The sequence below is a fragment of the Rhinolophus hipposideros genome (genome assembly GCF_964194185.1).
Source record: "Rhinolophus hipposideros genome assembly, chromosome: 6".
Taxonomy (NCBI): Eukaryota; Metazoa; Chordata; class Mammalia; order Chiroptera; family Rhinolophidae; genus Rhinolophus; species Rhinolophus hipposideros.
In genome coordinates, this window is record NC_138052.1 from 88,513,567 (window position 1) to 88,657,745 (window position 144,179).

Here is a 144,179-nt window from a genome sequence, read left to right on the forward strand (position 1 = left end):
ATAGCATCCTCCATATGTTTCTATGTTGGATTCAAAATACCAGGAGGCCCATCTCATCACTACTGTTGCCATAGAGCTTTGTTCATTAGACTCCAGAGGCTGTCCTTCCCTTTCCCAGCACCTGACAAATGTGTGTCTGGGGAAAGTCAAGAGGGAGAGTGACAATGACCCAGAGAAAACTTGTCACCACCACTGAAAGCAACTCATAGCACCAGCCTAACTGGCTATGGGTTAATAGTGTAAGTCTATGTATGCACAATAGGCTATTTTGGCCAACAAAGCCAACATAGCTTTTGGTAGATTTTTTTGCTCTAATTTTTAAGTTATGATTACATCAGACAAAATGACCAAGATCCTGTCTGAAACATGACCCAAAAAAGGAAAAGTCTAAAGACCTACTAATCTAGTAGCCTTCAAACTGGGGTCCACAAGACATACAGAAAATCTTCACAAGAATAACCTGAACATGAATAATTTTAAAGGAATTAATTTCCAGGTCCTTAACTTGTATCCTAAAATAGATCTGCCTGAAAACAATCTTGTGGTGGTCAAAACACGTGATGTTTTTTCTTTTTCCCTTTTCCCTTTTCACAGTCTATTTCCAGCCACTCTGCAAAAGAAAGGCATATGTCCCATCCTTCCAACATTTTCTACAATTGCATTGTACTTTTAGATATACAACCTCTGGACCAAAAACAAATGGACATTTTGAAGTATTGATGTCCAGTGTTTTTCCTTGTCTTATGCATGATTCTTTTAACAGCAAAGCATGGAATTTGATACGGAGTCTCTTGATTCATGTTGAGATATCCAGGATTCATATACACTAAGAAGGATAAGGCAGGAGTACTGATTATTTTCTCCTACTAACTTTTCCTCTCTCATCCCGTGGCTAGTGCTACAAAATGTGTCCCTCAGGGGAGATTCTCCCTTGAGAGTGAAGCAAAGATAAAGTTATTGGTGAAAAGTACTGAAAGAGCACTATTTCACCATGGCCTGGTTCCATATTTTATTCATTACTGTTAAAATTATGTTAAGAAATAAGATGGTCATCATGGGAAGGCATCTCAACACAGTTATGTAAATTGAAAAGAGAAGCTTACAGAAAACTAGTCTGATTTTGCTAATAATGAGGACTTGCTTTTCCAGTTAGATTAAATGCTGGATGTTGTCTGTAAGTTGAATGAGCTAAATCAGCAGCTCCAAAATTATGATGAAAATATATTTAAAACTCAGAATAAAACAAAAGTGTTGTATCAAAAATATTATACTGGATAAATGATTTCAGATTTTTTTGGTAGATACCCAGGAGTGGGATTGCTGGGTCATATGGTAATTCTATTCTTAATTTTTGAATAAACTTTAATTTAAAAAATATATTGTACTGGCAAAAGTGAAATGAAGCATTTCAATATTCCCCACTCTTTCTGAGTATATTGTAATAAACAGTTTGTCTCTGAAGGAAAGTATAACAGGAAGTCATTTTTTTTTGTTAAAATATTGACATACTTTTTTACTGGTTGGTAACTATTAATAACTATTTATCTTCCTGAATCCTAGAGTGGATCCATCTCAGTCCAGCCCCTTCCCCAGGACCTGGAACCTGTAGGACTTCTTCACAATCCATCAACTGTAAGTTTAATACCTTGCACAACTGGGGATCTGTAGGACCCTGTTCTAGCATTAAGGCCTGCATTCAAATCCCATTGGGTTGGTCGATTGTCTATTTTACTATAAGTTAATATTTGGGTATTACTCCTAGTCATGTGTATTACTCATAGTCCTTTTACAAATCTGAGTAAAGCTTGTGTGGTAAACTGAAAAATGACTCCAAAGATGGATAACAAATAATTTTGCAGGTCAGATTGTTCCCAATTTTTAAAATGTTTCAATAAACTTGAAGGAGGACCTGTATTGCCAATTAAGTGAATACAAAAGCAATTTTTGATATCACTGTATGCTTTTAGCATGGAACTATGATGGGGTTTAAAGAGTTGTATGAAATTGTTCTAATAAAATTTTCATTCTCAGCTACATATTTTTGAGAACAATGTCTTTCAGGGCTTGTATTACTAAAAATGAAAAGTAGAAATAATATTGATGCTGAACTATCATTTATTTTACAATGAAGTGATTCTCATCCATAAATACATGAGCCAATTAGGAAAAAACAACCTCATTGATATATGATTAACAAATGCATTTAGAGTGAAATTTTGCTTTATATGTTTAAAAATTACCAAGTTTCATAATGTGATTGTGTTGTTTGGTCAATTGTGTATTTCTAATCATTGCAATGACAGTTCAATCCAGAAGGAAAAAAATTAACACATAGAGCCTGTAGCCATTGGAAAAAATATATTTTAATTTATGTACATATTGTTATTGCAGAAGAAATTTATACAATGATTAATAAAAATTTTCTAAACATAATATATATTTTTTAAGCTAAAATTCTTAATGGTCAGTAGAATGGAAATAAGAGTCAAAGATATAAAAGAACCATGCAATATTTCTGCCTTTTAAAAAAAAGCTTCTTCATGTGTTTAAAAATACATGATATGTATATCAAGTTAATATAGAATTTATATTCTATTGGATGCATTAATAAGAATGGTATAATAAATTTGCCCTAACCATGCACCATTGCGTTGGCTTGGTGTATTATCCTAAACAAGCATTGGATTTATTGAAAGTAGTCCCTTGGGTTTCTGAAGGGCTGCTGTGGCTCTCACTCCACACACAGCGACGAATCATGGTCACTCAGCTTCAGGAAATCCTTCGCGTGTAGCCCAGCTCTTCATTTTCATGCACAAGACAAAGGTTTAGAAAATCTAGTTACTTATCCAATGTCACCTGACATGCACATGGCCAACTGGAACCTAGCATCTAGGTCTCTAATTCCTGATCTAATCTGGTACTCCATGTTTTAAACTACAACCCACACATTGAATACTAAATTAAAGTATAATTTTTTTGAGAGAACAAATCATGAGCCAAACCGAATTAAGTGTTTTAAAAGTCTAATATACATTAGAACCAAGCATTTTTATTTTCAGTTAACTATTTAATGATGCAGGTAAGAATAGTCTCTGACATAAAACTAGTGTTTGATTTTTTAGAGTCTCTAAAAGTAATAGCAGTCTTTGGGAAAACCCAGGGTTCCACAGAAAGAACAGAAGCTTTGTGATATAGACCAGGGCTCAATTTCTAGTTGCATTAGTTAACAGCTGTGGGCTTTTGGACTGTTTACCCAACTCCCCTGAGTTTGTTTCCTTTACCTGGAAAATAGAGATAAAAATCCCTCCCTGACGAGGTTGAGGGTAAGATTGTGCATGTCAAGAAAGAAGCATGACACTTGGCATATGTTAGGAAAGTGAAAACACTGGTTTTCTTTTGGATATTTCTCCCTATTTTCTATCTCTAATTCTTAATGCATTTGTCTGTTACACTATAGCCTCATGTCCTTGATAGCTCCTTAGATGGTATGAGAAGCCAACAGTTGAATGCTTAGAGAAGTAATTTTCAAGCTGTGAACTACAGGAGTTCTGTGGAGGTGAGGGGGTGGAGATGGGGGCTTGGAGAAAAAGAAAACCATGGGGCTCCAGATCCTTCATTAAAAATTGAAGCTTTGCTTGTCTCCAACATTTGCTGATGATTTTGTTGGGAAAAAATGTTGCCCTGGGCTTCATGGGGCATTTGAATTGGGACCTGACTCCTGGAGATGCAGTCCTTAGCCCAAGGCATTGATGCTTGAAGGTGGGAATTTCTGGCACTGAGCTCCTTTATTTGGAGATATGTTTTGAGACGGGCTTAGAAGTGAGGATGTTTGGATGAAACCAAGTAAGGAATGACCTCAGAGTCAACCCTTATCAAAGTACAATGCACAATACAGACTATCTATGTAAAGCAAGGCAACTTGGGTTGCATTCAAGTAGGAAAAACTCAAGTACTCAAGATCATGGCTTTTGTTGACTTTAAAATTTTGAGTATGGAAAAGGATGCTTGCTTGCATTCTGAATCATCCTGCCATTTTATATGACGTCTGTTGTTGGGGCTTTTTCCTGTTTCAGTATTTAGAACATCATTACAGTTATTATCCCCATTTATGAGGTAGAAGAAGACAGACTGAAGGTGATCAGGCTTCCATTCTTCTGTTAACTGGAATAATGATGTCCTGGAGTTTGAATCGAACAATTTGAAATTCTTGTTAACTTACATGTATGCTCTCTCTCTATGGTTCTAAAAATATTCCCGTTGTGTCCTTTTCATAATTGTGTTACAGACATTCTGTACACCTTTTGCCTTTTTGAAAAGATAGAATTTTGTACCCTCTGAAAATGTAATGAACACATTAAATAGCAATAGACTCATCATTAAATTAGCCATGACAGCGAGCTGACTGGGGCATCCTAAGATTAAAAGAAATTCATCAGTAAGCTTTGGAGATAACATGTGCTCTTCTTCCGTCCCCATGATGTTCTCTGGGGATGGTCCAGCCCATTCTGTGTCTATCATAGAACAGTTCCCCTCACCTCCTTTCTGAAGGCTCTTTATATCAAGGGGTCATGACTATTCTTCTCTTTAGTTATTATTTTTTTCTCTGCCATTTCAAAGTTTTATAACCTGTGTTTTCCCAGTTCTTTAGAAAGATATTTTTATAGTGTTAACCCTCTTCTACTTTTGCAGACAATGCAGATCCTTAAAAACCAAACCACTCTGTCTAGTTTTTCCTGGGAATTTCTAGAAGGTATTCCATGTATAGCCACAAACAAGTGGAATCCACCGCTTTCTTCCTATCTTGTACCCTCCTCTTTGTACACTTTGGATTATGTATTTGCACAGTAGGTTGGGAGGATTCTTCTCCTTGTTCCCTGAGCATTTGGAAGGATTGGATAGCCAGCAGCCATATCTATTCCTTAAAAATCTATGATCTAACTTGATGAGATCACTGTTATGTACCTGTCACCTACTTTGAATCAGGTGTATGTGTGTGTGTGTGTGTGTTTGTACTAGTTATAGTATGGGGAAACAACAGGAGGGATATGCTATCTGTTTTGGGGGGGCCTACTTTCAATCATTTGCATTTGTGTAATGTTTCATATTTGTGGTACTTTCTTTGTAGATTTTCCCTTGTATATTTCTGTGTAATAAAGAAGAACAGCATAAGCTCCCTCATTACGAAATAAATATAAAAATGTCTTTTTTGGAAATCAAAACCAGAACACTAGCTGAAAAACCATATAATTTCTGGTTGGAGGAGGTAATAATGAAAGATTAAGGGTGCAAAAACAGGTGGAGATGTACATGTGGTGAGGATACCTGTACCACTCAGGAATTGGGAAGAAACCCAGATGGCACATTTACATAAAGTCATTTGAGGAGGTTTAATAAAGGGAGGATTTACAAAGGCATGGACAAGCTTTAAGGGAACAAGATAGAGAGAAGTGCCTCAGGGCTGGGAGGAGTGAGGAGCAGCAAACAGCAATAGGTCTGAAGGGGCTAGTGGAGGAAGCAGTGACTGGAGACTGGAAAGAGTAGCTGTACGCAGAGGGCCTTCTGACAGGACCTGGACTTTGATGAAGAGACACAGCCAGCCCACAGTGACTAGGCCAGAGGAAAACAAGCAGTGCATACTATCACCTCACTCTCCTTCCACCCTCTGGTGTTCTGCCAGTGCCTCCAGAAAAATGAGAGAAATTGAAGAGAAGGCAAGGGAACCCACCGATACAGCCCTGTGTGTCACCCTCCTTGGGCAGGGAGCATGGTGGGAAAGGGTAGAGCATGGAAGCGGGGTACAAACAGAAGATATTTAGCCAAGACACTTCTAGACCAATTCATAAGAGTGGCAGACTTTAAAGGAGATCTTAGTAGTAGACTATCAGAAAAGTAAAGGGATCCTAACTGGGAAATGCTAACAGAAAGACTTCATTATAAGCAATTATAAACATTTACACTTATGAGGCACTCAGTAGTCTACAAAGCAATTTAAAAAATGTTTTCCCATTGAATACTCACAAAACAGGCAGGGTAAAATAAGATTCAAATATTCTTGTCCCCATTTTACAGTTAAGGAATCTGAAGCAAAGAGAGTTTAAGTGATGTGTCCCCCAAAAAAGATACTGAGTGCCTTTCGATTTTTAAACTTCTCGCACAGAAGCTTTTTACTTTTGATTTCTATTTATACTTTACTGCACTGCTCTCAGGGGACAGAATTACAGATTTACTGGCAATTCTCAACCATCCAAATTTCAAAAAGTAGATATAAACGGAGAACACTCGCTCTGCATTAGGGTCAGTTTCAGTACATCTGTGCGGCCGTAAGAAAAACAACTGGAACTCAAAAACTTTGAGAAATAATGTAGTTCTTTACTGAAGATCTGGCTTAGGTGGGAAGGTAAGGGAGAAGAGAATTACAGCACACAATCCAAAGCAAAACCTCACCAAATCCTGTTTTCCAACCATTTCCTCAAACTCTACCCAAATCTCTCATTTATCCTGGTAGCCAAATAAGGCAAGCAAACACGCTCCCCTCCTTTTGTAGCAGGAAGAGCTGCAGGCTATGAAGATGTCTACAGTAAAAGTTTAATAGTTTGTCTTCATTCTTTGAAAGTCTGACTGAGGTAATTCTTGTGTATGCATGGGTGTGCACATGGGTGTGCACATTTCTCTTGATTCTCGAGATCAGAGATTATTTTTCTTTTTTCCTTTTTCTCTTACACAAGCATCCCTAAGTAGCTCAAGCTTGATGTGAAATGGTAGAAATACCCAGCATTTTTAGTCCTAATCAAATCAGTGTATAAAATCCACTTAAAATGTCAGCTTATCATCCAATGGCAGCTGTCTAAAGAAATTACAAGAAATACCCATGTTTTCTTTTTCTTTTCAGTTTTGCTTTTTATATTAAGAGTTGGCCAAACGTCTGGCATACATTCTATCAGCAGAAGAGACATTTAGTCACTAGGCAGACACTGCAAAACTCACCGAGGAATATGGGAAGATTTTAATATGCTGCTTTATTAATTCCAATATGTATTCAGTTCATGTTTTAGGACTAATGCCTGTTTTATCAATTTCACTGCCAAGAAGAGTCTTCCAAAGAAGACTACAGAGGCATTTCTTTGATTAAGGAAGAGAAGACATATGAAAACAATTTGAAAAATAGAAATAATTCCTAGGAAGGAATACCATGCAGCCATTAACACCATAAAGACAATTTTCTATACTATCCAACTTTAAAATACTACACTCACACAACTAGAAGGAGATATTAAATATATTATACATAGTATTTAATACTGGTGATTTTTTCTTTACTGTACTTTCCAAATTTCCTATGAGTATGTGTTTTACAATTACAAAAATCAACATTGTTGTGTATATATACCACAATTTCTTTATCCATTCATCTATCCAAGGACATTTTGGTTGTTTCCATGTCTTGGCCACCGTAAACAAAGCTGCAATGAACATTGGAGCACACGTGTCTTTATGTATAAATGTTTTCAAATTTTTTAGGTAGATACCTACTATTCGGCAGTAAGAAAAGATGATATAGGAACATTTGTGACAACATGGATGGATCTTGAGAGTATAATGCTAAGCGAAATAAGTCAGACAGAAAAAGCAGAGAACCCTATGATTTCACTGATATGTGGTATATAAGCCAAAAACAACAAAAGAACAAGACAAACAAATGAAAAACAAACACTCATAGACACAGACAATAGTTTAGTGGTTACCAGAGGGTAAGGGGAAAGGGAGGTGGTAGATGAGGGTAAGGGGATCAAATATATGGTGATGGAAGGAGAACTGACTCTGGGTGGTGAACACACAATGGGATTTATAGATGATGTAATACAGAATTGTACATCTGAAATCTATGTAATTTCACTAACAATTGTCACCCCAATAAATTTTAAAAATCAACATTGTTTATTCTTCAAACAAAAAGTGTAAAACACTATCCTGAAGATTAATTGGAAACTCAGTAAGTGATCCTTGGGCATACAAGCAGCTAGACAATTTCACACTGAGAGACAGTACCTAAAATAGGCCTGACAGAATTGAAAGCAGGAACAATTCCTGCTTCTGGAGGAACATTATAATTGAGACAATTTGAAGAGGAAAGGCGAGTGAACACAGGATAAGAACATCAAGCTGCTACTTTTTATGGTTGATTGATATAGAACAGATGGTATTATATACCTCAAAAATATTCTGATGTTTTACCACCACATCAAACCTTTACCCTCATGCATCTAAATGCTATTTTCAGCTATCATACACTTAAGGGTGTATGGTCTGTCTAGAGCTGTGTGCTCATAAAAACCATTTGGGTTTAAAGCCTCTGCTTGGAAAAATCACAGCTTCACCTACAGAAACAATCCATTTCTCATTTTATTAGAAAAATATTGTCTAATTTTACAGAGTTTTAACCAGTCGTATAAGTAACAGTGCCTAAAATCTGGGATCAAGACATAAAATGACTTAGAATGTAAAATGTTTACTCTAGACTACTCCATAGTAAGTGAAGTACTTACGATTAAGGCTATGTAGAGTTGTTGTAGAATCTTAGAGGAGTAATGCCTTTTTATCAATCTATAAGGATATTTATACTTTAGTCAAATGCACTGAAATTCTTAAGGGATTTACCTATGATTACACAACTAATTAGTGACAAATAAATCACTATACGTAGTATGTGGTCTTTTTAGTCTTTTCAAGTCTGGATATTTATTTCAATTGCCATTGATGAATGTACCTTCTAAAAATAGATCTTAGATAAATGGGATTTTTTTGGCTTTGATAGAAAAATAAATCAAAGAACATGAGAACTCTCAGAGATCTAAGATTCTTCTAATCCAGACTCCTTGCTTTAGAGGACATGAGTAAACTCAGGCTTAGTATGGTTTTAGAGAGCCCAGTGTCCCCCTTTTGTCCTTCTTTGGTAACCAGAAGATTCAGAAAGATTCCCTATCTATGCAAGCCTAGACCCAAGTGAGGCCGAAGGGAGTCTCCATTCCAGGGTGACAGGAGGATGGAAGCTGGTTGTGACCAAGCCCTTCCATGTTTGAGTTCTGGGGAAACTTCCCTTGGGTTCTTGCTCCTGTGACCCTGACAGCAGCTGCCCCTAAATCCTCTTCCTCCTAAACCCTGATGCCTCAAACTTTCCTTAATTCTGGGAGCGACTCAGTATCCTTCCACTAAATTTCTTTGTTGTCCTTAAAATACTCCTGAGTTGGTTTCTGTACCTCTCAACAGAGACCCTTATTGGTATACCCAGAAAATGTAAATTGAGTTGCCCAGTGTCCCACAGTTAGTCAATGGGTAGCACAAATCTGCCTTCTGATTCTCAAGGACTTGAATTGAATAAACACTCTTCTTTCACTTCTTCTTCGTCTTTTTTTTTTTTTTAAGCCCTCTGTAGACATGCTTTATAATTAATCCTTTATGGTCTTTGCCTTATTCCGATATTTCAAAGTTTCTGATTCATTCCTGGGATAAAAGGTCAGATTGACATTTCAGTATAGAATTTTATTCTTGGCAGAAAATGTAACCCAATTAATTTCCATGGACACTGTGTTCTCATTCATCTCAACAGAATTTTCTCTTCACCTCAGAAATTGTTTATCAGGTTATTTCAATACTTTTTGCCATTTTCTTCAACTACTAGTAATTAACCAATTCTTTTTAATTGTCTGGAGTCAGTGTTTCTGTACAGACCTGACATAGCAAGTGCTTGATAAATAATTGTTCGTTGGTTAATATCTTATTAACAGCTAAATAAATTCTGGGTAACTTAAAACAGATGAATGTTTACAACTACAGCAGTGGGTGATTTAACTGGCATGTCACAAATTCTATTAGATTCTGCCCTGAATCATACCCAATACACTTAATTCTGGAAATAAGGCAGAAATGAATGTAATCCATCTCACTCAGGTCATTGCAGGGAACATCACTTATACATTTTACTCACATAGGAATCTCAATCAAATTAGGCAGTGATTTGGTTGCTTTTATTATCTCTTGTTCAGTATCTAATTCTGTCTTTGCTGCCTAATTATGTACATGGCACCTGAGGTGATAATTATAGTGAGGATTATTAGTTAAATTCTATAGAGTAAAAGAAAGATTTTGACATTGTAGAGTGCCATGAGTTGGCTAGCATGCAAAATATATAATAAATAAACATTTTATATCTAAAACTGTGATACTTCTGCAATTCCTTTGGTTTTATTGATTACATATCACATTTTGTGGAAAAGAGAGAGGCAATGCTTCTTTTACTTTACTGAGATTATGACAAGTTTGCCTGGAAAAATTATGGATAATCCTTCTATTATCTCAAATATATTGGTTTCAATTTTAGAAGCATTCATTGTCTACTATGCATGCATTATTCATATAATGGTCACTGAATCACTGACATGTATATAACTTAGTATGTCTCAAATAATAAGCATTCAACAAAAAGTGATTAAGAGGCAGCCCCTTGACCAATAGGGGTTTATTTCTATGAAGCATTAGATAACTAAAGAAATAACTATCATACAAGGAAAAAGACATCCTAAGAAAATTATAAATGAATTTCTGGTTTAAAGGAAAGAGAAATTATACTTGGAAAAGGAGAATTTAGGAAATTGTGTTAATTAAGGACGAGTTATAAGATGTGATCAAATAATACGGTGAATGTTTAAATAAAAAAATATATTACAGTAAAAGACACATTGCCACTAATCCCCCCCAAAATACCTACTCTCACTTCCAACACACTTCTCCCATCATTCTTGCCACTTTCTGAAGCAGTTCTGGAAGTTCTCTTTTGTGAGCATCTTTAGTTGCACTGTCGTGGCTGCCTCAATGTCCTGAATCATTTTGACTTTTGGGAAGAGCCAGAAGTCACACGGTGCCAGATCCAGTGAATAAGGTAGATGAGGAAACACCGTAATGTTTTCATTAAGGCAGAAATTGCCATATACCAGAAGCGGTGTGTGACACGGAGCGTTTTCATGATGGAGGATGATTTACTGCACACTTTAAGATACACCTTCTCTCAACCGTAGTTTACACCTGACAGACTGTATCGATCAAGTTGAAACTTGTCACACATTATTACAAAGGTTCATGAGCTGCTTCCCGTGTTGAAGATCCCTGCCTTTCTGTTAGATGGCACTCTAAGAGCAGCATTCACCAAAGGTTTTGATCACAACGGAAAGACTTTGTGTCACCCATCACTTCTGGTACAACAATTTCTATCAAATAAAAACATTACGGTGTGTCCTCATCCACCTTTTTCACCGGATCTGGCACCGTGTGACTTCTGGCTCTTCCCCAAAGTCAAAAAGACCATGAAAGGTAAATGTTTGGAATCGATTCAGGATGTGGAGACAGCCATGACAGCACCACTAAAGACACTCCCAATAGAGGACTTCCAGAACTGCTGCGGAACGTGGCAAGAATGATGGGAGAAGTGTGTTTGAAGTGAAGGGGAGCGTTTTGAGGGGGATTAATGGCAGTGTGTCTTTAACTGTAGTAAATTTTTTAAATGTAAACATTCACCGTATTTTTTGATCATACCTCGCAAAGTATGTTACACTAAAAATTAACAAGGCAACAGATAATTTACCAAAACAAAGGGATTTTTTCCTTATTATGTGCCCAGTGTGAGTCAGTGAGAAATTCTGTTTCCCATAGTCACTTGGGGACGCAGGATGATGCAGACAGGACCACCTTACAGCTTTTGCCTTTTAGGGCACAGAACTTCCAGGGTCACTGAGGTAAGGACACGAGAGATAGTACATCTCATTTCAAAAGGAATGTGTGCCACTTCCACTTACATTTCATTGGCTAGGACTAATCATAAGGTTCTAATTAACTGCAAGGGGCTGGAAAGTCTCGTGTTCCTGGGTGTCCAGGAAAGAAAGGAGAAACTGGGTATAGTAATCTCTTTCCGAAAAGTTTTTATGAAGTAGGTTAGCAGGCATTTAATGTGATCCTTGGAGAAAGAATGGATATTTGGGTATTTCAGAGAGAAGAAATAACATGTGCACAAGCAAAGAATGGAGAGGGGTTGAAGGTTATACTTAGAAAATTGTAAATAACCGACTTTCACTGTGACATGAGATAAGTAGGTAGAATACAATGCAAGAGGTAAGAATGGAAAAGCAGGCTCAGAAGTATCTAGAATGGTATCTAGAATGAAGTATGTGTAACAAGTTTAGTTATTATTGGAGCAGTAATTGGACATGTGTCCAATTACATGGACTTGTCTTAGCAAGAGTTCCTTTGCACCAGCATATAGGATGACCTAGTGTTAAGTAGAAATTAAAAACAAACAAACAAACAAACAAACAAACAAACAAACAAACAAAAACCAACAAGATAGCATTTGGAAGATATTAGAGCAGTTGAATAAAGATATCATGGGAATCTGAAAAGGAATTGGAAAAGAGGAAAAATTGAAGAGATATGGTGGAAGTAGCATTTATAAGTCTGAGCATGTGGCTGAATCTGGACAGAGCACGGAGTCAAAAATAACTTTAGAGTTGCAGTTCTAAGAGCCTGGAACTGCTGATCACAGTAACAGAAACAGGCAAAGGAACTGTTTCCAAGTCAATTATGGACATGTGTTAAAATACATGTACCATATGTAGAAGATGGGCAATATCGCCTGGTGGTTAAAAGTTAAGGGAGAGGTGGATGGTGTCAGTCATCCTGAATTTAAAATCCTAACTCTGCTACTTGCTGATTATGTATGTGGCTTAGTCTCCCTAATCTTCAGTACAGTCATCTGAAAAATAGGGATCGTAAGAGCAATTCCCTAATACGGTTGTGGTGAGCATGAAGTTGCTTCTTGTAAAAATTTTTACCGCACAGGAGGTGCACAATACATGATTAAATGTTAGCTTAAAAATGATAATGTAGAACGGATAGAGCTTTTGTCTTCTTTCCAGAAGGGGGCGTGATGATTAAATTAGATGGCATCTGGCCGGAGGAGAAGTCATCAGCAAAAGTACATTATCATTATTTGATCTCTTAATTCATTAGTGCTCCCCCTGCATTTTCCTCACTCCCCTGTTCCAGCAAGCAGACAAATGTTACCATTTCCTTGTCTCAGAAATTTTTTGCCGGGCAGAAATCAAATACTGCTTGAATATTTTTTCTTGTCCTTTATTGTAAAAAGCTCAAGTTAGTTGGAGAGATAATGTTGCTTGTCCAAAAAGAAGGACAAAGAGAGGGATTAGGTGTTTTTTGAGGTCAAGGAAAGAATAAGATGAATGACTTTGTTCCTCATATTTGGAAGAGGTTGAAGGTTTATAGATACTGCAGAGTTGGGGGTCTAGAGCTGCTATCTGTCAGCACTTGGGGTGGTGGGCAGGATTTGCCTGAGGATGAAGGATCCAGATTGCAGGCAGGTATCCAGACTTACTGAATATTACTCTGCCCCAAGAACAGTCTGGAAACAGCCATGCAGCTCAACCTGAGACAGAAGACATTTAAATAACATCTAGCACTGCCTGATGACAGATGACTGGAAAGGCTTCCAGATAGATTCAAAGCTGTGCCATATCTTTATAAAGCAAGAAATGGCAATAGCAACAGATTGATTTCCCACAAGCCTCGGTGCTCAGAGAGAGCTTCAGGTAGCTTCATGAAAAGAAATCTAGAAATGTAATACTTTCTTGCACACATGGATTTTTAATGTAGGGTCTATACCCACAACAGAGCCACATGGGGATTATGAACTTGAAGTGCAAGAAGATTGGAGCTAAATGTAAAAATGAAAATATCTACATAGAGGTAGAGTGGAAGGTGCAGGGATGGATGAGATCTGTTAGGGGAAGTACATAGGGAGAAGAGTTCCAAGGAGGGAAGAGTTTCAGGGGGTGGGGTTCCATGATGTACAGAAAGAAGTTTGGTTAGAAACCATGGATAACACTGTGTTTGTGAAAGCCATGGTTGGGGGTAAGGGTATCCAGGAAAATGATACTTCCATTTACCAAATGCTACAGGAAGTTTGATGTGATTAGAGACAAGCCCAGTGGAGCTGGAATTTAAAAGGCTGTTGGGGTTACTTTTTATGCCAGCACACACACACACTGACTGTATTATCAAGCAAGTTGTGTTCTTTAATTTAAAAAGAACATCCAAATGGAAGGGAGTTTTTCATAAGAAGATAATTGAAAGTATTAACAAGCTTGGTTCCTTAATTAGTTGGAGAAATGTCCAAATAAGCAGGATAGGTGTACCCAGAGGAAAAAGTAAACTGTGTTAATAAAATGTATGTGAATGACGATTGAAATCTCTGAAAGATATCTATGCATTTTAATTTAATTTTATGGTCAGAAAATAATCTCTACGGGATGTCAGCTCTTTTAAATGTATTGAGACTTATTTTACGGCCAAACGTAGTCTACATTGGTGAAAGTATGAAGAATGTGCCTTCTGCTTTTGAGTATAGTGATCTGTAAGTATCAATAAGGTCAAGATAGTAGATAATGTCATTTCAGATCTACAGTTTTACAGACTCTTTTTTTTTTGTCTAGTAATTACATAAATTGCTGAGAAAGGGTGTTAAAATGTCCCAGTGTAGTCACAGAATAGTTTACTTATCTCTTTAATATGTCAGTTTTTGATTTGTATATAGTAAAGCTGTTATTAGGTGCATACACATTTAAGGTTTTTACGTCTTGTGAAGAATTAACTCATTACGAAATAGTCCTTTTCATATTTTGTATATTTGTCTTCAAGACTTTTATCTGACAGTAGTATAGCTCCTTCAGCCTTCCTATGCTTATTGTTTGCATATCATAATAGCATATGTAGTACATACAGACTATATATGATCTTTCCATCCTTTATTCAACCTACCTGTGTCTTTATATTTAAAGAGTATCTCTTGTAGACAGCATATGGTTGAATCTTGCTTTATGATTCATTCTGAGTATCTCTACTTTTTAATTTCAGTGTTTAGTCCATTACAATTTGTGTAATTATTGATATGGTGGCTTATTAATTGTTTTTAGTCATCACTTCTGTTTTTTGTTCCCCTTGTTCCTCTTTCCTGACTTCTTATGTGCTGTTAATTTTATTTTTTTAGAATTCCATTTTATCTATTGGCTTTTATCTATATTTGGTTAATGCATTTAAAATATATTTGAAGCATGTGAAATAATACATAATCAAAGCAATATTTATGGTTATATTTACTATCAGAGACATATAAAAATATGAAACCTCATTTCAATCTGTATAATTTTAGAAATGTGGAACATTTATGGGGTGACAGAAGAGAAAAACAGAAATGATAAAAGGTTTGGAACTAGAAACAAAGAGGAAAAATGAGCAGACAGTTTGGCCTGAAGAAGAGAAAGCTCAGAGATAACATTTGCCTTTAAATAGATGAAGTATTTTCATGCGGTAACCAGCTGTTTTCATCTCTACTCCAAAGAGAAGAAAATAGAATTAATTATAACAAAGTGGAATTTATGGTTACCAAGGGGAAAAAAGTGTATCAATTCTGCAAATGTGCCATGATGGTAAGTTACTGAGAAATGTTCAATAACGTATTTATATCAATGTTTTTAAGAAAGCTCTCTGTATATCCTTGATATCTATCTGCCTGCCCTCATTCCTACAGAAAACCCATAATCAATTTGCCCTTGATTGTTTCTAATTAGATATACATTACCTAGATGCAGAAGAAAGGATTAAATTATATTAGAGATTTAGTAAAACCTAATTTTCAAACCAAGTGCAAAAGTTATTCTCGACTTGATATGCTTGAGTACAAAATTCTGAAATAAAATCACAATATAACTCAGGGGTAGGCCTGAAGATTTAGCAAGTAAAAAGACAGGATGCTCAGTTAAATTAGAATTTCAGATAATCACTGAATTATTTTTACTATAAGCAAATCCCAGGCAATAACTGGAACATACTTACATGAAAATGTTGTTTATATGAAATTCAGATTTAAGTGAACATAGTGTATTTTATCTGGCAATGCTAAGGGATAAATACATAAATAATTATAAGAGCACCTGATGTTTAAGATTTTTTTTTTCTATATGAGGCAAAGGATGAGATGTTTTCGTCATGTATTTGAGTGTTTCTCTGAACTAACCAAATATATTTGTAACTTTGGCCAGTGGGAGGTATGTTCCTGATGTAGTGAGCAGCTTTAGTAATATTTTCCCCTTTGTTTAAATCTCCCTGGAACATCTACAACCATTTACCAAGAGGAACATGGTTTTCAGAATACTTTCTGTTAAGTTGTAGGGCTGTAGATAAACTGCCTGAGCTTTCTCTTTTTTCTGTTTATAAAGTTTCAGAAATTTATGTTGTAGAAGTAAAGGACATTGTACAACGTGAAGCATAGATGTTGTGATAGTCTCCAAAGACAACTGCCATCAACTGTTTCCCTCTGCTCTGCATAGCAAGAAGTGGAGAGGATATTTTCTTCCCCTCAAATCGAATCTGGTCTTAGTGACTCATTGACAAGTAACATGCATTAGAAATGACATTCTAATGCCTCTGAGGCCAGGTCATAAGACTTGCAGCTTCCACCCAAGTCTCTTGGAATGCTTGATCCTGGGACACTCTCTCTCGGAACCCAGAAGTCATGTGAGAAATGCAAGCCACCTGGAGACATCCTATTTGGTGACCTAACTGTTCCCGTTGGTCTCTCAGCCCACAGTCAGCACCAGGTGATATTCATTCAACTGGTTCGTCTTGAATATCGAAAGACTCTCCTGAATATCGAAAAGACTCTCCAAATTTTAGTCAGGTTCTTCTGAGTTCTCTTCTAGACTAGGCCTTGACCTTGGCTTCGTCTTTGCCAGATCCACAGAACCCAGTTTTAACAAGAATTCTGATAAGTCAGTTTAGAGAAAATCCCTCACTCTGGTCTCTCTTGATGTATAATCAAATTCCTCACCCCTCTCACCCTTGACGTCTAGTCACTCTGGCCTGCCTTCAGCAAGAGTCCTTTTTGGTTAGTCTAATAACCCCTGCACTACTCTTGGTGTCTCCTCTTAGTAATTTTCTACTCACCAACCCCCACCCTCAAACTGCTATTGACTAAAAATCTCCATTTGTTCTTGTTGTGTTTGGAATTGGGCCTCATTCTCTACTGAAATCCAATTCCTTTTCTTCTAGTGCAGTAGTTTCTTAATAAAATCTGTTTTTGCCACATTAACTACGATCAAGCTCTGGTAGTGTTTTCACTGTATTACCAAATTTAATTTTCTTAAGAAATATACGATGCTGCTTTTATTATTTCTGTTTTGCTAAAGAGGAAACTAAAGGTCTAAAATGGTTAAGAAATTTATTCAGTATTTCACACAATTGAAATCAATGTCTTCTCATTTTTAATTCCAGGCTTTTTTCCAGGAAACTCAGGCCAGACTCAAATAACAAACTGAAATCCAAATCTGAAAGCCTCATCCCCAGTTTCTGAATTCTGAGGCCATTCCTGTCTTGAGGCATGAATATTGTTTTACTTTTGGGAAATTCACGTTGGGAGAGACTTGGTGTTTTTAGAGGTAATCACACAATGAAAATTCCACTTAGATTGAATTTCACTCTGGAGATGATAGTATTGGATCTTTCAAGTTTCAGTTTTGAGTTTTATTTTAATGAGAACAAAATGTGCCTTTATAGAAGGAATATGAGACCCAGAGAGGAAAGTGCCTTGATTCAGGTCTCAGAATAGATGATGGCAGAGAAAGTGCTAGAACGCTCATGTTTTGACTTCTACTCCAGAAACCGTCCTACTTCTCAGACATTTCAGACCAAGGGCTCTAATTTGGTAATATATGTGTGAGTTCTCAAGGAAAGCTCAGTTCAAGTGCCTCTAATATGTGTTAAATCAATATAGTGATTTGTAACTGCAGGAGATAAAGAAACACCAAAGAAAACGTGCCAGGTACTGTTTGGTGGCAAGGCCTCTTCCCAGGACAGTCTCAGAAACAGACTTCTTGACATGCCATTTGTCACTTCTCTCCTCATAGTTAGATCATAATAAGATAGGTAATCTAGACCAGTGATGTCTAATAGGATATTCCACTTTAATAGAAATGTTTTCTAATTAGCACTATCCAATATGGCAGCCATTACCCACATGTGGCTATTGAACGTTTAAAATGTGGCTAGTGTGACTGAGGAACTGAAATTTTCATTGTGTTGAATTTTAATTAATTTAAATTTAAATCCCCAGATGTGATTAGTCGTTACTATGCTGGCTGGCACAAGCCAGACTACAAAGGGATCTTGCTTATCTTTGAAAAAAAAGGGGAAAAGAAGTAGCATCATTCTCTTCTTTCTAGGCTATGGTGTTTCTGCTGTGTGGGGTTGTGAGGCTGGATGGAAGCATATGCCCTTGGTTTTGAATCTTAAAACCGTATTCAAGTTTTTTGCACGTTCTTTTTACTAAATTTCAATTCAATAGACTGAAAAAACAAACAAACAGATTACAGTGGTGTATGTTTCCTTTAGCAGCTGCTTTATTGTTCCTCCCTCTTTGTTCCACCTCTATTCATCCAAAGAGCAAAGGAAATGGGCCAGGAGTAGGCTTGTCAGGAAAAAAATGCAGGATGCTCAGTTAAGTTGAAGATACACAACAAACACTATTTTCGTATAGGTACGTCCCCCATGCAATATTTGAGACACATCATGCTAAAACATTATTGTTGATCTGAAATTCAAATTTAATTGAGCATCTTATATTTTTAGTTGCTAAGGCTGGCAGCTTTATCTGGGAGAGGAGGGTGAGATCGGTTTTGGGGTTGTGTTTTGTCCTCTCTAAGCAATGAAGAAAAGAGTCGTGTCCTTTGGTGTCAGGGGACATTTGAGAGCTCTAATCTGATGGACAAGGCAGAGAGACTGCTCATCCTCACAGGACATCAAGGTGCAAACTGTCTCAATGCTACTCTGAGAAGGAATGGTTGGCAGGAAGCTTAATCTGCTCAGCTGGATGGAGTCCTGGTGATGTCAGTAAAATCTGAAAGCTCAGAGAATTGTTACAAAATTCTTAGTCTCATGTAACCACCACCCAGGTCGAGAAATAAAACAGAATCAGCTCCCCAGAAGTGCCCCTCATTCGCTCAATCAGTACCCCTTGTTCCTCCTCAAAGATAACTGTTGTGCTTCCTACACCATAGATGAGTGTTGCCTCTTTTGGACTTTATATAAATGGAAGCCTGCACTGTGTCTGCTGTAGTATAAGTTTGTATATGGGATGGAAATCATTCCAAGCTAGTCTTTACTCTTGGTGGACTATGGGTTTCTGTTTACAGTTCTCTCTTACTCCTGGGTGATAGTCCTTTGTGGTCCCAACCCCACAAGCCTCCACTCCTCAGTAGAACCTGAAACTTACTTTTGATCCACCAGCCCTATGATTCTATCTAAAGTTCTTATCATGATCTTCATTTCGCAGAGAATCAGCAGACACCTCTAGGTAACAGCTGACTCTTGCCTGGCTCACCTCTGGGTTTCTTTCTCTTCGCTTTTGGCTCTGTAATTCTTCACTGCTTTGGTAGCTATTTAATACTGTCAAGCAGATTTTTGTTGCTGTTCAACTTTTCTAGTTGTTCTCAGCAGGAGAGATCAGCAGGAGAGATCTGAATCACCCAGTCTGCCACTTGTGTTCCACTAATTATGGATAGGCCCAGAGACCCAATCAGCTTCAAATCCAGGTGTCTTTCTGACAGGAAAGGGCAAAGTTCTGAGCATGAGGCAAGTTCTTTAGGGCACAGAGGTTGAGATACATTCCACTGAATCATATACTAAGGAAGCAAAGCCATGTTTGTGCAGTATTCATGCTGTCTCCTCTGCTCCAACTCGGAGAACGAAAACTCAGTAATATGGTGAAATATGCTACAATGATTTTCCTAAATCTGGTTCATAACTTAAAGTCATGAGCTTTTATCTACTCTCCAAAAAAAGGAGTTGGCTATTATGGTTGAATTACATATTACAATCATCCTGTCAAAAATCCATTTGTTAATTTAACATTCATTTAAGTTGAGTGATTAAATCCTAATAAATCAAGACCCCCCCCCTTAAAATGTATTATTGGCTTTAGCTAACATTGTAATCAACTAGCTAGTGCAAAATGGATTGTTGGTTGAATTTAAAAAGGATATGCTGAAGTCAAAATGACAGTTTTATGAAATGTGTTCTACCCACCCACCTCCCATCACAACAGCAGAAATGAAAAATGTAATATTGAAGCACATATGAGATGAAGCGAAATATTCTTTATTTGTTGCCATATCTTGTGTTACGATCATGGTTTTAATAACTTTCTGGATGAATCACTGAGAAGAGCATTGACATGTTTTCAGTCCAAATTTCCGAAACTGTATTTTATTTTCTTTCCTCTAGACCTTAATTTTCTTCCTGTCCTCTGCCAGGAAGGAAAGATTGTCAATACTTTTATTAGTTCTCATAGGAAAAAGGTAGAAAGAACATCTTTCAGGCTGTACAGTGTGTGGAAGCTATGATACAACCCAGTAAATAATTTGTGAAATTACTTTCAGAATGTATTTCCCTGGCATTTTCAATATCAAATTCTTCTGCTTTGAAGCAGTATCACGAATGTTATAGTAATTTAACTAATGAATTTTACCAATGAAATTCTTACTTCATTGCTTTTTCTTATAATGAAGAGAACTTTATTACTGCTAAAATGACCTCTCCACCAAGGCAAGGAGCTTTGGTGAATTTTCTTCACTCTTGTTTCCTACATGGCTAGAAATGGCTGGCCCAGCAGTTACCTTCAGTAAACACATATTGAATGAACAAATGAATAAAACGACAGAACTATAAAATATTAGAAACTGGATGAATTTCAGAGGACATTGATACAAAACCTCTATTCCAGAGGTAGGAAAATTGTCAAGTGACACATGCAAAGATGACAGAATGATGGAGAAGCATCTAGAACTCATATTTGATCTCATGATCCCAGCTTAGTTAGTGCCCTTGGCCTCCTCGTCTCATAAATTCAAAATCCAATATGGTCTTGAGGTTGAAACTGAGATATATCACCTAGGTCTCACTATAAGGAAGGATTTGCTGCAATCAGGGTCTGCAGAGAGCCACCTCAAAAGAGGTACAGCCTTCCCAGGATGTGTTTATTTGGTGGGATACACAAAGGCCTAGCCACTTCTGCTCAATGTGGGACAATCTGACAAAACATGCTTGTTGGGTTTGCCAACACTTTGAACCCAGTTGAACCTCATTCAATTCCGCCCTCTGCTCTTCTCCCTTCCTTTTACTGGTGTCAGTCACTAATAAAACTTTACTTCAATGCCTACTTCTGGAGTATCCAAACTTTGATAGGTCCCTTACTCTGTTAACTTAGTCCTGTCTAAACAATTACTATAAAGATGGCATTCCTTTACATTGTTTTTGAGGACTACTTCGTCTTCAGGGGCCTAGGTCACCAACGTCTTTATGTTGCCACCAAGTGCCCCGCCACCCTATGAACTTCGTATTGACTGAAGCTCATATCCTGAGTTCAAATCTTGGTGCCCCCACCCAAAAGTTATGATCTTCCAAATATACCACAGTGTCTCAATAAAACTCATTTCTATTGAGTCTTATTCCTTTAGACCTTATTAATATCATAAAGACAGTTATGAAGTCAAATAAAATAACCTCCACTATATTGGTGTTCTTAATAAGTAATTTAGATGTAAGTCATTTAATTAAAAACTGTAAATTTTGTCTCCATCACTTTATGCCTCTTTTCCCCCTGCAGTGACAAGTACATGAGTCAAGCAATATTTATTGAATATCTACTATTTCCAGCATTTACTGTAAGTTATCTTCTTTAATTCTATCAACAACTCTATATGGTAGATACTACTACTGATATTTCTAGGTATTATAATACCCATTATACAGATGAGGAAATTGAGGCTCGGAGAAGTGAAAAGACAAATCCAGGGTCACAAAGCTGGTATGTGGCAATTCAAGTCAAGATTCTCGATTGGAACTTCATTTTCTAAGTCCAGTGCTTCTTTGAGATCCTAAAGGAAAAACAACAAATACTCAGACAATCTGTTGGCTGAAGGGTTTTCACAGAACCTGTGGATAAAACACAGAAGTATCCTGGAGAGACAGGCTATGCTTTGGAGACTCATGTACATAAGTTTGAATACTGGAATTGTGTAAGTTACATGACTTTTTGACCTTAGTTTCCTTAATTGTAAAATGGGGATTATGTTGTGTCTGCTACACATTTTCCATGTACATTAGAGTTGATGGATTAATTTTTCTTGCACAATTCCTGGCAAATCAAAATGAAAGGTAGTTAGAATTATTAGTAACCGTAAGGCATTACTTAATGCATTACTTAAATTAGATATAGATTGTAAGGAGTGCATTTACCTGTGGGAACAAAAGGTTCAGGAACCATGTTTTCATCTCCCTCTTCCTCTACTCTGCTTTTATCCCGACTGAAACATGGCAAGTGTATTTTAATGAGTTCCACATACCAAGTATCCTTTCAGCTTAGACAACTGTACTTATAGACCCCTTAAGTGTTATAATGGCACAAACCCATGGACTGTAGCTTTTAGCTAATCTACTTGGTGCTTTGTAACCAAATAATTACTTAGCTTTCACAGAAAGGTCAGAAAATGTCTGTTTTAGTGACTATATTTGAAGGGAATGGTGCTAACTTAACCTCAAAGAAGTGCTGTGTCAAGAATAGCATTTATGTTTAATGAAATGATAAACATTATTCAAAATAGACTAGTAAAATGCCTTTATTTTCCCTTTAAATATGAAATTTAAAATATTTACATGCCTAATTATAATTTTTATTTAGTGGCTGCTCTTTTCCTTAAAGAATATAATTCTAAATGTAAAAGTAAAATAAATAAGTAATGAAAATAATTCAGTGACTTTAGTTTACAGACTGTAAATATTAAGTGACCACCACCCCATTTCTTGAAACCATTATTCTGGTCATTTATAAATTCATGCAAATTCCATTCGTTTATCTGGAGTTCTTTACAAGTCTTTATGATAGGATTATAATTATAGTAGCAGATTACTAGTATCTCATTGATCTTGTATAACTGGATTTCAATAAGATGTTTGACAAATAGAGATTTCAAGGGGAGGAGCAGACAGTAACTGGGAAGTAGGCAGGGTCACAGTTTTAAGAGAAAGAGTCTGGTGTAGAGAGCTAACTGGCTTCCTCATATCTAATTCCCCCTTCATTCTTAATTATATCATTAATTATTGGGAATGGTGGTGGTGGTGGTGGTGGTGGTAGCAATGCGCTCAGCTAAGAAACTATATCTCCCAGTCCCTTTGCAGATAAAAGTGATTAAACATCTAAATTGTGCTTAATTAGATATTGAACAAATTATTGATTGGGTTGGAACCTGTTGGGTTAGACATTGGGGAAAAAAATTCTTTAAAAGGTGCTAACTTGGCTGGCATGCACCTTTTGTACCCTGCTCTTCTCTTTCTTCCTATTTGGAACAAGAACATGGATCAGCCCATGTATGATCACAAGAAGATAAACACAGGTTACAATGGCCGAGTTGAAAGGGAGAAAGAGCCTGGGTCCCTGATTCCATCATGGAACTTTTATAACAACTCTGATCAGCTTCTTCCAGGTTCTTAGTGATGTGAGACAAAGATAACTCTTCACTATTTTAAAGTTTCTGGTTTTTGTAACCAAGAGCTGAATATAATTCCTAAGCAGTAAGGAAGTATACTTTTAAAACAAAGTATAATCTGGAAGTATTTATTTTTTTCTTAACATAAATTACAGAGAGTAAAACTAAATCAATCCCCTTAGCTATCAGGGAAAAGTAGAACATAAGAGGAAATCTGAAGAAAGTTTGGAAAAAACTAGATTCTAGGTGGTATGATCCTTCACAGCACAGATTGTGCTTTATTTTGAGGTTTTCTTTAGTAGCCCACCATGAAGTGAGGCACACTGAAATTTAGAGTGGCTAATGAACCCCATTTGTCTGGGACTGTCCCAGTTTAGTACTGAAAGTCCCTAATCCCAGAAAACTCCTCCATGCCGGGCAAGCTGGGATGGCTGGTTACCCTACTGCAGCTACTCAATCCATGTTGTCGAATGAATGAATGAAGCCAGAGGGGAGACTGTAGGTTGTGCCATAGAACCCTGCCCTCTGCTTGTCCTCTTCCAGGGCTTCATTAATTACCTGGATGAGGATATTAATGGGACCAAAGTCAAGTTTGTAGAACACAGTCAATTGGAAGAGACAGCAGATATGTTGGAATCCAAATCCCATGATATTTTTACACACTAGATGATAGACAAAATGTCACTAGAGAATTGGGGCAGGTGTTGCTTTACAGTAGCACCTGTGAAAAAGAGTGTGTGTGGGTGAAGGGAGCTGGTTAACTGAGAGCTTTCTTCATTCAATAACGAGCTGTGTCTCCCCTAAAAGCAAAAACATTCCTAGCTTTCATAGATGGAAATGATATAAGGTCCAGGGAAGGGCCTGGTCCCCATGGATGGATATTTTTGTCCCATGACAGGTGACATACTGTAAGTGCCATGTCAGCCAAGCAGACTTTTGTCCAGAGGACACTGACCAGGTTGGTTCGGGAAATGCATTAATGGCATTTGAGCAGTTGTTGGAGAATCTAAGGAGGCTTAAAGTTAGAAGAAAACTCTCTGAGAGACAGAATAATACTGTTCAGTTTCATCAAGGGTTTCCCTCTGGATAAGAGGTTACATTTACTGTGCACCTAGTTTTCTAATGCCGCTCTAACAAGTTACTTACAACTTAGTGGCTTAGAACAATACAAATCTATTAACTCAGAGTGCTGGAGGTCTGACTGACATGAGTTTCACCGAGCTAAAATCAAGGTGTTGGCAAGTTGCGTTCCTTCTGGATGCTCTAAAGGAGAATCCATTTCCTTGCTTTTTCTAGATTCAGAGGTTGCTCACATTTCTTGGCTCATGGGCCCCTTCCTCCATCTTCAAATTCAGCAATGGAGCATTTCTGACCCTGCTTCCATCATCACGTCTCTTTTTCCGACTGTCCTCTTCCTCCTCTTTCCTCTTGCTTTTAACGGTACTTGTGATTATATTGGGACCACTTACATAATCCAGGATAACCTACTGGTTAGCAACCTTAATTCCGTTTGCAATTAAGGTTGCAATTCCGTTTGCAGTTTAGTTTCCCTTTGCCACGTAATATATTGACACATCCCAGGAATTAGGCAGTGGCTTTTTTTTTTTTTTTTTTGATGAGGGTGATTATTCTGCCTACCACCGTGTGCCTCTTCTTTGTATTTACAGATACAGATTTACAACCAATTGGGTTAAAATTACAAATCCTATGAGTGGAGGAAACTGCTTCAGATATACAGTATCCTATCACTGTAGGTGCTGAATCAGACTTGATTAGGAAGCAGGTTCTAGAATCGTGTTGCCAATACAGTAGACACTTGACAAATTTAATTTTTTTAACTAAATTAAAAAATTAATTAATTATTTTCTCAGTTGTACTGGCCACATTTTAAGGGCTTAATAACCATGGGTGGCCAGTGGCTCATGCAGATATAGAATATTTCTATCATTGTAGAAAGTTTGTTGTCCAGCTCTAGTCTAGCCTTCCTACTCAATGTGTGGTGCAGATTCCAACATATCACTTACCACCGGGAATCTATACCCACATTGAGGTTATCAACCTGTGACTGAGGGAACATCCAAACATCAGACAAAAGGCCATGAAATTCTCGGGGCTCTTTCCTGGGTTCTTTCTTTTTAAAATTGGTTTTCCTTTTGATTATAATCTCAAAGTAAATTTGGTTATGTTAGTCTTTTGATGATTGTTCATTTCCTATTTGCTTTATTGTGAATAGAAAGTATGCTATATAGAGAATTCCCTTACTTTTTTAAATTAAAAAAAAACTCACTCCAAGATAGGAGCAGATGAAAACATGTGAGGGAATGTTCCAGATCAGTGATCATTCTCCTTATGTATATGAGGACACAGAGACAGAAATACTAACATACACAAGGAAACATATCTGTTTCCGTTACTATTGTGCAGTAAATTACCCCAAAATGTAGCAGTTTAAGCAACCATTTTATTTTTTGACTTTGTGCATCAGAAATGCAGAAGTGATGCAGCTTAGCAGTTCCCTCTTGGAGTCTTTCATTTTGGTTGGATATCAGCTGGCGTAGCCGTCATCTGAAGGCTCACCTAGTTGGACGTCCACTACAGTGTACTCACGTGGCTGGGAGTGTGGTCTCATCAGTGTTCAGTCTCAGTTCAGAGGCATTTCTTACATGGTGGATGATTCTCCTCAAAGTAGGTGTCTCATGAGAATCAAATGAAGACTGCATGACGTTTTCTGACCTAGCTGCACAAGTCACACACAGTCACTACCACTATAATCTATTTTTTTACAAAGGGGTCACAGAAGGCAATAGAGATGAACAGGGATGGGGCATAAACTTTGCCCTCTTACTGGACGACATATCAAACAATAGCAAACATGTTTAAAGCTACCCCAACATCTAATGAGTGAAATACGAGCCCAGGCATTCTGATTACTATGTCAGCACTCTTAACCAATGTGCATATTATGTTTTACATTGTTTTAGAAAAAGCAAAGATATCATTGTATTTTCTTTAGTCACTGGTTGAGAAAAAGGTAAAATCAGTTAGTCTTTTAAACTACATACAAAAATGTTAGAAAGTCCTTACAAAAATTAATACTAATCAACAGAGTCAACCCTAGGAAACTTGCAAAGAAGATGTGGTGTTTCTGCCTTGGTTGTACCTCTGCCCACATTCCGTCTGTATTTCTCTTCCCTTCTTAGTGTTCTCTCCAGTTTTGCGATTTTCTTTGCCACAGATGGTCTGTCCCTTGTTCCAAAGATTCTATTCCATTTCCCGAAGGTTTCATTGAATATGTACTCTTCAGTTGTGCAAATTACAAAAGTCATATCTCATGGGCATACTTGTATTTTAATGAAGACCAAAGGAAAGATTCTAAAAGTGAATTCTCAGACACTGATAGGGGTAACAGTGGAGATATTTCGGAGTTAATCATGTGACCTTGAGCAACTTTCTTAATTTCTTATTTCTCTCCTCTGTAAAATGAGAAAACTGGACTAAGGTTTCTTTCTTGACTCAAATATTATGACCACAGTTTCTAAGGCCACAAAGGTCTTTAGTCCCTATCACAGGATTGTGCCAACCTTAGCCAGAGACAAAATGACTCAAATGCAGTCAGCCACTTGAACGCTTCTCTAACAACTCATTGTTGATAACCAAGCTCTTAGTGACAGTTCCGCTCAGGGGCCTCTTCTCTGCCCAATGAATAGCTACTTTGTGGCCCTAATAACTATTACTATTTAAAATAAGAAAAGAAAAAAAATACCCCATCAAATTGAATATCCATTGTTATAATGTTCTTTCTGTTTTAGATGAGAGGCACCTTATCTTTCGCTATTTTAATTTGAGAAGGAAAGGAGTGGAGTTCAGATTCAATGTGTTTTTCTTTTTTTTTCATTTAATGGGAAAAAAAAACTCATTAGTACATTTCCTTTCATTCTTATGAAATGAGTTTTGAGTCACAGAAGCATTTCTAAAGGACATCGATGCCACAGAAATCAGCTTCCCCCATGGCATGTGTTGTGTATGCAAGCCACATACATGTGTATGTTAGAATAAGGATGACCACAGTTACCATTTATTGAGCATCTGCAAGGACTGGATACTGAGCTACAGACTTTTCATTCAAACGTCTGAAAGGCAAGTGCTAAGAATTGAGGCCAGGATTTGCTCTCATGTTTGTTTGACTCCATAGTCCAAAGTTGTACAGAGAAATATTCTTTTCAAGTTGCCACTAGAGATAATATAAGGATTGTGTTATGGGTTGCTTTGTGAATTTTATTTCAGAGGCACTGGTGACATATTGCATCAAGAGTCATGAAACTCCTTCTCTTCGGTCTGTCTTTTGATCATTGTTTTTAAATATGTGCCCACGGTATCTCAGTACTGTTGAATTCTAAGGAAAGTATCCACATCTCCTGAAGACAGAAGATATGATGAGAACTGATAACCTGAGCCCAACTTTCAACATTTTTAGTATCAAAAGAGAAAATGTATGAATTAAGCTTTCAATCTAAGATATGATAGGCACCTGCAAATTAACGTGTAACTTCCCAGAGTCTAAACACTAACCAACAGCAAATAGTAAATCAAACATAGGTATAATCCCCTAGGACACTAGATAATCCTAAGCAAGTCTGTTATTCACTACTTTGGTATGATATTAACAAGATATTTAGTCATCCTTTTCCCCTCTTGCCAGGTTTTGGATTATAATATTTCTTTGCAGTAGAAAACAAAACAATCAAAAAGAAAATGGAAATTATGAAGTAATGGTCTTTCACCCCCTTCTTAGGACACAGGGAGGATTTGGCTGTGTCCCTTTACCTTTCTGAGGCTGAGGACACCAGCCTCAGGTTTTTCTGCAGCCCGTGTAGCTCAGGGAATTCCACCCACCAGGGTTGCCATTTGTGAGTTCTAGACTGAGAGCTAGAACTGCTCAATTCTCAGACCCCTAAACTTTTCTGGACACCATTGCGTCCCTCGCTTGAGGCTAACAAGAGGCTATGAGGCAATGGCAGGGGACAGAGCCCCTTCTCCTCAACCTTCACCAACATCTAACACTTCCCTTCCTTCACTGATCTGAAAGAATGTTTTGTTTTCCTTGGGCTGAGAAGGAGGGTTGAGCCTTACAAGTGAAAGTAAAAACTGGCTCAGCAAGTATTCATTCAATATCTTTTTTCCATATATGTTATGTAAGTAGGCTGAGGCTTTTGAACCAAGTTATCTGAAACACAACACTTTTGTTCTCATATCTGGCAAAAGGAAAAGTCAGATTTAAAATGGCATTTTGCCATACTAAATGTCATATAGTAGGTAACTTGGTTGCATGAACTATGTGTGTTTTCTACATAATGCAATAGTATATACCACTAAAATTCAGGTTGGAGGAGAATATTGTATGATATGCAATGTGAATTTTAATTCTGAAAAAAATACATGCAATAAAAACATAGATACACATCAACAAACTCTCTGATTATCTCTAGGTGAGATTATGCATAGTTTTAATTTTTATTTTTAGTATTTCTAAAATGTCCTCATGAATGTGCATTACTTTTATAATAAAAGAAATTCAACAGAAAATAGCGTTAAATGAACTATGGCATTTTCTGACCCCAAAGGACTCATGACTAGGAGACATTATTCTCTCGGTGTCCTGTGGGAGTTGAGTTCCATCCTGAGGCTGATTTAAGAGCCCTTGCACGTCCTCCAGGCTTAAAACTGAGTAAACCTGAGGTGATTTCTGACTAGAGTGTTCTCTGAACAGCAGCTGGGGTGGGGGTAACTCTGAACAGGAAGGAAACCCCAACGCAATGTTGTAAGTGCTAAGTAAATAATGGAACAACTACTGACTGCATTGCATTAGGTTTTATAAGGCCATCTGTCAGGAGTTTCCAAATATAACAAAAATGAAGGCTGTGGAAACAGAGACTGGAAGTTTTCAAAAAAGAAACACCACAGATAAGTGGCACGAGTGGAAATAAGATGATTCCACATTGCATGGCCTCAGGTGGCTCTAGAAGATATAACAGAAATCGTAGCTAAATGTAGAATCTAGAAGCCCAGTATATATATTAAGAAGGGATCCCCCACAAACATGTTGCCTTAAAGACTAAACACAAATGGACATCTAGCAGAGAAGGCCCCACCAGTTATATGTCCTTCCTGCCTATGTCCTTCCCCACTCTGCCACCTTTCTGCCTTTTCTTCTGATAATTAGACTTATGCCTGGAATTTGTCTAAGGTAATATTGGAGTGATTTCTGACTTCATCTAAAAAAAGTTCTATAGGACATTATTCTGATCCTGTCTAGGAACATTAGAAATGTTATCCTGGGATGGGACAATGGTGTCATGTTATCCAGTCTTTCTCAGTAGTACCAAAGCCTGCTTTATGGGAATTTATGGTTCTTTCTGTGACATTGTAAGGATACATATTAATGCTATATTGTGAAATGTCCTTAAAAATACATTGGGATTATCTGTTAGAAAATTATCCAAAACCTCTTTGCACGTAATATTGTTAGGATGAACCATCTTTTGGGATAGTGAGTTTTTGGTACCAGTGAATGTCACAAAACCAATTAGACTTGGGATCACTAAATCAAGGTACAAAATCGTTCTTCTACCAGCTCAGACAATTCTTTTAACCATCCAAAAAATCTATGTTGTCTCATTCCTAAATGTAAAAGAAAATTTTTCCCTCTTAGAACTGCTGTGTAATTAAATGAGAAATTTTATGAAGCATTTTTAACACACATCAAACCCTATTTTCCATTTATTATCCATTCTACAAAATAATATTTCTCTGTATTTTTTCTGAAACCCCATTTTTTCAAACCTACTGGGAGTACATTATCAAGTTCAAGGTCTGGTGAGGAAATTAACCTATGCATTTAACCTTCGTAATTCCATGGATTTTGATAAGATGCTCTATCTGTCTTTATCTTTCTAGGTCATCACTCTATTTTAATAGTTTATGTTCATGTAGGAATTCTTCTATTCCTTATGATAAAGCCATAGACCTTTTGGGAGACTCTGGGGAAGACTTCCCTAGTATGACTAGTCACTATATGTAGGTCATAACATAAACTTTTTAAACATTTCCAACATTTTAACTCTAGTACGCGAAAAACTTAAAATGAGAACCTGCAGATCAGATTAAAAATTTTGTGTTGTTAAAAATCTACCATTCCATCCTTTATCACTGTGGATAAGATCTTATTAAATTAACAGGGATAGTATCCCTGTTCTTAAAGCTAATAATCATGATAAGAAGGTGTATCATACAGAAGAAGCACAATAGGGACATTTATAAAATGCTAAGAAATGCTGTGAATCACAGGACAGCCACTATTCCCAGCTCTACTATCACATAATAGAGGTAATTTTCTAGTTACAGGATTAAGGTAATGAAGAATACAAAATCCCTACAGATTTATAAATCGTAGAATTGTTGTATAGGGTAAGATGTCTTCTTCATTATAACTTTCTTTATATTCCCCTTCCAGTTCAACAGCTCCACCTGCCCATTATGTAATGACCAATATCCCATAACACGCTTGTTATGACCATCGCCAGAAAGGGAGAAGGAAGCACTGGTGTTGGCTTTGTGATATAATCTGGGGACCTCTGAGAGGTGGAGATCTGTTTTTCTGAGCAATCAGATTTGAGAATCTCCCTTCTGAATCAAGGAGCCACTGACAGCTTGGTGCCAGTAATCCTGTTGGGCAGACATATTTCCCACCCATGTCAATACACAAGACAAACACCTTAGATACATAGTCCTGACTGAGCAAAGTACAAGGTCAAAAACTCCATTTCTGGCTCTATGCTTATCATGTGTAAGACTATGACACTTTCTAATTTCAAGCAGGATGCAGAGTTTCACCAAGAGTATGCAGTATTGGAGAGTGTTTTAACCATCCTTAAAGATACTTTTCTCAGAAGCAAAAGGGGAGAGAAATGCAGGCCAAACTGAAAGTGTGGTGTGGAGGTGGGATCAGGGGAGTTTTGAAATATTCTCTGAATTCTTCTCTTCCCAGAAATTGAGGACCTTGATTCCATTTCTTTGCAGGCCTCTCCAACCCAAAGTACAGTGTAATTAATGCTGTCGTGGGTGAAAAGGACTGTATATACTGTGGGTATTAGAGAGAAGAGAACTCAGTGGGTTGGTGACTTGGGGAAGTTTTCATGGATGAGGTAGAATTTTGCCAATAAAATAATAGTAAAAGATTTCAAAAGACATAGGGTAATGAGCAAGACATTCTTCAGCAAAGAAGACATAAAGTTGATGCACATGAAAGTAAGTTAATGTTTATAATTTCTCCTTCATTCTCATCTTTCCATAAGATTTGTTTCCCCATGTCCTCCAATCTGGAAGGACACAGAGATGATGAATTTATTAAACTGTGTTCTTAATTCCTAACTGCAGCCTCTTTATTTAGCTGAGAAAAATTTATCTGAAGTGGCCAATTTACATGTTTTTTCCTTAAGCCACACAGATTGTAAGGTTTCTACTTGGTGAAAAAAAATATCATAGCTAATACCCTCCCTGATTATGCTTTAACTTAATCACTGTATTAAAAAAAAAATCGGCACCAGAATCTCATACTAAGTATGTAACTTAGAATAATGGTTTTAGTCCCTCCATTGTAACCAGCTGCTACTGGTCTATCTATTTTGCAGAATTGATGGCTTGTATGTTATCCCAGCTTCTTCCCTTTGCTTTGTTAACAGCGAATATTTTAGAGATTTTTGTACTTGATACTCTTGCTGATATTTTTTTCTACTTTGTGATATGAAGTTAGAATCAATATCTCTGTCCTTCCACTTACATTATTTATGAGAATATAAACTCAAACTGATTCAAAGTAAAAATTTCAATGGAGATGAAAACAGGACCCTCAGAAATGAGTTCCACTCATGAGATTAGAAGATGTTGATCTTTGGTTTCCCCAATTATCCCTTGATGAAAAGCTGCCTCTTACCTTTCATAAGTGTGACCTTCTCACCCTTCTCTTTTTACATCTGTCTCAGGCCAGGCAGCTGCCACTCTCATTTTCTCCAGGGTCTCACCTTAAATGGAAGAATCAAATGGATAGTGATTCTAAAAAGCTCACACAATAAAAATTCTGACCATGAGGAACTGAAGAGGAGAGAACTGAGCCGATGGGAATGGGTCACACATTATGCATTATCAGGAATTATAGAAGGGTAAGAAGAAAGTACATGAAATCCTTCCTCCTACCTGACTTTCTAAATCACACTGACTTTCTAAATCTAATCCCAGTGAGACAATTACTGTTACAACAATCAGTGTTTAGACGGAAATGGGTGCTGTAAAGAATAAACATTGGAAGCTGGGGTAGATGATACGCATCCAAGTCCCCTGGTGTGACTGCAGTTTCAGTTTGTAAGAACATAGTTCACACAATTCCCTCCTAGGAGCTTTGGTGTCTGCAACATGTGCCACCTTTGCTGTTGGAAAAGAAATTTCTCCCAAGGGCATAGATAACTGATCAATGATGCTACAAATAGAACTACAAATGGAAAGTCTTTCTCCAACTCTTCATTTCCAAATGTACAAACAAGTCTAGGTTTCTAAAGGAAATGAACCATTTTTTTTATGGATGATAATGTGATTTTGAACTTTCTTGAACTAACTTTAGCCTTTCACAAGGACTTTCCACTCTGTGCACTGACTGTCCTTGCTCACCACTGAGCTGAGATTGGTTTGACTGGCGTGTCTTCTTTCACTGCATGTGACTTCACGGGTAGCAGAAGCAGCATCTTATGCTGGGGTCACTAGCACTTAGCTGAGTGCTGGTCAAAGCACAAGTGCTCAATAAATGCTGATTGAATTGAAAACAACCATTGCACCCTCTTGGGTGGCTTGAGAGACAGACATGTAATCTGATCACAGACCCCGAACGCGGTTCCCTTGGTCTGGGTGACGCATTATTGTGAGGCTGTTCTACATTCTAATTCCCAGGACAAGAATTTCCTATCGTTTAATTTATAAATTGAAAGTATTTTTATTTTCTAGTCCATGTTCATGGCTGCTACCGGCTGTTCATTTCTCCTGTCATGGTAACAAGGAAGCATAATACTATATCAGAGCATTTATGTTTATTATTTATAACCTGTCTTGTTCCCAAAAGGACATGAAGTGACTTACATGGAAGCAGGAACGCTTTGCCAAGGAACAAAATGAGCAAAGGCAAGAGGCTCACATGCCCTGGTGTCTATCAGTAGTTATGAGTGGTTCTGTGTAATTAGCAGTGGAGTTCAAGTGGGGTCAAAGCACAAGCAGAAGTGATGGAAGGAAGGGCAGTGCACAGAGTTCTTAGAAATGAGGCCAAAGAGACAGCATGGCTAATGCTGAAGCAACTGGACTCCACTAATAGGTAGAAAACAAGGAGTCATCGATGGACCTTAAGCAAGAGAATGAGAGATAATCAGATTTGTGTTTTTAGAAAGATCATTCCAGCACTGAAAAAAAAGGTGCTTTGGAGAGAGAGAGAGAATTGGCTGCAGAAGGACCCCAAACTGGAAACTTTTACTTCAGTCTATATGGGGAGGAACTAAGGGCGTACCACTAAGGGTGGACAGGAGGGGTGAATATAAATATTTTAAAGGAGGTGAATCAGTTCATCTTGGCCACCAGTGTAGAGTGTGCTGGAGAAGGGAAAGCGTAAATGACCACAGGTTTTCCAGCTTTGGAGGTAGATGGTAGTGTCGTTCACCAACATTGGAAGTATTAGAAGAAAGAGCAAGACCATTTGAACATGTTGAGTTTCCTGAGGTGGGCAGAATGGATGAGAGTGTGGTAATGAAGAATATTTCAAGTCAATAGGAGAGAAGGACTCGAGTTATCACTTAGACTCTATGTTGTTCAATGTTCTGATGAACCTTGGCTCTTGGAGTGGGTTTAAGGAGAATGTTTTATAAAGTATCATAACCTAGTGTCTATAATGAGAAAGTGCAGACTTGATCACTCACCTGCTCTCTGCAGAGCCAAGAAAAGGGCAGTAAATGCTGTAAACACTATTATTTGTACTGAAGAGTCTTGGGATGTCGCATCAAACACAGAGATACTGCAGCATTTTTTACATTTTCAAGGGAAACACAAATACTGTTGAACAGCATTAGCAAGTTGTCTGAACCCAACTACTTTACAAACTAAAGTATTAAGTAGTACTTTTGACTTAGGGACACCATGAAAGAATTACTGAGAAACTAAGGTCATGGTTGACTGAGAAAGTTTGGAAACCTCTACACTATTATAATATTCTGGACAGATTTCTCATTAAGTAACCATAAACTCCACTCTCTAGAGTCCCACATGGGTAACACATTCTGGAATTTATCTCATTACTAGTTCTGATAGTCAAAGACAGGTTCTTCCACCATAATTTCTCTTGAGTTTCAGCATCCAATAGTGACTTTACAATAGGATTTAAATCTGGAAATTTCCAACTTGGACTTCTTTGGAACATTTTTTTCCAAGTCTTTTTCACCTGGCTTAGATTTAAAGTTAGCTGTTCTATGATTCTTAGCAACCAGGTGACCCCTGGTTTGCCCCAAAACAAAATGATTTGCCCAAATCATTGCTCCAAAACAAAATGATTTTGTTTTACAATAATCCATGAATGAGATGTAAGATGGTCAACTTTGTTTCTTACAATACCAAGTTTAAAATTTTCCTCAGATAAGAAAACGATTTTAGTATTTCATTCCTCTTAATTCCTTCTCACTATCAATACTAGCAGTGGCCAAGTATTAAAGCAAGAATTAAGGTCTGAAGCAAATAATCACTTTCTACATAAGCTAAAATACCCCCCTTAACCATGGACTATGGCACTAACCTGAAGCTTAGAGGAATAAGCACAACTCCTTCCAGGTTTTCCTGGACACACTTCCATTCACCACTACATTTTTCTAAGTATAATACATGCAGTGGGGGATTTTGAAACTGCTATCACCCCCCACCCCAAAGATTCCTAAACTTTATTGTGCAGAAGACTCACCTAAAGCACTTGCTAAAAATGTAGGTTCCTAAGATCCCCTCCCAGAGATTCGGATTCATGAGATGCGGGAGATGGTCCAGGAGTCTAAGTTGGAAACAGAAGCCTCTCAGTTGACCCTGAGGTGAGTGGTACTTGGACCACACTTTGAGTAACTTTGCCCTAGAGGAATGTTCCCTGAAAAATCAGATTGCTGTGGTGGTGTAGTTGCTTCAAATTAGTTCTTAAAATATCTGCCAAGATCCTAGGATTCAGGGTTCTAGAGATAGTTGCACTGTGGTATTTTTCCAGGGAAACTTCTATCATCTTTTTAGTCACACACATGAAGCCCACTTGTCACTGCCATATAGTTGATGATTTTCATGGGTTCCCTTGTAAGAAAAAAAAAAAGACAGAAATAAGCTGTTATACTTATGGTTTTTAATTAACACACACAAAGAACTGTGAGTTTTTATTTCAATGAATGGACTAACAGGACTTTGAAGTTTCTGTGAGTAAAATTTATCCGCAAATTATGCCAGCTTGCTTTTGAAATGTTGGCACTAAGTAACCAGAGAGGTATCTACTTAAAGAATCCTTATTGAAAGAGTTAATGGATTTGTGATTAGACCTCATCACTGTCAATCACTTTTGGAGTTGAGGAGGGAGGTTATTAAAGGGGCCAGAATATGTTCCACTTTTGAAGAAAATGCCCAGCTGAGGGCAAAATCTTTGTGTTCATTTTCTGAAAGTTAGGGAGTGAAGTGGTATTCCATCTCTTATTAGTTAAAAACATTTTTTTCAGAAGCAAGCCAAGATGCTAAATTTTGTATCGTAATAACTGAATGTTGTGTAATACTGTTTTTAATAAAGAGACAACAAACCCCTTGGTCTCCAGGTCTCTTGGTGCCCTGAAATGTCTGCTTCATCAATTATCTTAAAAGAACTGAAATTAGGTCCAATCTGGAGAATAAAAGGTCATTGAAATGTTACTGGATACTTGAGAAGACTCTTCCATTGGTTTATATGTCTGTTTTGTTTATCCCCCCAGTACCGTACTTTTTTGATTATTGAATCTTTGCAGTATATTTGAAGAAAGGAAGTTTGATGCCTCCAGCTCTGTTCTTATTTAGTATTGTTTTGGCTATTTGGGATGTCTTGCATTTCCATATAAGTTTTAGTATTATTTTTTCTATTTTTGTAAAATATGCCATTGAAATATTGGTAAAATTGTATTGCATCTGTACATCGCTTCAGGTATTTTCACAATGTTACTTCAATATTATAGCAGTATTAAAATAATATTAATATTTAGCAACATTAATTATTCTATCCATGGGATGTCTTTTCATTTATTTGGGTTTGCTTTAATTTCTCTCATCAGTACTTTATGGTTTCCATATACAAGTCTTTCACCTCCTTGGTTAAGTTTATTCATATTTTATTATTTTTGATGCTATTATAAATGGAATTATTTTCTCAATTTCCATTTTGGATAATTCATTGTTTGTGCTGTTCTAGAATTTGTAATCTGGGTTTCCTTTATCAGATTAAAAAAGTTTCCTTCTCAGTTTGTTTATTTTAAATCACGTGTCAGTGTTGAATTTTCCAGGTGTTTTTTCTCCACTTATTGAGATGATTATATGATTTTCAGTCTTTTATTTTAATGTAGTAAGTTTTATTGATATACTTTAAAAATTAAATCAAATGTAGATTCCTGAAATTAACCCAATTTGCTGATGATTTTTATATATCATTGGATTTTATTTGATAACAATTTGTTTATAAGTTTTGCATCTATATTTACTTAAGATCTTTTTTTTTTCTTTTCTTTTTCTGTTAAAGTCTTTTCCAGTTTTGATCGCGAGGTTATACTGACCTCATAAAATTAGTAGAGAAACATTCCTTATTTTTTTAATTCCCTAGATGTGTTTGAATTATTTTTTCCCTAATGCTTTGTAGTAATTACCAAGGAAACCATCTGGGCCTCGTGCTTCGTTGTGGGAAAATTTAAATTAAGACTCAATTTCTTTAATAGCTATAGAAGAAATCAGATTTTCTCTTTCTTCCTGTTTCAGTTTTGGAAGTTTGTGCTTTTCTAGATATCTGTCTACTTCATATACATTTTTAATATTATTGGCATAAAATTGTACAGAGTAGTCTCTTATTATCTCTCTAATGCCTAGGACTCCTATGATGTTCATCTTTTCATTCCTGATTTTTGTACTTGTTTCTTCTGTCTTTGTTCTTATCAGATTTGTTATGTGTTTATAATTTTTTTAAATTTTTTTAATTACAGTTAACATACAATATTACATTTAAGTTACATAAACATCTAATCACTGGGTTGTATACATGTTTATAAATTTTGTTAGACTTTTTTGAAAACAAACCTTTGGCTTCACTGAGCCTCTAATGTGTGCTAATTTTATATTTCATAAATTCTGCCATTGTTACTTATTATTATTTTCTCAATATTTAGTTTTCTAATAATTAAACTTTTTTTTGATGTATATGTAGATCATGCATTTGTTCTGAGCCTTTCTTGGTCTTTTACTACCACACGCATATTAAAATTTCCTTCAATGCAAAGTTTTATTTACATCCCACAATGTTAGTTATGTTCATTATCAATCAGTTTAAAATATGTTCTAACTTCCATTGTCATTTCTTATTTTTATCCATGAGTTAATTAAGCAGTATGTTGCTTAATTTTTAAAAATTGTTCTCTATTTTATTAGCTCTTTTAAAAATAAACTTCTTATTTTAAAATAGTTTTGGATTTACAGAAAAATTGCAGAGATAGTGCAAAGAGTTCCTACATACCCCAAACACTTTCCACTATTATTGGTGTGGTACATTTGTCACAGTTAATGAAACAATATTGCCACCTTATTATTAGCGAAACTCTACACTTTCTTCAGACGTCCTTAGTTTTTACCTAATGTCCTCCTTCTATTCCAGGGTCCCAGCCAGCATCCCACATTATAATTATTCTTCTAGTCTCCCTGGGCTCCCCTTCTCTGACAGTTTCTCAGATTTTCCTCGGATTTGATGATCTTGACAATTCTGAGGAGTACAGGTCAGGTATTCGGTAGAATGTGCCTCAGTCAGGATTTGTCTGATGTTTGTCTCAGGATTCAACAGGGATTATTTGTTTTTGGAGGGAAGACCACAAATGAAGAAAACTAGATAAGTTTCTCACAAAGAAGAATTAGAAATAGCTTATGTAGATAGGCCACCCTCAAGGAGAAGAAGCATAACTCTCCACTCCTCTATGGGCAGCACAACTGACTTCCTTCTAAAGATGAGAGCATGGGTATGGGGGCAAAGGAAGGTAACTTTACAATGGAGAAACTTAACAAACTCCACCTCAGCCATGGGATCAAGGTCAACACCAACAATAAGTCATACTGATGATATGCACACTTGATATGATGTGATGAGAATGGTTCTTCACCTTTATGAAAAATAGTTTGTATCTGTCAAAGAATTGGCCCATTTCATGTAAGTCCTCAAATTTGTGGGCATAGACTTATTTACATTATTCCTTTATCATACTTTCAATGTTCATAGGGTCAGTTGTAATGAACCTTCTTTTATTTATGATATCGGTAATTTATGTCTTCTCTCTTTTTTTTTCTGGGTTAATTTATCTAGAAGTTTATCTTTTTGTTGATCTTTTTTTGTTTTGTTGATGTTTTTTCAAAGAATCAGGTATTGATTTCATTGATTTTCTCTATTGATTACCTGTTATTAATTTCATTAATTTCTGATCTGCTTTTGTTATGTCTTGTATAAAAGTTATATCTTTACTTGTATAAAAGTTCTTTCTCTACTTTCCTAAAGTAGAAAAATTATTATGGCTCTTAGATATTTCTCCTTTTCTGGTGTATTATTTACATGCTACAAATTTCCCTCTGAGAGGTGTTTTCACTTCACCCCACAAATTTTGATAATTTGTATTTTCATCTTCACATAGTTCAAAATATTTTAAAGCTTTTCCTGAGACTTCTTCTTTTTCTCATGGGTTATTTAGAAGCATTTTTGTTTAATTTTCAAATAGTTGGAGATTTTCCAGATATATTTTTGTTCTTCTAGTTTAATTCCATTTTGGTCAGAGAATATGCTTTATATGATTTGAAATGTTTCAAATTTATTTATGTGTAAACTATGGCCCAGAATTCAGTATTGGTGAGTGTTCCATGAGTTTGAGGAGATTGTGTATTCTCGTGTATTCTGCAAGATGAGGATGGAGTAGTCTATAAATGTATAAATTAGATCAAGTTGATTAATAGTGATGTTCAAGTCATCTATGTCCTTGCTGATTTTCTGCCTATTTGATTGATCAATTACTGAAAAAAGGATATTGAATTCTCCACCATAATAGTGGATTTGTCTATTTCTCCTCTCCATTCAATCAGGTTTGCTTCATACATTTTGATGCATTGTTCTTAGGTGTACACACCTTTACAATTCTTATGTAATCTCAGAGAATTGACTCCTTTTTCATTATTTAATGGTCTCCTTACTCTTCATGATTTTCCTTGTTCTGAAATCTGCTTTGACTAAAGTTAATATTGTTCATCCAAATTTCTTTTGAATAGTGTTACCTTGGCATATCTCTTTCCATTGCTTTACTTTTAAATTACATAAATCTTTATGGTTAAAGTGAACTTCTTGTAGACAACATATAATTGAGTCTTGTTTTGTAATCCATTCTGACCAACTTTTTTTTATTGATGTATTCAGGTCATTACTTTGGATCTTTAAAATCTTAGTAACAGCCTAGTTTACCAAAGTTTTGATCACACAAAATTTGAGAGACAATAAAAAAGTATGCACACGTTTCTCTCTTTCTCTTTATTCAGCTCTCTATATAAATAATTTGCATCATATTTATATAACTATATTAATATTATAAACCACATACAACAAATAAATTTAGTTGAAACTGAATAAAGATTAAATAAACAGTATTTATAATATATTATTTTATATTATAAATGAATTTTTATCTTCACTAAAATAATATTAAGTATATTTAAGTGAAATCAAAAGAATTAAATGTGTGTTTTTTGTAATCTATTAATACTTTGTGATATATCAATTTGAATTTATAGTAGTTTATTTAATAATTATTTTGACAAGTGTTATATTTAACATTTATCTCATGAAGAAATGTTGATTTATAAATAGAAAAAAATCACATTATTGATTCTGCTTGCTGAATAGTGGTGTTCTTTTTAATTCCCATTTTAAATTAGGCAAAGATTTGTTTATTTGTTTTAAATTCTGGAGTTAATTCCCTTTATCCATGATTCAATCAGTTGTTCTTGAGCACTAATCAGAAGGAATTACATTTTTATATTTTAAAAATTGAATTAAGAAGCCACTGAAACTCTTTGGAAAACTGTTAAACAGAAAGTTCTGTTCCAAGTTTGTAAGTATTTGGATGTGAAATTTTTTATAAGTGACACTTTACTTTTAGTATAATGATAAAAGTGTTTCAAATATTCTTCAAAATGATCTTTCTGATACATGAGTTTTTCCTTTCTGTTAAAATGTCATCTTTAGCTTTAAAAGACAGATTAAGTGTGCTTATATTTTTCAGACATATCTACAAGGCACCATATTGCTAGAAGCCATTTGTTATAAGGAAGGTCAGAAAATTTGGAATACTAATCATTTTGAGCAAAAAAAAAAATATGACTCATATTTAAGCTCCATAGCCTTTAAGTACCTTGCCATAAAAGGAGTAGTTAACATTTTGTGAGTGTTAACCATGTGTCATGCAGTGCACTGTGTTCTTTATAAAATTTAGCTCATATTATTCCTCATAATTAATCTATCATCACCCCTGTTTCCCAAGTGAGGAAACTGGATTTAATGTACTGATTCAGTTGCTTGCCCAAGATCACCTAAAGAGTGTTTTATGTCAGATTTTTTCAGAAGAAGACCCCCATGCTGAGGATTTGTTTGTGCAAGTGCCTTATTAAGAAAATGCTGCCAGGATTCATGGGTAAAGGGGTGGGGGAAGCAGAAAAGATAAGGGAAGAAGCCAAGCCAGAGTGCAATTTCAGGAAAGTCTCAGATTTGGCCTGAGTAGGAGGGGATCTCCTGAGTATCAGTGCAGAGTTTGTCTAACTTCAAAGCAATTGATCTAGATTTTTACAATCTGCTCCAGTCAGCAATGGCTGTGTCATTCTGGAAGGATAAACTGTCAGGCAGGCTTTCTACTGGTTTTGGCAAGAACTTTTTGTAGCCCCCCCAACAGCAGTCCTCTGAAGGGAGTCACAGGTACATGTCTTAAAAGAAAAACACATAGAAGCTGGAGAATATGTATAGAGAACCTTTCAGAAGGAACTAAGTCGATCTGAGTGGAACATTGTCAGTGTTTTTTACAGCTAGTAAATGGCAGAACAAGGATTAAACCCAAACGGTGTGGCTCCAGACCCCATGCTCTTAATCAAGATACTAGGCTATCTGAAAAAAACAGCAAATATCTAGGTAGGAAATAGACTCCCATGGTCATTCCCCCAATTATTTGCAAACACTATTAATAGTTTACTCTGTTTCAAAGGTATTATTTTTCTGATAAAATTTACCAAATCAATGACATCTTTTAACATTTTGGCCCTTTGACTCAACTTTTTGCTGTAACGGTTTGCCCATGAATTATACATTAAATGAATTTTACATGTGATGCTATCTATGTAAATTACCACCAGAATTATTTTAAAATTCCAATCAAAGGAGCAGCCAACTTAACTAAGGAAATATCTTTGTTTCCCAGGGTGGATTTAGATATAGATCACTCAGAAATTAACTCTCCATGTGAGATATATATGTATACTAACCTAAACAGTCTCCTACTTTACTTAGAAGATATTCCTACCAGACCAGTAATGTGGATATGGAAAAGAAAAAAAATTAATCCACCTTACCATAGTTGACCTTGAGACCCAAAGTGCTTCTTCCTAATGATTTTTTTTTTGTGAGGTAGTCATCACTGAGTGGACATCTACCTAAATTATTGGGGGAGATGGGTTGCTCCAGATTAAGTATATCAGCTCTGGAACTTTGCAGGGAGATAGAGGGAAGAGAATGGGCTTAGGGGGTAAGTTCTCTCCTGATGAGAGGATGGGTCACCCTAAGGGAGGTGGATGAAGATGGAAGGGCCTGAGTCGTGGGTCTATTCCATTTGAGTCATCAGGGAGCTTTAACTTTCCTCTTCTATACGAGAAATCACCTCTGAAGTGATTCTAACCATTCAGTGTGATAATTAACATATATTGGCAGACCAATTATAGCTTAAGACTGGGAGACTTAAGCTCCCCGGTGGTAAAGGACCAGTGGACTTGTTCTACTCCAACGCCTCACTGGCTATTTGGGAACGGAATTCTTATTAAAAGGGCCAGGTTAGAAACTTTCAGTGGTCCTAATCACTAAAAAAAATGATAACTAACACCTATAGGGTAATTTCTGAGTGCCAGTGTTTTATATATATATAATATATATTCACACACACACACACATACTTATTTAGTAAATGTTATTATCCCCATGTTAAAACTAAAGAAACTGAGGCACAAAGATGTTAAGCAATTTGTCCAAGGCTTTGCAGCTTGGAAGAAATAAATCTGGAATGTAATCATTCTATGGTTTAACTACTAAGATATATAGTACCTAAGGTGGGAGAAGGAAAACAAGAAATTAGATTCAGAAAAGATAGAGGGCAGCTTCATCTATATTTGTATAAATATTTTGCTTCTTAAGATGAGTGGTAGGTAAGCAGTAATATTCCTTATATTTTTGTATATCTAAATAGCTTTACCCTGGACAAGGACAGTCTGTAGAATGAGACAGCAGAGATTTCATTGGCCTAGAAAATTCTGCTGAATGATCATGCGTAGCATTAATAAAATACCAAGATATGGCACATGATTAAAAATAATAATTTGGGGGTATGAAATATTTTTATATGTTTGGTATGATTCAATATTTTCCTGAAGAGCATATCACCTGTTTTCCCTGGTTCAAGATGATAATATCTTACTTGGTAAGATTCCCCTCCCCAACCCCCCATTCTTCACTAATATGGAAATATAACAACCACTAAGCAATGGCTGTAATAAGTCAGGAGACTATCAGATCCGTATCTTTCTCTCCATCTCCATGGCCATCAACCTAAGCTAAACTATGGTCATCTCTTGCCTGCATGACTACGATAGCTTCTTCTTACATATGTTCTTACTCCCTCCAATCTGTTCCCAAGTTCTAGTCGGAGTGAGTTTTTCATTTTGATATGGTTCCAATCACACTCATCTATGACTGCCCGTTGCTGTTAAGATTAGTCCTTACTGTGGTAAGGTCATGCGAGGCCCTGCCTTGTCTGATCCATGCTGGCCTGGCCAGTTTTATCACAGATCACAGTTCTTCTCACTGCTTTGGCTGGAACCACATCTTAGTTCTTAAATGCGCTGTGTTCTTTCCCTTCACAGAAACTCATATCTCAGTTTAGAAATCACTTCCTTAGGGAAAACTGCTGATATCAAGGTAGAGTAAGGTTCTTTCATTTTATGTTGTAGCACTATTCCTTCACAGCATTATTCTCACTTTGAACATCTTAAAAATGCCCAATTATTTTGTTTAGTCTTTAATTAGGTATTACATTCATATGGTTCAAAAATTATTTTAAAAATACAGTGAAATAAATGTATGAAATCAAGAATGAACCCTAACGGAAATTATGGACTTTGGGTGATAATGATGTGTTAATGTACGTTCATCAGTTGTAACAAATATGTCACTCTGGTGCAGGATATCGACAGAAGAGGAGCTATTGCATGTGTGGGGGCAGGGTGTGTATGAGAATCTCTGTACATTCCATTTAATTTTGCTGTGAACCTAAAACTGCTCTACAAAATAGAGTCGATTTTAAAAACACAGTGAAGTATCACCTTCCTAATCCTTTCCCCCATGTCCTTTTTTCTATCCACATACTGAAAACTGAATGGAGAGTTATGACCTTGAGTAGAAAAATAAAATGACACCAAACCACAGCCCAGAAAGGAGAGACCAGCTAGCTGTCTCTCCTTCAACCCTCTGATCTATTGTTTCCTATCAATGGCTTGAACTCAATGAGAAACCAGGAACCAGAGAGCTCAAGTTGTAGTCTGTAGAGGTAGATCTAACTAACAAGGGCAGAAAACAGGGTAGAGAAAGGTGGAGAGTGGATTAAGTAAGAATTGGCAAATATTTTCTCTAAAGGACCAGATAGTAAATATATGATGTTTTGTGGACCATATTATTTTTGTGGTAACCAATCAATTCTGCTAGCACAAATCAGCAATACATGATATGTCAACAAACGTGTTCCCATAAAACTTTGTTTATAAAATGAGTCAGGGGTTGAGATTTGACTTGCAAGTTGTAGTTTGCCAACCATTGGATTAGAGGAAAAAACAAAGGATATCTGGCTCATCATATAAGGATCAATCTTTTAATGGCTGTGTTGTAGCCCATTGTACACTTGGAATGAATAACAAATTATTTACCCAGTTTCTTACTGATGTGTATTGTTTCTAATGTTTACCATCACAAACAGTGTATAGCGAGTAACTATATACATGTATCATACGTGTATTATGTATGTGGAAGTAACATTAATTCCTAGAAGAGAAATTGCTGGGATAAAGTATATATGCATTTATAATTATGACAGAATTCAAACTTGCCCTTCATAGAAGTGATACCAATTAAAATTCTGCACGACAGTGTATGAGAGTGTTTTTTTCTCTAGAGTCTTACAACGTGAAGAATAATAAAACATTTGGGAGTTTTGCCATTCTGAGGAGTGAAGAAATATGTACCAGTGTAATTTTAATTTGCATTGTTGAATAATAAAGTGAGCATCATTTCTTCTTTTTAAGAGACACTTTTATGTTCTTTCCTGTGAACTGTTAACCATATACTTTGTCCATTTTTCTCTTGTTCTTGGTTACTTTCTTCACAATTTCTCAATATGGAAGACATTAGCACTTTGTTATATAAGTAGCAAATATTTTTCCCCCTACATGGTACTGGAATTTGATTTTCTATGGTATTTTCGACATGCAAGAGCTTCCAATTTTTATTTAGTAAGGTTTATTCATCTTTTCTGTTATAACACCTGGAGTTTTTAGTTATGGCAGTATTTTTTTTTCTTTGTAACACTTAAACCTTTGATTCATTTGGAGTTTATTCTGGTGTGCAGTGTCCTCACTGCATTGATTACTGTATTGATCCAGAAAACTGTCCAGTTGCTGCAATACTATTTACTGGCTGGTCTTTTTGCTAGTGATTTAAGGGTCCACTTTTGCCATGCAATGAATTCTGGTATCTATTTGGGTCTATTTCTGAACTTTCTATACTGGTCCATAGGTCATCAATCTATTCATGTATGAGTGTCTTCCTGTTTTAGTTAATAGTATTCTTTTTTCCTATTTGATTTTGCATTACTAGATATTCTTGAGGGTTAATTATTTGATTTGTTAGCTTTAAATGATATTTTTTGTAATAACTATTACAGAAGTGACCTCCATGAACTTATCCTGCCTGCAATATCTTTTTCTCTTTCTCTCCCGTTTTTTTAGTGATCATAATTTCTACATTGTCAGGGCATATAATGCTTATATTGTCTTGTCTGTAATTCTAAATCCCACATTAAAGAAATCTTAGTTCTATCATTAAATAATTTAACCTTTAACACCTCTTGTTTTACTGGTATCCTCGGTCATATTTTATTTGGTTGACGCAGATTAAGAAATAGACAAAAACGGAGAGTAGATGATGAATCTGGAGGTGTAAAATGAATATATCCAACACCATAATTGACACAGAGATCTTGCATTCTAAATCACATAGGGAAGAAAGTGAAACTAGGAAGGGATCAAAGTATATGAAAGAATAACAAATGTCTACGTAGTAGAGGTTCTGATAAGAAGCAAGATCTTTGGAGTAGATGAGTGAGAAAACTGAATGGAGAGGTGACTGTTGTCAGAGAAAGCAGTAACTGATTTTTATTGTTTCTGATTTCAGTGAGGAAATTTCTGAGTGATCACAGTATCCGGGTTACGACCATGAGAGTAAATGACTGAAATGGAAGTGAGGAGGTCATTAGATATGAAAATTGTCAAGAATCTGAGAGGCCAGAGTGTTGGAAGAGTCATTGACAGAGAGTGAAGTGATCAAATCACTCAGGGAAATGACAGAAATTGGAGTTGGGGGGAGACTCTTGGCAAAGTGCCCATGACTCCTATTAAGACATGGCTGGTGGAATGAGCATCAAAGGAATAGGGAGTCACACATGAAGATGGAGGAATAATTGTCTGGAAGCCATCTGGGTGGAGGGGAAAGTGGCCTCCTCCCCTTACCGTGGGCAGTGGTAGCTGCTTTTCAACAGAGACAGCAGCTTGGCGAGAGGAGTCTTCTGGGGCATGCCATGTTTCATTTCAGTGAGACAATGAGCGGAATTCATCAAGAAGAGTTTAAGATTGTTCAGTTTTGTTCATTGTGAAATGGGCATTCCAGAGAGCACAGTAAAAAAAAGAAAATAAAAGAAGAAAGTTGAGTTAAGGGATAGAAAGAAAGAACTTCAATGGGGATGGATGTTTGGGGGCATCTAGATACCTGGAGGGACTTTCACCTCAAATTCCAAGAACAGCTAGCCAAGATGTGTCACTTAGGAGCAATCAATCGTTATTCCTATTCAAATTATATATTGTATACATGTTAAAGGGCATTTCTTTATTTCTATCTCCAGGTACAATCTTGATTTTCCTGAATATTTTTCTGTCTTAAGTCATTTGAAATCTATATGTCTCCAAAATATCTCACCAAATGTAATAAATCTGCAAGGGCATCAAACTTTAACAGATATTTTTCTTTAATACGCATCTACTAAATTATTGATGTATTTCTCTTTAATAATACACCAAATTACAAATCATGGACTTACTAGTTTTGTTACAACATACATCACTCTGGAAAACAATGGCAAAAGCATATGTTTTTGACACCATAGTTTGTTCTTTGCTCAGCCAGTGTTGTGGACAGTTAATAGTTACTACACTAAATGTCAACAGTGTCTGGAAGAATTGTCTCAATAGCATAATAGGGTGACTCTGGGCATAGCATGGAGGAATCTTCCTAATGGAAGTTCCTAGCACAGAAAAGAAATATAAGGTATTGTGTTTTTCTCCAGTGATGGGTTCCTGCCCCTTGTAGGTTTAGCTAAGTGAGGAAACCTAGTGTCTCCTTTAAGTTACAATTCCAGGAAGTAAATGATTAAAACTGCGCCTTCAGTAAGTTGTTGGTCTGTGAAGTTGGTCTGTGAAGTTGGTCTGTGAAGTTGGTCTGTGAAGAATGTGGTGAGAATGTGAAGAAGGTGGTATGATCTAGAAAAACTTATGAGCATGAAGAACACTTTTATCACTTCCTCGTGTAAGTGTTGTGTTGAGGTGATCGAAGAGCTTGATGACTTTTGAGGCCAAAAAGAATCAAATGAGGTAATTTTTGTGAAAAGAAAAATTTGAAAGCTCCCACAAATGTTTACTGTTATTGCTTTGTTATTGTTAATAAGAGCTCATCATAATTACACGAGTTTTTAGGAGTGCCATCAGAGCCAGCACAAAGAATTGCAGAGGTTAAATGATATGGTGATGGAGAAACAAATTCAAAAGCTGAAAAGGTTCTAGCATTCTTAGGTGGCCAAAGCCCATCATCTCAAGAGTCCTTTGCTTTAATGATAGATCCTTTCCCTAATGAAGTGGACCATCCTTGACTTCAAAACCATTTTTTTCCTAGTGAGAAAAACATTTTGTTTTTTTTTTTTTTTTACTGCAGTTACATTCATTGTGATGGGGCTTGGCTTGCATTACCTAATAAAGGGCCAAATTGTTGAGCTTTAACATAATCACTTCTGTATACATTACTGAAAACTGGAAAAGATCCATTAGATTCCTAGTGGAAATAATACGTTGCTCTGGGGTCATATCTGGGAAAAGATCATTACAAAAATATGTGTGCTGTATGGAACCAAAAGACATTTGTGCTTGCCTTTGCAGTTACAGCACTTAAGACATTGGACTGAAATATTATATGTTGATTATGACGGTGATGAATCTGTGCTTCTAATCATCACTAAAAAGATAGAGCCATGATTTGAACATTAGTTTGTTTCACATCGTGCAATTTGCAGATACTGAGTGTCAGTTGTATTATTCCGTATACTTTATCTTTTAAGATTCCTATACTGAAAAATTAGAATTGACTTACTGAAGACACACCATACTACCAAATATGGATAAAATTCCTATATAGCAAATGCTATAGGATTTACAAAACTTCCCCTTTTCTAAATAATGGAATTTCATTAAACTTATCTGTTATTGGAAATTATAGGACAAGCTATTTTGGTTAGGGGGGTAAGAGACTTGAGGTTTGCTGTAGTTAGGTTCAACAGAAACAGACACTGAGGTGGAGTAAGGCATAAAGAAAATGGTCATCAAAACCTGAGAAGGGAAGGGAGAAGAAGAAGAATTGGGCCAAGGATGAAGCTGAACAATGATGCAGGCCTAACAAAGTCTTGGCAAGCAGATGGGAGCTCTTGAGCAAGAGTTGACCATCAGAACATCCTGCACTGGGCCAGATAAAGGTGACTCTGGGAAAAGCATGGCCTTGGGCAAAAAGGTTCCTTGAAATCAAGGAGGGACCCGAAGGAGCTGACAGCCATAGGTGTCTGCTGAGTACTTTCCCCACAGCTGAAGGAGGATCTGAGACTTCATGGCATATCTCCCTGCCAACCACAAGCCAGAAGAGACTAAAGGGGCATTGAAGGATACGTAGATTGCCTCCAACTTCCCCCATCTACCGCTGTGCTATTTGTATATGTCATGGTAATTTGTTCCCAGTGGATAGTAGTACACTGTTGGCAAGTTGATTGGTGGTGAGAACTGGACAGACTTTCTGAGATTTGGAGAACAATGGGATTAAGAATGAATCAGGAATCTGGGCTAAAAGGTGGAAAGACAATTGGAAAAGAGTTCACAAGAAGCATACCTGAAACAGGTAGATATTTTGGGAATTTACCAAAGGACAAATCCAATATGAAACTTGGTGAAATAGAATTGTGTCCTGAAAGCATATCCAAAATAATGTTATATATTTTTTTAATTGAAGTTTATTGGGGTGACAGTTGTTCATAAAGTTACATAGATTTCAGGTGTACAATTCTGTATTACATCATCTATAAATCCCATTGTGTGTTCACCACCCAGAGTCAGTTCTCCTTCCATCACCATATATTTAATCCCCCTTACACTCATCTCCCACCCCCCACCCCCCTTACCCTCTGGTAACCACTAAACTATTGTCTGTGTCTATGAGTTTTTGTTTCTCATTTGTTTGTCTTGTTCTTTTGTTGTTTTTTGTTTATATACCACATATCAGTGAAATCATAGGGTTTTCTGCTTTTTCAGTCTGACTTATTTCGCGACATAATGTTCGATTTTAAGAGTAGATATCCAGCCTGGGGATCAAGATATAATTCTACATGCTTAGGTTTCTTCTTTTTTGTAAACATATTTTAATTTTAATAGCTTTATTGAGGTATCATTGATATGCAAAAAACTGTACATATTTAATGTGTACAATCTGATGAGTTTGGACATGCAGGCACCTCTGAAACTATCACCACAGTCAAGGTGATAGACATACCCATCACCTCCAAATGTTTGCTTATGACCCTTTGTTATTATTTTGTTGTGGAAGAGGTGATGATACATAACATGAGATCTCTACCCTCTTACAACTTTTTCTGTGCAATCCAGGATAGTTCAGTATAGGCCCTATGCTGTACGGCAGATCGCTGAACTTACCCATCTGCGTGACTGAAAGTTTATACCAATTGAATGATTCCCTATTTTCTCCTCCCCTCAGTCCCCTGGTAAACACCATTTTATTCTCTGCTTCTGTGAGGTTGACTATTTTAGGTGACTCATAACTAGAATTCTGTAATATTTGTCCTTTTGTGACTGGCTTACATGAAAAAAATTGCAAAATACTATCAAGAAAAAAGATTAAAAATGTAAAAATAAAGAATGTATCCTTGCTAAGATGACTTATTGGGTAGGTGGTTGGCTGCAGTGCCCCAGCAAAATAAGAATTAGTGGTGAAAGCTTTGCTGTCAAGATCATTTCTACCAGAAGGACATCGTATACTGAAGACGGTGATAACAAAAGCACGGTTTATAGCCTGCTCTGGCTATGATGTCGTAAAGGCTAATCTCTCACCAAGAGTAAAATATGATAATTCCATATCTTTGTTGAAGAAGGAGCTGACGTTTATTGAGTTCTCACTCTATGTCAGATACTGGGGTTAGCATTTGATGCATTGTCACAGTTCAGTGCAGACTTCTGAAGCAAGGCGCTGTCTCCTGCTATGGAGCATGGCCAAAGTGACACCACAGCAACCTTTATGGAAAGAGCTTGCATCTGAGAAGGCTGTTGCTGAGAGCTTGCTGTGAGCTGATTGGTTAGGTTTCATCTGTGTGCCACATGTCACAGGACTTGAACCTTACCTCAAAGGAGCGATTGGGACTTCAGGAAAAATAGGCCACCATGTTGTTCCTCCTCAGTTCAAATCATCCTTCTTCTCCTGGGGCCTAACTTCACTGAAACTGTAGTGTGCTTTTGGGCTCTGGGGATTTCATAGTCAAACCATTTTCAGATATTTATTGACTATGCCACAGGAAAACTTTTAAAAATCCAAGATAGTCAACAGATAACAATTTTCCTTTTTCCTGAAACTAACTCAAATTCCAAACAATCAGAGCTATATAGAGAACCTCTTGAAGTGACCATCAGCTGTTTTTATCTGCCCAGCACCTCTTCCCCTTCATCTGGTCACTGAGTCCCATCTCCTTTCTTCTTTCTTTGTGACTTGAGCAGGGATCAACACTGCCATAAGTAAGCAGATAGAAATATTTTCCCATTCGTGGCAAATGAATGAGCAAATGAGCAAATGAATGACTGTTAACCATCAACCTCTCCAAGGCTTGGCAATACAGAAATGGAAGGGATCCTAATTATAGTCCTGTCCTTTTTTGCTAGAGCAATCAGGAAAGTTTCCTCATGTGGAATGACCCTGTTTGAGAGATGGAGGACACAAGAGCAATGAATCCCAGGAAAAGTATTGGGCTGAGCGATGCCCGAGGAAAAGTATTCTCTCTTGATTTTTCAGTCACGTGAACCAACGAAGTCCTTTGCTTTGCTTAATCTAGTCTGAGCTGTCTTTCTGTTTCTCTATCACTTGCAACCAAATGAAACCTGACTATTGTATAGACTTTTCCCTGAAAAGGACACAGTGGAGGAAGGAGAAAGTAATATTGTTCTCAGTTCCTATTGCAATGTTCTAGGCATAAAACTAGACACTATTGTTTCATTAATTAATATATGTTCTTGTGAGGATAGAAAAGACAAACTTAGCTTATGTGATTTGCCTATTATCTCACTGTAAGTTACAGATTCAGGCCCAAATCTATCCCAGTGTGACTCCATGTCTAAGACACCATGTTGCCTTCCCATTTTGCAATTATATTGGTTATATATGTGCATATATGCAAATAGTCAGAAGAATTTTAGCAATAGTAAGAAATGTTGCTACAAAAGCACAACCAAACAGATTGAAGTGGAAAAATAGTGGAGTTAGACAGGAACTACAAAAGCCGTCCAGAGCTGTCCAAAGGCCTGACGTCTGCCCAGACATCTCTGGCCATCAGGCCTTAGGTAAATTCCCATTCTTACTACATTATAGCCTTGTTTACCATCACTTATCTAACATTTATTTACTTCTGTACTTCCTCCAATGAAAGTTGTGAACTCTGTTAGGCTGGCTCACATAAAAAGGTTTGGAGTCATCTAGACTAACTGAGTTTTCAATACTTTTGCTTAAATTGAGGCCTATGTGACTTTGACCTAGTCACAAAACGTAAGACTCAATTTTCTCATCAGTAAAACTCGGGGGAATAAACTAGGACTTGCGGTAACTGGAGAAAAGAAAGAACTCAAACAAAAGTTAGTTCCCTTCTCACCTTCTTTACTTACGGAATAGAAATTGGAAAAAAAAAAAAAAAGGTTTATTGGCAGAATTCTTTTTTGAAATGATATTTGCTGTGACAAAAATTTACCCATGGTTATTTTCAGCCTCATATTAGAAGTTTCCATTTTCACTTACAAAAGCTTTGTCTTCCTGAAGTAAAGATCTGGGCAGCTTCCTATGTAGACTGAGTGACAGATTTCCATAGATTTATAGAAGGAAATATTCCATCCCAACTGAATCCAACTGATTTGGGATAGCAATTGGCAAACCTCCCTTCATCCTGTCTCCTACTTGGTAATGCTTTCATTTACAAAAATAGAAGCAAAGCAAATTGGATTATTCCTGATCATTTTTTTTTTTTCTTTCAGCAAGGAGGGCAACAGTTGGTAGCTGGGATATGGGCAAAATATTTCCTCTGATTTAAACCACAAATATAATCGGGTAGAATATGTAGGTGATAATTTTAACTTTCAATAATATACATTTAAATCAGACATTAGCTTGACAATGTGTTTTGCACATTTCAGGTTTTACATAAAATAGCTAAATGCAAGTGCCAGTTTCTATATGACAGAAGAAAAGCAGGTTCTGAGAGAGCACAAAATACATGGAATAAAGATCTACTTGCTCCCTCACTTACTAGTTTACTTTTTCTTTTAAATCTTTAGTTTTACCCCACAGTCATTATTTTTCTTTTTTAGCAATTTGTGCTCTTCAAGAAATTGGGCATCAGTTCTAAATACAGCTACATTTTTTTTAGCTCTTCTTATTACACAATTTCTTTTTCCTTAGCAATGTGTCTCTCCCCTAAGGTTTTACCATGAAATAAAAGTGATAAAACAGAAGCCATCAAAGTCACCTTGTTAACCTCATTGAGGGTTTTGCAGGACCATTATGCATTTTGCTTAACATGGGTATGTGCGTACTTAGGCCATAAAAAAAAAAATCACATATTCTTGTGAATACTTTCAAATGGTCTCCGTACATTATGGCATAAAATAATTTGTTTCTATTTTTTTAACTCAATCTAGATTTTTTTTTTTTTAAGGTACAAGAAAATGCAGTGTGAAGTGATTGGATGCGGGTGGGCCTTGGGGTTGAGAAGTGCTGGGTTTGAAACCTGGCTCTGTGATTTATTTTGCTGCTTGACTTCAAGCCACTTATTTGAAATCTCTAAGCCTCAGTTCCCAAATATGTGATAATACTAAAGATCAAGTTAAGTAAATAATGCAAAAGAACTGTGGCAGAATCTGTTGGTTGGTTAATCTAATGCTCTTACGAATCCTCTACCCTGTAACCACCTTTCACCTTTCAGTGGGTTGTTTATGGAATTCTCCTTGGGAAGGGCTTCTCTTTTCAACGAAAGTGATGAAGCTTTTGATCCTACCTCTTTCTTCCTATTTGGGAAGAAGATATGATGCTTGGAGGTGGCCTAGCTATTTTGCAACCATGAGTGTGAAACCAAGGTTGATGCAGAAGGAAATTAGAAGGAGCCTGATTTTTAATATGAGATTCTTGAGTGACTAGAGCTGACCTAGAGTAGTTTTCTCAAGATTTCTTACGATGTGCAATGCATAGCTCCTTATCTCAGGTTTCTGTTACTCAGAGTTGCAGTATTCCTGTGGGATATAAGAGCAAACATGGTACCTAGGACATAGAAAGGAAGTTCAAATAATGCTAATCGCCTTCTCCCCTCCACTAGTAATAGCCATATAATGGATGAGGTGTAGTCTCAGCATACTTTTTTTTAAAATTTATTTATTGGGGTGACAATTGTTAATGAAATTACATAATTTTAGGTGTACAATTCTGTATTACATCATCTATAAATCCCATTGTGTGTTCACCACCCAGAGTCAGTTCTCCTTCCATCACCATATATTTGATCTCCCTTACCCTCATCTCCCTCCCCCCACCCCCCTTACCCTCTGGTAACCACTAAACTATTGTCTGTGTCTATGAGTTTTTGTTTCTCATTTGTTTGTCTTGTTTTTGGTTTATATACCACATATCAGTGAAATCATAGGGTTCTCTGCTTTTTCTGTCTGACTTATTTCGCTTAGCATTATACTCTCAAGATCCATCCATGTTGTCACAAATGTTCCTATATCATCTTTCCTTAACGCCGAATAGTATTCCATTGTGTATATATACCACAACTTCTTTATCCATTCATCTATCGAAGGACATTTTGGTTGTTTCCATGTCTTGGCCACCGTAAACAAAGCTTCAGCATACATTTTTTAAATAAATAAATAAATAATAGATTACAAATCCCAGGCATCATTTCCTTGTGAATGGTGTCACCATTCAACCTGTTTATATTTCAGAATCTTAGAAAGCTTCCTGATACTTCCTTCTCTCTTGTATATCTTTTGCAATCCAAGTCCCAGGGATTTTGTCTCTAACTATCTGTCCCATCACTGACTTCTTTCCATGTCCCATGCCATCATCACCTTAGTCCATTACTGTTCACCTGGGCTGTCATATTCTCACATTCTTATAAGGGAACTTCTGCCCACATTGTTCTCTCTGACTAGAATGTTCTCTCCCCCTAATTCCTACTTATCTTTCAGATCTTAGCTAAATCAGTACAAACTCAGAAGACATCTCCCCAACATCCTTACTCTGACTCTTCCTTTTATATCTTGTGGATGAATAAAAAGGGGGTCTATGCAAAGTAACCCAACAGAGATTTGATCATAAATTTCCAACTGGGCAGGTTATGGTGAGTAGTCACGCCCCAGGCCTGTAACTTCTTAGTAAAGGGCTTATCTTTGCTTTACCGAAGGTTTGTTCATCATTTCTGTACATCTAGATTAACACACCTTTGAAATAAAATGTAACCACCTTCAAGAGAGCACATAATCTTGTTAACTATCCTGTAATCCAATACTCACCTTGCTTTCTCCAGTCTTCCCTTATGTTTCCTCCTTAATTTAAAATGCATAAAAGGAGATACAAAAGAGTTATTCTCAAGAGTTTTTGAGATTTTGCTCCTCAGCATATGTTATCAGTTTGGTTCAGATAAACTCTTATAAAAATTTTCTATAGGTTTGGACAAAATGATAATCACTTTGGTTCTGAAGCTCTGATGGTCGACAAGAAATAAATAGAAGTTGATTTGTACAAGCTATTCTACTGCGACTCAGTGGATAAGATGGACTCTAAAGGCACCCAATCTGTATTTTACAGGCTCTATGTAGCTACATACTAATTTGTGCTTATAAAACAAATTTATCTTATGTATTTATATTTTCCTTGAAAACAAAACACTAATGCGTTATGTAACTAATGGCTTTTCTCTTCAATTTGCTTGACCCACCTATTCATGTGGGAAAACACATATATTTTACTAGATTTCTTCTTTATTGTGCCATATTTGGTAACGCTATATTGTTTGTTTGTTTGCTTTACTCCAAAACCAAAATTATTTTGAAAGAGTGAAGAAAACACCATCTGTAACGAGTGAAATCATAGTAACATATTTTTTTCTGTTCTCAAAGCATATCAATGTTATACAAAGAAGGAAAAAATGAGTAGTCCCAGGATGAGCTTAGCTGTGCCAAATAAGGATGCTGAGTTTCTTGGTTTGGTTGAAAACTACTGAAATCGGAGATTTACACAGGGATTTGCAAATGACAGGTTGTTTATGTACATTCATAACTCTGTAATTCAACCACTATTGCATTTGGTGGGATTGTGTTCTAGGGAAGAAACAAGGATAAAGGAAGAAAATCAATAAAGGGATGGAGAAAGGCTTGGGGGAAAATATGGGATCTACATTTGGCAAAAAATTAGCTGAATTTTTTGATGAGCCTATAATGAGTAATGATGCTATGGTACTAATTCAAATGTGTCTAGCATGTTATAATTTTCAAAGCACTGTCACATTATTAATCTCAGGTAACAGTTTCAACATTCCTGAAAGTTTAGTAATATGTTTATTCCCGTTTTACCAACTAGAATCCTAAAGCTCCGATGAATTAACAGATGGAAGCAACCTGCAATGGGAACTATAGAGACAGGGCTCTGGTGTCCTGTGCAATCTCAACCCAGGGTTTGGAGGTTGGAGGACACAGGTAGTGGTGTCTCCTCTTTGCATGGGAGAAGGTTAGAGACCGGTTGGAGTTGGCAGAGCAGAGAGAGAAGGCTGCATTGGAAGTGAGATGCTACTTCTACTGAATGGGAACCAAAGATGCATGATTTCCTCTTACCAGATCTAGGGGCATCCTAAATTGAACTTCCGCCAAAATGACCTGGAAGAGTGTGATTCCACCAAAAGAGTGGGTTGCTTGGAAGTCCTGGCTGATAAGGGAGAAACTAAAAGTAGACATCTAGAGGAGGTATTGCCTACATTAAGGGAGCGGCAGTTAGAGGTCCCTGAATAAACGTGCCCGTGCTGTTTGTGTGGGAGGGAAGGAGCAGCAAGCAAGGAGAGTAGGAGTCGATGATGTCTCCTCTACTAAAATTTTCTTTGTATCGTCAAACAGTTTTTCTTCAGTTTTATCTTTGACCAATGCAAAGTAATCCAACATATTCCTGGTTGATTTATGCAATAGTAACTATGGCCATTGTTGTCTTCAACCCATTTTGGAACTGTCAATGGAAACATCAAGTTTGCTCACTGTGGGGACAGAGCCCCAGAAAACAGTTTCCAGGCTCTCGGCCTCACGTAGAAAGGTGCTGGCTCAGGTAGTAAATGGCCATCAACTGTGATCAGATAGCCAGCAGCTATGGCTAGTTGGCCGTCAGCTGTAACCTGTAAGCCATTGGCCACTAATATAACTGCTGTGGCTCCGCTAGCAGGAAGAATGGGGGCTAGCAAGAAGATGGTGGCTGGCAAGCGCGGACTGCTGTTAGGATGGCAGGTTGCAGATTATGTAGATCCTGCTTCCTGTGTCTCCAGCCCAGCCACCAGCAAGAATATAGTAGTATGACTTCCCTACCTATGGCTCCATGGGTGTTCCTATTTGGCGTCGCCATGTCCTGCATTCTTATGTGGGGAGCGGGACCAGTGATCCCTGCCTGCTGGCCCGCACAACACTCACTAGCAATAATGAACATCCTTCAGTGAGAAAGGGAGGATAGTCGAATAAAAAGTGGGTTCAGATTCTGACCTTTCCTCTAACTGTTCATATAACTGAAGGCAATTAACTTGGCTTTATGGATTAAAATTCTTCTATTTGTGAAATAGAGATTTGAGGGAAATGTTTTTTAAGATCTCTTTCCATTCTAATTATAGGATTTAGTGAGAAACCTTAGAAATTTGAACTTCACGTTCAAAATTTGTGATAATTTTCCAAAATTACTGCCAATATTCTTCTGCTTTCACTCTGGGAAAACAAACAAAAGGATTTACTGAGTAAAATTATCATGTAAACAGGGATTTAAAGAATATCAACTGAGTTTAAATATTTTACAAGTACCAGTATGTGTACAAAACAGACTATTCTATTAGGCAAATCCTAGTTACAGTGAAATGTAAAAGAAAACAGCCAATTTTCTCTGTCTGAGGTTCTATAAGGTAACCTTTGTATCAGTTCCCATTAGTCTTTCTCTTGAAGACCAAGTAAATTTTCAGGTTTTTTTCTATTTCCTATGCCGTAAGATTTCTCCTTACATTACTGAAATGTATTTGATTTTCTTCAAATTAAATTGGAAATGACATATCAAGGTAAAGCAATTTTTGAGTCTTTGAAAAGTGAAAGTATTTTTTCTTATTTGATGGGGAATATAAGGAAAGAGAGTCATAGATACTAAAGCATATGTATTTCTAAGAAGATGGGTAGAAACTTACAGCATCCTTGAGAAAAGAACGCTGATATATATATATATATATATATATATATATATATATATATATATATATATATATAATCTCTTTGTATGAAAACCAATGCTCAGAAATTTTGACTTTTTTTTTTTTTTTTAAATATTTATTCCCACTACCACAAATTATGCAGTCGAGTTTCCCACATTTGGGGAAATCGCAGGGGTCAGCACATCCGGAGTGCAATGGATAAGCCTCGCCCTGGGAAAACCACCTTCGTGATCATGGTATCTCCCCTGCCAGGTAAGTATAAATTTTGACTTTTTTTAAGATCAAACAATAATGATGTCAAAGCATGGGCTGGACCTCAGATTTTGGCTCCCTCATCATATTTGCCTCTTTGCCACCTGCTCCTTTGGTAGATGCCGGCTTGCCTTGTTTTCAGTTGGATTTCTTGCTCTAGAAAGCACAGCAGGGAGCACTCTGTCAATAGAACCAGGTTTCCTTGAAATTGATTGAGGCTGTGGGCTTCTGGCTAAAATGCTGCTCTTGTGTCAAACTACATGAAAGAAGCACTTTTCTTAAATAAATGTGAACTCTGCCTTTTGTAGCAGTGAGGACTATTCAAGGTACCAAATGAAAACAGCAAGTTCTCTTGGGAAGGAGACTGGAAGTTGGCATTCTCTTCAAAAGCAAAATTGGGGCATTTTGCTCAACAGAACATTAGCTGTGAGAAGACAATTTGGTCTGCACTAAGGAACTACACTTCCTGAGTCACTGTCTTCTAACTATTCTTGTCTTTTGGGATTTTGAGGCATTTGTCCGCTGTAGAGGTAAAAATGAGGATAGGAGAAATTAAATGTCTGCTTTCTTTATTTGGCACCTAGGTACCTGGCCATGTGCCCATCTCTGTCTTCCACTTCTCTCTTCTTTGCCACTTTGGTGTCATATCCAGCGCAACACAGGCAGTGGGAGAACAAGAAGGGGCGACAAAGTGTTAAGAAAGAAACAGAAATCAAGAAAGTTATGAAACAGGGGGCCAAGGGTCTTCCAGCCTCAAAGGACTGAGAGCCCTGAATCGGGCCACCTTCTGGCTTTTATTGATGTACACACAGGAAGTAGCATTGTTTTCTCCACGGTCTGCGAGTCTCGTACATCATACCAGAAAACTGATTCAAACCAATCACCCTGGCCTGCAAATAGCTGGAATCGAAAGTCCCATGATGTCTTAACAATTACGGTATGTGCCTCCCCAAGGACAAATCCTTTATGCTGAAACTTATTGATACGAATGGAAGGAGAACTGATGTGATCACATCATTGACTCACTTCCCAAGCAGGTTGTGGGAAGGAGTGTAGCCACATAGGCAGAAGCTCTCTTTAGCTGGGGGAAGGTGGGGGTCTTTGCCTACCTCTATTGACCCCGTGAATTCTTCTGGTGGTCCCCACGCAGCTGCACCTGGCTTGGGTTGTTCCTTCCGTGAGGACTCTTACCCATCATTGGCTGACCAACCATCTTTTGGGGGCCAAACAAAGAGACATTACGTGTAAGCACAAAGGTGAAGCAAAGTGCCTGAAAGGAACAGTCTCACAGACTCTTCTTTCTTTACGGATAGGCACGAGGGGACAGACGGTTAGGCTGCTGCGTTACAACACTGAGGGATTTTCCTTCCCTCCCTTCCTTCCTTCCTTCCTTCCTTCCTTCCTTCCTTCCTTCCTTCCTTCCTTCCTTCCTTCCTTCCTTCCTTTGCAATGGTTATCCTGTTCCCCTGATCAAGGGCAAATTTTTTTGAGGATTCCTTGACTACTCTTTCCAGTTGTCTCCCTCTTTCCTCTTTTCCTTCTCTTTGCCTAATGCCATTTCTCTTTTCTCCCCAAAGACTTAACATACAGAGGGTGCAAAAAATATGTATGCACATTTTAAGAAAGGAAAGACCTATTAAAATTGTAATACTCAATATATACCAATAACAAAAAATGAATACATGCCACGTTTGACTTCTGCAATTACAAGAGGTGCTCCAAGTGGTTACCATCAGCATCCAGACACTTCTGATTACGGCAAACTACTGCTTGAGCAATTTTGACCAAAGTGTCCACTCGTATGCATTTTTGCTAGAGTCTTTTAACAAGCTAAAAATGCAGTCAGAGAACTGTGATGGTGACATGCTGTGTGCCAAATACTCTGAGCAGATTTGTACAACAAGTGTGGTTCCTTCACAAGAAGCCCTCCTGGCTCCCAGGCCTGGGGCACCCTGTGGGGAGGATGATTATGACATCTTTAAATCTGAGAAACTTAGAATTGGAGGAATCTTGGAGATCAAGTAGTCAAACTCTCACATTTAAGAGATGACAACAGTGAGACCCAAAGGGGTTAAATTCCAGGTGAAGACAGTGCCTTCCTATGAATCAGGGTCTTCTGATCCCTAGACCAGTGCTCTTTGCACATAAAACTGCCATGTTTAGCTGTACTTTCAAGGTACAAGGGAGGGGAGAGTGGAGGCATGGATAGACTATAGGATTTGGGCATTTGCTGTGGACCTGTCATTCCCTGCAATTTGTTGCCAAGAGTAATTTTCAGATATTCTTTTTTATCAAGGTGTCCCAAATGCAAGTCCACCATGGGGCAATTTCACCTCCAAGAAATATTGTGTGCTTTTTGTTTTGTTTTGACTTATACCATTGTCCACTAGGAAACAGTGTTTGTTTCCTTTTCCTAAGAAACTGTGCCTCCTGGAGGCCTTTCTCTGATGATCCCAAGAGCCCGTACCACATTGTGTCTCTATTTCTATATTTTAACACCATTCCCAGTGATTCATGTGCATACAACAGGCCAAGAAGTCCTGTGTGAGGCTCACACAATTCACTGCCTGCCAGTTTGGTTTCCCTTTTGTCTGTAATCTGTATGTACAGTGACTTCTCAAACAAAGTTCTCTGGGGAAATCCTAATTTTAACTACTTCTATCTTTTTGTCAGATAATGAGCATGTCAGACCATGTGTTGTGGTCTTGTGTTTGGAAAAAATGACCTGTATATATGTTCTGTGTCTCAACGTCTTCCAGTTATTCTATGCTACAAAATGCCTTTAATCTTAACTAATAATTTTACCACCTGTTCCATCTGCCTTGGTTCTGCCTGTCACATTCCTGAGGGGTTGTGTTGGGGGGCAGGCTGTGGGACGTGATGCCAGACCTCATAGTGGGGTTACACAATGCAGCATTCTTCTGAGTACTCATCTCTGCCTCCCAATGCCCTTCAAAGGAGCAAGGAAGCCTCAAATCAAATATACATAGAATGTCAAAAGTTAAAAGTTAGCCAAAAGTTGAAATACCTGTTCATATAATTTTTAAGAGAAATTTGTTTTATACGCACAAATTAGTATATAGCTACATAGAGCCTTTAAAATACAGGAAAATTGACTTTAAGCCGCTTATTTGAAATCTCTAAGCCTCAGTTCCCAAATATGTGATAATACTAAAGATCAAGTTAAGTAAATATGCAAAAGAACTGTGGCAGAAACTGTTGGTTGGCTAATCTAATGCTGTTACGAATCCTCTACCCTCTAACCACCTTTTACCTTTCAGTGGGTTGTTTATGGAATTCTCCTTGGGAAGGGCTTCTCTTTTCAACTACAGTGACGAAGCTTTTGATCCTACCTCTTTCTTCCTATTTGGGAAGAAGATATGATGCTTGGAGGTGGCACAGCTATTTTGGAACCATGAGTGTGAAACCAAGGTTGATGCAGAAGGAAATTAGAAGGAGCCTGGTTTTTATATGAGATTCTTGAGTGACTAGAGCTGACCTAGAGTAGTTTTCTCAAGATTTCTTACGATGTGCAATGCATAGCTCCTTATCTCAGGTTTCTGTTACTCAGAGTTGCAGTATTCCTGTGGGATATAAGAGCAAACATGGTACCTAGGACATAGAAAGGAAGTTCAAATAATGCTAATCGCCTTCTCCCCTCCACTAGTAATAGCCATATAATGGATGAGGTGTAGTCTCAGCATACATTTTTTAAAAAAAAATAAATAAATAATAGATTTTGACTTTGTAGGTCTGGGGTAGTGCCTGAGCTTGTGCATTTCTAACAAGACCCTGCGATGCAGGCACTGCTGCTCTGAGAACCACACTTTAGCACCAAGGCCCTCTGGGGCATGTCTTACTCATCTTTGTATCCCTACCATCTAGTAGGGGTACAATGGACAGATTTGGTAAGCTAATTTTCATGTAGTTTGCATGCACACCACACTATTTAATCTTCTCAGTAGTATTATAGCATAGGTGTTCTATCTTGTTTTACTGATGGGTAAATGTGAGTGACAGATTCAGGACTCAAAATTTGTTGATGCAAAGAGCATCTTTCTTTTCAAACTGCTTTCCTAATGTGTCAAGAAGACATTGGGAAGGGATTATACTTAAGCACATGGATTCTAGAGCCAGTTAGGCTAGATTGAATCCCAATTTCAATCCTTCCTAACTATGCAGCTTGGCAAGTTTATTATCAACAAGTGTCACGGTACTCTGTGAAATGGGAATAACTATAGGAATCTTACAGGAATCTCATAGGAATATTACAAAATTTAAATGACTTACTCTTTGTAAAGCAGTTAAAACAGTTCCCGGCATACATCACATGACAAAGCATGGATTACAGAGGGGCCCAATAAAGAGCTAATGACCTATTGCCCAAAAAGTAATATATACAATGCTTTAAAGATGGTACTTTTTCTCAGAAATGTATGTCCTGGAAATTCTTGTGGTTTGCAGTTAATAGGTTAATTTATTCTATAAGAAAATTGTATTGCTCTATCCCAGCGCTCCCAAATCAAAGTGGATATATCTCTGTTTGCAAAATAAACTAGCTTTCTTTCATTGGATATTTAATAATACACTCAGAACATGATTAGAGATGTATTGTCAAGGGTGAGATTAAAATTCTCATAGAAACCCTTTTTGAGAACATAGCACATACTTGCTTAAGGATGTCTCTAATATTTCTTTCTCTTTCTTTTTAGAACAAGTGTGACATACAGAGTTTTCTAAGTCTTTTGTCTCTGGCAGGAGGCACATTGTATATTTCCACCCACTGGCTTTTAATGACAAGCAGAGAACAATGATTCACCCTAGTCAACATTTTAATTTTATAAAATATCTTCCTTAGTCCCAACACAATTTTTAAAACATGTGAGTCAATGAGAACAAAGGGCGTCAAACTGTCTTAGCTTTCCTATGAGGAAAAGTCATTTTCTTTTCATTTTTTTTAAATTACAGTTTATTGGGGTGAAAATTGTTAGCAAATTTACATAGGTTTCAAGTGTACAATTCTGTAATATATCATCTATATATCACATTGCGTGTTCACCATCCAGTCAATTCTCTTTCCATCAACATATATTTGATCCCATTTACCTTCATCTAAAATCCCCCTCCACACTTACCCTCTGGTAACCACTAAACTATTGTCTGTGTCTATGAGTTTTTGTTCATTGCCACTTTATTTATGGTGGCCAAAACATGGAAACATCCAAAGTGCCCTTCAATAGATGATTGGATAAAGAAGATGTGGTATATATACACAGTGGAATACTATTCTGCCATAAGAAAAGATGAAATAGTGCCATTTGCAACAACATGGATAGATCTTGAGAATATTACACTAAGTGAAATAAATCAAGCAGAAAAAGTCGAGAATGACTTTCTGTGATATGTGGGATATATTAATAAAACTGAAAACAACAAAAGAACAAGACAAACAAAGAAGGTAAACCATTTTCTATTTCTCTCCCGCTGTCCAAATTCCCCCGATCCATAGTTTATTAGCCAGCAAGAAGACAAATGCTATTCCTAGTTAATTAAACTCATTGTTTAATCTATTGTCCTTTAATGATATCCACCATTGGTTACGGAGTGGCCACATTTCAGCCTATTTAGTTGATCTTTTCTGGATTCAATTGTACTTTAGCTATGTGCAAAGAGTAGCATTGAATCTATTTCATCCCACAATTTTCACTTAATCTGATGAATCTTTTGGCCTCATTTGAAAATGATCATGTCATTCTCAAAGCACAGTCAGTATGTACCAGTATGGTAAGGAGCTGGACACTCCAAAATGGCTCTGACCAGTGGTCCCTGATTCTTTGATGTCCAGCCTTTGATAATGGAAGCAAGTTAGAAGGAGGGTTTCAAGAGGGGTGCAGCAAACCCAGTTTCCTTAATTTAGCCACTCAGTACCAAGGGAAATAGCCTTTCTGATTCCTGCTGCTGATCAGCTCGTGCCCAGGCTCAAGGGTTTTAAATATTTTAATACTCATCTTTTGGCTTCCAGCCCTGAAGATTGTTAATAGAAAGCTCAAGTTAACAATTAATTAGCACAGTCACGCAGGACTGAAAGGGATTTGGACTAGTCTGAAAGAAAAGCAGCTTGCAGCAAGTACACCGTGTGAATGCTAGACTGTGGTGTGACCATGTCATCCCTGTTCCTGGGCCTTCGATTCTCTTTGTGAAAGGGCCTAAGCATGCCAGTGATAATTGGCTTGCTTGTTTTCTCTTTCCCTTTTCTCCTTCCATCCCTTCTTTTTCTCCCCATCTCTGTCCTCCTCTCTCTCTTTCTAAATAATGGTGAGAGAGTTTTTGTTTTCTCTTAATTGGTGAGTATTTTAGGCCAGTAGAAATACCAAACTAGGAGTTGAATAAAAATGAATTTTTTTTAAATCAACATTCTCTGTAATCCCAAGCACATCACCTTTTGAGGCCAAGAATTTTAATCTGAAGTTGAAGGAGTTGAATTAGTCTCTGAAGTCTGTTCGAACTCTGAAAGGTTATTACTCAGAGCAGGCTGGGCACAAGGACAAATGTGATATATTAATACTCTACGGGGACTCTATTAAATAGGGCATGACAAGCTACCAAAGGAAAAGTAGGTCTTGTTGCCCTTGCTTATATGTTTTCATTGGCAAGAATGGTGAGGAGCACAGCGAAATTAGTTAAAGCCTTGATGCATGCCCCAGCTGGGTTTGGGAATTCAGCGTAACCAATACGACTTTACTAGGTCAGAAGTTAATATTAACTGTATGAATTATCATTCATTCAGGCATTCATTCAGTCACTGAAATTCATCAGCTTTATTGTATGCCAGACTCTCTAACTTGTGCCAGGGGTGAATCAAACATTATCAATGCAGTTGGTAGCATTGTTCTCAGTAAAATATAGATTAGAGTTGTCTGGCAGCCTTCCTGACTCCTCTCTTTCTTTTAGTCTATATATTTCTCTACATTGTGAGAAAAACACAACATACAATGTGTAACAACATTCTGTACCCCAAACTTTTAGAACTGGAAAGACTTGAAAGACTTTTTTGTTCTACAAGGAAGATTGGTTTTTCCTTCCTTTTATCTCCCAAGCCCCTAGCAAAGGCTAAGACACAGTAAAAATCAAATACTTATTAACACTATGTTCCAGCTACTGTGCTATGTATTATTTGATTATTTTTTTTCCATGTGTTAAACTACATTGAGGTATAATTTACATATAAGTCGTTCATATTTTAAATACAAGGTTTGATGACATTTGACATGTGTATATCCAACCCAGTCAATATATAAACCATTTATTTAACTCAGAAAGTCCTCTCATGACCTCTTCATACCCCATCCCCTGCTCCAAGAACCACTAACATAATTTTTATCACCATAGATTACTTCCACCTGCCTTAATACTTCATAACAATGAAATCATACAGTATGTACTATTTAGTGTATGATTTCTTTAGCTCAACATATTGTCTGTAAAATTCACCCATGTTGTTTCATACATGCGCAGTTTGTTCATTTTTATTGCTGAGAGGTATTCTATAATGTGAATATACCATACTTTGTTTATGCATTCATTTGTTGAGGGACATTTGAGGTTTCTTTTAGTTTAAGGTAATAACAAAGTTATAACTAATATACATGCACAAGCCTTGTGAATATACATTTTTCTTGAGTAAATATCTACAAGTGGAAATACTGGGTCTTAGAATAACTTGTGTTTAACATTTTAAGAAATAGATTATAGTTATTCAACAATCGTTTTATCCTCTGTACTCCTGCCAAATATATTAAGATTTGCAGATGTTCCACATCTTCACCAGCATATGATGTTAATCTTTTAAATTTTAACCATTCTAATGTGTGTAATTTGCTTACCGTGGTTATAACATTTTTTTTCTAATGACTAATGATGTTGAACACCTTTTCATGTCCTTAATAACCATTTATATAATTTATTTTGTGAAGAGTCTGCTCAGACTTGAGTTGTAAGAGTTCTTACTAGATTCTGGATAAAAAGTTTTTATGAGATATATGTTTTGCAAATATTTTCTTTCAATTTGTGTCTTGCCTTTCTATTTTCTTAAGGGTTTTTTTGGTAAGCTGGAGATTTCACTTGTGACAAAGTACAATTTACAAATTTTGTTTCTATGTTTACTGCATTTATTGTTTATCTATACCTGTCCTTATCAAGATTACAGATTTTTTGTTGTAGTTGTTTTCTTTTAGAATGTTTATAGTTTAGCTTTTACCTCTAGGTCTGTGACTCACCTTGACTTAATTTTTGTGTATGAGTAGAGGTCGAGGTTGTTGGTTTCCTCGATGAATACACATTGATTGTATCCCAATTTATCAAAGATATTTTTCTTTCCCCATTAAATTGCTTTGACACTTTTGTTAAAATCAATTACTCATATGTATGTGGGTCTATTTCTGGAATGTTGACTGTTTCGTTGATCTAATTACGTAACCTCATGTCAATACCAGACTTCCTCGACTACTGAGGCTTTATAGGTAAGGATTGAAATCATGTAGGATAAGTCCCATAACTTTGATTTTAAAAAAACCTATTTTAGCTATGCTAAGTCCTTTGCATTTCCGTATTTCAATAAAATTCACTGAGCCATTAATTGGGATTGAGCTGCATCTATAGAGCAATTTAGAGTGAAAGGACATCTTAGCAATATTAAGTGGCCAAATATATGAACTTAGGATAGCTCTCTTTTCGTTTCATTTTTCTTTAATTTATCTCAACAGTGTAGAAGAGTGGCATATCTTTTATTAAATTTATTCTCAATATTTCATTTGAATTATTTCATTTGAAATAGAATAGTTTTTTTAAGTTTATTTTCTTTTAAATGGAATGGTTCTTTAATTTTATTTTCCTTTTCCTAAAAAAGCTGACATTTCACATAAATTTTGTATTGTACGAAGAAGTTAAATTGTCACTCTTTGCAGATGACATGATGCTATATATAGAAAACCCTAAAGACTCCACCAAAAAGCTATTAGAAACCATCAACAAATACAGTAAAGTTGATGGCTACAAAATCAACGTACAAAAGTCCGTTGCATTCCTATATACTGACATTGATTTTCCATATGGTATCATTTCTTACCGCTTGAGGAATTTTCTCAACTATTTCTTGCAGTACAAGTGTGGTGGTGACAAATTCTCTCAGATTTTGTTTATGTGAGAACTGAGTATTTCACTCTCATTTTTCCTAGCTATAGAATTCTGGGTTGACTTTCTTCAGTTTTTCAAAGTTGTAATTTTATTATTTTCTATTATATTTATGATGAGAAGTTGGCCTTAATCTTAATTCAATTACTCTTTGTTCTCTAAGTAATGTGTCACATTTTTCCTGAATAATTTCAGGATTGTTTTATTTTAGATAGATAGATAGATAGATAGATAGATAGATAGATAGATAGATAGATAGATAGATAAGAAGAGACAAAAAAAGAATATATATAAAAAATTATAGAAAAAATACATATATTTTTCTTTATAGTCACCCAATTACAGAGAAATGAATGAATGCAGTGTAACTTCGTACGTGTTGACTTTCTGGATTGTTTGAGAAATACTTTCAATAAAAATACGATCTTAAAATTGACATTCAGAGAGTCTCAGATAAATCACTGAAAATGTCTTGTAAGATTTTGGCAGTATTGCTAAACTGGTATCTATTGAAATGCCTAGGTTGTGTGTGTAGAAGCTTTGAGAGCAATATGTGAAAAAATTTTGAAATTTAGAATCATACTATATAGCAGCAAATATATTGGTATTCATTTGAATCACTTACTATATCTAAATAAACCAGACCCAAAAAAATTATAGAATTTTTAACAATTTAGTGAAAATCAGATATTCTAAAGATTATACCATTTGTCTCATTTTCCCAAATCAACTGCCTTCATATATTAAACTATTTAATGATTACAAATAAATGCATTCCTTAAATATGCATGAGACTATATTTCCTCAAGTTTTACAGGACGCATTTAATTTTCCTTATAATAGCATTAAAAATATATTTTGGATGCCCTTCCATTTTTATAGGGAACAATTAGTGACAAGCACAATGTTAGGCTTTTTAAGACCTTCTTCCAAGCACAGTATTGATCGACTATGGAAACTTGATATGAGTGTTGTTTTTAGTAGTTCCCACAGAGTTTTTCTTTAAAATTAAGCTTCAGCACCAGCATGATTTGTATAGCAACTTAGATCAGTGTAAGAACTCACATGATAAATGTCCTTAAATATTTCTTCAATATTTTATCCCCAAGCAAAGTTATGGTTCTAGCTTTCAAATAAATTGATTCATTGTCTAGATCCAGGTGAAATTTTACTTACTTCTGCTAGTTAGATTTAAGATGCTTTGACAGGTTCCTTGGGAAATGAATGGACAGCCTCCTATAATGGTGTGAATATATCTTGAGATAGCAGGATCTTTGACAAAAGCCTTTTTTATTAGCTCTTGGTGTTAACTAGTAGAAACTTTCTGGAAAGAAGACAAACTCAACACTTACAGAAAAGCTTTTTACACCAGTAGCCCTGGGATTAGCATAATCTATAAGGGTGCATGGAGACCTAAACAACTTTGGCAAAAGTTCTCTTCAGAAAATATTATAAAAGATACCTTTATTCATTAGAGTTATATCTTCAATCTTGTGATTGTAGCCATTTCTCAAGGGTTATTGTAAATCAAGAAGAATCATTGACTAAATATATATATACATATACATGTATATACGTATATATGTATATCTATATTTATATATATGTATATTAATTTGGACTTCAGAGCCTCACAAATAACCAAGATCTACTAAAGCTAGGTTATGTGAACAGCTACACTAATTCTTAGTCTTCACTTGAAAGGATTTGAAAAATGTACTTTCTCAAGGCTTACTTGAGTTTTGGAATCCACACACCGCATTACTGAATCTATAACCCATGCAGAGGCTAATAGTCCAAATAGATCTGCAGATATTCTGGAAAGTGCAATTCCAGTATGAAACACTTGCCTGTTGACAAGAGTTTTAAGCTCAGGTGTTGTGGATGAGTTGTTATTAAAAGATAGTCTTTTATTTCTGTGATGTATATTCAGGTGTAATTTGAGCTTTTCTTTTAGAGCAATATAAAAGCCAAATATGTTGCTGCAGCATTAACCACTGGGGGTATCCTTCATAAACGTTTTTTAAATTGTTGATGGAGCTTTATTTTTATCTGTATTTTACTTTTAAAAAAATAGACCTTTTTTTTTTAGAGTAGTTTTAGGTTCGTAGAAAAATTGACTAGAAAGTACAGTGAGTTCTCATATACCCCTGAACTTCATGAGCATTTAAAAAGGTACCTTCTATTTTTAAATATTTTAAGATTCACAAGAAGTTGTGAAAATTATACAGTTCCCATGTACCTTTCATCCAGCTTTCCTTAATGATAATATCTTATATAACCATAACCATAGTATATTATTAAAACTAGGAAATTGATACTGGTACAATATTATGAACTGAGGTACAGCTCTTATTTCACCATCTTTTGCATGCATTCTTTTTTCAAAAAGTTGGTGTATAGTTCTATGAAGTATATTGTATGTATAGATTCAAGTAATCTTCAACGCTATCAGGATATAGAACTATTCCATCACCCCTCCCCCACACACACACAAACACACAACTCCCTTACATTATCCCTTAATAATCCCAGTGTTTTCCCAAACTTAATGTTTGGCAATCACTAATCTCTTTTTCATCACCATAATTTTGTCACTTTGAAAATGCTTTACAAATGGAATAAAAAAATACATAACTCTTTAGGACTGGCTTCTTGCACTTCATATAATATCCTTGAGATACATCCAAGTGTGTATATTAGTAGTTTTTCATTTTCATTGCTGAATAATATTTCATTTCATAGATGTACCATTATTTATTTATTTATTCATCCATTGAAGAACATTTGGCTGATTTCCAGTGTTTGGCTTAATGCTGCTGTGAGCGTTTCTGTACTCGTGTGTGTGTGTGTGTGTGTGTGTGTGTGTGTGTGTGTAAACCTAAGTTTTTTTATTTCTTTAAGATAAACAACCAAGAGTGTGATGGTTGGGTTGTATGGTAAGTGTATGTTTTGTTTCTTAAAAAACTGCCAAACTATTTTCCAGGGTGGCTGTATCATTTCCACTTCCAGCAGCAATGAGTGATTCAATTTCTTGATGGTATTTGATACTTTTTAATTTTACTTTTTATTCAACATTTTTTATTTTAGTCATTCTGGCAGGTGTGTATTGACATCTCATTGGGGTTTTAGTCTGCATTTCTTTAATAGCTAATGATGTTAAATACATTTTCATGAACTTATTTTGCCATCTGTATATCTTCTTTGTGAAGTGTTTGTGTCTTTTGCTCATTATAATTGATTTTTTAAAAATTTTTGTATTTAGAGAAGTTTTTAAATATATTATGGATATAAATACTTTGTCACATACATGATCTGCAAATATTTTCTCCTCTTGTCTGGCTTTTTTTAAATCAACTTAATATGGTTTTTCACAGAGCAAAAGTTTTTAATTTTGATGGAACCTAATTTAACATATTTTCCTTCATGGATTGTGCCTTTGGTGTCATTCTAGGAAGTTTTTGCCTAACTCTTCACAATAAAGGTTTTCCTTATCAGTTTTATAGTTTGTATTTACATTTACATCTATGATCTACTTTGAGTTAATTTTTGTACAAAGTATGAGGTTCAAATCAAGGTTCATTATTTCGCTTTGCAATGCCCCATTGGACCATTTGTTGAAAAGACTGTACTTTCTTCCATTGCATTGCATTTGCATCTTTGTCAAATGCCAGTTAGCTGTACTTGGGTGGATCTATTCTGGATTTTCTGTTCTGTTATACTGATTTACATGTCTATTCCTCTGCCAATATCACACTGTCTTGATTATTATAGCTTTATAAGTTTAAAAATCAGGTAACGTGATGCCTCTAACATTATTCTTTGTCAAATTTGTTTTGTTTATTCTTATTCCTTTTAATTTACATATAAATTTTAGAATAATATTGTCTATATCTACAGAGACTCCTTCTGGAATTTTGATAGAATTGTGTTAAACCTATTTGGGGAGAATCAATATCTTTACTAGGTTGAGTCTCCCAATTCATGAACATGGTATGTCTCTCGATTTATTTAGATGTTCTTTGATTTCTTTGATTAACATTTTTTAGCTAAGCAAACGTAAATTTTAACATACAATCTAACATACATGCTTCTTATAATTAGAATGGTATTGACTCTGCTGCTTCTTTGCCAATTTCCTACTGAAGCATCTTCTTTACCGGTCTTTGTGTTAGCATGCAGGACCCCAGCTCCTCCAGATCATCTTTTGGAGGTCTGGTTACCTCTCTAGGGGTTCTGTAATGACCAGGGGACACAGAGGTCCTCATCCCCAAGCAGAAATTGCAGGAATCCTGCTGTCTTTTCCATCATGGGGAAACTAACCTTTCTTAGATTCTGTCACTCTCCAACGTAGACACTGCTATATTCTCTCTCCCTGTACATGATCCTCTGTAAATCCTTAAGAAACCTTTAATGGTCTCTCTTTCCTAGAAGTTGAGGCGGGGAAAGCCCATTTTGCTGGAAGGAACACTGTCCTTCCAGTTGACTCCCAAAAGTAGTTTTGTTATTCTTACCTCCTTCCATTTCTTCACACCCCACGTACAATCTGCCGAAAATTTCTGTTCACTCCATCCTCACATACAGCCATGAGTGATTCAACACCTCTGTGATCCCAGCCATTGTCATCTCTCAAGTAGATTCCTGCAGGAGCCTTTTAACTCTCCTCCCTGCTTTTACGCTTGGCTTTCCTGAAGTTTATTCTCAACCAGTAGCCTAGAAATGAACTAAAATTGTAAGTCAGATTATGTTCTTTGTCAACCCAAACCCTCCAAAGCTCCCAATTTCACTCAGAGTAAAAGCCAGGGTCCTTATAATGACCTAGAAAGCTTCACCTGACATGGTCTGTTTCTTTTTTACCTCTTTCCTATTATTCCTCTACGTTCCCCACAATCTATTCCAGATAAAGCTTCTTGTTTTCTTAGGCTATTTAAGATACATTCCAGTCTGTGATCTTTGCCATGGCTGATTCCTCAGCCTGCATCTCTCCCTCCGTATCTTCATGTAACCAATTCCTTCATGAATTTCAAGTCTGCCCAAATGTTACTTTTATCCATGAGGCTCACCCTGAATATTCCATTTAAAATCACAGCTCACCTTGACACATGTGACCTTCTCCCTTGTCTTGTTCTATTTTTCCTTTTTCTGTGTGACTTTCTATCTTCTAACGTACCAAATATTTTATTTATTATATTCTTTTTTACCCTCTGTTTTTTTTAAGTTATAAGATCCATGAAGGCAAGGATTTTTGTCTATTTTGTTCATTGAGATAGCCCAGAAGAGTATCTACCATGGAATAGATGCTCAACACATATTTGATTGGATGACCTTGGGCAAGTTGCCAGCTCTCTAAGCTGTTTACTAACTTGGAGCAGTTTACAAAAGGAAAACCATCATCACTGTCATCATCATCATCATCAATTTGGTTGTTATTATTAGCCCCACTCTAAATTATGTGATTACAGTTAACTACTGGACTTCCTATGGTACATAATTTGAAGATTGTTAGAATTTCATTCAAATTGAAAATAAACAATAGTCTCCAAGAGGCTTTCCCAAGAATAAAACAAGTAAGCTTCATTGAGAGGATTTTGCGATTTCTGTTTTATTTTAATTTTTTTGTCCTACGTATTTTTTTTTTAATTTATTGGGGTGACAATTGTTAATGAAATTACATAATTTCAGGTGTACAATTCTGTATTACATCATCTATAAATCCCATTGTGTGTTCACCACCCAGAGTCAGTTCTCCTTCCGTCACCATGTATTTGATCCCCCTGACCCTCATCTCCCTCCCTCCAACCCCCTTACCCTCTGGTAACCACTGAACTATTGTCTGTGTCTATGAGTTTTTCTTTCTCATTTGTTTGTCTTGTTCTTTTGTAGTTTTTGGTTTATATACCACATATCAGTGAAATCATAGGGTTCTCTGCTTTTTCTGTCTGACTTATTTTGCTTAGCATTATACTCTCAAGATCCATCCATGTTGTCACAAATGTTCCTATATCATCTTTTCTTACCACCGAATAGTATTACATTGTGTATATATACCACAACTTCTTTATCCATTCATCTATTGAAGGACATTTTGGTTGTTTCCATGTCTTGGCCACCGTAAACAGAGCTGCAATGAACATTTGTCCTAAGTATTTTTAAGATGCATTTTTTTAGTTCATGTTTATGTCCTATGTGTAGATAATGGACATTATTACTGAAGTAACATATGGGGAGATGCTGCTATATCCACTTTCAGATTCTCTCTGACTATGGCTGAGTCCAGGAGATTAAATACACCTTGACTGATGAAGCCATCCCTGCCTCCTTAATAACATACTCTCAATTCTAATAAAACTTCCATTTATATTTTATACATTATCCTTTTCCTAAAATCTTGCATGAAGAGGGCTAAAAGCTTATTTACTACAGTGCACTGTAGTATTTCAGTATTCTTTAATATTTATTTAACCATAGCTAAAAATGTTTCCAGTTAATAAGTCCTTCTGACAGAAAAAAATAGCTAATATTTCTAATCTTAAAAAAAAGTAACTCTTTTAAAAAAATGATTAGTTAATTGGGCCATCCATACTTCAGCTCTTTAGGGGTGTGTCTCTGTATGTGTATGTGTGTGTGTTTAACTTAGAGATGTACTTTGCCACTGGCTAAAGTCCTATGTGAGTATTTACATACTATCCAAACAATTTATCAGTCCTTGTTCATTCTCATTTCACATTTACATGTAAGTGCTACCATAGGTATAAAAATCAGTTAATAACAAAATGTAAACTGAATAAACATTATTCTTTTAATATCAAAGTTGGTTTCTTTTTGAGAAAATACAGTCAGCTTTTAATTAGTATTTTTGATGACTAAAAAACAAATTTATTTTAGATTTAATCATCATTTTCTACTCTTTTTTGCCATGCCTACCAATGAAACCAATATTTTGCTATTAAGATATAGTAAAACATCAATTAATTAAAACCCAATCAATTAATGAGAGCCTTCAATTTATTAAATTTATTTTTAATTCATCATACTTTTTTGAACAAAGAAGAAAAACAAAGATATTTATTTTAAAAATAAATCCTATTGTTTTTAGGTTATTTTATGACATTAGTGCACATTTATCCCCATCTTTCATATTTCTACCATAAAAGCCTCTGCTATAAAGATAGGAATGATGGCCTATGGTTTAAAAAATCTTCAGTTGTAAAAATTCCATTCCATTTTAAGTTCATTCATGTTACTGTTTTTACTAACATGTTAACATTAACCTTTTAGAAAGAGTTTCATGGGCAAATGTTAATCCTTAGGCAACCAACAAAAATATATATTCAGACATTAAATTCCTTAGCTTTTTTTTCAAATGCAATTCAAAAGTTCTATCCTGAAAAATGTAACCTATAAGTAAGACGATCAAATGGTCTAAGGCAAGGGAATAATATTTGCCAAATGCCTAAGAAGTGATAGTCATTTTCCTAGTTATATTAACTATACCTGGAACTTTATGTACTTACCAATATTTATGTAAGCTTTTTGAAGAAAAGAATATGTATCTAGCTAAAGAAACTTGTATCAGAAGAAAGTAATTATGGTGAAAGGTGATTTCTCTGAAAACCTTATTTCAAACTTCATAATTTCACTCTTTTGGTTCCTCTACTTAAAAAAAAAAAATTCTTCTAGGTAAAGGGAAAAAGATGTACAATCTATTTCATCTTTGCCACAATGTGATGAAAATGTGAAATTTTGAATCATTTTCCACCTCTTCTAAGGAACAATTGGAGGAGATTGTGTTCTTCTGATAGAAATGAGACATCTTTTTTTTTTTTAAGTACTTTTGCTCAAAGGGCCCTCAGATGTCAACTCGATATATTCAAAGTAATGTGTACCATGTCAAAGTGTTTTACGAACATAATTGTGTTTGTGGACGTTGGTACAGATGTGTCATTGGTATTACTATAGCAACACGAAGGCGTATGCTCTTAACTATGCAAGTATGTGATTGTGTTTATATATTTTCATGACTAACCAGAGTGAATGTGCATAATTATCTATAAAGTTCAGCTTTGCAGGGTACAGAAGTTGAAGGTAGGGAATCATGACATTAAAACGCTTCACTTTAAAGATGAATAAAAGTGATTTAAAGATGAATAAAAGAGGAAAAGTGGTTCAACTAAAGTTATTTTTCAGGCCTAGGATATGGCGAGAATCCTAAATCATAGAGAAAAAGTATACATTGTAAAATAATTATGAATGTATACAGTCACATTTCTAAACCATGTATTTTATGGTTTAGAATTATCACGTAAATATATATCATGTGTATGTTGGTAGGTGTTGTAAATATCATTTGTTTTCAAGCAAGGTCAAGAAATGTGATTATTTGGATATTCACAGGGAAGGAAGAATATGGCTGCCAGTTTGCCAGTACACTAAGTGCTGTGGGTGTGATAGTTTATCTGAAATTAAGTAAATACTTCTTTCCGGAATACATCCTATTGACTCGTGAGCCATTCATAGAGTTGATTCTATTTCGGAATGGCTTCCCTATAATATATATCCTACCTGTTTCCCTGGGTGAAACTTGGAAGACAGAAAAAAGTTTAGAAGTGCCAAACCCTAGAGGAAGCATTTTGCAGTCAATAGCTTGTTCCTTGCACAGTCATCCGAAAACTAATTCGTTGGGTATTCTGTTGCCCACAGCAAGACTTAAATTCTTATTACCTGTGTCATTTAATACCTCTGCCTTATTCTCTTACCTTTAGATTCAGAATAATTTGCTTCAAATACATTCCCAAAAGCATTCGATTCATTTCCGGGTCAATCCCTAATATTCCACTACTTTGCCCTGGGAGTCAAGTGTAATAAAAACCCCGGGTCTCCCTGGAGGAAAAAGTTCCTATTAGTTGAAAGTGTCTCATGCTAGTTTTTACTCTCCCTTCTTCAAAACTTGGGTTCTATCCCAGCTTCTCTGACACCTTTCTCCAAGGAACTGGTAAACCAGGGTGGTAGCATGTATTTTATAGCTTACATGTTATGTGTAAGCTATAAGAGATCTTTCTGGTTCTAGTGAGCTGTACCAGATCTTTCAAGTTCTAAAACTACCATTTCCTGGTCAACTACCTATTGCTAGATACTTTCATTGTGTTTTTCTGCTTATTCCTTTTGACAACCCCACAGCGTAGCTATTATTGTTGCTACTCTATACAGCTGAGGAAATTGAGTGAAAGAGGTTAGGTATCTTGCCACAGGCTACATAATTAGTAAGCAACAGAGTCAGGATTTGACTCCGAGCTGTCTGACCCCAAGGGTCATGCTCATCTCTCTTTCACTCTGTATCTTGCTTTTTATTCAACTCAAAGAATACTTTAGATGCATGTAATTTAAGGAATGAGGAGCAGTATGGGGATTCCAGACATAAAAGGAAGTCCAGTAAAGGAGATTTTTTTTAAAGATTTTATTGGGGAAGAGGAACAGGACTTTTTTGGGGAACAGTGTACTTCCAGGACTTTTTTCCAAGTCAAGTTTTTGTCCTTTCAGTCTTAGTTGTGGAGGGTGCTGTTCAGCTTCAAGTTGTTGTCCTTTCAGTCTTAGCTGTGGAGGGCGCAACTCAGCTCCAGGTCCAGTTGCTGTTGCTAGTTGCAGGGGGCGTAGCCCACCATCCCTTGCGGGACTGGAGGAGTTGAACTGGCAGCCTTGTGGTTGAGAGCCCACTGGCCCATGTGGGATTCGAACCGGCAGCCTTCAGAGTTAGGAGCATGGAGCTCCAACCACCTGAGCCACCAGGCCAGCCCCCAGTAAAGGAGATATTTTGATTCAGGGACTCTTTACACACATTTGAACGACCATGTCACTCATGTGTAAATCTAGCCCACTCTTCAATGGGAATCCTGATTTCCAAATTTGTAGCTACTCATCACTTGTAGGTCAACCTTAATTAATCCCGTCTCTCATTAACTATAAAATGACCTCCAAAATGCTCATTGGCAGATGTGCAGTAGGAAAGTGAGATGTGGCCCTAAGTGTCTTTTGTAACCATTGAGGATAAACCTAGTAGTTCTCGCCAGTGTCCCTGTGAAGCACAGAGTTGTGGTCGATGTTCTTTTCAAACATTTATCAGCAGGCACATGCCATTTTGATGCTTCTGTGTTTTTATATGGCTGTTTTAATGTCAAGGACATTGTTATGTTTTGACTCAGCTACAGGAACATTTTGATCTGGCTCTAAAATCACTTTAAAGAAAGAGTACTAATACACATTCAGCCCTAACACATTCTATCCTACTTATTTCTTAAATTCGGTTCTTAAATTAAATAAATGGTGAAATTCCTGACATCAGCTCTCTGTGACAAATTACTTGGATGTGAATCTGTGAACTGTAAGATCTGTATTCCTTTACAGTCCTAGGTGCTAAAACAATGACAGGGTCTCCCAGCTTTAGACGGTGGTATAAAGACATATCTTCTCACCTCTTCTCTTTGAATCTAGCCACAAGTAAACAGTAGAACAGAAGACAAAAAAATTTTCTTCATTAAACATACAAGCACCCATCATTCCAAACGACACAAATGGAGACAGACAGAGTGAGGGAGCATGCAACCTGCACTACAGATTTGGAGCAGAGGCTCTGAATTCATCAGGAGTCATGGACAGGCTGTGAGAATTTCCCTGAACCCTGTTGATATCTTAGAGAGACAGGAGAGGTGAGGCTTCAAGAAGAGAGCTGAAGGCATGGCATCACTTCAAGAAGAAGGCTGATGGTGTGGCAAGACTGTGGAGAAACAGTGGGTCAAGGCTGACCAAGGCTGATCACACATCAGACTTGAATCTAAGCTGTGTAGACTATCTGTCCTGAGTAGAATTAAACTCTCTGGTGAAGAATGTTCATGAGAAAATGTTCAGAGACAACAGATGAATGGAGCAAAGTCCAAGCTAAGATACATATTGGTATTATCTGAAATGATTAAAAAATTTCAGTAAATAGTTCTCCATGAAACCAGTAAATAAATTAGGGCTTCTCCAAAACAAGGTCATAAAAAGCCTCAAAGAAGAAATTATTAGAAAACATTGTATGACCTTTGAAGATCTAAGAAATAATTTGTATAAAATAGGAATTATTATTTCCAATGCGTTTGGTAAAACTTACCTATAATGACCCCTAACTATTTGGTACTTTTCTCTAATGCAGCAGAAGTTTTGTTTTACTTATTACCTGATCCACTCAGATTGTTTAGGGTTTCTTGAGCTAATTATTCATCTTCTACCTTTTGATATATGCTGATTTTTACGTTATTCATTTAGTGCTATATAATTCATAATTTTCATGGTGATTTCTTGTTTGACTCATGAATTATTTAGAAGTGTGGGGAAGTTCTCAGTATAGAAATACATGAATATATTTCCATGTCTTTTAATTTACATTTCTAAATGTATTTTATCATGGCTAAAGAATGGGGTCCATGCAGTATTGTATTGTTTGTGTTAATATTTTAATAGCCTAGAATATGGATAATCTTTTTCATGCTTCCTTTTTAGGAAGAAAGGGTCAGTGGCATGCATCTCTTTTTCATCTTTCTCTATCCCTTTCTCTCTTTCTCTTCCCACCGTTCCCTCTCTCTTTCTCTCCCAAGTTTTCCAGAAGTCTAGGTAAAAGTTACACCTGGTCCTAGATGTGATATGAAGAATAAGAAGGTCCAGCCCTGTGACTTGGCAACAGTGGAAGAATCAGTACAATTACCCTCAGTAATCAGTACACCCCCTCAGAGGGGGTGGTCCCCTCCAGGCAAGACTTGCACAAGGATCATAAGGCAAGGAGTCGCTGTGGTGTGGGTGGCAAGACAGCAGGGAGAAGCAGAGAAAGATAAGACAATGGTCCCTGGTCCCTTTGGCCAACTCCCAAAAGAAGCTGGGAGACATTTCAGAGGGTTTTTTTTTTTCCAGTTAAGTTAGGTCAGGAGGCGCCTAGGTTGTTAACAACTTATGAGTCAAAAGAGAATGTGACCTGATTTGTAATTTGTTACAGGATGGTGCCTTCTCTCTTTAGGCGATAAGCAAGTCCTCTGTGGCCATGCAGGTTGTGAACTGCAGGGCTCACCTGTGCTCTGTGGCCCCAAGTGAGAGCAAGGCGGCACCATTTTCAGCACCAGCAACAATCAAGGTTTCCTTTTTCCCTTCCTTCCTTTTTCCCTTCCTTCCTTTTTTCCTTCCTTCCTTCTTTTCTTCCTTCTTTTCTTCCTTCCTTCCTTCCTTCCTTCCTTCCTTCCTTCCTTCCTTCCTTCCTTCCTTCCTTCCTTCTTTCTTTCCTCTTTTTATAGCTGTTTGTTCACTTTCCAGAAGCAGAAACAAATGCCCTGAGGTGTGTTTCCATTTTTGAAGACATTGTGGATGAACTTTGCCATAAAATCTTCCAGGAATCAATGGATGTTTAAAATAGGCTATTATGTAACATTGGCCTAGGCATTCTTGTCTTAATGTTTTTGAAAATTACCATTTACTTAAACACATACAAAAGAAACCTTGACACATGAAGGGTTACCAGCACCTTAAACTAGAGGCTTGCAGCTTTCCTATATACGTTGCTTCTCAGATTTGCCCATCTCAAACCAATACTAAGAAGAGAGAGTGAACTTGAATGCAGGAGAGAGTCTGCAGACACATTTCAAATGATAAAACCGTTGTGTAAAAATTTTGTGTTAGTACTGCTGAAGTGCACAACTCCAAAAATTCCATCCTATGTGTATATAATTCACATTGTAGACTGTAAAAATGCATAGGAATAATATGATAGCTTTCCTACAGGTCAAGCATTAGATAAGTTCTGTCGGTCAATCTTTTCTCCAATTTCTAATTAGTACCATTTCCTGAAGCTGTGTTTTATTGTATTTTCGTTGGGGACAGAGTAGTGATTCAAGGATTTTGCTAGTGCCAATTTATAACTGAATATTTGCTATGAAAGTTATCAGAGCTGTCTTTGGTTTTGATTTAAAGCTAGATCCAAAATTAATCTTTGGTTCAGAGCTTTGTTGCATTTGAACTGAGCTACAGCTAACCCCACTGCAACTTCTTTGAAATACCTAGTTTTAAAAAGTTTCAAGTAATGAGAGGGGTTACCTATATAGCAATGGTCCCGCTCCAAAATATACTGTGAGAAAACATAGAGAAAATCACGCCAAGAATCTTTAACCATCCTTTTGTTTTCATTACAATTGCAAAAGTACTTATTATCAGATAAATTGGAAAGAATAAAAATACGGACAACATTGAAATGCACACCTGAAGGATTGCCAGGGGACAATACTGCTCATAATTGGAGAGGAGAGCAGATGTTTGCTCTGCAAATTTCATTTGGTAATAAAACAGGGCTTTTACATTTCGAAGCTGCATTCTGAAACAGGGCTTTGTGTGGGCAAGATAGAATGATTACATCAAAATGTCATTGCTGTCAAAATTTCCTGTCAAAGCGACCTAGTCAAAATGTCCTATTGCATGAAACCAGACTGCTCTGGTTTCATGATTTCACTATTTAACCCTCAAAATATCACCATCTTCCTGATAAATGCAAAAACTGTCTTACGTATACCACCTGGATCGTTAGCATCCCTGTTCATTATTTTCCATGTAATTCACTGTTTGAGCTCTAGAAATTTTCCAAGTAGCCAATATAGATTAATTATTCTTAACAACAACAAAAATTAGCAAAGACTTAAAGCTCAGACCATGTGCCAGACACTGTTTTCAGCATTTTACATGGGTGAATTAATTTAATCCTGCACAATCCCTATGAGGGGCACTATTTTTACTCCAAATTTAGACAGGGACACTGAGGCAGAAAGAGTTTTGTTTGGTATTTTGCATAAGAGCACAGTTAATAAATAGTGAAACAGGCTGACACTTATAATTCTGGCTCCAGACCTGGGTTTTCAGCCACTGTTGAAAGTATAGCATACTGCTCTAAAGTATGGTATATAGCTCTATAGTATATACACACTAAACAACAAGTATGAACGATGCCTGTCCTATCCATACACTAGCTTATTCTTGCTCATTGACATTAGTTAAATCTCTGGTGTAGACAAATTCCTTTCCTCAGATTATTGCTGTTATAACACTATAGATTATTTTGAGGTAGATCCGTATTGTGGGCTGAATTGTATACCCCTGGAATTCTCATGTTGAAGCCCTAACCCTCAGGTCCTTAGGATGTGACTATATTTGGAGATAGGGTCTTTAAAGAGGAAATTCAGGTTAAATGAGGTCAGATGGATGAGTTCTAATCCAATCTGGCTGGTGTTCTTATAAGAAGAAGAGATCAGGACATAGAGAGAGAGAGAGAGCAGGGATGTGCTCCCACAGAGAAAAGAAAAAAAAAGGTCATTTGAGGACACAGCAAGGAGAGAGACCTCAAGAGAAACCAAACCTGCCAACACCTTCATTTTGGACTTCCAACCTCCACAACTGTGAGAAAATAAATATCTGTTGTTTAAGCCACCCAGTCTGTAGTGTTTTGTTAGGGAAACCCTAGCAGACTAATACAACTGGTAAACCTCTTTGGGAGTATATAGATCCATGTCGTAGACAATATATTTTTTAATATGTCAGTTTCAGAGGTTCAGCCCATAAAAGTGAGTTTCTCAGGCAACTGGTAAATAAGGTTGGTTCTTTTTTCCTGATGATTTTGATTGACTGGTGTATATGAACATAAAGCATATGTGTATTGCCTGTATAAATTCTAAAATAAGCATTCTGTTTTCTTGGATTTGTTTCTAATATGTATACCATGTTTCTCCGAAAATAAGACCTAGCTGGACAATCAGCTCTAATGTGTCTTTTGGAGCAAAAATTAATATGACTGGTCTTATTTTACTATAAGACCAGATATAATATAATATAATATAATATAATATAATATAATATAATATAATATAATATAAAACATAAGACCAGGTCTTATATTAATTTTTGCTCCAAAAATGCATTAGAGCTAATTGTCTGGCTAGGTCTTATTTTCAGAGAAACAGGGTAGTAGCGAGTAAGTATACTAGTTGGGTAATATTGGCATTTGTGAACAAAAATTATATATGCTGTTTAAAATAGAACTTGGTTTCATTTCACTTGTGAATCTTGATAGTTGATTTGGTTAACATAGTGATTAGGTAGTTTATATCAGTGTTTTATTGTAACAAAAATAAAATACTGGGGGTGGCATAAACATGTATACATGTGGACACTTTGGTCACATTGCTCAAGCAGTAGTTTGCCGTAATCAGAAGTGTCTGGATGCTGATGAGAACCACTTTGAGCACCTCTTGTGATTGCAGGAGTCAAATGTAAGTTGTATTCATATTTTGTTATCGGTATATGTTGAGTATTAAAATTTTAATACAATTTTTCTTTCTTAAAATGTGTATACATTATTTGGCACCGTCTGTATATATACAACAGTAATATATTTTATTTTTTCAGAAAAGCATCAAATGTAAATGCACTTAAATTGGTATGCTATAAAAATTCATTTCATAAAAATTAAGTAAAATTTTTTTCTACTAAAACAAATTTTCCAAAGTAAATATGGCATTATGTAGTTAAAAATCCTGATGAATACATTTTTAGTTTGAATAGGATTATTTTGATATCAAATGTAAAATACAAAGAAGTAAAACATTATATATGGAAATTGTGTGTTTTATCATTTCTTAAACAAGTCTACAGTTAAATCAATATTAAGAATATTGAAAAGTTAAAAATATTCTCTTTTCATATTTAAAACTTTTAACCTTTGAATAATAAAGACAATCATACCTTATTATACTAAGAGACCATTAGCATTGTACACGCTTTAATACCTAAATTTTAAACAAATGCTCTAAAGTTTCCTTATTAAAACTTCTGGTAAAATCTGCTATAAACAAAAAGTTCTGGACTTGTGATTTCAAGTTAACTAGGTATTTCTTTATTTCTCCATTACTATTAGTTTCATTTCTAACATAACAAAATTGGTAATAAAAAGATGATACCTATGAGAATAAATTAGCATAACTACTTTGAGAGAATTTAATAACATTTACTATTAATTCTTAAATTCTTTGACTCAGAAATTTATATTTATCATTGCGTATATCAAAAACACTTTTTAAGAAATATATACATGAAAGAATGTACAATGTGAGAGAGGTCATCAAAATGGTGGCATGAGGTGAGCCTCTGTAAAATTCCCCTGAAATTTACAACAAATCGAACAACTATAACTCTACAAAGGACTCCCTGCAAAGCAAGCAAGATGAAGAGACCCACTACTGAATTCACCTAAAGGTGGGTGAATCACGCGAGCGGGGGAAGAGGGAAGGTTGAAGTGTGGAGACGGAGCCACACAGGCACAGGACACAGACCTAGCTCAGTGCTCCGAGCTCGCTGCATCCTGGAACTACTGTAGCTGCGGGAGAGGAAAGACTCGGACTGCTAGGGCTCGGTTTATGGCCCACAGGGATGAGGGGACAGAATACAACATGGCTGAACCCAATGCTCATGGCAGAGACATCAGAGAAAAGACTGAGGGAAGAAAGCTGAAAATGGTGGTTTAAGCCCTCACTGCCGCAGAGAATGGAAGCCTTAGGCACCAAGACTAGTCGCCCCCTCCCTACCCTCCCAGAGCTTGCCCTGCCACCACCTACCCAGTATAAGAAGTGGAACAGTAGCAGTGTCAGATCAAAAGAACAGAATATTTGCTGTTCTGAGAACTGTGGACCGCAGACACAGATTTGCAGCCCAACTAGCTCCAGCAAAGGGGAGGGAGCTGTGAAAGCAGGACTGCCTGTGGTGGTAGGCCCTGCCATTGCTCTAGGCCACCTCTCACAACTCACCCCGCCCCTGTCTCCACCTATCTGGACAGATCCCTGCAGGAGTAAACAGAACTGCTGAAACACACAGGCTCTAAATCAGGTGCAGAAGAGCTTTGGAATTCAAAACCTCTTTGCATGCCCACAGGGACTCTGCACTCTGTGACCCAGGTAAACTATTAACAGAGGAGAAGCCCATCTCCCAGGGAATCCCCCCATTGGGTGAGAAGCTGGAATAGTGCAGAGAAAACATAGCACTGGATCCTCAAATCCAAGAAGCAAATAGAACACCTAATTACCTCAATCCCAACAGGCCTTCTCTAAGACACATTGTATTGAAGCTGTCTAAAAGCAATGACAAAGAAAGAATCCTCAAGGCAGCCAGGGAAAAGAAGACGGTAACCTACAAAGGAAAGTCCATTAGATTATCATGAGATTTTTCAGCAGAAACTCTGCAAGCCAGGAGGGAGTGGAACCAAATATTCAAACTATTAAAAGAGAGAAATTATGAGCCAAGAATAATATATCCAGCAAAGATATCCTTTAGATATGAAGGAGGGATAAAGACCTTTCTAGACATACAGAAGCTGAGGGAATTTACCAATACACGTCCTGCCCTACAAGAAACACTAAAGGAGGCTATTCCACCACCATCAACAGGGACAATTTGTGGCAACTAAACATAAAAAGAGGGAGAGTAAAGGCCTCAACCAGAATATGGGAATGGAGAAAGTAAGCGTGCTGAAGAAAATGGAATACTCTAAATATCAAACTGTCTTTTACATAAACTTAAGGGTAACCACTCCAAAACAATCCAGAACTGAAATATATACTGTAATAAAAGAAGAAACAGAGGGGAAGCATCACAGAATCCCACCACAAGGAAATAATAGACAGCAACACAAAGGCAAAGAAACAATGGAGACAAAGCTTTACCAGAAAACTAAAGATAGAATGACAGGAAATTCTCACGTAACAATAATCATCCTAAATGTAAATGGACTGAACTCACCGATAAAAAGGCACAGAGTAGCAGATTGGATCAAAGAATTAAACCCAACCATATGCTGTCTCTAAGAGACACATCTCAGCTACAAGGACAAGCATAGACTCAAAGTGAAGGAGGGAAATTGACACTCCAAGCAAATGGTATCCAGAGAAATTCAGGTCTAGCCATACTGATAACAGATGAAACAGACTTCAGGGTGAAAAAGGTAACAAGAGACAAAGATGGACATTTCATAATGGTAAAGGGGACTATACAACAAAAAGACATAACAGTCATCAATATTTATGCCCCCAATCAAGCAGCACCTAAATATACGAAGCAACTACTAACAGAACTAAAGGGAGAAATTGACCAAAACACAATTATACTAGGGGACTTAAATACATCATTGACAGCTATGGATAAATCATCCAAACAGAAAGTAAATAACGAAAGAGGAGCCATGAATGACACATTAGATGAAATGGACATAATTGAAATATATAGAGCACTTCATCCTAAAACATCAGACTATACATTTTTTCTAGTGTACATGGAACATTCTCAAGGATAGACCACATATTGGGACATTAAATCAGCCTCAACAAATTTAAGAAGATTAAAATGATACCAAGCATGTTCTCTCATCACAAGGCTTTGAAATTGGATATCAACTGCAAAAAGAAAGCAGGAAAAAACACAAATACATGGAGATTAAACAACATACTTTTAAAGAACGACTGGGTCAAAGAAGAAATCAGAGGAGAGATCAAAAGATACATAGAAACAAATGACAATGAAAATACATCCTACCAAATTTGGGGGATGCAGCGAAAGCTGTTTTAAGAGGGAAATTTATATCACTACAGGCCTATGTCAAGAAAGAACAAAAAACCCAAATAAATAACCTCATGTTACACCTTACAGAACTGGAAAAAGAAGAACAAATGAAACCCAAGGCCAGCAGAAGAAAGGAAATAACAAAAAACAGAGCAAAACTAAATGAAATAGAGAACAAAAAGACAATAGAAAAAATTAATGTGACAAAGAGCTGGTTCTTTGAAAAGATTAACAAAATCGACAAACCCTTAGCTAGATTCACTAAGATAAAAAGAGAGAAGACACTAATTAACAAAATCAGAAATGAAAAAGGGGAAGTTATCACGGACACCACAGAAATACAAAGGATCATCCAAGAATACTATGAAGGACTATATGCCACCAAATTCAATAACCTAGAAGAAATGGACAAGTTCTTAGAAACATATAGCCTTCCTAGGCTGAACCATGAAGAACTAGAAAACCTAAACAGACTGATCACCAGTAACGAAATTGAATCAGTCATCCAAAACCTTCTCAAAAGCCAAAGTCCTGGACCAGATGGCTTCACTAGTGAATTCTACCAAACCTTCAAACAGGATCTAACACCAATCCTGCTCAAAGTCTTCCAAAAAATTGAAGAAGAGACAGTACTCCCTAACTCTTTTTACCAGGCCAACATTACCCTGATACCAAAACCTGGAAAGGATAACACAAAAAAAGAAAACTACAAACCAATATCTCTGATGAATACAGACGCAAAAACCCTAAACAAAATTCTAGCAAATCGAATACAACAATCCATTGAAAAGATTATTCATCACGACCAAGTGGGGTTCATCCCCGGGGCACAAGGATGGTTCAACATCGGCAAATCCATCAATGTGATACATCACATAAACAAAAGAAAGGACAAAAATCATATGATTATATCAATTGATGCAAAAAAAGCATGACAAGATACAACATCCATTTATGATTACAACACTTAATAAAATAGGTATTAAAGGAAAATACCTTAACATAATAAAGGCCATATATGACAAACCCTCAGCTAATGTCATAATTAATGGTGAAAAACTGAAGTCCTATGCTCTACGTTCAGGAACATGACAGGGCTGTCCCAATCACCTCTGCTTTTCAACATAGTGTTGGAAGTCTTTGCCAGAGCAATCAGGCAAGAGAAAGAAATAAATGGCATCCAAATTGGGAATGAAGAAGTTAAATTGTCACTCTTTGCAGATGACATGATGCTATGTATAGAAAACCCTAAAGACTCCACCAAAAAGCTATTAGAAACAATCAACTATTCGTTGATTGTACAGTAAAGTTGCTGGTTACAAAATCAACGTACAAAACTCTATTGCATTCCTATATACTAACAATAAAATCTCAAAAAGAAATACAAAAAGCAATTCCTTTTGCAATTGCAGCAAAAAGAATAAAATACCTAGGAATAAACTTAACCAAGGATGTGAAAGACCTATATGCTGAAAACTATAAGACATTTTTGAAAGAAATTGAAGAAGACACAAAGAAATGGAAAGACATTCCATGCTCGTTGGAAGAATCAACATAGTTAAAATGGCCATATTACCCAAAGCCATATACAGATTTAATGCAATCCCCATCAAAATCCCAATGGCATTTTTTTAAAGAAATAGAACAAAAAATCATCATATTTGTTTGGAACCACAAAAGACTCCGAATAGCCAAAGCAACCTTAAGAAAAAAGAACAATGCTGGAGGTATCATACTCCCTGATTTTAGCTTGTACTACAGGGCTACAATAATCAAAACAGTATGGTATTGGCAGAAAAACAGACACATAGACCAATGGGATAGAATTGAGAACCCAGAAATAAAACCATGTATATATGGACAGATAATTTTTGACAAAGAAGGAAAAAACATACAATGGAGAAAAGACAGCCTCTCCAATAAATGGTGTTGGGAGAATTGGATAGCTACGTGCAAAAGAATGAGACTGGACTGCTATCTGTCACCATGTACCAAAATTAATTCAAAGTCGATCAAAGACTTAAGCATAAGACCTGACACAATAAACTGCATAGAAGAAAACATAGGTACTAACATTATGGACCTTGGGTTCAAAGAGCATTTTATGAATTTGACTCCAAAGGCAAGGGAAGTAAAAGCTAAAAAAAACAAATGGGACTATATAAAACTTAAAAGCTTCTGCACAGCAAAAGATACCATCGACAAAATAAAGAGGCAACCAACTGAATGGGAGAAGATTTTTGCAAACAGTGCCTCCCATAGGGGCTAATATCCAAAATATGCAAGGAACTCATGCAACTCAACAACAAAAATCAAACAACCCAATTGAAAAATGGGCAGACAACCTGAAAAAACATTTCTCCAAAGAGGACATACAAATGGCAAATAGACATATGAAAAAATGCTCAAAATCAATAATCATCAGAGAAATGCAAATAAAAACCACAATGAGATATCACCTCACCCCAGTCAGAATGGCTATCATCAATAAGACAAATAGTAACAAGTGTTGGAGAGGCTGTGGAGAAAAAGGAACCCTTATAACACTGTTGGTGGGAATGCAGACTGGTGCAGTCGTTATGGAAGGCAGTGTGGAGGTTCCTCAAAAAATTACGAATAGAATTACCATATGACCCAGCAATCCTTCTCCTGGGTATCTATTCAAAAAATCTGAAAACATTTATCCATAAAGACACGTGTGCTCCAATGTTCATTGTAGCTTTGTTTACGGTGGCTAAGACATGGAAACAACCAACATGTCCTTCGATAGATGAATGAATAAAGAAGTTGTGGTATATATACACAATGGAATACTATTCGGTGGTAAGAAAAGATGATATAGGAACATGGATGGATCTTGAGAGTATAATGCTAAGGGACATAAGTCAGACAGAAAAAGTAGAAAATCATTTGATTTCACTGATATGTGGTATATAAACGAAAAACAACAAAAGAACAAGACAAACAAATGAGAAACAAAAACTCATAGACACAGACAATAGTTTAGTGGTTATCAGAGGGTAAGGGGGTTGGGAGGAGGGAGATGAGGGTAAAAGGGATCAAATATATGGTGATGGAAGGAGAACTGACTCTGGGTGGTGAACACACAATGGGATTTATAGGTGATGTAATACAGAATTGTACACCTGAAATCTATGTCATTTTACTAACAATTGTCACCCTAATAAATTTAAAAAAAGAATGTACAATGCAGCATTATTTATAGTATTAACAATTCCATTAATATGGGACTAGGAAAATAAGTTAGAATGAAACCAAATGGAAGAATACTATATAACTATCAAAATTTGGGTGGTGTTTTGAAAATATTCCTAAGACGTAGTGAAAAGAGCAAAATGCAAAAACACTTTGTATAGTTTTAGCACTTTCATATAAATTTTTACACGGCAAAATTCTGTATAGATATACACATGCTGGAAGATACATACAATTTTGTTTGCTTTTTCTGAAATTGGTCAGGAGACTATAATAGAAATTCCTTTAGAGGAATAAGACTGAAGGTGAAGAGAAGGGAGGCTTTCTCTTTGTTGTGTGCCTTCCCATGTCTTTGAATTCCTAACCAAGTGCATGAATTGCATAGAATTAGTGAACTAATGAGCCATTTCATCTATATCCTTTCAGACACTTTTTTGTGCTAAAAAAATAAAAACAAATAGAGTAGAACTTCAATATTCTCTCACACACAAAGATGAGCACGTGAGGTGGCAGATGTGTTAATTAATTTGATAGGGGAATCCTTTCATAGTGTAAATGTATACCAAATAACCAAATTGTATATTGTAAATAGCTTACAATTTTATTTGTCAGTTATACCTTCATAAAGCTGAAAAAGAAAAGAAAAAAACTTAGAAATATTATTTTAACACATAGTTTGCAATTAAAAGATTCCTTCTGTCATATTCAAAATCATATTTAAAATGGTTTATTTGTTACTTTCAAATTGATGGTTGTAGTATTCACTACTGATATCAATAGACTTCTTTTTTTGGACACTAGGGGGAGATTAGAAATGAGATAGAATACACTGAAAAACCAAAATGGCTCCTAAAAATCTGTGAGTGAATCTCTTTACCCCCGTTGAGGCTCTATAGATCTAAAACATTACTACAACCATGGTTGATTTTGTAGATATATTCCTAACAGCCTGTATGTAATTTGAATAATATTTTAAGTTCTCCTGGGGAGGTTGCTATTGGGAAGAGAGTCCTATGAATTGTCTTGGGGAAAAAAAAATAAAGATGTAATAAAACAGAAAATCAGTTTATCATTAGATGAAAAGAATCTACTATTTGCTATCTTATTTACCAGAAGATACTGTAAACTTGAAATGTGATTATATTGGTGCAATCAGTTTTGCAAGCCTTAGAAAATGCAGGTACCCAATAAATGCTTAATCGTCTAATTCTCCCCGGCTAAAGGAATGAATAGTTACTCTGTGTGTGTGTGTGTGTGTGTTTTAAATCTACTAACCTAATTTAAATGACTCACTATCTAAATTCAACTAGACAGGCCTTCGTCTGTACCTGTTCTTTCATTCAACAATTTCTTTGAGTGTTTACTATATGCCAGGCAGAGTAACAGTCATTGGTTATAAACCAAAGATCCTGTCCTCAAAGATTTTGCACTAGTATAAACAGACAAGAACCAAATAGGCAAATAGATACATGATATTATTGCAAAAGGTGAGTATAATGGACAAACATTAAGAATCATATGCTAAACATTGCAAATAAATACCAGGTTCTTCTGTACTTCTGAGTATATGTAGGTTTTACTTCTCCACACTTTTGAAGTCATGTATGGCTATTTGACTAATTCTGGTTGAAAAAGTGTGAGTAAAATAGTTATGTGACTCTCACACTGAAGAAATGCTAATGTTTGACTCTCCAACTCTTTCTCCCTTTAATGTGGCAATCAGGACAGCACATGCTGATATGGAGGAGTCATGAGACAGAAGGAAACTAGAATGCGAGCCACCAAATAAAGAAATGCCTAGTTAATTTGAAATCACAAGTACAGAACTTTTTGTTTGTAACAGATTTTACCAGAAGTTTTGGTGGTTTAGCTAAAAAGTTGCCTAGACCTTCCTTACCTGAAAAGTTTATGTGAGTAAAAAAAATAATAATAACTTTTGTTGTTTAAGTCAATAAAAATTGGAACTGATTGTCACACAGCATAGCCAAGCGTATCCTGACTGACACAGGAGAATGACCATCCTCAGTTAGGATGGTCAAGGAAGGGCTTTCTGATAAAGTGGCAATAACAATACAATTATTGCTATTGTTATTGTCATTGTTATTGTTGTTGTTATTGTTGTTAGTGTTATTTGGAGGTGAAGCTGAGTTGGGGAGGGTTAGCCATAGAGAGAGATGGTTCTTGACTATTCTCCAATGGACTCCCGGCTGCAGAATCACTGGAGGGTGCGTGTCAGTAGCACAGATGCCTTGGCCCCACCCAAACCTGTTGAATTAAAATCTCCAGGGAGTGGCCTCATGATTATATCATTTTAATAAACTCCCCCAGATTATTCTGATGCACATCCAGCTCTTGAAACCACTGAATTCAGCTTCAAGCCCTGATTGTTTACATTTCTGATAAGTATATTGTGGAATATAATTTTTTTTATTAAATACTTCTCAGTCTTTTCCTTACTCTGAAATAGTTATGTGACTGAAGCCCACATTTTGATTCTCCTCAAAACCACTTTCTTTTCTTTTTATAGTTCTCACAGAATAAGACTCCAGATGTGTCTGTCTTAATTTTATGGAATCTATGAACTTTAAGTTTTTACATAATGATAATACCTAAAAAAAACCAAACAGATGTTTTGGTTTGTTTGTTGGACTTATATCAACAGGATCAAATTGTAACATAAAGAATGTCATTTTGAGAAAGAGAAACGTCAAGGTAGCCCAGAATGTTTCTGCTGTTTGAATCTAAAAACAATAAAAGCTGTTTATTGAGTTCTTACCATGAGAACACAAGTACCCTGCCAGGTAACATATACTTCTCAATGGCACTTTGTTTTCAGAAAAATGTTGGAGCTGTAAGATTTTTGCTCTTTTCCTTTTAATGATATTCTAAGAAAAACATTACCATTTAAATAACTACACTTATGGGGTATATTAAATAATTTAATCAATGGGCGAGTAAATGATTGATTCTTGAGCAATTGTGAGTTTAGAGCCTCATTCTAGTGCTTTTTACATATATGGAGACTAAATGACTGAACCTACACTCAAGGCTCTAAATTTAGGACTAAAACAAGAAAGCTGGTTTTGAGGGGAGCACGTACCCTCAACAATTAATCTGTAAGGCTGCCCATATTAGCTATTTCAATTGCATGCTTTTCAAAGCCAAATACAAGTAATGTATCAGGCCTAAGTCTCATTACAATATCATATAAAAATACATTTTTCAATTAAAATGGGGAGAAAAGTTATACAAGACAGACTGATCACGGACGTTTATCTCTGCTCCATTCCAATCTCCCCAGTAGTAACACTAAAAGATATAAGGTATACAATTTTTTAAAAAAGATTTTATTGGGGAAGTGGAACAGGACTTTATTGGGGAACAGTGTGTACTTCCAGGCCTTTTTTCCAAGTCAAGTTGTTGTCCTCTCAGTCTTAGTTGTGAAGGGCGCAGCTCAGCTCCAGGTCCAGTTGCCGGTTTTTCTAGTTGCAGGGGGCACAGCCCACTGTCCCCTGTGGGACTCGAGGAATTGAACCGGCAACCTTATGGTTGAGAGCCCCTTGCTCCAACCAAATGAGCCATCTGGGAGGCAGTTCAGTTCAAGGTGCCTGTCCAATCTTAGTTGCAGGGGGTGATGCCCACCATCCGTTGGAGGACTTGAGGAGTTGACCCGGCAACCTTGTGGTTGAGAGCCCACTGGCCCATGTGGGAATCGAACCAGCAGCCTTCAGAGTTAGGAGCACGGAGCTCTAACTGCCTGAGCCACTGGGCCGGCCCAAGGTATACAATTTTATGGTTTTATACAAAGGCAAGAGAATAGGATAAAACCCTGTTGACTGCAAATAGTAGAAGAGATGTTGATGGCCGTAAATCGTGTCTCCAGCTACCACAAAGACACTCTGTAATGAATGTGTAGGCCAATGAGCTATAGCGATGGTGGAGAAAAGGTCAGTTTCTCAGCACTGCAGCCCCCTCCCATAGGAAACCCAATATTCCTCCATTAGAGTTAGAGCCACTCATTGAGTGAGTGAGTGAAAAAATGGATGATTCTACAAATTTTCTACAAAACAGTATCACTGGATTTCTGAGTCGGCTTTTTATTTTAAGTGCCAGATAACACCAGCAAAATAAATAAATAAATATTCTATGTTGATCTATTTCCCTAGCCCAGAGCCTAGGAAAGAATCTAACTGTAATTAGGAAAGTCACAAATGCTAACAATTCAAAGATCCTTTAAATTCCATCTGACCTTTGGGTTAAACAATAGCATTTGTTCAAGTACTATTATTATTGTTAAATTCACCACCAGAGGGAGCTCGTATATCCCCTTCATCTAGAGACCAACAGGTTCTAAAGTAACAATGACTTTTTTTCTGACTTCAGTATTATAAATATATCATATAATTTTTGCGTGGGATAAATATTGGAATATTTATTTCGATGTATGTTATTGTAGTTGTCTCAGAAGCAGCAGAGAAACTTCAATCAACCACAAATTTGGTCTCTTATTTACTACCTCCTCACAACTTTCCCCGATTGAAAACAGAAGCAAAAACTAATCTAGCTGGAGAATCACGTTTTCCTTATGTATACCTGTCTAGGACCCTGAGATTCATCCTCTTTCGTATGCTCTGATTTACATTTTACTGTATTTTTCTTTTCTTTCTTTCTTTTTTTTAATTAAAGTTTATTGGGGTGAACACACAATGTGATATATAGATGATGTAATACAGAATTGTACACCTAAAATCTATGTAACTTTACTAACAATTGTCACCCCAATAGGCATTTTGCTATATTTTTCTAATAAAGCATCACATGAGAATTTTCTAGGTTTTTTGAGTCAAAGTTCAGAGAGGAAGGATCTTTGGAGAAAAATGATTGGCTGGTTGGGGACTGATAAGTCATTTGAAAGAAATTGGGAAGCTGCTATTCATGAGGTATATACCCTTTCAGTAATGTAAGATGAATGAATTCTAGAGAGCTATACAACGCTGCTGCCACAGTTAAGACTATATATTGTACATTTAAAAATCTCCTAAGGAGGTAAATCTCATTTAAGTGTTTTATCAAAATAAAATAAAAACTAAAATTAAAAGAAAAAAGAAAGAAAGAAAGCCTTGGCTATCCCAAATTGAAGTCATCATCGGTGGTGACATAAGATAAATCTATCTTTGATGTTAATAGTCATTAATATTAAACGTAAATGAGCAGAGAAAAGATCTTAGGACCCTTATCACTCACCAAATGACTTCGTCTGTAACACAAAAAATAAAGTCCATCTTTTTTTGTGTGGAAATAAATGATCTCTGAAAGAAACTTAAATCAAGTCTTGGGAGATTATATTTTGTTTTCTTTTAGTACTGCTTGTCAAAAGCAGGAATTTATTTGTGTCCTTTTAACTGCCAGGAGCAAAGGTATGCCCTTTGGAAGCAGGCCTACTTAGATATTTTTGAGAACTCAGTAAGCCTGCTATACCTGTGACTATTTGAATACTATAAAGATCTGGTGCTGAGGAAAGGGATATTGTATTTCATTATTTATTTCCGCCATTTTTATAGAGCCTGTGACCATGGCAACCAGCTGCTACAAACTGACCCCAATGGAGGGCACATTTACCACTTTATCTAAATTGCTACTGGAAGCACAGAAGCTTTATAGATTTATCGAATTGAATGAAATTATGGGCATTTTTTAAAGGAGTTCACAATGGGAGAAGTGGCTTGTTTTTATCCAAAGAAGTAGAATTGTTATGTTTTCACTGTTTCCTGCAGGTAATAGTCATGCATGACTTGAGGTTTTAAGAAACAAAGGAAGGAGATTTGTAGATGCATAAGGCAGATGGATCATGTACGCATATCTCTGCTCCATCCCAGATCCCCCTTCAATAACAGGAAAAGGATGTAAAGTATTCAATTCTGTGCCTTTATACAAAGATAAGAGAGCAGAGATGACAGCAGGCCAGATTGTCAACAGAATTTTGAAGGTTGGAAAATAGATGGATGAGTCATAACTGATTTAGCAGAGCAGAGATGCTGAAATCAAACTGTCTGTTGGGGAAGGAGGGAATGACAATAATTGGAAAACTGATTCATGCTACAGAATCCTCAAAGGCACAGTGATTGAAGGACTAGAATCTTCCAAATGAAATTCAGGACATGGAGCGAAGCTGAAAACAGAGTGGGGTTGATTGAGTACTCATATCCCCAAATTCACACCACAGACAATGTGTTAGGTAACTCTTCTGGAAAGAGAAGTTGAGGGACCAGTGAATCACTGGGCTGAAAACAAATGAAAACCTGACCTACCAAAGAGCCAGCCACCCAGCCCCCTGCCCTGCCCACCTCTGAGATATGTACCAACCAGGCTGAATAATAGATGAGTTTTCTTGGGAAATAGGTAAGTTACTTCTGTTTTAAATGATTAGTCTCATAATAGTATTAGACTTCTTAAACTATGCATGCATATTCATCACTAAATTCTAAAAATAAATTACTAATGTCAGGAAGGAGCTTCTTTGAATCTGTGCCCCAAACTGTAGATTATGGATGTGGTATACAGTCAAAATTTCTAATGTGCCTCCTCCCACCACTCAGTTCTACAAATCTGACAGCATGTTGTTGGACTTACCCTGTTACCTCGGTATTAGAAACAGGACCAAGGAGAGGCTTCAGAACAGGAAGTAACTCTGCATCAGGAAAAGACTTATCAATAATGAGAACCAGACATCTTCTCCAGGGCCTCTCAAGATGTAGCAAGACACACCCTGCTACCGTGTTTCCCCAAAACTAAGACCTAGCCGGGCAATCATTTCTAACGCCTTTTTTTGCAGCAAAAAGTAATATAAGACCCGGTCTTAGTTTACTATAAGACCGGGTATAATGTAATGTAATATAATATAATATAATATAATATAATATAATATAATATAATATAATATAATATAATATAATATAATATAATATAATATAATATATACTGGGTCTTATATTAATTTTTGCTCTAAAGAACTCATTAGAGCTGATTGTCTGGCTAGGTCTTATTTACAGGGAAACAGGGTACTCCCAAGCACTATATCAGTACATATCCTCTCCCTCTCTGTTCCCTCCAGGAGATAAAAGGAAAGAGGACTTGGGAGCAGGGATGGAAGAAGAGAAAAGTACTATTGGAATCCTGAGCCTTGACCCTCCCTAGAGAGAAGTACACATCTTTGGGGAGGGAGTGATCTCCAGCCACTCTCCGAGCTAAGAAAAAGTCTGCATTCGTTTCCTATCACTATTGTAACAAACTACCACCAACCAAGTGGTTTAAAACAATACTAGTGGAAGAGGAGCTTTCTTAGGCCTCTTTTCTAAGGCCACTAATCTCATTCATGAGGGCCTCACCCTCATGATCTAATCACCTCTCCAAAGAGCCTACCTCTAAATACCATAACCTTGCAGGTTAGAATGTCAATGTAGGAATTTTGAGGGATCACATTCAGACCATAGTCCCTCAGCAGCGATAGAGTGTTCCCAAGTCTACTGGTGATTCCTTCGCCTGTTGGAGTGAGCTGCTGAAGTCTGCAGCCTGAGGTCTCATGGTTTGTCTTCTCTCAGTTTGGTACCATGATCCTCTCTGCTGACTCAGCCCACCTGGACTCTTCCTGGCGGTGGTATCACCCTGAGGTCTGCTTGTGATGCTCATCTGCTTCCTGGCGTAGGTGATCACGCTAGGTGTGCAGTCTTCAGCACAGATTCATTTTGACCCCGGCACAATGACCTGTCTGGGAAGGTACTGTCCGGCACCACCATCTTTTGTTTCTCTCCGCAGGGCTGGCTGGAAGTGTTGGACACCTTCCATTACTGTCACCAAGGACACAGAGAGAACTCAGGGTGTTTGACTCAGAACTTCCCTCTGACTCGGCAGCTCATGCTGCTAATCTTATGGCCTCTTTCTCTCCCCAACTCAGTGCTGGAATTTCCTCCTAGAAACCCAAACATGAATCAGAGCAAGGCCTGGTGGTTTGCATTTCCTTTCATTCTATTTAACAATATCCTCCAATAGCAGAAGGAAGAGGTACAGGGTAGAGAAGGGATCATGATCCTTGTGGAAAATTATTTACAAAAATGGCCACTATGATTCTCCTTCATGCTTCTTGGCAATGTGACGTTGAAGTCCTTTCATCGAGATGTGAGGGTATCTTTCTCTACCCCTTGAATCTGGGCTGACCTTGTGAATTGCTTTGACCAATACAATGCAACAGACATTGTGCCATGCCATTTCTGACTGTAAGCCTCAAAAGGTCTTGCGTGTCTCGGTCCTTTTTACTGGAACACTGCCAGCACCCTATGATGAGCCCACGTTAGGGGACACATTGGAAACTAGAGATAAGCTTGTTGCTCTGAGGCCATCCTAGACCAGCCAGTCAACCTAGCAGCCAATCACAGACTTAAAAGTGAACCCAGCCAAAACTAGAACTACCTAGCTGAGCTCTACCAGGTTAGATGGCAGATAGATTGATGCACTAAATGACTACTGTTGGAAGACAGTACATTTTGAGGTGGCTTATTCTGTAGCAAAAGCTGCTTCATCTCTCACTGTCTCCTTCCCCTTCCCACACTTCACTAGGAGTACGTAAGGGCAGGTTTTCATCTCATCTCCCTTTCTGTCATGGACTGTACTTAAGTATATCACTGATCACCATTCATCTTCCTGGGAGCACTGGGCCTCACAGTGCAGTCTTAATGGCAGAATCAATCTTGTCTCCACACTGTGGAAGAAACTGTGATCTCATCTGTCAGGCCTAGTTCATTACATGTTAATGATATCTAAAAGAATTTTAAAAATTACTTTCTTTCTCTGTGAAGCCTGGCTTCTAAGACAACTTTATTGTTGCAGACTCAAAAAGTCTACTTGTATGCAAGTGTTGAATGACTCCTCTTTCTGTTTGTATCTCTGCTTTAATAATTCTAATCCTTTTGAGATGAGTGGATGGCCCTGAAAAAATGGGGATTGAGGAGGAGAAGGTCACACTGACACTAATACGAAAAGAAAAGAACATTAAAATATGTTGAAAATCATTATCTTCCTACCATGTATGGCCTATATTTCCTTGGGTGAGTGAGGCACATCCTAGATTCCCCATATAGAGGAGGAGTGGATTGGACTTCCTGATCTTCTGTGTCTAGATGGAACATTCTTTTTGGTACTTACTATGAACCAGTTGGAGCTGCAATGCAAGAGTAAGTCACAGACTTCACCAATCATTATTTACTCATTTCACATACTATGATGGCGAATGTAACGTTGAATAGATGTGGTAATAATTGACATCCTTGCCTTGTTTCCGTCTTAATGAGGAAAGGATAAGGCCCTCATCATTAAGTCTGATGTTCGGTCTCAGCTTTTCATAGTGACATATGACAGGTTGAGGAAGGTACCTTTTATTTCTGATTTGCTGAGAGATTTTGTTATGAATGTTGAATTTAGTCAAATTCTTCTAATATGGTGAATGTGAAATTTCAGATACTATACTTTTTGTTCGTCCTTAGAACTTGTATTTGGTTTTCATGTCCTCCATTTCTCTTCTCATTATCATCATGTTTTTCTATGACTCTGAGCATATTAAAAATAGCCATTTTTAAATCTTTGTTTTATAATTCTATTAACTATCTTATTTCTGGATTTGTACGTGTTGGTTTTTTTTCCTCCTGATTATAGGTCATAATGACCTGCTTCTTAATATTTTTAGATTTTTTTTTTTTTTTTTTTTGCAGGATCCTGGACATCGTGATTTTACACTGTTGAGTGTCTGAATTGTGATTGTTGTCCTTTAAAGAACATTAAACTTTGTTCTGGCCAGCAATGAAGGTTCTTGCTGACTAGTGGATTGTTCCAAGCCTTGACTTTAGCTTTGTTGAGGTGTACCAGATCAGCCTTTACTTTGGGGCGCTAGTACTAAGGCATGATCCTCTCCAGTCGTCTCCACTGAGTGCCTCAGGTGATCAATGAGGAAACTCCACGCTAGCTATTCACAACTCGGTATCTCCTAGAATTGAGTAAGCTCTGGGAGCAGTTCAGTCTGGAGCTCCCCAGGTGTTCATTACCTGTCCTTAGGGTATTTTATCCTTTGAGAGTATGGCTTAGCATCCAGCCACAGATTCGAGGGAAAAACTCCACACTGATTTCTAAAATTCTTTCTCTGGGTGGTTTTCTCTTCTTTGGGACTCTGCCCCACAGATTCCAACCACTTTTAAGCTCCTGAACTACAACTTCTGTCTCTTCTCCTCAGTGCGATCATTGTAATTTGTTTCAGTTAGCCCACCTCACACTACCATTTAGAAAGCGCCTCCAGGCAGAAAGTAGCATGATTTTAAGTCTCAACACATTTTATTCCATTCTCTCTGGGATCACAGTCCTGTGCTGCTTATTGTTCTAAAAACAGTTGTTTGATATATTTTGTCCAATTTTCTAACTGGTAAGGCATATGGCAAGTTCAGTTCCTGTTACTTCATTAAAATAAAAAACAAAAGTTCTTTCCATACCCTTGCAGATATTTTTTCCGACTTTGTTACTTACAAGAAAGAGTAAGATTGAAAATCTCCAGCTATTGTGGATTTATTTCTTCTTTTAGTTTTGGCGTTTTTGTTTGTTGTTTTTTTATTTGAAACTAGGACATACACATTTAGGATTGCTGTGTGCTCTTGATAAATTTGTCTGTTATCATTGCAGTCTCTCTATTTATCTCCGATAATGTCCCTTGTTCTAAAGTCTATTTATATTGATATAATCATTACACCTTTTTATGACTACTCTATGCATGAAATTTCAATTTTCACCCATTTAGATTTAAGCTATATGTGTATTTATATTTAAAGTACATTTTTGAAGACAGTATATGTTGAGTCTTGCTGTTTTATTTTGTCTGAATATCTCTGCACTTTAAATAGAACAATTAGACTACATCTACTTAATGCAAATATTGATATTGTTGTATTTAAATCTAACATGTAGTTCTTTATTTTTTATTTTGTCCAATCTGCTTTTCTACTTCTATTACTCTTTTACTGCCTTCTTCTCAATTCATTGTGTATTTTTTAGTATTCCATTACAATTTTTCCATTGGTCTTTTAACAATAACTTCTGTTTAATTTAGTAGTTGCTTCAGGGATTAAAACATACATCTTTAATTTATCACATTCTACTTGGAGTTAACATTTTAGCACTTCATATAAAATATAAAAACTTTGCAGCAGTGCAGTTAATTCCATTTTACTCCCCAATAATTTACATCGCAATTGCTATATATTTTATGTAAACATTTGTTTAAAATCTCAAACAAAATGTTATAATTTTTGAAATAAACATTCAGGGTTTTTTTTGAAAATTTTAAAAAGGAAAATATATTCTTTTACTTTTCCCCATGCATATGATTTATTTTGTTCTTCGTTTCTTTCTGTATATCTGCGTTTCCATTTGGTGTTATTTCCATTCAGCCTAAACAAGTTTCTTTAGCATTTCTTGTAATGTAAATTTGTGCATTGGTAATTACTTCTCTCAGCTTCTGTTCATCTGAAAATGTCTTTATTGATATTCATTTCTGAAGACTATCTTTGCTGGATATTAAACTGTGGATTGATGTCATTTTCTGTTTACACCTGTTGTTCGGTTGTCTTCTGGCCATCACTGTTGCTGATGAGATAGCAGCCATTTTCTTATCATTTTTCATATCTTTTTTCCTATGAATGTTTTCAAGATTTTCTTTTTTGTCACTTGTCTTGACCAGTTTTCCTATGATTTGCCTCTGTGGTTTTAATTGTATTTATCCTGATTGGGGTTGTCTGAATTTCATGAATGTGTCACTTTAAGTTTTTCATGAAATTAAGAAAAAAGTCAGCCATAATTATCTTAATTTCTTTTCCATCTCCTCTACTCTGAAATTTCATGCAGGCACCAGCTCTCTGGAAACTGCCCCTTGATCAATGAGTACACTTGGTCTGATATTGAGTTCAGGCCACCCTCTCTACTTTGGTTGTTTTCTCTGTAATGGGTTTTCTAACTTATTCCCTCAAATTGTGAATATGTACAGGGGCCCTGCACACCCTCAGGAAGGCTCCAATAATAGTAGTGTTTATTTCACTGGATTGTTATGAAGATTAAGTGAATTAATATAAAGGGTTTATCACAGTCACAAATATTAAGTACACAATTAATGTTAGCCACTATCATTTGATCTTAGAAACTATCCCCAGATACAGGAAGACAGAAATTGTTCTACACATTTTGTACCTGAGGAAACTGAGCATCAGGAAGTTAAATGGCTCATTCAGTGTCATACAATAAGTGGAGAGCTTGGAGTCAATCCCAGACCTTATAAATGCCAAGTCCCTTGTACTTCCTGCCATTGATTGTTTTTGCAGTGATTCCTATTAGCACAATGATGTCAAAGTTCTTTATCTTTAACAGACAAATCTGCACAAAGTCAGATTCTCAGAATGACACAGCAAATGAAAGCCCACAGTGGAGAGCATAAAACAGCTCTCACCTTACACGCTTGCTGCTCAAAGTGTGGCCCCTCTACCAATAGCATCAGACTGTTAGAAATGTTAGAAATCAACCAGTATAGAAATACAGATTACTGTGCCTTACCTAAGACCTACTGAATCATCGTCAGCATTTAGCAAGGTGCCCAGGTGGTTCATATGCACACTAAAATTTGAGAAGCACAGCTTAAGACTTTTGACCTCCTTCCTCAAACATGTGGGGGTCTCCATCTGAGTTCAGCTGTGTTCAAAATTTTCTCCAAGCTAACTTAGTGCCTTTATATATTATTCCATTGTTTCAATAATAGAATTCCTTTATTCTAGCCACTAATAGTACATTTCAAGTTTTTGAACATTTTCCAAAGAGGGAGGAGTTGGTTTCATTCATTATTGATTTTTTTTCATAAATTTAAAACAAATTTTTAAAACTTACATTTTAATATTTTTTTCTCCAAATCCATTTTTAGGACACCCCAGACCACAATGCTTAGTAATAAAGTGCAGCCCAATTACAGGTCTAAATTGACTTGGGGGAAATTATTGTGACCTAGAGCTTTCTGAATTAATTTTATGCTATACTTACATTAATATTATCAGCTCTCTCCTGTTCTAGTCCCATCTGAGCTCTTCCTAATGTACGACAGTAGTTCCTCAGGCTGTTACGACTCTCAGAACAGGAGAGAGTGATAGTTACTCTCCACCTCCACCCAGAATCCCAGGGAAGTTTAGATATAATTCTGTCCACCCCATGTAATGGGTGATAGCACCAGAATGTAGTCAAGCTATGGTTAGACTGCTTCCTCGTCCCTTAATACTGGATCTGTCTGATCCTCGTCAAAGAAACTGAGTCCTGATGCTCTAGCCAGCATCATGACTGGAATATACCCTAACAATCATTACATGCAGCAGTTTATTTGAATGGGCACCAATGTGTCCCTCCAGGAGTCGACAGCAAAAGGAGCTACCCTTCCATCTCTCTGATTAGGGAAAGTGGGCTTGGCTAAACAAAGATATATTTGCTGACCTGAGAGTGCACTTTGGAGAGGAGAGAAGCTTGATAGGAAGTCTCTCCAGACACACACACATCCCAGGCTCACTCAAGTTTGAAAGGAATGTTTGCCTCAAGTTTTCCTTCTTATTCTGGGTCCACAGTCCTGGGTCACAGAGGGGTAGTATGTTAGTATTCCCAAAGCTTTGAACCTTGAGCAGATACATTAAGTATGAAAACAATTACTAATAAGTGAAGCCAACGCCTTCCTTCCCTGAAAAATGTTTTAAAAATTGAAATGTACTATTAGATGCTAGAATAAAGACATTATATTATTAAACAATTGACTCATTTTGCATCTATGGGATGTGATACCACATGTTGGCTTATTGAGCTTTGTTTGCCACTGTGCCCGTATCCCACTTCCAAGAGGGCCAAACCCTGCCCTTGTTCTCACCTTCCCTGTATGGATGGACTATTTGATATAGCACCATGCATTTGATATCCTCTCTGTTTCCAAGCTTATCTATCCATCCCATATCCCCAGATTAAATATTTATCCTAAATCGCCTTCTAATCTCCAATAAGGTATTAGCTACAAGAGAGTGCTTTCCCAGACCTCCCATGGCCCTAATTAACTCTTCTTCCTCTGTCATACCAAAGTGCTCTCTTTTTAATTCAACGGTGGCATTTATCAGAGGGGATTTGAATTGTCTACTTGCACATTTATCTCTCCTACTGGAACATAAACTTCTTAAAAACAAGGCCAACGTCTTCTTCATTTCTTGTAAAGCCAATGAATGAATTGGGCTGCCAATTCATTCCCCAGGACCTACATCTCCTCTTAATTGTCCCATCAAATGCTTCTCAATCCCCCACACTGAGTCTTCCCTTTATGTCCAGTTTGCTGGTAGACCAGCATAATGGGTATTACATTTGAATCTCCAGCTGGAAAAAGCCCTGACAAATTACTTGCAGCATTTACCCTGAGACAGTGCAGAGTTTGTCAGGCTTCAAAAGCCATTGTTTTCAGCATGTTCACCTGCCAGGCTTCTCTATGAACTTGTTGCCTTTAGGCCATTGTATCACTTGGAAAGTGAATTTGTCACTTGATGGTTATGCTTATTACAAGAGTCTGTTCCTCTGGGTTCTTCTAGGTCCCTGAATTCCACTTGCCTTTGGGATCTTAAACTGAAAGTTTGTTTCTCCTCCTATCTCTTTGCTGATGTTTTCTTCCTGGTGACACCCTGGCTAATATTTCATAGTTGTGTCCTTGGCTGGAGCACACAGCTGGGAGCAAGCAGCAGCAGGTACTATTTAATTGTTTATTCTGAAAAGCTAGAATAATTTATGAGAGGGTCCCTATGTACATCTATGTCTCATGTAAATCCAAAGATGGTGTGAGATTTCTGCTGAGCCTGTGCAAGGCACACACTTTTAGAAATCTGGGCTACTCAAAGGAAGGAAATATACAGTTACTGAAATTTGGTAACCCTTCCAGAGAAAATCTGTTTGATTATTACATGTGGTTGCTGTGTGCCTACAGCAGAAGCTGCGAGTCCTTTCTCTGCTTAACTGTCAGGTCATTAGCCTGGTCCCTTTTTGGGTGTGGGACCTTGCTCAGTGAAAGCGAACCTGGAGAAAACCAGAAGCCAGGAGAACCAATGGCTCAGGGATGACCCTCAAGCAGTGACATAAATTCTCCAGCTCCCTCACTTCTTGGAAAGAGATGCGGAGTTATTTTTCAAATGGTCCCCCATAGGATTGAACCCCAAATGCTCAAAGCAGTGACTCACTTATCAATTCACCATTTAATGAATTTGCCCCTTTCCCTTTATTACATCTCCTCTCCCCAAATATACTATTTGCATCCAAATCCTTGTGTCAGGATCTCATTTTAGGAGAACCAAATTCAAATTTGTCCAAATGAATAGAAAACAGCAAAACCTATATGCTCTAGCCAACCACTCACTACTCATGTATTAGTAGGTTGTGGACCAGGATTGTGGATCTGATTGCTAAGGGAAAGGGATCAAATTTATTGTGCCTCTCTATATGTGCTATGGAATGTTCCCGCGGCCTCATGTGATTTTATTTATTCCTAACAGTACTTTCCTCATGGAGTCAATGTAAGAATTAAGTGAGTTCATGTATATAAAGTATTTTGGATAATGACTAGTCATTGTTACTATTATTTACTTTTTATAGACTAACAAATTGAGGTTCAAAGATATTAAATATGTTTCTCAAGGCACTGGGTAAGGAATTCACACCCAAGTCTGCCTAATTCCAACATCCACCAAACTCTCTGCATGCCGCCTCCTGTTTCAATGATGGCCCAACCTAATGAGTATTTGCAGGATTTAATGAGTAGGTAGACATGGTTCACTCAATAATTAACCTATGGTTGGACATTTGGTGGTTATCAAGTTTTTGGTGTTATAAATAATGATGTAAATTTTCTGTTTAGGACTATTTCATTAGACTAAAATAACCTGTGGGTCTTGAGAAAAAAATAATTTGCCAACATAATCACTTTTTCTCTGAAATATCAAATATATGCCTAGGTTCTTTTCAGTATTAAAATAATACCTTGTCCTTGTTTAAAAAGGCCAGCACCCTCACATGAATCATCATGCAACATGTTTTTCTTTAAGATTTCCACTATAAAAGAGCAACCTTCACCAAATTCTCCATTGGCAGGGATATCTTTTAAAATGTCAAATCCCTAAGGGAAGAAAATAGATCCATCTCTATTTTTGTCTCCTAACCTAACAAAATCCAATTATGGTAGCAAGAACTGCTCATCTGTGTACTATCAAGATTACCCAGCATTGGACTTTCAAGATGACAGATGATGTACACGTCCCCACATTACCCCTAGAGCAGGCCCTAGCTTTCTGGCTAACTTTTATGCAAACTGAAAAATTATTCAGAAGATATTGAAATTTTGTACCAAAACTTAACTACATTTACATTTTTCATCTAACAGACAGAACATAACTAATTGATCTGATACAATGGTCTTAATGTATTCTTTTTCCATATGATGCTGGTCAATTTTTAATTCTTGTTTAGAGACTCTGCTAGGAAAGAAAAATTAATCCTATATCCTTGACCCAGGAAATCTCTCTTCTGTCTGGGATTGCTGTCAGTGATTAAACCCAAGACTTTCAGAAGGTCTTAATATCCCTCTAAGAGAAACTGTTAGTGTCCTGTGGTTCCAGTGGGGCTCGAACCCAGGACCTTCTGTGTGTAAAACAAATGTGTTAACTGATACACTATGGAACAAACAATAGTTTAGTGGTTACCAGAAGGTAAGGGGGAGAGGAGTTGGTAGAAGAAGGAAAAGGGGGTCAAATATATGGTTATAGAAGGAGAAATGACTCTGGGTGGTGAACACACAATGCAATATATAGATGAAATATTATAGAAATATGTACTTGAAACCTATTTAATTTTACTAACCAATGTCACCCCAATAAATTTAATTAATAAATAATAATAAAAATACAAGACTTTCAGAGGAAAGGAATACACAGTGAGCTAGCCATGGGGTCTAGCCTTGAGATCATAGTGATGTTGATACTTAAATAATTTCCATTACAAAAGTAGTGACTTATTAAAGAGAATTTGGAAAATATAGATTGTCCAAAGAAATAATTGATGAGGTGGAGGCAAGGGGTTAATCACCTATAACCCTGGCACCGAAACACATTCATTTAGAACAGTCTGATATGCCCCAGTCAATATGTTAATGCGTTTTGGTATAACAATCACTCTATGCCTCAAGTTTCTATATTTTTATTTAACTCAGCTTTATATCATAAACATGTTTGTTACATATTCTTTAAAACATAACTTTGAAAGTATTGGCAAGATTTAATTGAGTAAATAGACATGGTTTACTCACGTGATTAACCTATGGTTGGACATGTTGATGGTTGCCAAATTTGAGGTATGATAAATAATGATGTGAATTTTCTATATTTAGGATTATTTCAAACTCACATCTTCAAAATAGAATTACTAAATCAAAGGCATAAACAAGTTTAAGCCTCTTGGTAAATATTGTCAACTTGACAACTTGATTTGTATATATTCAAGCTCAACTCTTGGCGAAATTTTGAAGTTTCCAGTATGTCTAATGTTTCTTTCAAAACTTTTATCTTTTGCTTGTCTCTTCCTCTGTTGTCCCTTCTCTCTTCATTTCCTACCTTGGCTCAGTCCCTTACCTTGCTCCCAGTTACCCACTGAGCTCTGGCCAAGCTCTGGTTCCTCCTCCATTCCCATGTCTCTATGTCATCTCTCTCCTGATTCTCTTTCTAGTCTTGGATCTCCTTGCCTTGAAAACTTGCTCTCCCTAGGTACTTGTTATTATTATCACGACCTCAGGTAGCACCCCTATCAGATATTTCCATTTTCACAAATATCTTCTCTAATCTTAATCCAAATAAGTAAGAAATGTGGGAGTTGTACACTTCGTGGCCAAAACTGTGGAAAAGAATTTGGGGCAAGGATCTCTCTGATAGTGTCATTGATATTCTACTACATAGAAAAGTGCTTAACCTACCTATTGGTTATGAGACATAGCCTTCTTTTCAATAGGTCAGTTTTGATGTATACTGACATTTCCTCAGGATTTCTCTTCTTGTAGGTACACATCAGTAGCATTTAAGCTAATGGAAATTCTGATTTTCCATTAGAATTTCTGACTGGGAGATATACTGTAGAATATTATGAGTCTCTTTTCCTTTGTAGTTTGTCAAGAATAGCCAATGATTGATGTGGCTGTGAAATTATTTCAATCAACTTTGATTCATAATGCGCTATTGATGGACTTCAAAGCTTGCTCAAATGTCAGGAAACCAGTTGGTGGCTATTAGGATTTACCTAAGAACAACTCATTTCTTGTTTCCCTCAACATGGAGAAGAAAAGAAGAACAGGGAAATATTGAGTCAACCTTTAAAATTTGTTATTATGCAGCTAAACACACACACACACACACACACACACACACACACACACACACACACACACAGTAAAATGTTAGAGGAAATTTCAGACCATAACGGTCGTCAGTTAGACTACGATTAGAAATGATTTCCCTGTGCATTTCCTAATCTAAACTGTTTTTAGATCAACATACAGTGTAAAATGTTAACAAATGCTATGGAAGCCCATATTCAACTGTAAATCACGCTGTTAAAGACAGAACGTCCTGTGCTTATCTGATCTGGTTGCTAATTACACACACTTTATGACTCCCGCAGCCGTAGATCTGAGGCGCCAGCTGCACTTTGATATGGTAAATTGGGGAAACAGCAATACCAACCTGTTAGAAATGGATGAGGGGAAAACTGTCCCAGGACTTTAAAGTGGTTCAGACAAATGAGGCGAGGAAAACTTATTCCACATTGAAAGATTATGAGGCGATAGCCCATCTGGAACCATCTGGAACATGTCTTCAGCTGCCAAAGGATATTTCAGGCATAAAACACTTATGTCCTCCCCATGCTCTGCAATTACATTTTCCCCGTCTTTTGCCCCCAACATTTAAATAGAACCAAAAATAAGCAGGTTGTTTAACCTGCCATATTTTTTCTCATGAAAAAATGTATGTATATGTTGCTACACATAAGGCACAAAATCACAGTGTCTCAGTGTCTCCACAGGGTCTGGAGCCTTGAATCACAGTCAAAACCAGCTATGTGACCTCAGGCTGATTGCTAAGTTTCTAGTCATCAGTTTCTTCCTCTTGTAAAATAGGCTCGCTCATGAGTGAAGATTAAACATGATAAATTATGGGCAGCTTGCCCCAGTATGTGGGCCATGTTATAGAGACCATATTAACTATTACTACTATTCCTTTCTAGAACACATAGGCAGTTGATCTCAACTTAGAGCTTTCTATATATAATTCAGTTTGTCTCCCTAAACTCAGGAATATCGTAAGGACAATACCAAACATATTCGCTCTATTGAGAAACCTGTGCTTTAGAAGTTGCATGCTATTCTCCAGGTATATCAGGGAGCTTTGAATATGAGCAGTTAATTTTCAGACTCTAAAAAGAAGGCTATTATGGTAGCTATGGGCTGTGTTTCCAGAATTACAAAATGTGCTGCTATAACACATTACCACCAACTTAGTGCCTTCACAATATGGGCTGTGTTTCCAGAATTTGTAATTCTGTGTTTCCAGAATTACAAATTCCTATTTGGCCACTTACCACATGGGCAAGTTACTTTACTCCCTGGTGATACGTACAATTTCCTTACCTGAAAAATAGGGATGCTATTGGTACATACCTTATTATGTCCTGTGAAAAATGCATGAAATAATTTATGCAAGTTGTGTGAAGCATGGGATTTGGGACATAATCAGTTCACAAATCTTAGCTATTTTCATATTAGGAATACAGAGAGTGGAGGAAGGAAAGTTTAAACAAGTAGAACTATTGGAAAGAATTGCCCTTCACTGCCTTTAAACAATGACTGTCTCTCTGGTGACTGAAGGATATACAATATAAAGTCATCACATCTTTAATCTGTCTATAGATATTTTGTCACTTTATAATCTTGCATATTGGACTTATTATAGAAGCATCCCATCCTGGGATGGTCTGTTCTAATATTAAAACATTTATAAATATTGGTTAAAGTTTATATATATATATATATATATATATATATATATATATATATATATATATATGTATATGTATATTCCACTGAATTGTCACATAATTGTTATTATCCTAAATAACAACAATATATAATCACCCAAACCTTTATAAACTCACTTTTCCATTTATTCCCATCGGTGTCTCATATATACTTGTTTTTTTTTAAAGAAACTTGAAATCTTATTTTGTAGTAGTTCTTTCTGTTTCCAACTCTTTGATTCCAACTTTCAGTTCTCACCAAAAGGAGTAAACTATGATATTTCCAGGTGAATTCTACTTATCAATTAGCATCTGCTTTAATGTTTCTAGTTTGTTATTATTGACGCCACTGAGTTTTCGCTTCATTCTCTCTCTACCATCCACTTTTACTTCATAATCTCTTTTTTTTAGTCCAAGCTGGCAATGTTTCTGCAGATTAAAAAATTCTCCAGAAACTTGAGTTTCCTATGTATGTCACAGGGGTTCACTCCCTCAGACAAAAGATTCCTTAACAGATTTTTCCTAGATAACCCATCTCAGTTTTTAGCTTCTTCTGAGATTCCTGAGGGGATCTAATCTTAATCTCTTCAAAAAGGCTTTGTGTGACTGAGCGCTGACTTGTTACGATATATGGATAGACTAAAAAATTTCAAGTCGTCAAGTCTTAGTTACTTTTTTAACAGTCTTGTTTTTCCTCCATTTATCTCTTCCTCAAATTTTACTACAAACAGCAAGAAGACACAGGGCCACACCTTCAATGCTTTGCTTAGACATCTCCTCAATTTCATCATTTACAAATTCTGCTTTCCACACAACTACAGGACACAATTCTGCTAAGTTTTCTGCCATTATATAACAAGGATATGCTTTCCTCCTCCCATTTCTAGTATTATGTTCCTCATGTTCTTCTTCACTTCCAGTAACAGAGTCACCAGTTTCCGTATTTCCATTTACAGTCTATTTAAGGCAATCTTCTATCACATTCCTGAAAAGTCTTTCAGCCTCTTCCCGTTGCCCAATTCCAAATCCGCTTTCATGTTTTCAGGTATTTGTTGCAGCAGCAGCCTGTATTCAATATCAATCTATTCATTTCGGTTTCCTGTTGCTGCTATAACACATTACCCCCAACTTGGTGCCTTCACAATATCAGTTTAACACTGCACAGTTCTGTTTGTCAGAAGACTGACATAGTCCCAGTGGGCTGAAAATCAGCACCTCAGCAACGGTGTGTTCCTTTTGGAGGCCTTAGTGGAGAATCCATTTTCTTCAACTTCCTACCTTCTAGAGGCTGCTCTGATTCCTTGGCTGATGGACCTTTTTCTCCATTTTCCATGCCAGCAATGGGAGTTGAATACTTCTCTCACTGCATTCCTCTGACCTTGCGTCTGTCATCACATCTCCTCTTCTGACTCTGCCTGCCTTTAAGAACCCTGTAATCCCATCGGGCCTACCTGGCTAATCCAGGATAACCTCCCTCTGTAACGTCATCTGATTAGCAGACCGAATTTCATCTGCAACCCTTTTTTCCCTTTGCCATGTAACCTAGCATATTCACAAATTCCAAGGATTAGGATATGGACGTCTTTGAGGGGTCATTATTCTGCCTACAATACCCACTATTCTATCAAATTCCAAGTCATTAATGCCTTACATTTAACCATCCAAATAGTTTAATTCCTGAGGTTGATACACTCTATGCTGGGTGGAGAACTAAGTAAAATGGAGTTGAAGTGTCAAATGTCACCAAGCCCCAATTTTCTAGGCCTGTGTGGAGGTACAGTAGAGTGTTTTCAGTTGAGAAATGAGGGCTCAAAAAAAATCTCCTATGTTTAAGTCTCTCCTCTTCAAACTTTGTTCTGGTTTCCTGGTTTCCTGGAACAGCCTTTGTCTGTTGAGACACTTCATATATCATCAATGTGTGTGTGTGTGTGTGTGTGTGCATGCGTGTGTGTGTGTGTAAGTGTATGTGTGTGTAATGCAGAGTTCAGAGCAATTTTGAGAAATAGATTAAAAAGCTATATCTTGCCTGGCAATCAGAGTAAAAATTCTGATTCTTTCGAGAAGCACATGTACTGGGTTTCTTGAAAGGTCAATCCTAGGTGAACGCTGCATCTAAGATAACTGAATCTCAATTGCTTTTATAATCATTTAAATCCTCTCTCTCTAAAGATGGTTTGGTATACTTAAATTTTTCTTCATCTATATAAAATTTCTCATTCCTCCTAGGGGAATGGTGGACTTTTAGTATAATTTTGATAGAAAAGAAAGATTTCTCCCTAAAAATATCCTTACTTTTTTTGTTCTACTCTACTTGAAACACTTAAAAACAATGGACTTTAAAAAGGCAGTAATAATATTAAATAATAACCTGTAATGCAAAAGTCTATAAATTCAGAAGGTGTTAGGTTCAGAATGTGTGATATTCAACTGGAACGAAATTTGGCATATAGGTTCTAGAGAGTTAGCCATAATTATCCACTCATTTTCCCCAAATACAATTTTGTATATGTGTTCTGAGGTATTATGTTATGAATAAACTTAGTAATATTATAAGGTGTTGACTAAATTAAAGAATCAATGTTTATCAAGTATTTGAGTAGCATTAAATTCTTTATGTGAAGCAAGAAGTTGTTTCTTAATTGCTAAAGCTGTAATAAATAATTCAGCCTTTTAATCTTCTATTTCATGTTTAGGTATATTCTCCACAGAATACTACACTGCTTTGTATTAGTGTCTTTTCACCTACTCCTCTAATTCTTAGAGCAAGCCAAATTACATTCTATAATTATGTCACATTCTTGTTTTAAGCATCTTTTTAAAATCTCACCAATGTGAGGAAACACATGAGGATTCATTAACGCAATCCTGGATTTATCTCACACCTCTCCTTGCCAGCTTGAAATATTAAGGGTTGTTTTACTAAATTGCAAGTGTCTGCTCTTGAGAGATTTTTTTACTGATGGGCTCAGATTAATAAAGTACAAGAATATTTTGATTTTATGATCTCAGCCATTTACATTCCCGATGCTGTCTATGTTTTCTATCTTTTCTCTTTAGGACTTTGATTTGTTTTAATGACTGAAGGCCACTCATTTCTCTCTCGCCTGTGTTTCTATCAGCACAGAAATCAAGAAAGAGAACCTTAAGGGGTTCACAGTAAAGAAAGGCCTTTAATCTTGGTGCTTGCAGACTCACGGAAGTCACTTTGAGAAAATAATTATGATTCCTACCCTTGAATTTCCTCACTTTCCCTTTGCTCTTAAACTCCTTCCTGTCTTAAATTCATCACAAAATGCCCATGACAGTTTTACATTCATTATGGACTGGAGGAAGTACAAAATCCTTACTCTATAAATTTATTTTACTGGCATATAACCACTGCTGAACTCGTAAATAAAAATACCCTAGATCCAACACTGACTTTTGAAAATGAATTTCTACTACCCAACACGTTTAGAATTTGGAGTATTGGATAAGAAAATTGGACTGCTTGCCCATTGAATCATTACAGCCCTTGAGTTAATTATTTTGTACCAAAGTGTATTGTGTAGGAGTGTTAGAATTGCTTCATTGATTTTAGCCAATATGAATTTTCTACAAAGAATTCAATAAATGTCTATGAACTGGAGATCTGAGTCAGGGTAGGAAATTGCAATTCGACATTTTTGAAAACAAAACAAATTTTCCCTTGAATGAGAAAAACATTTTGGGAGAATCTGGTCTAAGCTATTTGAAATGCATTTCCACATGGCCTAAAGAACACAGCCACCACAGTTTAGTCAATTCATCAATTCTATTTAGGTATAAACTGTCAGACATGAGTTGCTCAAAATAGATTTTACTTAGTTGTCCAACAAATATTACTAGATATTTATGAACTATGTTAACAATATATTAATTACTACTAAGAAATAAATCCAAGACCATAACTTTAGGATCATAAATTTATGGAAATAAATATATTAAGATAAATAAGTAATTAAATGAGAAAATCATATTCTTTGTGGCTTCTGTTTTGAACACTTTAAGCTCCAATAGTCAACTGGCCTTCAGGTCAAAAATAGAAAACAAAATATATTAGCATCAAAAAACTTGCCCATTGAAATGGTTTACAGTTGCCTCTGTTGCATGTACAATGAGGAAAGGTCAGTAGTTCGCTAACTGGATACTTTGGTGATTTACACTCGTTTTTTTGAACCATCAAGTGAACAAGTTATATAGCATCCAAACTGGTAAATGGCCCCAACAATGAATTATTTTATTTTTTTAATAAAATATTTTATTTTATTTTTTTGGTACATTTACCATTTTTGTGTGAAATGACTTTTTTTATTCTATTAGTTTCAGGTGTACAAAACAATATAATAGACATTTATCATTTGTATTCCTCACAAAGTGATAACACCCGTCCCCCAATCTACTACCCCTCTTACATCGCATACAGCTGTTACATTTCCACTGTCTCTATTCCTAATGCTGTACTCCACTTCTTGTAAATATATATATATATATATATATATATATACATATATATATGTATATATATATATATACATATATATATGTATATATATATATATATATATACACATATATATATATATATATATACAAAATTATAGTTGACATTCATTATTGTTCAGCTTCAGGTGTACAGTGCAGTGATCAGGCATCTACACCATCCCTGAAGTGGTCTCCCTAATAAAACAAATGTTTATCAGATACCCTACAAAATCTTTACATCATTATTGATTACATTCCCCAAACTGACTTTCATATCCCCGTGGCAATCCTGTGTTTACCAATTGTGCTGTCTAATCCCCTCACCTTCTTCCTCATCCCCAACCCTCTTCTCATCTCACAACCCTCAGTTTTTCCTTTATATCTCTGAGGCTGTTTCTGATTTTTTTCTTTTCTTCAGATTCCACATATAAGTGAGATCATATGGTATTTGTCTTTCTCTGTCTGACTTATTTCACTTAACATAATGTTCTCTAGGTCCATCCATATTGTTGCAAATGGTAATATTTCATTCTTCTTTATGGCCAAGTAATACTTCATTGTATAAATGTACCACAGTTTCCTAATCCAGTCATCTACCAATGGGCATTTCGGTTGTTTCCATGTCTTGGCTATTGTGTATAGTGCTGCAATAAACATAAGGGTGCATACATTTTTTTTTTAATCAGAGTTTTGGATTTCTCTGGAAAGATACCTAGGAGTGGAATTGCTGGATCATAAGGTAGTTCCATTTTCAGTTTTTTGAGATACCTCCATACTGTTTTCCATAGTGGCTTCACCAATCTGCAATCCCTCCAACAGTGCACAAGGGTTCCCTTTTCTCCACATCCTTGCCAGCACTTGTTGTTTGTTGATTTATTGATGATAGCCATTTTGACTGGGGTAAGGTGGTATCTCATTGTGGTTTTTATTTGCATTTCTCTAATGATTAGTAAGGTTGAGCATTTTTTCATGTCTGTTTGCCATCTGTATGTCCTCTTTAGAAAAATGTCTCTTCATGTCCTCTGCCCATGTTTTAATTGGGTTGTTTGTTTGTTTTGGAGTAGAGTTGAGTGAGTTTTTAAATAAATTTTGGATATTAACCTCTTATCAGATATATCATTGGCAAATATCTTCTCCCATTCAGTAGGATTCCTTTTTGTTTTATTGATGGTTTCCTTTGCCGTGAAAAAACTTTTTAGTTTGATGTAATCCCACATGCTTACTTTTTCTCTTACTTCCCTTGCCCAAGGGGATATATCAGTAAAAATCTTACTCCGGGTAATGTCTGTAAACTTTCTTTTCATATTTTCTTCTAGGAGTTTGACAATGAATTATTTTGCAAAACATGTTTACTTTGTGCTTGTTATGTACAAGGCCACACAAGAGGTATTAGGGAAGATATAGAGATTAATAAGATCAATACATCAATAATCAAAGTCTCCATAGATAACTCTAACATAAGGTAAAGGGAACTTCTTAGCATGGCACTGATAGACAGATGCTATGATATGTGCCCACAGCAGCGTACTGAAACAGTGGGGGCAGAAAGTTTGCAGGAATCTGAGAAGAGAGGGTACAGTCAGATGAAAAGGTCAATTTTAGGCTTCAACCCAGGGGCAGCGTGTTAAAGAACACTGCCCAAATTCACATCAAGTGTAAGGACAAATATTTATATCTGGCAAGAACATGACACCAAGACTATCCTAAGTAGTCGTGGAAATGTGAATCCATTAAAAATATATTAGAAAGATTTCTGGAAAGCAATTTAGAATGTATGTTGAGATTCTTGACAGAGTTCATATTCTGGACTCAGTGATTCCACTTCTGGGTCTGTATCCTCATGAAATACACTGATTTGGTCAAGATTTATACATAAAACTGTTTGCTTGCATTATTTATAATATGGAAAAAATGGATACAGCATAAATATTGAACAGTTAAAGACAGCTTAAGTAAATTAGGACATATTATTTTATTGAAATGTGATGAAATTACTAAATAACATAAACTTTAAAAGGAATCACAATGAAAATACTCAAAATATAATATTAAATAAAAGAGGAACAGACTACAAAATCATTTATTTAGTGTGATCTCAATTTTGTAAAATATATACTGCAAAAATACATCAGAATGTTAAATGACATTTTCTTAGACGGAGTTCCTGGAGACAGATTTTGCCCTTGTGAAGTTTATTGAGGTGTTCTCTCAGATACAACTCATGGGAGTGAGAGAAGCAGCATTGGCCTGAGGCAGAAGATGAATGGAAATGTGGTTGCCAGCGGATACTTCTGCCAACTCCACAGTGTGTTCTGGAACTGGAAAGGCCCTTCAGAGTTACTCTGAATTTAAGCAGTGGGGCCAGGACTCTGCATAACTGCATCAACTAGCCGTTGGCTTGGGCTACCAGAAAGCGATGCACCCTTGTTAAGATGATTTCTGGCAGCTGAGTACAATTTCCAGTGAGGGGCATAACGATGAGCTGTCAGCAGCCATATCCCCAATACCTGGGACATGGGCACGTAGCCCTGAAGAAGGGATCTGGGCAGATCACCACAGTGTCTATTACAGGTGGTCATTTCTAAGAGTGGGAAAGATAACAATGATTTCTATTTTCCCCCATTATCTCTTTCTTTAAGAATATGTTTTGATGCACTCCTATTTTTAGTATAGTGTAGTTGTACAATCAGAAAATGATCATTGAATTTTAAATTAAAAAACACTAAAGTATCAGGCCTTTGCATTTGGAGCTCTTATTTGATTCTCTTTATTTCTGTAAAACACTGGCGTAAAAGCTAGAGCTTGGCTCAGTTGTCCGTAACAGGCATTATTTGTACAATGACAGAAATTGTTTTCCTTTTCATAAACAAGACAAGAATGGTACTTTATGGACCGCAAAAATGAAATAGCTACACTGTCCTGTGTTTTTAATGACTAAATATTAGTGTCAGGTATCATTATAAAGCTTTTCACCACTTTTATCTGACAGTCAATCAATTGGTTATCCATTCAAGATTATGGCCAATAGCAATGAAGAGCAAATCGATATGAAATGAATTTGAGGAGTGAATTTGAGATGTCCTCCCATGGCACTGTCCTTCTGCTCCAAATTTCTCAGCCTCAAGCCCTCCTCCCTGAAGTTTTCTACGAATATTTGTGCCTCAGTTAATACTACCCTTCACTGGACTTGTATGCCTTTTAGGTAACATACTCTTAGAGCCAATACTGAAAAGAGACTGGTTGTCTGATAAGCCAGGCAAGGAACTGGAAAAAATGAATGAAGGGCAATGAAAGGCTTTTTTGTTTTGTTTTGTTTTCATTCTACCTGATGCTGCTAAGAATGAGCCCTGGCGGAGAAGACATAGTCTATTTTGCTTCCTAATATGAACGATTGAGGACTTTTATTGCTCAAGTGGGAAACAATGAAAAATTCTGAATTAGCAATGAGAATGAGAGCCACTTATACTGACCCTTACCTTTTTTTTTATTTTCTTAAAGGACAGTGAATAGCAGTGACTTTGTTCAAGGCTGTGGGAAGACAATGAGGACAGGCAGGGCAAGCCCAGTTTGGGAAAGCAAGTCAGAATGTCCAGGATAGATGACAAAGTGACACATCCCTCCTTCCAGAAGATCGCCACCACCTCACTTTGAGTAATTTTAAAAAGTAGCAACAATTGAAGACGAAAATATGGCATATCTGAAATGTACCCTTGATTCTCACATGGATTTTTTTTCTCCACATTCCTAAGGGCAAAGTTTCCATGTATGGACAGGTTTCGGTTGGTCTCTTCTACTGAGGGAAGGAAACCTCCCGGCTCCCAGCGTAGCTGATGTTGGTTTGTTTCCTGCATTCATGCGTCCAGGGAGACTGTCTCCCATTCAGCAGGAGGGTGAACATTTTACAGCATCGGGAGCCAAACACTGAGGAAAAACACCTGTGGTGGGAGACAGTCTCCCTGAACGCATGAGATGCATTTCTTTTCTTACTGGAACTGAATGCTGCCTGATTGGCATTTTATTCCCCCCAAATTCGTCAACTACAGTGACTAGAATTAACTTTGAAGAACCACTTGTCTTGGTTTTCACTTTCATTCATTATTTAGATGGCATTTGAGCCTATTTTTCCTTGGGAAAATGTTATGCTGTATTGTGACACATGGAGTAATCTTTTCCAACATGTCACCCACTGGAAGAGGAGAAAATTTTAATATTCTCAAGGTCTCCTTTTATGAAGTATGATAATCAAGGGGCCTTATGCCAAGGACAAACTATCAATTGATAGGGCTGATGCTTACCATAAAATAATATGGAAGAGGTAGAGTAATCACAGGACTGAAAATTCACCCACAAGACCCGAAATTATCTTGCAGAGTCGTGTTAAGTATAAATCTCATTTAAGGAGATTTGGCACTAGACACAACAGGGTAGTATGTTGCTATTTGATCTCTGACATGGTTTGCCCATGATATTTTCAACATTTTTGCATGTTGAAATAAGTTAATGCAGCCTGGGGCCAAAATAATTTCCAAGAAGTAATTTCAGTGGAAGGACAATCTAATTCCAGGCAAACCTAAATGTCACAGGCTAGAATTACAGCTCTTTAAAATACATAAGAAAAAAATTCAGTAACTATTGGTTGTTTGCTATTTTTTCAATTAAAGGCCTTTAAAAAATAGAATTTTAAATGAGATTGACTCAATTAATTTAGGATTTAGTTGACATAACCTGAAAAATATAGACATGCCCAGTAGGTGGCAGATCCAAAGAGTAAATTTTGGTGAATGAAAGATTTTAATCTAATATTAAGGAGTGTCAGAAGCCAAATAAATAGAGTATTTATGAATCACATCATTGAAATTGTTCTCTTATGATATCAGCTCTAGGAAGATATTTTTCTTCCAAATTCTATTACTGTGGGGTCAAATGATTCAGCTTTATGAAAGCTGAGCTAAGGATAGGGATAGCAACTTGCATTTTTAGGATGTTTTATAGATTGCAAGTGGCTTTGGAGGGTGAAAAAAAGGAACAGGAAGACAGAGAGAGTACTGGTCAACTGCTTGGAGTCTTAATCCCTGGGTTGGAGTCCCATGCCTGCCACCATGACAGAAATGACTGGCTTATGACCAAACCTTATGCTTTCTTGGCACACAACTGGCCTGTATGTCCAGCCTCCCTTGCGGTTACGTGTGGCCATAACTAAAGTCTAGCAATGAAACATGAACATGAGTGCTATGCATCTTGGCCTTGCCCATAAACCTTGAGTAGTTCTCCACGTTCTTTCCCCTTCTTCCTCTTTGAGACAAGCATGGCGACCCTGGGCGCCACAGGCAAAAGAATGTGGAACCACAGCACAGAAAGACCTAGAGATTTGAATCACTGCTTAGAGGAGGGCTGCCCATCAATCAGGATCACCTATTTTGGATTTTACATGAGAAATAATATTCTATTATGTCAAGCCACTAAGAGCTATAGGTTTATCTTGTATAGAAGCTTACATTGTCATAACTAACATGTGCAGTGTTTTTTCCTGACTTTGGTCAAATTATTTAACTTTGCTGTGCCCCTATTTCCTCAGTACAATAAGGTATTATAATACTGATACCACCTTAAGAATTGTTAAGAAGATGTGTGTAAAGCACTTTCACAATGTCTGATGTGTGGTCAACTCACAGCACATGGTAGCTGTCGTTAGTCACTCTTGTTTGGTGCCTAGTTTATGTTCAGCAAGGTACAGTTGACATACATTATCACATTTAACCTTAAAAAAGACCTTGCAAGGCAGGCATCATCATTCTCACTCTGACCAAATCATTACGATAATAAAATTTCTTGGATAATTTCTACACGCTCAGTTCCAAGCACTTCTCGTATGTGTACTAATCTCACAAGCAACCCTATGAGGCAGGTACTATTATTACCCCCACTCTACAGATGAGGAAGTAGAGACACTGAGCTTACTTTTCATCCCAACGCCCATACAGCCAATAAGTGACAGAGCCAGGGTTCAACTCAGGAATTCTGGCTCCAGAATCTTCACTTTTAACTACTGCTGCTCACTGAGGTGCCTGAAGCTTATTGACGTCAAGGGAAGTACTTGAGATCTTATGTCTGAGAGCCCACGGCCTTAGAACCAAGGGATCAAATGAAAACTGACTGCAATTACATCAGTCCATCCTAACCAAGGGATCAGTAAAATGAATTTAAATCTCTTAAAGCAGAACTAGACCAGTGTTGTCTAGTGCCAGTCCTGCAGACTGGGCTGCTATGGTCGTTAGCAAGTTGATGGCATTATACAACGGCTATGCATTGTGACCAGTTCTAAATATTGATGTGACATAGACTCTTGTCTTAGAACAGATTCGAAATTCCCACAAACTCTTGCTGAACAGGAAATGTGGATAGCATTTGCTAAGACCTTCAGTTTCTGTGGATCTTTGTGGTGGGTGTCACCCAGATATTGCTCACAGACAGCTCACTCCAGCAGCAGAATGCAGAACAGGTACAAAGAGACCAGAATTTTGCCTTCTGCCTTTCTGTCACTTAGTCTAAGGTGAACCATCACTCAGCACCTGTAAAGCAGCCTGGTTCCTGGATTTCTGGGGAGATTCTAGAACATTGGTGATGCTAAATAATTTAAGTGTAGATGTAAACGTGACCAATTAGCAGAAATTAATCTTTCTCATGAGGAATGTTAGGATGCTGCAACAGGAGTGAATCTCTTTGTCTTACAGCTTTTGACTGAAAGGTCCACTATGCTGGTAAATGTTTTGCTTTTATAAAGGTATGGAAGGTTTCCTTCTGCAGCAATCTCTGCATTTAAATTACCCATTGAACAATAGAGACTGGCCGATTCATTGTCTAAAATATGTGATTGATTTTCATCATTTTAAGAGCAAGTTCTTTATCTGCCTGCTGTTAAGTCTCAGTGATAAAAATAGTATGAAGAATAAGATGTGCTGAAATATAACACTATATTTTTCTGTTCTTGAGAAGCACTCTGTGCAAAATCATCCCATCAGTTCTCCAAGATTTACACAGCAAAGAGCTATTACTCTGTTATTAATTAAAGGTACAGTCAAGCTCTAAACTAGATAGAGACTGGTATAGGAACAATCTAGGTGACACAAAATTGTATTTATTAGTGAAATCATATGGTTCTCTGCTTTTTCTGTCTGACTTATTTCGCTTAGCATCATACTCTCAAGATCCATCCATGTTGTCACAAATGTTCCTATATCATCTTTTCTTACCGCCAAATAGTATTTTGTTGTGTATATATGCCACAACTTCTTTATCCATTCATCTATCAAAGGACATTTTGGTTGTTTCCATGTCTTGGCCGCCATAAACAAAGCTGCAATGAACAGTGGAGCACACGTATCTTTATGTATAAATGATTTCAGATTTTTTTGGTAGATATGTGGTATATAAACCAAAAACAACAAGAGAACAAGACAAACAAATGAGAAACAAAAACTCATAGACATAGACAATGGTTTAGTGGTTACCAGAGGGTAAGGGGGGTGAGGGGTGGATGATGAGGGTAAGGGGGATCAAATATATGGTGATGGAAGGAGACCTGACTCTGGGTGGTGAACACACAATGGGATTTATAGATGATGTAATACAGAATTGTACACCTGAAATCTATGTAATTTTACTAACAATTGTCACCCCAATAAATTTTTTTAAAAATTATATTTATTAAAGGATGTATAAAAATTAAGGAAGAGGTACTTGGGGCCAAGATTTTATCAATGCCTTTGTTTTATAAAATAAGGTTATGTACCAAATACTGCAACATCTTTATTGTGCTTTTCTGCAACTTTTCACTATATATATATATATATATATATATATATATATATATATATATATATATATAACAAAGCATATAAATATGAGCTGTTAACAGCTGAGATATTTGCTTCATATGATGCTAAATATTCCCTTACACACACAGTAGAACACTGGAGATGAACCTTGGGCTCTGGGACCTGTGTAACTTTGGGCAAGTTATCTACATTTCTTGTGCCTCAGTTTTCTCATCTGCAAAACATGGAAATAATATTACCTCCTGCATAATGTTGTTGTAAGAATGAACCAAGTTACTATATGTGAGTTTAGAACAATATTTAGCCTAAAATAAATGCTTGATGAATGTTTGCAAAAGGGATAAAAGTTAGCTTTTCTTAGATGAACATGCATTTAAATTTATTTTTTAATACAAAAATTAAGATGATTCATTAAAAAGTAATGCACTAATGAGAGAGGATACTTTACCTTTAAAAGGTGAGAAAGAGGTCATAAATAGGATGATAAAAAATCATTTACGTTTCCTAATAGAGACCACATATCAAGGGAAATGAAAACCAAGATGGCAGAGAGTCCAATATATTCCATTTCTCACTTGTCACTGTCCTAGAAGTGTTTTGGGGAAGGAGGAACAATATAAATATCACCCCCATATTCTAATAATTAAAATTAATTTGGGTGAGTTCCATTTTTAAAGGTAACTTGTCTCTGGGAGAGTCATTAACATCTTATAGGAATTTTACCTGCTCAGGTTTTTTTTTTTTTAATTTATTGGGGTGACAAGGTTTTTTTTAACTAACCCATCAGAGAATTTGCAATGTCAAAGACTATGGACTATACATTTGTAAAGAGGGAAGCTTTAGGTGAAATGAACTATGGGACAACGTCTCAGTGTGTGCTTTTGGCCATGTGTCAGTTATCCCTTCTACCTTCAAAACCTCCTCAAAACGCACCAGCAAGAAGCAACAACCACTAGCTGAGGTCAGGTTTTTGTGGGTGATAAAAGTAGATTGAGCTCATTTGGGTGATTCTTCTGGTCTAGGCTAGTTTGGGACATTTTAGACTGCTTTAGGTCACTTTTCTGGGGCCTGGGCTGGAACTATTGGGCTCAATTCTCCATATGGACAGTCATCCTAGAGCAGGCTAGTCCAAGTGTGTTCAAATGATACACATGGCAATCCAAAGGCAAGTGAAAAATATATTTAGCTCCGTTCCGGGCTGAGCACTGGAATAATATTGCTTCCACAACATACCTTTGGTCAAAGTGAGTCATGAGACCAGCTCAGGTTTAAGGATTGAAGCAGTGGAGTCCTCCACCGGGGGGAAGGAGATGCCAAGTCACATCTCAAAGGGTGAGAATAGAGGCATGGAAAGAATTTGTGGTCATTTTTGCAATCTAGCACAGGCAGCCAGTGTCATTCTTATGTTATGCTTTAAAAGAGTGCTGAAGATGAAAAATGAGTATCCCCCCAAATAGGAGAGCATCTAAAGCCATTTTGCATGTTGGCTGGGACCCTCCCAGCCTTAAAATAGCCTTTCTATTTTTCTGGCACCTGCTAGATCTAGTGTCTGATCTGAGGCCAGATTTTGTGTAAATGGAATTACTGGTCAGACTACAGCAAACATGTATATATAATTCACTCTAATTCAATCCATGTGGCTAGAGTTGAGAGATCCTTAATGCTGCTGCCATTTAGGGAAGAATTAATAATGATTTAAAAATAGAGATAATAAATAATTGGCATCACTGTTGTTGCTTTAGTATGGCCAACTGTGAAAGACAACTTTTTATAAACTTCTTCCCCACATCAGAGAGGATGCTAGGATGCTTTCCTAGCAGCTTCAGTAACTCAGAGTATTAATCTATTAATACCGTATGATTACCTGAGGTAAGGACACATCTACAATGGGTACCTTTAGAACCCTCACTTGGGTTACAGAACTGTATTATAAATCTCACTAAGGTTTATTCTGAGAATGTCAGCATTTTAGCAACCACATCTATCAGTCTACAGACTACAAGGTCAGACCCCTCAAAAGAGGCTTCATGAACATACAAAGTTAAGGCAGTTGTTAATGCATTTGACTAAGCAGCATGAGCACCTAATGAAAACAAAAATACTTCTTCAAGAAACACAAAGACAGAAAAGATAACCCTCAGAGGTTTAGAAAATGTCAGGTGCTTTAAAATTAAATTGTATTAGAAATATAGAAAGCTGGAGGTAGTCCAGAAAAATAGTAAGAGAAATCAACAACATTTGCTAAAGTAATTAGAGACAATACTATTGATCTGAACGTTGCCTTTGGATCTTTCCTCTGGCATAATAAATGTAGATGAGATTATCTTTGTCTCCTCAAATCAAAATGTATAGAGAAAGAAGTAGGAAAACTTTAGAGGCTTATCAGAGATGACATGAAAATGAGAGATTGAAAACAATCCAGGTAACTTAAAATCATAAAATGTGGTAGCTGAAAAGATTCACGGAGAACAGCATATCTAATCCCTTAAAGTTAAAAACTGATACTGAGAGAAGTTACTTGCTCAAGTTAGCACACTAACAGATGACTAATGTATTCCCCAATGATTGGTTTCATCCTACTTGCCTTAGGGCCTGATCATAATTGCATTATACATTCCTAGTCATACTCATCCAGCTTTTATGATATTATTTTACCATATATAAAATATCTTTAAATGGATTTCTGAATATTTTAACAGAGTGGAATATTATGGGCTCATAACTGGGCTAAAAAAACTCTCTTGAATTTCTGGCTTAAATCTTAATTCACTTCATTACTGAGTTTTTCAAGTGCGGTTTGTCTAAGTTGGTTTACCAGAAAAAGGAAAAGCTTTAGCTTCCATAAACTTATTTAGCTACATACATCTCTCTTCCCAGTCGAGGTCTCACTCTGCTTCAAATCAGATAAATGAGCTGTGGATTCAGGCAATCACATGAATGAAAGGGCCGTGAACCTTTCGCTTATTTACAGCATAAATGGGCACTCAAAAATGTTTTCTTGGAAGTACCTGAGTTGTTGATTCTATATGAACAAAGCCTTGCCCATTCGATACGAAGGCCACTGGGCAAAACAGACCTAATTATGACATCAGGCATCTCAAGCCTTGGCGACTCCCATGGCATAAGAGCTTCATTCACTTACCTCTAGGAAACACAGTTGTGCTCTGCAGTTGACATGTGATGCTACTTGAGGAAAATAGGAAAGAGGGGGAGACAGAAGATTAGAAAGTGAGAGGGAAATTGAATAAAATAAAGAGCAAGCACCATTTGACAAGCACTTTAGATATTGGGAGGGAAGTTGAAATTAACAGAGGGAGAAATACAGGTCTTGGTACAGTTGAAGGAGATGAGAGGATTCTAGAATCAGAAGTAATGTGAGAAAGGGACATTATATCGTATGGCTATGGATTATAAATTAGTCCACTTTTTCATTATTTTTTAAAATAAGTTTTAAAAATATTAAACTATTTTTATTGCTATTGCTTGTTTTATATTTTTTCGTATGTATGATAATGTCTTTCAGAGATGGGGTCTCATGGGGCCCAGCTTTTATTGTGTTACATCATCCTGTTGCTTTCCCAGTCTTCCACTTGCATTTCTAGAACTTCATTCCTTCTGCACAACCTTCTGCACAACCTCCTGTTTCTGGAAATGGCTACTCACTCTGCGTCTGGTCCCACCCTTAATTCTGCAGGGTTGTGTTGCGACACATTCTGTGTTGATGTGGAAAAATCGGAAGCAACTGCATGATAGTACAGCTTAAAATAAGTACGACCATAGAGAAAAACTAAAATATAAGGATTTGGGAGGAAATACATCTGTGAGAGACAAAGGAAATGAGAAGACTGTGAAGTGTTGCTACAATTAAAACGCTGATTCTAAATCCGTTTGAACTTAAAAACTCTTCTCATTTTTTTCTGAGTAATCATATGGCTCATATTCTGAATGTGTTAGCATAGGCATTCTGCTTAAAATACACTTTGATTAATTCTGAATTATTCAGCGTTAATCAGGTGTTGCTTCAAGTGATCATTTCTGTGTTTCATGTCTCCCAAAATCACAAAGTAGAGTTCAAATGCTTCTGAAGAAAATTATCCCTAAATGAAATAACTTGGCTCTATCAGCAGCTTATCGAGCATCAAGGGTGTTAAATATGCAAGGCTGGGTTGCTGAGGGCAATTTGGAAAGAAAAGGAAACTACTCCTCAAAAGTTGGATGAAGTCCATCTCAGGATAGAATTCTGTTTTAGATGGTCTAGGTGCTTCAGGGCAGCAATGGTAATGGACTGTGGAACTCACAGTGTGTTTCTGAGAGGTGTGGAGCACTTTGGGTTTCCAAGTACAATGACAGCCTGTTTTGGTTTAATGCGCTGACAAAAATATACTGGGGAAACCAAGGCATTTATTACCGTAAGGGATTCCCAATGAAGAAACAGCATGATGCCATGAAAAAGGGTATGATTTCGGCATGGTTGCCCCAGGATTCAATTCTGATTCTACTTCTTACCAGCCATGTGGCTTGCACAGGTTGAGTACTTGAACTTCAGTTTTATATTCTGTGTGACACATAGTGGATACGTAAGCACTGACAGTTGTTAATGTTGCTTTAAGATGGGTATTTAGTGCATAGAGCAATGGTTTGAAGTCATGTGGTTCTCCATATTTCTTTTTTTTTTTTTTTTTTTTTTAAATTAATTTTATTGGGGTGACAATTGTTAGTAAATTTACATAGATTTCAGGTGTACAATTCTGTATTACATCGTCTATAAATCCCATTGTGTGATCACCACCCAGAGTCAGTTCTCCTTCCATCACCATATATTTGATCCCCTTTACCCTCATCACCCACCCCCCACCCCCTTACCCTCTGGTAACCACTAAATTATTGTCTGTGTCTATGAGTTTTTGTTTCTCATTTGTTTGTCTTGTTCTTTTTGGTTTATATACCACATATCAGTGAAATCATAGGGTTCTCTGCTTTTTCTGTCTGACTTATTTCACTTAGCATTATTCTCTCAAGATCCATCCATGTTGTCACAAATGCTCCTATATCATCTTTCCTTAACGCCGAATAGTATTCCATTGTGTATATGTACCACAACTTCTTTATCCATTCATCTATCGAAGGACATTTTGGTTGTTTCCATGTCTTGGCCACCGTAAACAAAGCTGCAATGAACATTGGCGTACACGTGTCTCTATAGAGAAATGCTTTTATATTTTTGGGGTAGATACCCAGGAGAGCGATTGCTGGGTCATATGGTAATTCTATTCGTAATTTCTTGAGGAACCTCCACACTGCCTTCCATAGCGGCTGCACCAGTCTGCATTCCCACCAACAGTGTATGAGAGTTCCTTTTTCTCCACAGCCTCTCCAACACTTGTTACCATTTGTTTTGTTGATGAAAGCCATTCTGACTGGGGTGAGGTGATATCTCATTGTGGTTTTCATTTGCATTTCTCTGATGATTAGCGATGTTGAGCATTTTTTCATATGTCTATTTGCCATTTGTATATCCTCTTTGGAGAAATGTCTCTTCAGGTCCTCTGTCCATTTTTCAATTGGGTAGTTTGTTTTTTTGTTGTTGAGTTTCATGAGTTCCTTGTATATTTTGGATATTAGCCCCTTATCAGAGGAACTGTTTGCGAAAATCTTCTCCCATTCAGTTGGTTGCCTCATTATTTTGTCAATAGTTTCTTTTGCTGTGCAGAAGCTTTTCAGTTTCATATAATCCCATTTGTTTATTTTAGTTTTTACTTCCATTGCCTTTGGAGTCAAATTCATAAAATGCTCTTTGAACCCAAGATCCATAAGTTTAGTACCTATGTTTTCTTCAATGCAGTTTATTGTGTCAGGTCTTATGCTTAAGTCTTTGATCCATTTTGAATTAATTTTGGTACATGGTGACAGATAGCAGTCCAGTTTCATTCTTTTGCACGTAGCTATCCAATTCTGCCAGCACCATTTATTGAAGAGGCTGTCTTTCCTCCATTGTATGTTTTTAGCTTCTTTGTCAAAAATTATCTGTCCATATTTATGTGGTTTTATTTCTGGGTTCTCAATTCTATTCCATTGGTCTATGTGTCTGTTTTTCCGCCAATACCATACTGTTTTGATTATTGTAGCCCTGTAGTACAAGGAAAAATCAGGGAGTGTGATACCTCCAGTATTGTTCTTTTTTTTTAATATTGCTTTGGCTATTCGGGGTCTTTTGTGGTTCCAAACAAATCTGATGATTTTTTGTTCTATTTCTTTAAAAAATGCCATTGGGATTTTAATGGGGATTGCATTAAATCTGTATATGGCTTTGGGTAATATGGCCATTTTAACTATGTTGATTCTTCCAATCCATGAGCATGGAATGTCTTTCCATTTCTTTGTGTCTTCTTCAATTTCTTTCAAAAATGTCTTATAGTTTTCAGCATATAAATCCTTCACATCCTTGGTTAAGTTTATTCCTAGGTATTTTATTCTTTTTGCTGCAATTGCAAAAGGAATTGTTTTTTCTATCTCTTTTTCTGAGATTTCATTGTTGGTATATAGGAAAGCAATGGACTTTTGTACGTTGATTTTGTAGCCAGCAACTTTACTGTATTCATTGATTGTTTCTAATAGCTTTTTGGTGGAGTCTTTAGGGTTTTCTATATATAGCATCATGTCATCTGCAAAGAGTGACAATTTAACTTCTTCATTCCCAATTTGGATGCCTTTTATTTCTTTCTCTTGCCTGATAGCTCTGGCGAGGACTTCCAACACTATGTTGAAAAGCAGAGGTGATAGGGGACAACCTTGTCGTGTTCCTGAACGTAGAGCAAAGGGCTTCAGCTTTTCACCATTAATTATGAGATTAGCTGAGGGCTTGTCGTATATGGCCTTTATTATGTTGAGGTATTTTCCTTCTATACCAATTTTAGTAAGTGTTTTAGTCATAAATGGATGTTGTATCTTATCAAATGCTTTTTCTGCATCAATTGATAGAATCATATGATTTTTGTCCTTTATTTTGTTTATGTGATGTATCACATTGATGGATTTGCGAATGTTGAACCATCCTTGTGCCCCGGGGATGAACCCCACTTGGTCGTGATGAATAATCTTTTTAATGCATTGTTGTATTCGATTTGCTAGAATTTTGTTTAGGATTTTAGCATCTGTATTCATCAGAGATATAGGTCTGTAGTTTTCTTTTTTTGTGTTGTCCTTACCAGGTTTTGGTATCAGGGTAATGTTGGCCTCATAAAATGAGTTAGGGAGTACTGACTCTTCTTCAATTTTTTGGAAGAGTTTGAGCAGGATTGGTATTAGATCCTCTTTGAAGGTTTGGTAGAATTCACTGGTGAAGCCATCTGGTCCAGGACTTTTGATTTTGGGAAGGTTTTTGATGACTGATTCAATTTCCTTACTGGTGATCGGCCTGTTAAGATTTTCCAGTTCTTCATGATTCAGCCTTGGAAGGCTATATGTTTCTAAGAACTTGTCCATTTCTTCTAAGTTATTAAATTTGGTGGCATATAGTCCTTCATAGTATTCTTGGATAATCCTTTGTATTTCTGTGGTGTCCGTGATAACATCCCCTTTTTCATTTCTGATTTTGTTAATTAGTGTCTTCTCTCTTTTTATCTTAGTGAGTCTAGCCAAGGGTTTGTCGATTTTGTTAATCTTTTCAAAGAACCAGCTTTTTGTCACATTAATTTTTTCTATTGTCTTTTTGTTCTCTATTTCATTTAGTTCTGCTCTGATTTTTGTTATTTCCTTTCTTCTGCTGACCTTGGGTTTCGCTTGTTCTTCTTTTTCTAGTTTTTTAAGGTGTAACATGAGGTTATTTATTTGGGATTTTTCTTGTTTCTTGAGATAGGCCTGTAATGATATAAATTTCCCTCTAAAAACTGCTTTCGCGGCATCCCAAAAATTTTGGTAGGATGTATTTTCATTGTCATTTGTTTCTATGTATCTTTTGAGCTCTCCTCTAATTTCTTCTTTGACCCAGTCATTCTTTAAAAGTATGTTGTTTAATCTCCATGTATTTGTGTTTTTTCCTGCTTTCTTTTTGCAGTTGATATCCAATTTCAAAGCTTTGTGATCAGAGAATATGCTTGGTATGATTTCAATCTTCTTAAATTTGCTGAGGCTGATTTTGTGTCCCAATATATGGTCTATCCTTGAGAATGTTCCATGTACACTAGAAAAGAATGTATAGTCTGATGTTTTAGGATGAAGTGCTCTATATATGTCAATTATGTCCAATTCATCTAATGTGTTATTTAGGGCTGCGATTTTGTTATTTATCTTCTGTTTGGATGATCTATCCATAGCTGTCAATGATGTATTTAAGTCCCCTAGTATAATTGTGTTTTGGTCAATTTCTCCCTTTAGTTCTGTTAGTAGTTGCTTGGTATATTTCGGTGCTCCCTGATTGGGGGCATAAATATTGATGACTGTTATGTCTTCTTGTTGTATAGTCCCCTTTACCATTATGAAATGTCCATCTTTGTCTCTTGTTATCTTTTTCACCCTGAAGTCTGTTTCATCGGAAATCATTATGGCCACACCTGATTTTCTCTGGGTACTATTTGCTTGGAGTGTCAATTTCCACCCTTTCACTTTGAGTCTATGCTTGTCCTTGTAGCTGAGATGTGTCTCTTGTAGGCAGCATATGGTTGGGTTTAGTTTTTTGATCCAATCTGCTACTCTGTGTCTCTTTATTGGTGAGTTCAGTCCATTTACATTTAGGGTGATTATTGATATGTGAGGATTTCCTGTCATTCTGTCTTTAGTTTTCTGGTAAGGCTGTGTCTCCATTGTTTCTTTGCCTTTTTGTTGTTGTCTGTTATTTCTGTGTGGTGGTATTCTATGATGTTTCCCTCTGTTTCTTCTTTTATTACAGTATATATTTCAGATTTGGATGTTTTTTGAGTGGTTACCCTTGAGTTTATGTAAAAGAAAGTTTGATATTTAGAGTATTCCAGTTTCTTCAGTACGCTTACTTTCTCTACTCCCATATTCCAGTTCAGGCCTTTACGCTCCCCCTTTTTATGTTTCGGTTGCCACAAGTTGTCCCTGTTGATGGTGGTCTAATAGCCTCCTTTAGTATTTCTTGTAGTGCAGGTCGTGTATTAGAAAATTCCCTCAGCTTCTGGATGTCTGGAAAGGTCTTTATTCCTCCTTCATATCTAAAGGAGATCTTTGCTGGATATATTATTCTTGGCTCATGATTTCTCTCTTTCAATAGTTTGAATATTTGGTTCCATTCCCTCCTAGCTTGTAGAGTTTCTGCTGAAAAATCTGATGATAATCTAATGGGCTTTCCTTTGTAAGTTACCGTCTTCTTTTCCCTGGCTGCCTTGAGGATTCTTTCTTTGTCATTGATTTTAGACAGCTTCAATACAATGTGCCTTGGTGAAGGCCTGTTGGGATTGAGGTAATTAGGTGTTCTATTTGCTTCTTGGATTCGAGGATCCAGTTCTGTCCACAAGTTTGGGAAGTTCTCATCGACGATTTGTTTGAATATATTCTCTGTTCCCTTCCCTCTTTCTTCTCCTTCTGGTATGCCCATTATTCTTATATTGCTCTTTCTGATGGAGTCAGAAAGTTCTTGTAGAGTTCTTTCATTTCTTTTAAGTCTCAAGTCTCTTTCTTCTTCCCTCTGTGTAAATTCCAGGTTCCTATCTTCGATGTCACTGATTCTTTCCTCCATCTGGTCAACTCTACTACCTAAGCTTGATATTTTATTGTTAATTTCTTCTATTGAGTTCTTAATCTCCAGAAATTCTATTTGGTTCTTTTTCAAGATTTCAATCTCTTTTGTAAAATGCTCATGGTGTTCTTTGATTGTGTTTCTGAGTTCATTAAACTGCCTTTCTGTGTTTTCTTGTATCTCGTTCAGTTTTTTCAGAATTGCGATCTTGAATTCTCTGTCATTTAAATCACAAAGGTCCATATCTCTAAGTTCCTTTTCTGGAGACTTTTCACTTTCTTTCTGAGCTATCTTGTTGCCTTGGTTATTCATGGCAATCACTGATTTACTATTTCTCTTCCTAGACATCTACAGGAGTGTCTTCTGCAACAGGTTGATAGGTATGCGAAGAGCTTTTGGAGTTCCAAAGCTCTTTCTGTACCAGATTCAGAGCCCGTTTGTTTCAGCAGTTCTGTTTACTCCTGCAGGGATCCGCCCAGATAGGTGGTGCCAGGGGTGGGGTGAGTTGTGAGAGGTGGCCCAGAGCAATGGCGGCGACCACCACCACAGCCAGTCCTGCTTCCACAGCTCCCTCCCCTTTGCCGGAACTAGTTGAGCTGCGAATCTGTGTCTGAGGTCCACAGTTCTCAGAGCAGCAAATATTCTGTCCTTTGATCCGACACTGCTACTTTATCGCTTCTAGCACCAGGCAGGTGGGGGCGGGGCGAGCTCTGGGAGGGTAGGGAGGGGGCGGCTAGTCTCCGTGCCTGAGGCTTCCGCTCTCTGCTAGGCAGTGAGGGCTTAAACCACCGATTTCAGCCCTCTTCCCTCAGTCTTTGCTCCGAGGTCTGCCGTGAGCGAGCGTTGGGTTCAGCGGTTTTGTATCCTGCCCCCTCAGCCCTGTGGGCCGTAAGCGGAGCCCTAGCAGTCCGAGTCCTTCCCTCTCCCGCAGCTGCGGAAGATCCAGGAGCAGCGAGCTCGGAGCACTGAGCTAGGTCTGTGTCCTGCGCCCGCGCGGCTCGTCTCCGCACTTCTCCTCTCCCTCCTCCCCCGCTCGCGCGATTCACCCACCTGGAGGTGAATTCAGTAGTCGGCCTCTTCGTCTTGCCTGTCTGCTGTGCAAGGAGTCCTTTGTGGAGTTATTGTTGTCCGATTCGTTGTAAATTCCAGGGGAGCGTTACAGAGGCTCACCTCACGCCGCCATTTTTTTTCAAAGTCATCCATATTTCTTTTGGATTAAGCTGTAGTACATGGAAGAGCTCATCTGATTGAAAGGGGGCACAGTTTTCTGCCCCCGAATAGTAATGTCATTTCCAACTTCTACCATAAATCATCCTGTGCTATAAGGAATTGAGGGGTGGTACCAGTGGCTCCAAGATACCATGTGAACATGGAGGAGTTCTGGGAAGGAGGACTTGGCTTCAGAATCCAGAACTGGAGCCAGGCTGAGCTCAGACCCCTTTGCTTCATCCCTGCACAGATGCAAATACCAGTGAGCTGGGTGAAGAGCAGCAGTGGCAACCATGTGCTTGAAGTCAATTTGATTCAAAGTATCCGTGCTCTTATCAGCTTCTAAGGTTGATAGTGTTGACACCACATACATAATACATGTATGCTTATTTCTGAGAATGTTTCTTCCAGGCCTCTAACAACCCATAAAGATTTTAAAGATCAGATTTAACTTAACACTTTTTTTTTCAGTTTTGGAGTTTATTCGGTGAACTATGGAAAAAATATAAACTGAATTTTATGGGCCAAATTAATTCTCTATGCTGAAGTTGTACCATTTCAAACCTATTCCCTCCACATGACATTTTGTTGTTGTTGTTAATTCTGTCTTTATATTTCTTGGTTGGACAATTTATACTTGTCTTCATGAAATTTGAATCATTTGATCATTTTATGAAAGAACAGTGTACCGCTTTCATCATTTATCCCTATCTTGGTATACATTTTAAAAATATCTTCACAAAAGAAAGGGGGTTCCACTATTCAGTGCATTCATAGATTTACTTCCCATAAGTAGTATCCTTTGTCCAATTCCCTGTTTGTTTCTTGGCATCTCCCTGACTATTCCCACTTTTTTCCTAAAGTTGCTTTGGGAAAAGATTATTGTTTTCTTATCAGTTATACAAACCAAAAAGTTCTAGTTCCCTTTTCTCTACTCTTCCCTCATCTTCCAGCTCTAATTTGTCACCAAATCCTGTCCATAGACCTGAGAATAAAGTGTTAATATTTTTAAGTATTCTAAAGTATTTCTCACATATATGGTCTTTATTTGTTGGAAATTCTTTAAGAAGTTCTACACACTGAACCTGGGCTTAACGATCTGCTATTTATCAATATTATTTCATTTAATAAAAAAAAGTACTTATTGAGTATATATGCTAGAAACTGTTTTAAGCACTTGAGATACAAAACAGACAAAATTTCCTATTGTCATGAGTTTTCCTTCTAGAAGACAAAGACATAATAAATAAGTAGAACAGAGCATTTTAAATGGTGGTAAGGGGTATTGGGATATGTGAAGCAGGGTGGTATAGGGAGTGCTCAGGGATGGTTGTAACTTTAAATAGAGGGGTCAGAAAAGGCCTCATGGACAAGGTGACAGGTGAGAAGAGATCTGAAGGAAGTGGGACATTATGCCATGTGGACATTCGTGAGAGGAGTGATCCAGGTAGAGAGGACCCTGAGGTAGGGGGTGTTTGAAGTGTTCTAGGGACAGTCAGGAGACTAGTGTGCTTAGAGCTCCATGCATAACTCAACAAATGATAAGAGGTCATTTTTCTCATGATAAAACTGAGAATGAGGCTTTGTTCAAGGGTTTTTAGGACAGCCAGTCTTAGGATCTTCGCAGAATTGGAACCTAGGAACTGGTAGAAGAACAGCCTAATTCTGTTACTGTCTAATGAACACCAAGACAACTCGGGCTAGAACTTACTCTGTGAGATGCTTAGAGTCCAGTCATTTCCCTGACACTTGTTATTTTTGTCAATCCCTGTAGAAGGTACATATAAAATACCCCAAACACCAAAAGGGGTTTGCTTTCTTGATTCAGACACAAGAAGCTGGGAATGTTGCACATATGTCACAGCATCAGTGGGGACATGGTGGGACCCATGTGAAGAAGTGGATAGTGGTAGTGCAGAAACAGTTGTACTAAATACTCAGGTAGGTGGGTAAAGAAATAATAATAATAATAATAATAATGAAATTGGATCTGGCCAAGGAAGAGGTATGAGTTCCAGGGTTTGATTAACAGGAGATGTTTTCTGACAGGTATTTCAACTGCTTTAAAGGAATATTCCAGTCCACGTGTTATCACTCTTGCCCTTCTGAAATAGAAGTGGTTTCCTACACTGAAGAATTTAATAGTGGAAACATAGGTTGTCAGAAGGTTTAAATTACAAATTTGTACTCAACCAGAATGTTCCAGTAAAAGAAAATTATGCCTACCAGAAATCTAGCAATTACTTTTGTCTTTGCTTTTTGAAATGTACTTTAAAAAATAATAAATGCACATAATTTCTAAAGTCAAATACTACCTGGTTTATAACCTAAAAATGTATTGTTTCAACTCTTGTCTTCCTACCTCTTTTTGTTGGCATTCATTATTACCTCTTTTAGCTATTTCTTCAGATATGTACCTCAAGAGTTTCAAATAACATGATTTCAAAGCTATTTGTGTGTGTTTTTTCCAGTCTTATAAGCTATATATTAAATTCTCTCTTTAAAAAATCATGGGACTTTAAATCCCTTACAAGTCCTCCTTTTTTCATCCACCCTTTTGTTATATCACCCTTTTGGATTCAATTGGGTCTCAGTGATTACATAATTACTAGTATTTAAGCTGTATTCCCAGTTAACTTATAAAGTATACTATCATCATTTTTTCCTCTTGCAGATTTAGACATTACCCTCTTTGTTGTTAGCTAAACTTTCCAAGTACTTTTGTTAATTCACTTCAGTTCCCTCTTAAACAAAAAATCTCTTTTTAGTATATTCAAACTCATTAATACTCTTCCAATTTTTTCCTTCCTTCCTTCCTTCCTTCCTTCCTTCCTTCCTTCCTTCCTTCCTTCTTTCCTTCCTTCCTTCCTTCCTTTCTTTCTTTCAGACCTCTTCCTCAGGGGTCCATTCCATTCTTCTGCTCCAAATTCTCTCCTGGCTTCTGCACAGGTGTCATCTTAACTATCCACCTTAGAATTCCATTTGCCTTTCTTTTCCATTGGATCCCCTGTTTTGTAGATTCTTCATCTTCTTTCTTAATTTACTCTGTTAACTTCCTGAGAAACCATTTTCATCTGACCACCACATCAAACAACTGATTTTTTAATTTAAAAACTCTGAACACTTCAACTGTTTATTACATTTTCATCTATTTAGTCTTATTTATTTGCATTGATTGTTTTCTTTTCAAGTGTGGGATCACTCAGGGATTACAGGGTAAGGAGGCTTTCAATTCTACAGTTTATACCTGCTCAATCTAGAAATAGATATACAGCACAGTGGACTCTGACATTACTACTCTCACTGGACTCTGATATGATGTCTCATATGTACATTAAACTCGTGTAACATTAAACTCATGTAAACTCATATGTTCGTTGAACTCATGACATCCCACCAATATCCGCTGCTAGTCTAGTGCTTTCTTACTCAGGAAAGGATACTCAAATCAGAGTCATCATTACTATTTTCTCCTCTTCAACCTCTATATCCAGTCATCTTACATGTTTAGATATCTCTCAGGTTCAACTGCTTTTCACCATTTCTGCTGCCTGTCTCTTAGGCAAGTCAAGAATATTTCACTCACTCCACTGCAAGGGCCTGCATCGCTCTGATTCCACTCTTTTCCTCCTCCAATCCATTCTCTACTCTAAGGCCAGGGATCTATGTAAAACCCAAAGATTGAAGTACACTGGGCTTCAAACTCTCCAAGGAGTCTCAATTTCTCTATGAGAACAGTACAAAATGCCTACCAAGGCCTACAAACTTTCCTGCTTCCCTGATTGTATCTGGCATCTCTCCCTCTCAGCCTTCCCCTGAACTGTTTTGTTGTTGATGATGATGATGATGATGATGATGATGATGATGATATTTGTTTTGTTCTTAAATCCTGTTTTTCCCTGTCTCGGGATCTTGGTGTATGCTTTCGTAGCTTATGGAAATTTTCTCTCCCCACCTTCTCTTTGCTGACTCATCCCCCCACCCCCACCTACCCAGATTTCTCAACTTGTTCTTCATCTTGAACTCTCCTGCCCCCTGGGAAAGTCTCCAGACTAGGTTAACTTCCTCAGGTGTATGCTTCTCTATTACACTGCAGTCTTCATAGCACTTATTATAGCTTTCAGGTTTCATAAGGGCAGAGGTTGTATTAGCCTTCTTTCTCAGCCCAGTATAGTTTTGCGTGCTTAGTAGATTTTCAATAAATACTTATGGAAGAAGAGGAAGGAGGAAGAGAAGGAAGGAAAGAAGGAGAAAGAAGAGCTCAGGGAGATGGGGAGGAAGAAATAAAAGGAGGGTGGGTAGACTTATTACCTAATTTATTGATAGTTAATTCCACGCTCTAACACATTAAATACAATTTCTAAGAGTTTTGTTCAGTTATGGCCACAATAAGTCTGGATAACAAACAATCCCAAAATGCAAAGCTTGCAGACCTTATGTATTTATTTTCCTTCCTCATGAATTTGTTAGATGTCTGGAACATCTCTGCATCCAGCTTCTGGTCATCTGGGCTTCAGTAAAAACAATAGATTGGGTTCACATCTGTGCCACATGATTCTTCATGCTCCAGTAGCAACAAGGGGTATATTTTTGCGACAAATCACAGAATGCAGAACTTGACCCTGAACTGGCACTCTCATTTCCACCCAAGTTCTTAAAGTAAGTCACAAAATCCAATCCAATATCATTGGGATCCCAACCACACAGGTGGATGGTACTGCAGAGTAACATAGCAAAGGGCATAGATATATGATACAGAGAGGGCATGAAGAATTTCAAACAATAATTCGATCTTTAACACTTAGCTTTTTGCTGTTATATTCACATGTTTAAACCCACTATTCTTAATTTCCCTTTGTTTCTATCTGTAGAAAAATTACAGGAGCCAGTCATCCTTCAGACAGCCCCTAAATAAGTTGATGTGGGGGAGAGTAACACTCTATCCTCCATCCGGCCATCATTTCAAGACCATGTCACCATTCTTCTTCCTGCACAAGTTCCCAGGACTAAACTCATAGTTGCCCATAACTAAGTTACCGTTTTTATTGTTCTTCTTTCATCACTAAGAATAAGAGTTTTGGGGGTTTGTTTTTGTTTTGTTTTGTTTTGTTCCTTTGGGTTTTTTTTTGGGGGGGGTGGAATTTGACATTACCAATGTGACTGGCCATCTCACATGGAAGCCACAAATACCCAGTGTCTAATATAGAGAAATTCATGAATGATACACGGATTACAGATTATTTAGGGAAATTGGGGCATCTTGACATACACCTTAATTAGCCCTTGAAGATGATAGAGCTAAGCTCTTCCAGGTCCAAGGCCCTGGTACTTATGTATGATGGAGCATAGGTCTGGTTCAGTATGATATAGTGCCTAAGTCACATCTTCTTATTTTAAAGATAAGGAAGCCAATCCACAGAAGTGGAGTTACCTGTCCATTGGGGTAGTATTGGAATCAGAATTCAGTTTCCTAACACTGAGTTTTGTGACCTTTACATGATAGATGCTTTATGCTGTAATGGATTGGCATCATGAGAAGATGGAGCTTGATGAAAAAAATTCATGCACAAACCATGAAAACTGAAACTATCCCAATAAAACAATTTAATTTCTCATTTCCATGATTTAGTAATTAATTGGTATGTGTCAGTAGAAGATAGAACCGAGATTATCAAACTGTCTTTAATTAAGGGCATGTTCTTGAGTCTGACTCTTCCATTTCAGTGAATTACTTGACCAAATGGCCAACAGATTTCAGGCAATAATACATACATTTAGGTGTTAGATGATGAGGTAATAGGGGAAGAAGAAACAAGAGAAACAGTATAATTTTTACATTAGCCAAACTTCACTGGGCTAGTAAGAATATTTCTTTCTAACAAGAGCAACAATACAAGCTCCCTTGGGGCTTTCAATCTCAGTGTTTTTCATTAGTATGTAAGAAGAGACTTTATAAGCTGCTTTTCTTTAATCCTAAAAGCATGCATAAAGATGATTAGAATTTATCTTCACCTCATTTTATAAAACAGCATTTTTTAATCTAAAAACACTGGGTATATAAATGACCTATACTGTTATTGCTTTTGGAACAGGCACATTATGAATTAAATAGATGTTTGTGAGCTGGCTTGGGTACAGAATCAATGATGGTGGTTCTCAATCTGTTCTCCCACATAACTGGTGATTCACACATTAGTCCTGTTTCAATTATAGGGGTGTGAAGAGATGGGGAAGGGAGATGGAGTAGACTCCATATACTTGGAATATATTTTTAATTTAAAATGTTTCCATTAGTATATCTTGAATCTTTGCCAAATGTTGCTTTTTATCTTCAATTAAACTAACAGATGACAAAGGACCAACGATGATTGGACAAAGAACCCCTATAAATGGAAAAACTATTTTCCTGGACACATGTGCTCTGGATTGCAATTTGACATTAAATACATATGCTTAATTCATATTTTTCCATTGGTTGAACATTATTGTTTCCTATGACAGAATTAAATATCAGTATTTCGTGGTATTTTCCAGAAAGCACCATGCCTTCCAGATGCTCTACCACCTGAATAAATTTTAGAATCTTTTCTGTATTTCATTTTCCAGGAAATCATATCTTTTGTGTTCCAAACAACAAACTGAAAAATGAATCTTTGGAAAGTAACTGTTCATAATAATAAAGACACATAATAATTATTTGTGCTTTTAAGTTTCCAGATTTTTCACTTTCATTATGGCATTTGAGTTCTAATAGCACCTTCCTCTGTTAGGCAGGGCCTATAGTGTATTTCCATTCTCCAGATGGAGAAACAGAGAATTTAAGTAATCTTACACAATTAGTAAGAGCCAGAGGTATGATTCAACTTCTACTTTTCTCATGCCAAATCCAGTGTTCATGTCCACCACGTATGTCATTATGTTGTTAATACAGAAAAGAGTGAACAAAGTCCCAAGTACTGTATAAAAACCAATTCAGGAAAAAGTGGCAACATAGCAAAAATCAAGTCCTAAAATCATCAGATCCCTTTTAATACACGGAAGTTGCCAAGAAACTTAAAATAATTTTACCCTTGTTAATATTTTCTCCAAGAAGAAGAGTTATTAATATTATGGAACAGAAATAGACTATTGGAATGCTAGTATAGTCAAATACCATGGTAAAGAAGCAGTCTGTAAAACAAAGCAATTTTCACGTTGAAAGGATGATGCAAAGAACATTGTTGAATTTTTTAACAAATTTTGCCCCACAAATAATTCTGTTCAGCGAGAGCTTTTGTTAATTCCTACTTATATAATAGTCATTCTACAAGGGGAAAAAAACTTGGTTATTGTGTATTTGGGGAAGAAAATCTAGGTTGACTTAAAACTTTATTCTCTATGCTGCCTTAGGTTTATGATTTAAAAAAAAAAAAAAAGTCATTCTCTTTTTATCTCTTTCCTCCCCAAAGCAAGTCAAGTAATGACCTTCTAAATTACACATTGGTGAAGAGATTCAATTCTGACCCCCACTTTCACTTCCCAAGGGCTTCAAAGCACTTCTTTAATTTTTGAAATAATCATGAGGGAACCATCATGAATTCTGTTTACTTATAGGTCTTGGGCATTTATTTATATAGACCCAAATATTTTAGTAAAACCTATTCTTTCAAGACAATATGGAGGTTTCTGGGAATTCCTTACAAACACATGTGGACCTGTCAAGCCACAGACCTGGGAAACATTTCCTTAGTCAACCAAATCTTGAGAATGAGCACCACTTTGTCTATCATACTTAAGGGTTACAGTCAATTAATCATTCATCACATACTTATGCATTCCAAATCACAATCTGGTACTGTCCGTACCTATTGTAAAAGCAGTAACATGCTTGAAAATTAAATTATCGACAAGTCTAATTATCAACAAGTCTCTAAATCAGAAAGCAAAAGTTCCTCCTCATTAAGAGATGGGAATATACTCCAATTCTTAATCCAGTTGGAATACCTTTCTCCCAACTAACGCAGCAGAGAAAAACTTTACCTCTGTTTTAGCATCCACTTACTCCCCATTTACTAATTATCATCGATGTTAATGTTAAATATGAAGAGAGAAATTTTAATGACTGACTTGGCTGAAAGATAATAACTGTTCAATTCAGAGATAAATGATTTGACACCATTCCACAGATGGTTAGATGATTTCAAAGAGAGTCTCACCATGAGGAAACTGTAGCCACAACAATGGTAAGTCAACCATGACTTACAGGTCACTGGAGGTCATAGGGAACCACCTGGAGATACTCTTGTTAGCAGAGGCTGGTGAATAGGACATGGACCCTAAAACCAAAAAAAAAGAAGGCTTTGGAAGAAGATGATCACGTCTGAATGATATATGTCAAACGATACCACACACTGAAGCCAGAAAAGTATAAGAGAGAAAATTTCTGGATGAATGAAGCATGGAACTTCCCTCCAGGGTTTATAGTATCCCACAGGAGTTTAAAAGGTGGAAAGGTACTGCAGGGTTCTCATTACTGACATCTGATAGTGTTGTCTTTTTTTTTTTTTTTTTTTTTTACAAAGTGATTAGAATCTTAAGAATTTTTACTGGCAGGAAAGCCCCAGACTGTTGACTAGATTTCTGGATGGACTTGTGGTCACTTGACTCTTGGCCAAATGAAGATATGTGAAAGGTCTTTATAACCTGAACAACACTGTCTACACTTAAGATGGTACTCGTATTATCGTTACTAGCATGTCAGTGCTATGGGAATCACTGGCATAGAGACTGTGTGTAAAACTTTTGTTCTGATGAACTGTCTTTTAGCCTCTTGAACCCTTGATAAACTCATCCCCATCATGTGAAACTCTTCTGCTGTTTCAGGCTCATTGAGAACATTATGGCAACTCAGCTCCTTCCACCTCATTAGCGTTGCAGTGCAATACAGTGGGGAGCAACTCTCAAGGTTGCAGCGTGGCCGTGAATGTGATCTCTGATGAGCAATACAGAGAAGTTTAGATTGGCAAAGTGGCTTCTTAACCATTTGGAAGAATTACTGCGTACGCCGACTAATATATTCATTTCATTTTAGAAGTAAGTGAAATGAATATATTAATTTTCAGTAGGCCTACCAACAATAACAAATCTGTATTTAGTGCTGAGGACACAACGGTAAATAGGGCAGAAGTAATCCCTGCCCTCAAAGAACTCAGAGGCTAGTGAAGAAGATAGGTGATCATAAGGAATAAACAAAGTAATCACAACACGTGAATGCTGCAGAGAGATGGAGATGTTCCTTGTCTCTGTCTAACCTATTGGAAAATCTGTTCTTGGTCTTACCCCATTTCTTAGTGTGTTTGTTTTCTGTTTTTAATATATTTTTAAGTAGCTTTATTGAGATATAAGTCACATACATAAAATTCACCAATTTTATGGTGAACTCAGTGGTTTTGTATATCCCAGAGTTGTGCAACTCCAATGTCTAATCTTGGAGCATATTCACTCCAGAAAGAAAACCCATACCCATTAGCAGCCACTCCCCATGTCCCCTCCTACTTCCCCAGGAATTTACTAACATACTTTCTGTCTCCATAGAGTCAGCTATTCTGGACATTTCATATAAATGGAATGATATAATATGTGGTCTTTTGTGTCTCACTTATTTCACTTAGCATAATGAGAATATACGAGTATTCTAAGTGAAATAAATCTATCAGAATTTTATTCCTTTTAAGGCTGAAAAGTTTTCCATTGAATGTATATACCATAGTTTGTTTATCCATGCATCTTTTTTTTTAAACTTTATTAAATTTATTGTGGTGATATTGGTTAGTAAAATTATATAGGTTTCAAATATACATCGTCTGTATACTGTGTTTCCCAAAAAATAAGACCTAGCTGGACCATCAGCTCTAATGCATTTTTTGGAGCAAAAATTAATATAAGACCCATCTTATTTTAATATAAGACCCGGTCTTTATGATATATGATATGATATGATATGATATGATATGATATGATATGATATGATATGATATATGACATGATATAATACCAGGTCTTATATTAATTTTTGCTCCAAAAGACACATTAGAACTGATAGTCCAGCTAGGTCTTATTTTTGGGGAAACACAGCACATATAATACTACATATTGCATTGTGTTCACCACCCAGAGTCAGTTCTTCTCCTTCCATCATCATATTTGACCCCCTTTACCTCTTCTACCACCCACCTCTGCCCTTATCCTCTGGTAACCACCACAATGTTGTCTGTGTCTGTGATTTTTTTATTTGTGTGTTTGTCTTATTTGTTCGTTGCTTTCAGATTTATATGCCGCATACGAGTGAAGTCATATGGTTCTCAACTTTTGGGTCCGACTTATTTCGCTATTCATGCATCTCTTGATGGACTTTTAGCTTGTTTACACTTTTTAGCTATCTTGCATGATGCTGCTCTGAATGTTGGTATACAAATACCTTCATTCTTTCTTGCATACATTCCTGCTTTTCCAAAGCAATTGCACCAATTTTTATTCTCACAGGTGATGTCTAAGGTTCCAACTTCTCTACATTCTCTCTAATGCTTGTTACTCTCTGTCTTTTTAATGATGTCTATCCTAGTGGGTGTGACGTTGTATCTCATTGAGATTTTGATTTGCATTTCCGTAATGACTAATATGCACTTTTTTTTATTTGCTTTTTGGCCATTTGTATAACCTTTGGAGAAATGGGCATTCAAATTCTTTTCTCCATTTTTGAAATTGGTTGTTTGTGTTTTCATTGTTGGTTGTAAGAATTCTTTATATACTCTGGGTATAAGTCTGGTATCAGATATGTGAT